This window comes from Cibotium barometz, chromosome 20, assembly GCF_041138505.1.
Source record: "Cibotium barometz isolate CiBa-2024 chromosome 20, ASM4113850v1, whole genome shotgun sequence".
Lineage (NCBI taxonomy): Eukaryota > Viridiplantae > Streptophyta > Polypodiopsida > Cyatheales > Cibotiaceae > Cibotium > Cibotium barometz.
Genome location: NC_141065.1, coordinates 21,392,862 through 21,537,040, shown reverse-complemented (window position 1 = coordinate 21,537,040; position 144,179 = coordinate 21,392,862). Strand labels below are relative to the sequence as shown.

Genomic DNA, 144,179 nt, shown 5'->3' with positions numbered 1-144,179 from the left:
TTTAAAGCTCTTAAGCATGGCTATGCTCTCTTGGACAGTTTTGGGACAGTTTTGTTACACAATACATCTACATCTATATAGTGGCTTGATGGTCTTCATTGGACATTCTCATGCTAATGAAGTAGAAGAGTGTTTCGAGGACAAAACATATTTGGGTGGGGATGGTTTGTAATGTGGTGGAGGCCATGGGCTCATGGACATATTCATATGTGGGGCTTTGGGGCCTAGGCTTATGGGCATAGACATAATAAGTGACTGTGAAATGGGCCAAAGTATAGAAGATAGTGGCTCATAGTTATTGGGTATCCTTTGACTCTTTAATCATAATACAATTACCTTGATGCCTATGGCTCAAGCTTTCATGGTGAGATTATCCTTCTTTTGAGATTCTAGGATGGTGACCTACACCCTTGTTGTCTACTCCAAGTATTGATTGGACCACTATCTTAGATATGGCCTTCAAATTCAAGGTTAGGGTAGGCCTTCAAATTTCATCTATTCGCAGTATTGTTATTATATTGTTAAAAATAGGAGAGGCTTGCCATTTACATTCTTGTACTGTGTGCATGTACATCTTTGTCATATTTACGTTGATACCTTGCATGAATTTGTATTGATTGAAGAAAATCGATGCTAGTTCACCTAGTATATACATATATTATACAAGTTTGATTACTACGAGCATATCAGATTAAAATTTGGCCTTCAGGTTCTCTGCATTTTTTCAAGCTCTTGATCAAAGCATTGTTTTTTTTTCCTAGACATGATACATGCTACATTATGACTGACATGGTATATGCCAAGTAACCCATCTCTCATCAAGTAATACAGGGACATATGAAGGGAGTCGTGCTGATCTTTGCAACACGATCTTTAACTTTTATTGCTTTAGAGTGGTACATCCTTGTCATTTTTACATGGCACAATTAAATTATATGACATATAACTCTCTCAAGTGTCAAGTTATTTGTTTGGCAAACTTTCTAAATTTTTTACAAGAAGCTTCATTAACAGATAGTGATGTTGTTTTTAAGGCAAACAATGTTAATTTTTACGAGAAGTTTCATTGACAGATAGGTGTGAGATGTACATCTGGAGAATCAATCTAGCTTTTGAGCTCATGTACACCGTTTAGTTTGTTGATGTGGCAAAATGACATTCTGGACTTGTTATCAAACAGCCTAATCATGTTGCAATAGCTAGAGTGCTTCATTAATAGAGTTGTGAGAGTCACGAGCTCAACTTCTTACCATAGTGGTTAGTGTAGCTTCTTCTCTTTTTTTTTTTGAGAAAGTACTTTCTCAAGGCTCCTTTGCATGGCTTGACATGCCCACATAGAAAGGAAGGGTACACCTTTGCAACACATGCACATACTCTCTCTCTCTCTCTCTCTCTCTCTCTCTCTCTCTCTCTCACACACACACACACACACGTGCTGGAGAGTTCTATATATGTTGTCACCCAAAGTAATTGTAAATTTGAACCTTCTCGAGGCATCCTTTAAAAAACCAAATGTTGGGGACCACCAAAAAGTTGGACATAGGTCCCCCTTGTCAACAGTGGAGCTTTTTGTTGCTTGCTTCCCAAGCTTCTTTGGTTGTCCAAGTTTTTCCTTTTTATTCATGACACCAGATATCATCCTCTTTATTTGTAGGCACCCAAGTTTTCAATTAAGTTTTTTGATTGCCTACTCAAATCTGCCAAATTGGGTGTACCCAGCCTGAACCAAAAGGCGATACAGACAAAATTTGTTTTGAATTAGAGTAAGGTTAACGATAATGCATCTTATTTCATCTAGATACAGGTATTATTTTTTAAAAGTTTGGCGACTAATCTACTATTTTTATGACAAATCGGATATGTTAGTTATAAAGGACACCAGCGACGCGAGCGATCATCTGGCAAAGTTACAAGAACGTCTCCACGGTAACCGATGCAATTTTTGAGCTTACAACTTTGGGGAATAACATAATCCCTCTATCCAACTAGGGGGGATAACATAATCCCTCTATCCACCGAACTATTAGTAATATTCTAATTGCTAATAACCAACACTTTGATTTAATTATGGGCAGCAAAAGCAAGGCCCGCCTAGCCCATGGCAGGCAGACTACAGGTAGTGTGTGTACAAATTGTCACAATTCCTGCCCAAATTCTCCTCGCAGTTGAACCCCGTATCAAAGCAGCCATATTCATCACATGCAACAATTATTAAGACATAATTAATTGATAAAAATTGGGAGATACGAGAGAAGGAGATTAAAGCATAAGCTCAAGGAAGCTCAAAGATTAAGCACTTCATGATGGGTAATTAAGCATGATAAATAGGTAATTAACACAAGGTTAAGAGACAGAATGGATACAAGATAATGATAACACACACACTACATCTTCATTGATATGATGCCTCTTAAATAGGCTGAAGGTACAATAATTTATCTCAAGGCTAAACATTATTAGGGATGGGATTAGGCACTAACAAGAGGTGCCCCTATATTCTCTCCCCTTGATTTGTAGATCTAGGTACCCTTTCCATGATTCTCTCCATTAGGCTTGGCTTCATGTGGCCCACTTGCATTTGGTGGAGATTCCCAATAACTTGCCATTCTACCATTCTTGGTTTACATGTCCACATAACCTTAGAAACATATTCCATGCTAATGTGTGAACATGTCATGGAGCATTTCCAACACCCTCCTTGATCCATGGCATGGAGCATATTCCAACACCCTCCTTGATCCATACATGGCACCAACATAAAAATGAAAATGAAAATAGCATAGCTCCTAGATGAGCATGGCTCTACATGAAGCCTACATACTAGAATTTTCTAAGCATATCATTCCCTCCAAAGCCCCATCATAACTCCATGCATGAAACATAGTGCCTCATGTACACGATCATGAGTTGGGCAAGCATGGAGACCCAACACTCCCATCAATCTCTCCCCTTAAGGGCTACATGGCCAAGTGAGAGACAATGTGCGCATAAACATATCACATAACCTACATCATAGGTGGTTAGAGGTGATTTACATAACCTACATCATAGGTGGTTAGAGGTGATTTACATGTGGGCAATGAAGAGCATTACATGGCTTAGAACCAATATGCATGAAAATTGGCCTCCTCATCATAAGAGGCTAAAACATTATCTTCATCATGATTTGAAGTGCTGGCATAAGTAGAAGTGCTTGGCATACATAATATGAGACATGACACATACATAATCATAGCTCTAGATGCCCCATTCATCATCATAACATAAAAGGCATGAGGCATGGCATAAGAATCGTCATAGACATCATCTCTTTCATCTTCATCTTTGTTTCCATCCATTTTTTCATCTGCATCCATTTTTTCATCTCCATCCGCATCTTCATCTTGCATAACATCTTTTTCTTCATTATAATCTTGACATACATGCATTTCTACCATTCTAGCATCATGCCAAAGCATGTGGGCATTCCATTTTAGCATCCTCACAATGACTTTTTGGCACCAACATCAATGTAAAGTTTGCTCACTTCTTGGTTATAGGATTTCTTCCATGAAAATACTCTCAACACAAGAAATTAGTTGGAAAAAATCATTGAGTATTATAACATTATTTATAAAATTATTTTTCGTGGTCATCATTTAGAAACTTTTTGCATAAAAGCTGTAAGTTTTGAGGTTCAATTTGAACACTCTTTTAAGTTTTTTTTTGAAGCACTCTACAAATAGTATTCAAAAATTCTTCAATATGTATTTAAGCCATTGCATAATTCTCCTAAAAAGCAAGGATGCTACATCAATATTATACTAGTATTAGCATTTTTTAAAATTACAAACTCTATATGTACATGTTTTTTATTTTAAAGTTTTACCATGTGTAGATGCATGCTAATGCATCCTCAAGAAGTTTTATGGAATTTTGTTTTTATTTGCCTTTCCATTTCTTCAAGAACTGTAAATCATCTTGAAGCTATTTTTCTAGTTGAAGCCACTTTTATGGTCCAAATACAAGACTACTATTCAAGTATAGTCATTAAAAATTTTATGATATTTGCAAGTAAATTTTATATTTTAAAAATGAAAATTTTGCTTTTAAACCACTTGTGTCAGTTTAAAGAATCAAGTTTAAAATATAGCACTGACGAATGCAAGGTCATCAAGCTTGGGCAAGGCTCCCTTGATCCTAGTGAAGGGCAAGACCATCATTTAGGCATGGAGATACAGGTGTTGTAGTGGCAAGAGATTCATGCACAAATAAAAGCAGGTGCCAAATGAGCTTCTCTCAAGTGATTTACATAGCATATTTGTAATTATGGATTGGCCAATGAGCTTAAATTGCTTGCAGGACACTTGGTTGGTTGATGAGGAGAGATTTCTCAGCAATGTGTTTCACTAATCGATGGTATCTTAACACTTGATTTTTCATGTAAACAAAGGAATGAGGGACAATGCATAGGTCACTACAAAGAATTCAAGACAAAAGCCTATCAAGGTCATAACTCATGCACAATATCCTCATCATTTTTGTCATCAAGCAACAAAGTTCCATTCTAATGGAGCCACTAATTCTAGTAGCAACCCAAACATTTAAGTGATGGAATGGAAGACAAGAATGAGGTGATGTTAATCCGATCAATGCCGCTTTAATCAAGTCAACAAGGGTTACGTGGTGTTAACCACTCCGTAGGTTAACATTGTTTCACCGGCCTACCTCCGTAAGGCACTGTGTCATCTTACCCGCTCGAACGGGCACTTATCTTTTGTAAGACGATGTTGAAACATATAAAGCAATCTTACTTGTTAAATTGGGAAAGCCTACAGACTCTGTTTATATAGTTGCTTAAGACTAGTAATGAAGATTGGACCATAGGAGCACGAAGACGCATGTATGACATGCGTGTCATGGGATGGATATGCCATATAGTCATCATATTAGGTGATGGGCATAATTTCGTCACGTGATATATATGTGTGTGTGTGTGTGTGTGTGTGTGTGTGTGAGAGAGAGAGAGAGAGAGAGAGAGAGAGCTATGCTATTTTCATTTTTATGTTGATGCCATGTATGGATCAAGGAGGGTGTTGGAATATGCTCCATGCCATGGATCAAGGAGGGTGTGGGAAATGCTCCATGACATGTCCACACATTAGCATGGAATATGTTTCTAAGGTTATGTGGACATGTAAACCAAGCATGGTAGAATGGCAAGTTACTGGGAATCTCCACCAAATGCAAGTGGGGCACATGAAGCCAAGCCTAATGGAGAGAATCATGGAAAAGGTACCTAGATCCACAAATCAAGGGGAGAGAATATAGGGGTACCTCTTGTTAGTGCCTAATCCCATCCCTAATAATGTTTAGACTTGAACTAATCCATTGTGCCTTCAACCTATTCAAGAGGCATCATATCAATGAAGATGTAGTGTGTGTGTTATCATTATCTTGTATCCATTCTGTCTTTTAACCTTGTGTTAATTACCTAATTATCATGCTTAATTTACCCATCATGAAGTGCTTAATCTTTGAGCCTCCTTGAGCTTATGCTTTAATCTTCTCTCATCTCTCCCAATTTTCATCAATTGGTATCAGAGCAGCACCTGTGCCCATCATCATCGCTTGGCAAACACAACAAGGCTTCTCTCGGCTTACGCCCTCACTACTTCACGCAGTCATAGCAGTCAAAGCCACGCAATAGTTACACGCATTGCTTTGTGATGAGCAAGGAGCCCTTTGAACAGCAAGGCTGCCCACGACAGTTGCAGTCCCCCTGAGTGCCACACGAGCAACGCACCGCCCTGATCATCGCTGTGCCATCAGCATTCCCAATCTCCATACTAAACCCACGACAGCAGATCATCACCGCGCCAGTCAACTGAGCACCGTCGTCACGATTTATGGGAGTTAAAGTCATGCCAATACATTGCTATTACATGCCAATAATGAGTAAGACCACCCACTCATGGCTTTCAGGTCTAGCTCATGCCTATATTCATGTGATACAATGCTATGGTGATGGACACACTACGAAATGAAATTTTACATCCATGTGTTCCAAGTTTGGTCTCCCTAAGGCTATGATCCAAGTATCATATGAGATTAGGTTGTGGCTCGATCCCGTATCTATCAATGTAACACTTATTGCAATGCCCTTATTTGCTGTGAGTCCCAACTTGAGTCTTGCTGGTTCAATGTTTAGACCCTCTTCGTCCACCAAGGTTATGGACGCCATATTGACATGAATCGGGTCCTTATTTTAGCTTTTGCTTGCCTAGGTTTAGCCTCGTCTTGTGCTTGTTGGATCTTTTCTTTTGCTAATTGCTTCTGTTTTTTTAAGACGTGTTCTTGGAAGAGCATCTCCTCCCGACATTGTGGACATGCTGCTCTCATAAAATGATGAAGATGAAAGTGTACATAAAGACAGGAATTTCTACTTGACCATGACAAATCAATAAGCCTTTGATCTTGCATACATGAGAGGACATCATACTCCAATGGATTTATGAAAAAGTAAGTAAATCACAATGAGAGGGATTTCTAGTTGACCTTGAACAAGTAGTCAGCAAACCTGTTGATCTTGTATATGAGCATTTAAAACACATGTTTGGTTACATTTTACACCTACAATGCCCTCTAAAACTTCAGGCGTCACACATAACTGTTGCCAAAATTAGGCCTCGTAGGAATAGGTCTTTTGAAATTAAGCTTCCTCTTTAAGGCCCATATCTAAAAGAATCCAGTCATGATCAAGCAGCAGTTTGTATTCAGCTTAAAATCACATCAGCTTCCTTCACAAACACAGGTATACAAAGGATGTATGTTCAGGCAATAACAGCACTGAACTCAGAGTATGGTCGGTAAATGATTTCCAGCAGGGAGTCTGCAAGCCACAACCAAACAAGAGTTAACATCAGTATATAAAGTACCTTGTAAAACGTTCTTCCACCATACAATGTGCTTGACCAGTGTTATCCCCCAACAAGAGTCAGGAGTCGAGAGCTGAGTTTTGATATCAAAGTTGTGATCCAAGAGTCAAGAGCTGAGTTTTAATATCAAAGATGTGATCCAGTATCTATAAGATGATGCAAAGGATGTGCATGCTTGCAAGGCAAGAATCTACATATGCTAGTTGCCAAAGACAAGCCAAATAGACAAAATAGGGATAGACAGCAGGAAATCGCAAATGCCAATGCCAAACAGAACTATGCAATGCCTGCGTTAAGTGTGAGAGAATGCATTACTATAAATGGGCATGTTTTCAACTCGGTGCTACAGCCCAAGGGAGCCAAGGTCAGTACAATAGAAGAAAAAACCCAGTTGAGCTAGTTCAGTCTTAGAAAATGGTCATACCCCTCTAAATAAAAAATATGCACGCACAGGCACACACGCAGCAAATACACCCCTTTATCCAAACAAAAAAGCTCAAACTTTGCATGCGCACACATACACACTGCTTCACACAAACAAGCATTCACAATGACTGCACACACATAAGGTAGCCCACACCAATCAGCACCAGAAACAGAATGGCAGGTGGCTTGTAGCATTTCCTACACTACTAATAGTATATGCAAAGATTTTCAAGGGGTAATTTATGTCTGGACAAAAGAAGACCGATGCAACATCAGCAAAATGACACAGACGTGTTGACAAGACTTGCATCATACAAAACCCACAAGTTCCAAAGATGCTAGGAGACAAAACATGATGAGGAATTCCAGCCTCTAGGGCAAGGACAAAAGATTTTTACAAGAAACAAAAACAACAGAAAGAAAAGCAACAGCTAAGAAACTATGAGATAGATAAACCACTTACTTGTGTTCTGCTGGATTAGGGAAAGCCTCATACACAATGTTGGTAACCGCATCTCTTTTTATCTGCAGATGTTACACAAATGGAAGGATTTACAAAGGAAGTCTTACAATAAAATTAACCACACAAACTTTTTAATCAGGACTCCTTGGTGTGAAGAAAGTTACCTGTGTTGCTTCTCCTCTAAGCCCAATAAAGGAAATTCTAGCGGTCTCTCCACCAAAGTTCTCGGGAAAGTGTAAGATGAGGCTTGCCACACTTTGGAACCTAGCATACCTGTAGTTTAAACAGTCAAGCCAGGAGCCTGGACAGTTTAATGCCACAAAAAAATTAGCATGCATTAAGCAGCACTAGATTTCTAATGTCCAAAATCAGTCGAAACCTTGTTTGATACTCAAGCTCTCCTTGGAAATTTTCAGCAAGCTCCCATTCCTAAAAGCCAACACAATCAGACAAGGTTAACATAAATAATCACAAAAAAAATCCAAAAATTATTTCTCTATTAAACTGATAATAATACCTGGACAGGACTCATGGCCCCTACAATTGAGAAATCAATATCTTCTCGGTTAATAAATCTGAAATAACCCCCAAAAAAAAACTTTTCAAGACTTTATGGACATGAAACACTATCACTTGCACACCCAGTAGGTGTACAAGTGACATGGCATTCTTAGCATTCATAAGCATTAAGTAAAGGCATTCAAGCATTAAGCAGGACATTTAAGCATTAATCCATTTATCACAGCATGTACAACAGTGTTTGGAGCCCCTCAAGTCAAAGCATAGGGAACCGGTCAGCAGCCAACTCAGCATTTATAACCAGCCGACAGCAGCTTTGAGCATTTACTGAAGTCATGAAGGTCCAGCCAACTGGCCAACAGCAGTAGGTACAACCGACCAGCAGCAACATAACATATATAAGCAAAGTCGCATCATTTAGTTCATTCATATAATCAGCTTCCTACTTCTCAGCGTTCTCTTCCTAGGCTGCAAGGGGAGTCAGCAGTTCATCACCATCATTCAGCAAATCATCAGTATATTCAGCATACAGTAGAAGACAGCATTCAGATCATCCTCCTGCCTCCTACATAGAGGAAAGCCAGCATCTCAAGGGTGGACCTTGGCATTGGAGAAGGGAACATTCAGTCAGCATCAGCATTCAGCATCTCTCTCTCTTCCCGAGATAGATATTCATCTAGTATAGGTATTAGGCATAGATCTTCCTTGTAACCATTGCATTTAATATAGCTGCATTGCATTGACACCATTGTCTCTCTCTCAAGCATAATTAAGCGAAGTTTAGTTAAGCCTAAGGTTGTTTTACTACAATCATTCCCTCGCATGTCACATTGGTATCAAAGCGTTCCAAGGTAACCAGCCTTAGTTCATGTTCATTCCAAAGGTCATTCAGTAAGTCAGCATGTTAGTCGCTTCCGCTCAGTTAAATCAAGTTCTCAAGATCTTGAACACCATCCATAGGGTTTTCCCCTTATGCATGCGTCAGGAACCCATCCATCTGCATTCTTGCACAGCATATAGGGTTGCACATGGCTTGCATCAACATAGTAGTCATCCTACCAGTCAGTCTAGCATCTCGCATCTGCAAGGCATATAGGTTTTACCCATGAGTTTCTAGGAAAGAATGACATCCATCATCAAAGGAGTAAATGCAGTTTTGGGCTTCAACTGGCAACAGAGCGTTCTCTTCTACATAAGAAGATGGAAGTTTGCTCCAACATTGCCTCGGGAGGTTCAAAGGTTCAAGAACGACAGAGATGGTGTGTGAAAGGATTTCCAAGATAGGTCAGTGGTGACTCAGGTATTTCCAAGCAGATTTAGTAGCATTTGCCATGTAGTTCCCACAGTGGAGAAGTCTTTGACTCAAAGGATTCAACTCCTATAGTCGACCTTAGTCCCGTTAGAAGAAGTCAAAATGGACAGTGGTTTCAATGGAGGACCAGCAGAGGAGTCGAAAGGTTACCAAGTGTACCACTTGACAATAGTTTAGTAGAGGGGAATGTCACGTGCACACCTAGTAGGTGTACAAGTGACATGGCATTCTTAGCACTCATAAGCATTAAGCAAAGCATTAAGTAAAGGCATTCAAGCATTAAGCAAGACATTTAAGCATTAATCCATTTATCACGATTCACGGCATGTACATCAATGTTTGGAGCTTTACAGCACTTACAACAAGTACATATATATATGCCTAGATGAATCCAAGAACATGCCCAAATTCACCTTTTAGGAACGTGCATGTTATATACTCATGGTAGTCAACCCACAAGACTATATAACTATCAACTCCATTATGCATAGTATGGACTAGATACTACGACATCCCCACTAACGTCATCAGTGCCCAATAGTGGGTGTAGATCTCTGTATCAAGATATGCTCACACACGCACTCCACACACACATATACACACACACACACACATAAGAGCATATATTCACACAAAGCCCTTGGTACTGAGTTTCTGTCAAACCTCTGGAGATGCAAGGCGGCAAATAGAAAGAATAGTACAGCAAATAAGTAGTTGATAGGACAAATGCACCGCTAAAGATAGAAAGAATAAGTACGTACATAAGACATTCAAGGCATTTAGAGCATGTAGCCCATCAAGTCAAAGCATAGGGAACCAGCCAACAAGGCCAGGTCAGCAACCGACTCGGCATTTATGACCAGCCGACAAGGCTTTGAGCATTTAATGAAGTCGTGAAGGTCCAGTCAACTGGTCGATAGCAGTAGGTACAACCGACCAGCAGCAACATAACATATATAAGCAAAGTCGCATCATTTAGTTCATTCATATAATCAGCTTCCTACTTCTCAGCGTTCTCTTCCTAGGGTGCAAGGGGAGTCAGCAGTTCATCACCATCATTCAGCAAGTCATCAGTATATTCAGCATACACTAGAAGACAGCATTCAGATCATCCTCCTGCCTCCTACATAGAGAAAGCCAGCATCTCAAGGATGGACCGCGGCATTGGAGAAGGGAACATTCAGTGAGCATCAGCATTCAGCATCTCTCTCTTCCCGAGATAGATATTCATCTAGTACAAGCATAGATCTATTCATAGATCTTTATTGTAACCATTGCATTTGATATAGCTGCATTGCATTGACACCATTGTCTATCTGTTAACTAAACTTAAGAGATTGACACCATTGTCTATCTCTTAAGTTTAGTTAAGCCTAAGGTTGTTTTACTACGATCATTCCCTCGCATGTCACAAACACTTAATCATGAACCTGCCACATTTAACTAAAGGAAAAATCAGCATTAAGACCCACCAGCGTGGTGCTCTTTAACTGAAAATTTTTGAACAAAAAGTAATAAAAGTTATAAAACAGGATCCAACATAGCCTCCCCGCCCAATCCGACGTCAGGTGGATATACCTCTTGCAACGTTTCAAAATGATAATGTCATTTTCTGTTTGAGTTGTATAGATTATCAAACTGCCCAGTAAAATCACTCTCTTACTGAGTCTTTGTGTGTCACATGCAAGCATGACCATACATACACGTGCAAAAAATGAAGTTTCAACTCCTGCCAACAGATGTTAAAGCCAAGCAGTTCAATATAGCCAGAACCTAGTGGATTATGACCACCTGTCAACTTTTCTCACATTCTACATGTCCAAACTCGACTCAGAAAAACAATTGAAGCTTGTAAGCTTGGCATGCCAAGGACTACAGAATAACAAAATAAGCCATTTAGTTGACAAGATATCTTCTTCCTTAAAACCAATTAAAAACAAAAGGAGCCATCTAGTTGACAACATGCCTTTCTTAACATACTCCTTAAGAGTGTAGACATAAACCTAGAAATAAATAAGGACAGTAAATGCAAGTGAAAAGTTCAAGATCATACGCTCGCATTTTAGATGGGCTCCGGCCCTCATCCCCACCGATGATTGAAATGCTTTTGATCTTCACATCAGAAGTAAATCTGCAACAAATGTCCAAGAAAATGCTGAGGAGGGTATAAGCAGACACCTTTACATACAAATTATACAGAAAAGCCTTAACTTACAGTACTGTATATTGCCAACGTAGGCAGTATAAAAATGCCAGAGATAGGAAAGTTATGTACTACAATTGGACTATACAAGCACAAAGTCTGTAAAATTTCGTACGGGATGAATAGTAAAAGTTCAGGATCGCCTTCATTGCTCTCCAGATAAGCCTGTAAAGAACGTTCAACGAGTAATTTGCTTTAAAAATTTTGTGCACGATTCATGAGGCATATTCTCTAAAGTTATCTCTACGACATGGCTTTATTGATCTAACGTGGTTGAAATACATAGACCACGTACCCACCATGGAATTGTTCAAAATGAATTTGAAATGGTACCTTGCACTACTAAATGAGGTCAAGGAACTCACAGGAACTTGAAAGATGCCTTGGCTGCACACAGAACCGTTCCCCGCCAGTGGGACAAGTGCAGAGTTGGACATGCAAGATTGCCCATCCATCTCCCATGAGCCAGGAGTTGGACATACCAGATTGCCCATCTATCTCTGACAGGCCACCACAGTGGGCCCCCCTTTGATGGGTGGGGACGGTTCTGTATCCAGCCTTATTTATAAGTTTAAAAACATGGTTAAAACCAGCTCCCTCAACACTAAGGTGTGTTCATCAATCCCTACATTTGAGTCATCCAACCGAAGCTCCCAGCTTTTGAAAACGTTCTTTGCACTCCCTTGAACAGCTTCATTCAAAGCCCAAACCTGCAGTTTCCAAAGACGTTTTTAATGAAGCGACACAAAGAACACTAAACTTGATAACCTTTAATAGCCCTTCTTACTCAGTCATCTTATGAATCATACATATTCTTACACAAGCAGCTTCTCTGATCCAAGAATAACATTCGGATTGCAACGAATCATGGCTAATAGAAGAAGGATACAGAAATTGTAAGGCTTATCCATCTCAAATGCAAGAATTTAACCAAGCTAAAAGAAAAACACAAGACTTAGACAAGAAACACACGCAAGACAGACAGCTAAACTATGAACTCTATTGTATTGCTGAGCAGAAGCTCTATTTACAAAACCTGCCAAATCGACTCAAGGCTAAAACTGAGAGAAAAACCTAATCTCTACTGAACAATGTCTTCCCACTCAACCCAAGTTGCACCACTGACACCACTGACTGCGGATCAAATGCCGTTTGAGAAGAGAGAGAAACTTGCAGCTGAAATTCGCTATGTTTCAGCACCTGTGGCTGCCCACAATCTGAAGGAGAAGGGAAATTTGGGTGCTGAGGCTCCAATGGCAAGAATGCAGTAGAAGACTGTGGACTGGGGAAGGCTTCTTGCAAGCTGGTGCTTTGATGCTGGTCAAGCTACAAGTCAAACCCTTCACATACCACAACATGCTTTTACTCACAAAATTATTTTCTGCATATAATAGGGTTGCTTGTTCAAGCTTCACCCTCCTTTTTCAAGTACGCTCCCCAACCTGACTTCTCATTGCCCGACCAGTCCACCCTTCAGCTTCTTGCCCATGTGGGATTCTCTATCAACAACCTCCTTGATTATAACATGTGTTTACATGTTAAATATGGATTAGTGTTTCTTGGCTGTCCTTGAGACTTTGGCCTGGTCATGTGTATGGATTTCATGGACGGTGCCTATGAAGAGTGCCAGGACATGGTTTTGTGGGTGGTGCCAATGAGGAAACCAGTCTAATGATCTTGTCATGCTCATTTTTGCTTGTGCAGGATCCATATCTGTACAGCCACCTCTTCTATTGGCATACCCACTGTCTACCAACATTATGCACCTGCTGGTTGCCCTCTTCGTGCATCTAGATCTTTCAGCTATAATGATCTTTGCTTAGAGAAAAAAATTGCTTTGCTTAGAGAAAGAATTTGCTACAGATTATCATGCTTAGCAAAAACACAACTCCCCTTGATAATGATTAAAGAGCTCCTAAATGTTAGAGAGGCCAACATTACTCACCCGCACTTCAAGACGTGATATGAATTACTCCCTCCACACATGGAACAGCTGCATGTGGGTGTGATTAAAGCTACAGCCATATAGCATAGTCACTAGAAACAAGAAATGGGAACGGAAACATTTGAGGAATGGAAACGGGGAAACGAGTTTTTAGGGGTGGAAACAGTCGTTTCCTGTGACAACATCACTTGGGAAATGAGAAACGGCCATAGAAACGGATGGGGTCCTGAAACGGAGAAACAGGTTTCCAGGGGCTGAAACGGCCGTTTCCTGTGACTATGCCATATAGGCTGAAATCAAAAAGACCTAATCTGAGGTCTGTTGAAGGAAGACTGAGGTGGAGGAGGAGGAGACAATATGGAGCAAGATACAACAGCAGCAGTTTTACAAGTGAAAAGTGAATGCTAGAAAAGTGCCCACTGCCTTCACATAAGTAAAAGGTTAGAAAGAGAGATGGTTTTTTCATAAATCGTTGCCAACAAGATATGACAGAAAGATCAGAAGACGACAAAGTAAAAGGCAATGTCAAAATGCATCCCTCTCACCACACAAGTAACAGAAGCACATGCACATAACTGTGAACTAGGACTAGATACTAAGATCAAAAGGCCATTATGTCAATCTCATCAAAAGCGGAAAGAAGGCCACACAATGAGAAGTGCCCCCCCCCCCCCCCCCTTTTTCTTTCAACAGGAGAGTGTTGCTGCAAAGCTGACCTCGGCCACAGTAAGGCGGCTGCAGATCTGCCCTGCCATCCCTTGCTATGCTGCAAAGGATGCTTGTGCATATACCCTTGCTACCTTGCTGTGATGATGAGTTGGCAGTAGGCTAGCAACAGATCTAACCAGACAAGTGTTGCTTCCCTGACTAGCTGCTAAGATGTCGCCCTGGAGTTGATGGAGTTAGTGACAACAACCCACTCTGTTTCCCTTCTCACATTACCCGTTTCCGAGCTGACGGTTGTGCCAGAGATGGGACAATAAAACTGGGCATGAGGGAGACTTCATATAAGTGAAAATCAGTGTCATCCCATACTTCTGATACCCATTCTTAAGACAGGACACCTTCTGATACCCATACTTAAGATACGACACCTAAAGATTAGGTACAGGATTTGGAAAAAATAGTTAAGTATTCCATGTACAGACAGATGTACACACATGAATATGGATCTACTTCCATTGTCCACATACATGAGTTTCCACCTATTGAAAGACTTCAAAAATCAGATTCTAAGATTTTGTCAAGCATGGGCTGTAGGATGCACTCACAAATCAAGTATGAGCTGGTTAGAAGACGGGCCACATCAGAGGCATGCTGCAGCTGGGGTTGGTATCACACATGTAGAGGTGATGTCAGGCTGATTTTGCTGAAAATAATGGGCATTGAAACCAGAAAAATCAAGGTAATATTGATAATCAAATGTCAAAAAGGTAGTTTTTTTTGTAGAACAAGTATGATACCAAAAAAACACGATAGGTGTACTACTAGCCCCACACTCACGATAATGGGGAATAAGACCTAGTCCAAGAAGGACCTATCAAATGATTCTAATTTATAAAATGGGGATATCTCCCCCCAATTAAAACAATTCATGCTAAGAAGACAATTCGAGGCTGCCACTAGAAGTCATAGTAGCTGACAACCTTGGAAAGCATCACACCTTAACTCCAGCCTTCAACAAGATGCAGCCAGTAGATGTGCTCCCATTTCCAAATCTAGTTGAATATGAAAGAAATACACCTAAAGAATACAGCAAATCCAGGGCGCCCGAGAAAGATGTGCTGTGTACAGTTCTCAAGGCTGCTCTCATCTGTTCAATATAATATATGCTAGAGAAATGCATCAGAGGCTCAGCTAGATAACACCTAAGCTCACATTTCTGCAACCCAGCCATTTTGTAACATAAACTTTATGAAATTTAATCAAAATGTCAAATACTAAATGCTAAAGATGATGACTTTGCTCATTGAAGTCCACACCATCATAACAGCTAAATAGGGTGCACATTGCAGATTTTATCAAGACCGAAGTAAAGGTATGAAGGCATGTCCGGCTTGTATCTCGAATTCCAAACATTGATTGCTACCCTAAGATTCTAATAACATTCATACTGACCTCATCAATGCCTAGACTGTGGTGCAGTATTTATAGACAAAGACATGCATGCCTGGCTTAGTATTCATCAGTGATAACCTTGCTATAATTTTGTAACTCTTGGCATAATTACATGTTATGGCATCACTCCTTACCTTACAGCCACACTCTTAGCAATTCTAGAAACCACCTAAGCTCTGGAGTGCACGGGTGTGGAACACAGCCATCATTATATCTTTGCTTAGTGCAATATACTCTACTTCTCTCTAGCATTGTCTTCCATTGTGCTTAATCTGTGTTTTTGAAAAAGATCCTTCATTTTGCGAGTGTTTTAAGTTTACACCAGCGTTGTAAGTTAGCTTACATAGTATCAGAGCACTAGGTTCTGTATACAACTTCTATGCAAGTTAGTTGACATTAGATTGTGAGAAATAGCTGCCGACAAAAACGCCACCCACAACCAATGGCTGAGAATGCAAAGCTAGATGACACCAACTACAACCTTTAGAAGCTGAAGATTGGGTCCCCTCTTGATTCTTATGACCTGATGGAGATGGCTTTGAGTACCGACCTAAGGCCTACTACAATAATGAGCCCAGAAGGTGTTGCAGTAGCAGCTGACCCTGTTCTTCTGGAGGCTTGGAGACGTAGGCATGTGGATGCATTTGATGATGCCTCCACACGTGATTATATCTATATTCAAATGGTTGCCGCCATTGGTCTTGATGCATGAATGCATATGCCGCTTTTAACAGTAAAGAGGTGAATGTAACACTTGTGATAGACAAGCTCCACATACACATTCATGGATATTTGGATCATGAAAACTTTTTGATAACTCCTTTGACAACGTATGGTGCATTACTAGAAATGCCATGGCACACTCGTATGGAGCCTAAGAACGATTCCAAGAATAAGAAAATTACTTTTATGCATAGAAAGATGTGGAGGGCCACATGCGGGATGGTACTCAAACGTTTTCTACTACCTTGGTATGCATCATTTGGACAGATATTATACATACTCTTATGACCACATGGGCGTGCATCCAAGAACCTCCCAAATCAGCAAAGGAAACGTGCATTGCTTTCATTGGGGAAAGGAATCATAGGATTTTTTTCCCTCTCTTGCACTCTCTGAAGAGAACTCTTAAGAGCCATGAAAGCCCACATGACATTACGCCTTCTGGGATGATGCTCCGGCCTTTTCTTGTATAGTTTTGTTCATACTTAATAGAAGTCTCATGCCCCCCCCCCCCCCCCGGGGAAAAAAAACAAAAAAAAACAAATAATAAAGCCATCACTGAACACAAAATGCCATCACGCACTCAAGCAAAATGGGCATTGTCAGTGTGTCCAACTAGACAGACAAGTGCGTTCAATAATCTTCAAAATCAGGTTGAAAGCGAGAGAGACAGAGACAGAGACAGAGAAAGAGAGAACGCACACACAAAGGTGGACAGTCCCTTACCCGTGGCAGGTCGATGTGTTTGTAAAGCGACCAGGCAGCAGCACACTCGTTCTCCGAACAGTCGTGATTATGCGTGCACGCCATGCTTGCAAAAACCTAGTTTCAACAACAACAGGTAAAAACACTCCTGCAAGACTGCAAATGTCAGAAATTTCAAATCCCTCTTGATCTCAGCTTTAAATAGGAGACCACATACCCCATCCCACGTGTCATATTTTATTTTTATTTTTTTGGCGTGGCAAACACACTACTCACACACACTAGATGCCATAGCTATCGCTCGCTTCCGCCACCACGGGACATTTGAACCCATCACCTAGGGACTCTCAAACTCCATTGCACCATGGATTGATCATTGCCTTGCCACTTTGCACACCACATATAATAGCGCCCCAAGTGGGGGGGGCAGCTTGTCCACAATCCATTTCACAAACAATGGGCGGACACCGTCTTCGCCCTTGACAGCACCTTCAAGTGGGCCAAGTCGCTAGCGTTGCACTTTTTGTGGAAAACGAGTTCAAGAATACATGTCTCTGGGTTTTCTATTGGTCACGTCTTTTGCTGGTTGGGTCCGTGTGACTGGACTGCTTTGTTGCACTTGTCTACGGCCATTTGTGAAGCCATATTTTCTCGGTTGCTACAAAAGGGATGTGCTAATTGGATCCATAGCTTGTCCGTGAAGGTTCGTGAAGCCTCCCTTAGACTCTAGAGTTAGATTGACTATATGGCGTGTTGACATGACCTCATCACCTTTTCTTGTTTTATACATAATACCATTATTATTGTTTACAGTTTCAAAAGGTAAAATAGAGAGAAAGTTAAGACTAAGTATGCTTTTTTGGTCCTACCTTGTGTAGGATATAGTGAAGAGTGGTTGGTTTTTGGCCCTGCCCATAATGGGACATAGTGAGGAGTGGGTTCTTGGTTTAATCAAAGCACCTTCTGGTCAATCACAATCAAGGGATCTAACGAAGTAAGGATTCCTATGTTTTTCATTTCAGAATATTTGTTTTCATGTGCAATTTAATATGTCAACTCTCTTACTTCGTGACTTTAATAAATGATATTAACCTTGCTCCTAAGTGGATTGGTTGCTATCTATTTATAAATCATACTTGTGCCTTACAACTAATTGAACATGTTAAGTGATGGGTTTACCCAAGGTGCTTACAATTGGGGCTATTGGTTGCCTTGGACACTACAGCTAGCCTTGCCTCAAATCATGCATATTCTATTATGCACCCCTCTTCCCTCTCATATCCCAACAAATAGGAGTGTATGAACTCTTTTAAAATTGCAATGCACTCTTTTAAAACTACAAAAAGCCATCATTTTAGAGGTACATAATCAATCTTATGATATACTATTGTGAAGTTATTTGTTTTGACATTTGGAAAATGTCATTTTTTAGATGCATATGATATTTTATCATGATTGTTTGAAGTAATTGAATAATTAAAATGCTTTGAAATCACCATGCTTTGTAATATTTTTCTTTGAGGATTAATTAGATTTTGCTTTGTTTTTCAAAAATTAGATTTTGCTTTGTTTACATTTCAAAAATTAACTAACATAATAAATCTTGGTAGTTAATGAACGGTTTCCATGCTCATCAAGAAATCTTTAGAGCAGCATTATCATAGCCTCTCAAATGACTTAAAGATACTCCTTACAATAAATAATTGGGCGCCATCAAGATTTTTTTTGGGTAATTTGTTATGCATTATGTGGGCTAAGACATTTTTAAGGAAATGAATGATTATTTTGTTCTCTTAAGAATTTTATTAATTTTTTATAGGTTTTGATCAATTATATTATATGGACTAATTTGGCGTTTGTAGGGAGGCTAATTGGTTGATGAATGGTTATTTTATTCTCTCAAAATTTTCCATGCTTGGCATACGAAATTGGGACAAGCTCTTTAGTAAATTTTTGTGTTACAGTAATAATATTACATTTTGATTTATCAAATAATTCTGATAAGTACTACTTAATTGTGTTTAGGGCTTTACAATTCATTTATATACCTCATCCCCTTTTCACACTCACTTATTATTGTCCATGCCTACACTTAGGCCTGGCCCATGTCCATAAGCCCTTGGTCCCCATGGCCCATTATTTACACATGTCCATGGCCCCTACATTACAAACCATCCCCACTGAAATGGTTTCGTCCTCAAAACCTCATAATACAAGTAATACAACCCATGTGGCCAAGTGAACAAAACATCAAGGACTATGGCCTCCTAGACCAAATGAAAAGCCTAGGGAGTAATGATCTAATCTCATCAACCATAAATGGCCGCCTAGATCAAAAGGATAGCCACAATGACCTGTACCCCTTGTAATATGGCTGTGACATATACCAGGGTTGAAGGGAAAGCATATTAGCCCATCCTTCCAACCAATATATAAATTTAGCACCGCATGTGAGAGAAAATGTACATCATCCAAGGTCGAAATGCCAAAGGCTCCTATAATATAGGAAACTTGGATGACACCCATACCACACTATGGTGCAAATTTATTACCATGACACACTATATAGACATGTACCAAGCATCTCAAGTGACACATCACACATCTGAAAGTGAATGCCCCAGCGCCATAGACCATAGAATTATGTCAGCATCCACAAAATCCAAAGACACGTGCCTTATAGCTAACATCCATATGGGCATAAGTGTCATCCTCAAAATCCACATGCTCACTGCTAATGTAATTCTCAACCTCATCACATAAGTATCATGTGTAACGTATACATGTGAATCTCCACCACAAAGCATAGAGCATGCATCCTCATTGTAAATATCATCATCATCAAAGCTACCATCATCTGCATCATCATAGACATTCTCATCCTCTCGTGAGTATAATGATCATCAAATATACTCTCTTGGGATGTCTCTAACTCACCATCACCCTGTATGGTATGAACATAGAAGCTGTCAACATCCCAAGTGCTTGAAGAATCACCATACATGTCACTAATGCATAGAACATCTCTAATGGGTGTGTATAAGGAATCATCAAGAACATGAGAGTTGTCCATACCAACATCATCATGGCTAGGGACTATATCCTTATGATCGTCATAGATATCCCCTATGTCCATGATCCCCAAAGCTATCCACATGGTGCTCATCACCCGATACATCATCCTCAAGGTGATCTGCATCATGTAGGTAGCTACCATGATGAACAATAGTGTCATGTATCACATCCCATTAGATTGCTCACAATCATCAACATCATGCACAAGCATATCTATCGTGTAAGTCATTAATATGTCATATGAAATGGTCTCAAACACATATACCACATCTTGTTTCTTGTTTTTCCTTAATATATCTAGTATAAAGGAGCCACTATCTTCAAGCTTTTGAATCCCCAGTTGATCAAACAAATATACAGCATCTTTTCGATACAGCCCACCTTGTAGCTCTTTATGATGATCCCAAACAAGATGATCTACATGGTTTTTCTCTTTTTTGAAAGTAGACTTGTCATCACTTGAATCATTATCCATGCCCTCACTCCTAACAAGAGATGCCTCCATTTGCTCCTCTTTGACCCAACTGATTTCATGTAAGTAGCAAAGGAGAGGAGATTGTGACTCGCACCCGTGTCAAGCATAGTATTATAGAACACTTTATCATAGGGGCTAGGCAATTCAATGGGTGTTCTAAGAGGTGGAATGTGATCATCCATGTTGTCAATTACCTCTCCAACATACAAAGGGATGAAGAATGTATGCAGAATAGTCCACACAATGCCAAAATCTCATCAAGAGCAATGTCATCATCCTTCTCCATAATGCAATTTCTTGAAACATTTGTCTAGTTTTCATACAAAACCCTCAATGCTTTCCTTCTCTTTGATGTACCAATACTCCTTTGCATAGTTAGAGAGGGAATCATCATGTAGAAGTGGCATACATCTCTCTCTAAATCTCCCTTGCTCTCGAGTAGCCACAAATTTTTACACAACTTCATAAGCTAACTTTGTCCAACACCACTCAAACTCATGCATCACTTGCAACCACCAAATCTTAGCTTTTCCATAGTAGTGAGAAGTGACCATCCCAACTTGTTCTTGCCCAACACATGGAAGGAGATGAAAGTATGCTTCCCAATTCTGCATCCAATCCATAAGACTCATGCAAGTGACTTCTTCTCCATTAAATGCAAACTTATCTTACTCAAAGGACACCCTACCATCAAACCATAGGTTTCCCAATTGAGTAATGACCATATATGCAATGAAGTCTTCAATGTTCATAGGTCTTGGCACGCTAGGATGCACAACTTCATACATCAAAGCCATTCTTGCTTCCTTGCGCTTGTTTGAATCCTCAATTATTTAACTTTACATATTATTGTCATGTTGTCCCACACCCTTGGTGCTTTCAAAAGCATGCACATGCTTTACCACTTAATACATAGCCAAGATGAGGAATATCAGCTGGCTAAAAATCAAATTTTATTGGTTGACCAAGGTAGCCTCCTTGAAATTTGGTCTACTTTAGCTCGTTGGAGAGGTATTGATAGTACTTTACACTTATATGGTCAATTCAAGTTTAGTCAACCCCCATGTACCTCTCTATTTTGACTTTTTTTTGAAAGCTAACTATGTAGAGTTGACCACCCAAATGATCTCTGTATATCGAGTCTGACTTGTAACAAATATATAATTTAATAATATATCCATATTTCTTGAATAAACATGCTGGTGGGATCATGTGACTTTTATTGGCTTGATAGAAACCTTAGAGGAAGTACATTAAGCTATGCTATCACCCACAAAGCAAGATGTTTTTAACGGAACCACCATTCCTTCTGCGGTGAACTTTTACATTTTAAGGGGGTAATTGGTACCCAAATCGAGCGTGATAGCTTGAGATGTAGATCTTAGATAGCTCAGTCAAGCTATGCAAACACCTTTAAAACAACACTTAGGGTTTCTGATTGAATTAGAGATTTGTACCCTGGCTACAACTAGCCAAAATTATCAAGATTGCTCAATCTATGGAACCAAAGCATTCATCACTCCATGAAATGTATGCATTTTCTCCATTTGACCAAATATGCATCCTCTTCCTTTGCCTCTCTTTGAATTGCCAAGGGTACCCTTACACCATTCTAGATTCTATAATAATGAGAAATAGAAAATGATGTAAGGGAGATGGGGTGAAGATCACTTACAAAGGTAGTATGTATTCGTGCTTCATGAATATCATTTTCATTTATAACTCTCCATTGCATCGTGTCCATCCATCATCACAACACAGGACAACAAAAATCATGTCTTCTCACATAAGCATGTGACATGCATGGTTATTCAACACCTCCATGTACATGTGTATTTAATGGCAATGACTAAACACCAAGGCCTTGACGATTGTTACTTCATTGAACATGCCTTACCAAATGCTTCACTATTGATTGCAAAATGAAGCAAACCAACACATAAGGCATGTCATGCATGAACCCATGCTCATACTTTCATCCCAGGCATAGATTCATCAAACTAATAGAGAGGATACCAAGAAGGAAGTCTACAAGATCTTTAAAAACTTGCAAGTAGATGATAGGAACTCTGATTCAAATCTCTTTGAAAACCCACAACTTCCCAAGTAGCAGTTCAAAAATCATATAGTGGCACATGTTGTAGAAGAATTCAGGATTTGGTCAACACGCTGTTCCATAATAGAAGTGATGATGGCTTGAAACAGGTCAACATCGAAGCTATTAGGTTGTCCTCAGTGACACCCATTCAAACCTCAACAACGAACCATTCCATCAATGATGTTTAAAAAAAAGCATCAAACAAAGCCAAGGAATATACGCTTGGCTCCATGGTTCACAACTACTCGTACAAAGGCCCAGGTTAGATGAGGAGTTCACCATGACACAAAAAATGCTTGAAAGGCGCTGCAATACCTGATTTCTTCTACAGATTCCATGGGGGCAATCTTGAAACATTGTGGCCCTACTCAAATCTGAACAAGAGATAGAAAGCCAATGTACTACATTAGTAGAATTGCTAAAAAGCTCGTTGATGGACCATTGAATATGAGTCTCTACCTAGATTAGAATCTAAGATCGTCTCTAGATGAGCAACAACATCGATTACATAAACACAAAAAGCAACAGAACTAGAATAACGATGATGGGCCACGTCTTCAACTTTACAACTCTACCTGCTTCTGATGATGGCCACATCTGCAACTTTGCTATGGGGCCTGCACAGATCTCTACAACTAGAAGGGGTGTGACACGAGCATAATCGAGATGAGCAGAGTTTCTCTCAGTTATCCAAAATGCAGAGTCTGTTCTCAGATCTCTATTGCTTTGAGCTTTCCTACCTACTTTGTTTTTTTTTCCTTGCATCTTTGGATATGGCAACAAAAGCACCATCTTTGGATATGGTGGTAAGCACCATCACTATTTTTTCTGCTATGCGACCTTTGTGCACTTGGCCACTTTACACCATAGCTTGGCCATCCCTCCAAAGTCTAATGTACCCTTAGGCATCACTGACATCAAACCTTATGAATAAGGCCATTTTCCATAGCATTAATCACGACCCAAATCAACAATATTTCGCTGAAATACCTAGAATATGAGTCTCTACCTAGATCAGAATTTGAGATCATCCCAATGAGCAACAACATTGGTTACATAAACACAAAAAGCTGCAGAACCAGAAGGATGATGATGGGCCACGTCTTCAACTTTATTGTAGGCCCTACAACTCTACCTGCTTCTGATGGTGGCTACATCTGCAACTTTGCTATGGGGTCTGCACAGATCTCTACAACTAGAAGGGTTGCAACATGAGCATAATCAAGATGAGTAGAGTTTCTCTCAGTTATCCAGAACGAAGAGTCTGCTCTCAGATCTCTATTTTGACTTTTCCTACCTTCTTTGTTTTTTTTTTCATTGCATCTTTGGATATGGCACAAGAACCATCTCTAGATATGATGGCAAGCACCATCACTACCGCAGAGTCTCCTCTCAGATCTCTGTTACTTTGATCTTTCCTACCTTCTTTGTTTTTCTTTTCTTGTATCTTTGGATATGGCAACAGGCACCATCTCTGGATATGGTGGCAAGCACCATCACTACTTTTTCTACTACGTGACCTCTGTGCACCTGGACACTTCACTGTTGGAGAATGCACAGGCAGAAGCAGAAAATGAACAAGAGAGAGAGTAGAGAGAGCTTGTGGACAAGATCACCTTTTATAATAGCTTGAAGCTTTACAATGGCAATAGCCAGTAAGAGAATTTTGAGCTTGTGCAAGGAAATGGATAAGAAAATGAGAAATGGGAGGCCTCCTTATATAGTGCATGAGTGAACTAGCCGAGTGCCTCTAGGGACAGGCCGACTGCCCATGACTTCATAAATCAAGGAGAAAATACATAAAATCCCATAAAATGGGTACTGTCCAAATACACTGAGATGCATTAATTCTTCTAACACCCCCTTTGCAGCTCATAATGTGCAAGAGTCTGAAAAAGATAAGCTGATGAAGATGCAACCATAGACCCTCCAACACCGTGAATACTTCAATCACCTCGGAGAGAGCACCCGCCAACCTGTTTCCTGAAAACAAAATGCCACCATGAATAGCAAGGAACTTTGCTTGGCTATGAATTCCCACACAAGTGTGCAGTGAACTCCAAGAATAGATGATGAGCTACTGGACACACTGCGCCCATAATCCCCAACAGTGGACGAAAAACATATCACGTCCCAAAAGCCTTGAACAATGAACTCGAAATAGATCCAGTTCATAATCTCTGCTATACCAAAGATAACCATGTCCTGCCAGATGTCTAATGCTTGGAACTCCGAATCATGGTTCCCATGCACTAGTAATTGGAGCTGGAATCAACCCCCTCTCCTGCCCACAAGCCTCCTCTTGCTAGCACATGGGGGGGAACTGCATGTATACTAGAGAAGTACACCATCTGGGTCCTCTTGAGCTAAAAGCACCCTCCTGGGAGCCCTAGAAGTGGTACTAGAAAAATTTGTATCACTGTTGTGCGTCGAGTCTTTTCCCTTTCTCTAAGATGAAGCCTTACCCTTGGTCTTGTCCTTCTTCTTGGACAAACAATCCTTGGACAAATGTCCTCTTTTCCCACAAGAGAAGTAGTGTCTTTGATCTTTCTTCTGAATTGAGGAATCAAAATTGTTAAGAGACACCTTCAACTTACCTTGTGAAATGAGGACGGACTCTTCCTCCAAAAGTAGAGAGCCAAGATCATCAAAATCCAACTAAGTGGATGTGAGCTAGCATCGCAAAGATCAAGAAATCATGTCAGTCTGGGAGAAGCTTGGCGAGGATAAGTGCAGCCAGCTGAGTAGAGGACAAAGCAGTACCCATAGCCAATAACTGGTCATGGATAACCTTGGCCTTCATGAGAGGAATGACTACATGGAACTGCCTTCAGGGAATAATAAACTGTAGAGCTTCCCTTGGCAAGATAACTGCCCTCGTCGATGAATCTCGAGCAAAGAGATCCTCCAATTTAGACCATACCTAATGAGCACTGGTGAGAGTTCTCACGGCCGGTGTGAGACCTCCTCTGTGATGGTCCGCACAAGCACTGAATGTGCCTTTGAATCTCAATTCTCCCAGTCTTGTAATTCCGCAACGAATTCATCCTCTTGATCCTAAGTCCACCTCCTAGAGTTCAGAGGATGCTCGGGCTTCCTCTCAGTGCCCTGAACAATATCCCACAAACCCTTGTGGATAAATTAGATCTGCATTTGAAGCTTCCAATGGGCACAGTTGGGTCCTTTCAACTTATCATCCTTGTTTGTACAGGGGGGAGCCATATCCATACCAACAAAGAACAGAAATCTCAGCTCTCCAAGACTCCTCTCAAGTGCTTTCCAATGAAGTAAGGCTCTAGAACCAATCATCCCCCTCTTAAACCTGAGAGAGACAGAGGCTGGATAGTAGCAAAACAATCCAAGAAACCATTGGGAACCTCCTACCGGAAGGGCAGGGACTTGTGGAGGAAGAAGGAGATATAGTGCCACTTGTCTGACAACACCACATGTAAAAGAACTCACCAACAACTGATGTTGAAGTAGAAAACACAGCTAAAACTCCAATGCTTTCCTTTGTAGAATAAAATGCAGCCAAGAAACTTCACAACTTGCATCTGTAGAAGAAAATGCAACCTTGAAGACTAGCCGACATCAAGAAGAGGGCTAGTTGGACCAGAAAATGCAGCAGAATAGTGAAATGCGGCCATTGTTTAGGATTGATCTGCAACCAGAAGGAGCTATGGAAGAAAACATAAGGCACAAATGAAGAAAATGACAAGCTGAATGCAAAGATGGAGCAGCCTGAACCTAAGCAAATGATACCGTGTTGGAGAATGCATAGCGGAAGCAGAAAGTGAACAAGAGAGAGGGCAGAGAGAGCTTGTGGACAAGATCACCTTTTCTAATAGCTTGAAGCTTTACGATGGCAATAGCCAACAAGAGAATGTTAAACTTGTGCAAGGGAATGGATAAGAAAGTGAGGAATGGGAGGCCTCCTTATATAGTGCATGAGTGAACTGGTCGACTGCCTCTAGGGATAGGCCGACTGCCCATGACTTCATAAATCAAGGAGGAAATACATAAAATCCCATAAAATGGGTACTACCCAAATACACTGAGATGCACTAATTCTAGCATTCACACCATAGCTTGGCCACCCCTCCAAAGTCTAATGTACCTCAAACGCAAGGCTTTCTTCACACACCCTTCGGCATCACTGACATCAAACCTTACGAATAAGGCCATCTTCCATAGCATTAATCACAACCAAAATTAACAAAATTTCACTGAAATCTCTAATCAATGCAAGTGATTGGAAGGTTGCCATTACTAGGGTCTACAAAAATTTAGGAGAAAAAAACCAAGAAAATCAAGAAAATGATAAACTCAAAAGATTGGGAAAGATTAGAAGAAGAAGAAAAAATTATGGTTATGGTGGTGACCAAGAACTCGGAGCTCTGATACCAACGTAAGAGAGGATAAAGGAGAGAGAAGGATTACACTCAAGTGGAGTATTACACACACTCATAATGAAGTGATCACATGCATTCAAGGGAGTACCACCATAGCCAAGAGCTTGGAGCTCCAAGAAATTGTAATTCTTGATTAGTATGAGTTAATTATGTTTAGGGCTTTATAATTCACTTATATACCTCATCCCCTTTTCACACTCCCTTATTAGTGCCCTTGCTCACACTTAAGCCTAGGCCCATGTCCACAAGCCCATGGCCCATTATTTGCATACGTCTAGGCCCCTACATTATATTAATCTCATTTTTTATTCTACAATTTTGCATAGCTAATGTTATTAAACTCTTACTCTCATCATCCATGCTGAAAAGTTACATAGAGCTGAAAAGGGTAGTAGCATGATAAGCTGGCTATTTCACAGCAGTTTGGCAAGAAGTGGGACATTTTTGAGCTTCCCAAATTCGTCTCCGGGGTTTCTCGAGTGAGTTAAAAAATGACCAATCACACATTGCCAAGCTGCAGTCACAAATCTCGGTCGAGATATGTGTCGGCCATGTAGATTTATGACGATTAGCCACGTAATATCTTGGGGCAAGATACATGGCATCATGATCGGGCAATCTAGTCAGCATCTCACGTATCTTAGGTGAGATAGGTGGAGTTGCTGACTAGATTGCCCGGTCATGGTGCCATGCCAACTCAATGTGTATATTTATATTCAGGCGAGATATGAAAATTGATAAAATGTTTCTCAGGTGAGATACAGAAATTTATTTAACATATCTCGAGCGAGATATCGAAAATGAAATTGAATTAATAATATATGTGTTAAATTGAATTCCATATCTCGGGTGAGATATCAAAAATGAAATTGAAAGCATATCTCGATCAAGATACAAAAAATGAAATTGGATTAATATATGTGTTACATTGAATTACCATATCTCGGGCGAGATAAGAAAATTGAGAAAACATATATCGAGGGGGAACATTCTACATAAAATCCAAGGTTATCTTGCAATGGCAAAAATTAAACTTTAAGGAGGATCTTTCCATTAACTAACTTCAAGGAAATCTAATAAATTCTGAAATTAAAAAAACAAAAAGTAGAAGCTCACAAATGGGACTATTGTGAAAGAAGAAACATAGAATATTGTGTGTGTGTGTGTGGGACATGAAGGTAGAGGGTAGAATAAAATCATATTTACATGTTTGTCATGCTTTAGGGTGCTTCATAATGGGAAGACGGTATGGAGGGAAAACAAGGAATATCATTATGTGTGTGTGTAGTTTGAAATGTTGTGGTGTGGTTCCAGAGATAATGTACAATGAGGCATAGTCTTGACCTTCAACTCACCTCTACATATTATAGCGAGCACCTCATGCAATCATGCACCATCCGCTGTCCACCCTCTTCATAGGGTTTCAGATGGGGGCATGCTATTACCTGTGGGCTGTCCGAGGCTGAGCTAGCTCAACTTGGGAGTGACTCCCCTCAACAAGCTAAGGTAAACACGAGACTCAACAAGAGGAACATTGAACCACCACGATGTGGGAAGTTGAGGTGGAAAGGTGGAGCAAAATTAAGCTAGCACTTGGTCGTAGACACAATTGGGATGGGTGACCTCTCGGGATTATTTTTTGGCATTTTGTTTGCCTTTTTGGAGGACCTGCATGATTGCATAGTTGCATAACCCTCTTTTGCAAGGCAATGTTGTACTTAGTGTATCCAATAGTTGTTACACTTAGGCAGGCTTTTGGTGAGGCATAGTTGCCCATAGGGAGAGCTGAGAATTAGAATTTTACACCATTAGGAATCTAAACATTGATTCATCTTCTCCACCAAGGGGCAAATTTTATATAGCATTTTGGAGCATATTTGTTTGCAGGGTGACAAAGGCATACCATAAGGTTGTGTTTTGGAGACTTGACCAAGGCAACAAAATCAAGCAAGAAGCTTGTATTTTGACCACTATAGAGTGGGCAAAGCAAGGCTACTAAAGGGTGACAAAGCAACAACTTAGTAAGGGGTTGCTAGGCTGACCAAGAGAAGCCATAACAGCAAGCTATCATGTCTATATTTTTAGGCAACAATAAGGGGCCATTTTTATTATTGTTTTCAAAAGTTGCTTCAGCATTTTAGGAGCCTTGATCAAGGGGATACAAGGGGCGAGCTAACATTTGCAAGTGCAATAATAAAGAAAACGGAAAAGGGGGGACTTGAGAGGGTTGGTTGGGACCTTATCGGTGTCTACTTATCTTCCCTGCTCTCTTTACTTTCAAGTTTAAGTCTCTATAATCTTCCAAGGATTTTGTTACATGTTAAACCATGAAGGAAGCAACCCCCATGTGTGGCAACTTGGAGTAGACAACCCTCCCATGTTTGGGGGGTGACTAATGTTGGTAAAGCAGTTGTCCCTCTTAAGTTGGGGGCTAACCTGCTAATGGTAAGTAGCCCACATGGGTGCAGCAATCCCACGTCCCCCATCGATAAGGCAAGGGCAATACAAGCTCAATTGAAGCCTCCAAATTTTAGCCCTGATCATCAATTTTTAAATTAATCCCTATTAGAAGTAGTTCCTCAATCGAAAGGTAGCAAATAACTGTAGCCTGCAATCCGGAAAGTGGTTGATGGAAAATTGACTGTACCACCGATCGACACTTTCTTCCAGTGTTGTCAGGAACAAGACCAAGCATGCATCATCTCGGTTGAGACCTCTTAAGTCACACATAGTGAGGAACCGCCCCACATGGTCTTCTACATCTTCAGTGATGGTACCTTTGAAGGTTGGTAGCTTAACTTGGACATGGTTAAGGGGACAGTAGCTAATGGCTTTGGCCCTGGAGCTGCCATAGGGTTAGAAGAGGAAGATGCTGAGGGAGGAGTAAGGGAAAGAGGAAGAACCCTACAAGACGACTAGTTTGAAGAGGAGAATGAGGAAGAACCCTACGAGACGACTAGTTTGAAGAGGAGAATGAGGAAGAACCCTACGAGACGACTAGTTTGAAGAGGAGAATGAAGGGGGTGAATCACCTCCATAAGCTCTAGTCTTCGGGGGCATGCAGAACACTCCTCTCACCAAAAAATCACCAAAAAGGAAAAAGAATTTTTTTTGAGACTATCCTTGACCTCTAGGATCGCCAAATTTTGTCTAAGCTGTGGATGACTCCATCGATCCTTGCTAGGGAACTCGAGGACTACCGACACAAACACTAGGGTTGGGGAAAAGGGAGCATGGATCTTCTCAGGGAAGTATACCCGCCAAGAATTAGTCCACCTCACTGGCTAGACATGTAAGACCTATGCTCTACACTGTCTACCGTGCTCTCTGACCACCACCTAGCACCGTAGTATCCTGTAAGCCTCTCACTCACACCACACACCCCACTGACCCACTCACTCACCTCGCTCACACAGAGAGATAGACCAAAAACCACATGAGCGTAACATTGTATACCAACTATAGACCAGAATGATACAAGGGAGACTCTGCTCCAACAGGGAATGTCCTACAAGAGAATGTCTATGCGAGTGTGTTCGAGACTGTGTTCCCTACTGCTGCTATCGAGAGAGTGCTCCCCTTATCTCCTCCTTTGGTGTCCTCCTCCTCGGGTGGTGCTCAAGAGGATCTCTCCCTACCTTGGAAAGGGAGAGGGGTGTTGCCTCCATGAGTGCCATCGGAGTTGGTCATGCACGTTGGAGATGTCAGAGGGGATCGGCGATCGGAGATTTCAAAGGGCACCGGCGGTCGGAGATGTCAAAGGGCACCGGTGGGTCGGAGGGCATCGACGGTGATGGTGGTCAGAGCAGTTGGAGGGCGCTAGTGGTCGGAGCATTTGAAGGGCACCAGTGGTCGGAGCATGTGGTTGGATCCAGTGGTTGGATCCATCGAAGGGCACCGGCGATCGGAGCACACCGGCGGAGGTGACAATGGTTAGAGTTGTCAGAGGGCATTGGTGGTCAAAGCGATCGGGGCATTGGCGGTTGGAGTGGTCGAAGGGCATCAGTGGTGACGACGGTCAGAGCCATCAGAGGGCACTGACGATCGGAGCAGTCGGAGTACATTGACGCTGACGATGGTCACAGCCATCCGAGTGCACCGATGGTCGGAGCGGTCGGTGGAGTGTGGAAGACCTGGCTTCCTGTCCACATAAGCAAGATGGAATTATCCCATAAAGTGAGCCCAAGGCAACCCATGTATCACCTCATATAAAAAGGGATCATTTTCAAGCAATGAAACATGAAGCAAGTTCTCAAGTCTCTTTATGATGAGTACAAGTATCAATCTTGTAACCTAATTGTGCTTGAGTTTAAGGTTAATTAGTTGTGTCATTTCGTCATCATGAGTAAACTTAGGTTACACCAACCTTAGATTAGTTCACTTAACCACTTGTGTAGGATTAGCTAGCTCCCTAGCCATGCATGCTTGAGGTACTCATGTTTCTCAACATCTTGTAGGCTCTTTGCTTGATGTTATTCTTTGGGGTGGTTCATGATAATAAGAGTTTAAATCATGATAGTTTTGTGTGTGTATGTATGTGTGTGTGTGTCTCAAGGGGGCAGGGGGGAGGGACAATGTCCATGTTTACCTATGTGGTTGGGATTACTTCATGTCCACATAGGTAAACATGGACAATGTCCATGTTTACCTATGTGGTCGGGATTACTTCATGTCTACCTTAAATGTAGGTGTGGTTTACTTGATGTTTGCCATGATTAGGGCTAGTCCATGATGGTAAGAGAGTAAATGATGAAATGAATAGCGCGTGCATGTGTGTGTGTGTGCGTGTGTGTGTGGACAATGTCCATGCGTATCTATCTGACCAATTTTACTTTCAATCTACCCTACATGTAGGTGATTTTACTTTCAATCTACCCTACATGTAGGTGATTTACTTGATGTTTGCCATTCTATGGGCTAGCTCATGATAGTAAAAGATTAAATGATAAAAAGGATTGCATATTTATGTCTATTTCTGTGTATGTGTGTGTGTGTGTGGACAATGTCCATGTTTACCTATCTAGCTGGGTTTACTTTATGTCTATTTCTGTGTATGTGTGTGTGTGTGTGGACAATGTCCATGTTTACCTATCTAGCTGGGTTTACTTTATGTCTACCTTACAGGTAGGTGGTTTACTTGATGTTTGCTATGTTATGGGCTAGTTCATGATAGTAAGAGAGTAAATGATGAAAAGGATATCATATTTATGTGTGTATGTGTGTGTGTGTGTGTGTGTGGACAATGTTTGTTCATGTTTACTTGGTCGGGTTTACTTTATGTCTACCTTACATGTAGGTGGTTTACTTGATGTTTGTTCATGTTTACTTGGTCGGGTTTACTTTATGTCTACCTTACATGTAGGTGGTTTACTTCATGTTTGTTCATGTTTACTTGGTCGGGTTTACTTTATGTCTACCTTACATGTAGGTGGTTTACTTGATGTTTGTCATGCTTACATGTATGACTAGGTTTAACTTATATGTAGGTGGTTTACTTAATGTTTGCCATGATTAGGGCTAGTCAATGATAGTAAGAGAGAAAATGACAAAAATAATAGCATATTTGTGTGTGTGTGTGTGTGTGGACAATGTCCATGTTTCCTATCTAACCAGGGTTACACTAGGTTTACATGACATTTAGGTGGTTTACTTTTAATGTTTGCCATGCTTATGACTAGTTCATGAAAATAAGAGAGAAAATGATGAAAATAATAGCATATTTATGTGTGTGTGTGTGTGTGGACAATGTCCATGTTTACCTATCTGGCCGGGTTTACTATAAGTCTACCTTACATTTACTTGATGTTTTCCATGCTTAGGGTTAGTTAATGATAGTAAGAGAGTAAATGATGAAAAGAATAGCATATGTGTGCATGTGTCTATGGGGACAATATCCATGTTTACCTATCTGATCGGGTATACTTTATGTCTACCTTTCAAGTAGGTGTGTTCACTTGTTATTTGCCATAATTAGGGTTAGTTCATGATAGTAAGAGAGTAAATGATGAAAATAATAGCATATTTGTGTGTGTATGTGTGTGTGTGGGGGGGGGGGACAATGTCCATGTTTACCTATATGATCGTGTTTACTTTCTGTCTACCTTTCAAGTAGGTGGTTCAAGCCATGCTTTGGGCTAGTTCATGACATTAAGAGAATAAAAGCATATTTGTGGGTGGTCTACTTCATTGTGCTAAGAGGTACTTTAACTTTTATAAGATGTTATGAATGATACAACATCTCAAGAAAGAGCATGATGTTAATGTGGTCATTCTAGTTCAACAAGGTGGTCATCCCACAAATAATGAGAGGGTGGGTAGAAGGGACAATGAGGATGATCCATACCTTAAGGAATGAAAAAGACGCTTCTATAATGTCAACCACAAGCTAAGAAATGTAGCTAAGAAGTATGAAAATGGGGTGGATCAAGAAAGCTCATTATATATGGGATCATTACCTACTAGAACCACTGTTAAAACCCTAAGATCTCTCTAGATAATTGTTATGCATAAAACATGCATAAATCAGGCATAAACTCAACCACCCAACCACCCCCGAGCCCAAGGGATACACACATGAATCATGAATGAAATACATCATACCTCTACCTTGATGTCCCATACCATCAAGAGGTATAACACAATCCAATAGCATATAGCTATAGTGTGAAATGGTAGGTGAGTAGATATGAACCTCTACACCAGAGACCATAGCATAAGCCTCCAAGCCTCTAAGCTCCAAGCTCCCTTGAGTGTGCCCCATGCCCCTATTATATAGGAGGGCCCTCAAGTGACTCTTGACTTTCCATTCCTCATGTGTGACCCTTGGATGCCTGACCCTAACCTTAAACCTTAAGGTTAGTCCTAACCCATGCCCCACTAGAGCTTGTTCCCATGCTCCCATGCTCACAAGTCTAATGTGGGTTAGCCTCCTAGTATATGCACACATAATGTGTATATAACATAGCACACATAATGTACATATAACATACTTCCCCTCTCTCAAAACATTGCACTCTTGCAATGAAAAGAAGGAGAACTGCGCTGAACAATCTCAACCGACTCCCAAGTCGAATTCTTAATTTCCCTATCTTTCCACCTTATTTTAACCTCAAGGATCAGTCAACTACAAAGTTTCCTTTCCCTGAATTCAAGTACCTTATCAGATTCATGTGGAACATAGGATAATTCATCGACTTCAACGAGTTCTTGAGGAGTGACTGTGTCATCCTCACCTCCCAGTTTCCCTTTCAATCTATCGATATGAAAGACTGGATGGACCCTAACAATTGGAGATAGTTTTAGTTCATACGCAACCGTGCCAATCCGATATATAACTCGAAATGGACCACAATATCTAGGAGATAAATTCGAGCATTTTCCCATTGACAAAGTCTGAAAATCTTTAGGAACATTAAAATAAACCAACGCTCCTGGTTCAAAAGACCGAGATGAGCGTTCTCTATCAGCATAAAACCGTGCCCTATCATGAGCACTCCTGATAGAATCCCGAGCTTCGGTCAGAATTTCCTGCATATCTTGCAAGAAATCCCTCGATGCATCAAGCTCGATGTCCTTAAGATTGACATCAATAGGTGCCCTGAGTTGATACCCATACATAAGTATGCACGGACTAAAATAATAGCCGTAAATTTAGAACTGTTATAGGCAAATTCCATCATTGGAAGATATTTCCCAATATGATGATTTTCTAGAGACATATGCACAAAGCATATACACTATAATCTGATTCATACACTCTGTTTGCCCATCAGACTATTGCGGATGATCAGAACAATTCACATTCAAAGTAACTTTTTCGTTGTAAATCTTTCGGAATAAAGTAGGAAAGCATGGCATTATAACAGCAGAAACCAGGGATTCATCGGCGCCCCGACATACCCACATCTGCATATGGAATAATCGACGTCTCGAGTTACCCATATCAACATAGAGTCATCAACGTCTCGATGAGTCACATATGTCCATCCGTAAACCTATCAGGTTGATTGTGTAAATCACCTAAAGTACGGAACTAGAGAAAAAATGCCAACAAAGGAAGAATCCAAATTTTCTTATCCGAATACAACAAGATAAACTTGTTTGAACTCTAAAGAAAGAGATTTCAACAAGTGAAAATGCCGACGAGATTACCCTCATCAAAACATGTAGGCTATAGATAAAAGAAGTTTATCTATAGAATGCCCACACTATAACTTCTAGTGAATTTAGAAAATAAGATTGTCTTTAAATGTTGAGGTCAACATGCTAAGTGATGTAAGCAAAGCAACAATCTTGAGCCCTAATTATCCCATAAGATAATATATGTGAGGGATCACTAGCGTCCCATACCACCATGATACCACCCATACATACCTTAACAATTTGAAACTCCCTAGTATGCCGTCTAGGAAAATATGAATAAAATCCTGTATAAAAGGAATAAGATGGCCTTATCCAGACTTTCACATACTAAACCTGTCTCTATATACCTGAGACTACATCAAGGAATAAATCCTTCAGAGTACATCAAGGAATAAATCCTTCTGAGTACATTATTAGAAAAGAAATTGAATTATTGGCGCCTTTCTAATGATAACTACCCAAAACACAATAAAGTTAGGGTAGAAAAATAACTCACCTAGATATGTAAGTAACTAGGTATCTGAGTTGGAATATGCACAAGAGTACAAGAAATATACTCCAAAAATATGTGCAAAAAACGAAGGCAAATGCTACCTTCAAAGCACATGTAATTATTCAAAAGATCAAAAGATCCTTATAAAACCATGGATAAAAGCATAGAAGCTCCTTCAATCCATAAATAACATAGTTGATCATAAAAAACAATGCATACCATCTAATGGACATAAATCATGCCAAAAGAAGCATTAAAATTGGTGGGCCAACTCATCATCAATCCGGAGTATATGAACGTTATGTTGTTCAAATAAAACTCCAAAGTAAGAAAGTGAAACACATGTGTGTAGCACTTAATAAAAAAAAAACCCTAGACACAAGTGATCTAGGCAGAACCTGATGAGTCCATATAAAACTTGAAAAATATCCAATAAAAATCCACCAAAACAGACCGATCAACTAACCCATGATAGAGGCTTAAGAAATTAAGCACAAGCCACACTTAAATAAGTGCAAAATAAATTATCATGGAAAAGTGTCAAAGGTGAAACACACTTTGAACGTAAATTATAGCCATCAAAAGAAATCAAGGAACATGTCCAAAAAGAATGGCTAAATCATGGTAAAAAATCATGAATACATCGTTTAGAATTAATCCAAACATAAATATCCATTAATACGAGGTATAATCGTATTAATAATATGCGAATACACCGCATCTATCTAATGTCAGCACGAGAAAACGTACTTCAACATTAAATAACCCTCGAAAATATTAAATTCTTGAGAAAAAGAATTATCATGATTTTTTTCTAGTTTTTCCAAATTTATAGGGTCTCAAAATATAATAATTTTGAATCCCACCAAACCTATCTCATGGCATTCCAAACCTATATTTTTCCAGAAAATTTTTAGCAATTAAATTTGCCAAAATACCATTGATATTTAAAAATATCAATTTTTAGGATTTCCAAATATAATATCTAGAATATTCCTAATTTTCCCTGAGAATCCCATCGTTCACGAAATTTTCGATTCCGCCCCACAATTCTCAAATCCAATGAAAATTTTTAATTTTAATGGATTTTTCTAATTTTCTGGTTCAAAAAATATATTTTTAAAGGAATTTGAATGGTCACGGGCGCCCGAATGGACACACCACATGCCAAACACCAACCCCACATTTTTCCGAAATTTAAAATAACCTTTGTCTAATTTTCCACTATTTTTCGGGAATTTTTTGAAATTTTTAATCAACCCCGAACGCATTTAGAATACGAACGGTCAAAAAATTTCGGAATTCCAACGGTTTTCCCGGAATACGGAAAGCCAAAAGTTTTGGGAAAATGAAAAGACAAAAAAAAATCGGAATGTGAAAGGTCAAAGGTTTCCGGAATACAGAAGGTCAAAAGTTTTTCCGGAATTCGGAAAGCCAAAAGGTTTTGGGAAAACGGAAAGCCAAAGGTTTTCCGGAAGATGAAAAGCCAAAATTTTTCAATAAAAAATTTCCAGGAATTTTCATGGATTTTTTTCCTCAAATCCCAAATTTTTCTGTAATTTTCAGGCTTTTTCCAAGCTTTTTTCTGAAATATATTCAAAAGCTTTTTTTTAAATAAAAAACTCATTTTTTTAAAAAATGAAAAAAATATATATAAAATAAGCATTAAGGCTTTATGCCTTTTGATTTTTTTTTAGGGGGGGGGCGATTTTTCGCCGGCGGCTGCTGCGCAGCCCCCCCCCCTCCCGTCGCCTGCGCATGGACCAGAGAGAGAGAGATAAGATTCTCTCTTCTCCCTTCTCTCCTCCCTTTCCTCTCAACTTTCATTTTCATTCTCTTTCTCCAATCTCCTCTCTCTGCTAAACAGAGATTAATTTAATCCATTGATTAATTTTTTAATTAATCATATCTTAATCATAATTATCATTAATTATGATTAATGTTTAAAAAAAATCATTTTAAAGAGATTTTCTCACGGAAAAAATGAGAAAAAATCAGATTTGAGAAACGGAGAGGACCCCACGCACACGGGAGAGCATCTCATGCATCAACACGCTGTCCCCTACTGAATTTCAGTAGAAATTGACAGAATTTGATCGCATTCCCGCGGAAAAAACCCGCAAAAAATGTATAAAAATACATTTTTAATCAAAAAAATGCTCAAAAAATTCTTAAAAAATTAGGAAAAAATTTCTAAAAATTCTAAAAATTCAGGGAATCCATCCTCTCAAAAATATCCACCATAAACTTTATGGTATTTTTGAAAAAAAATCCATTAATGCTCGATTTTAACCATAAAAAATAGGGAAAAATAGCATTAACTCACGGTATTCCCCCGCAACGTCGATTCGTCCATTGAATTGAAGTACCACACGTTCCAATCACCATAACGATGATCCATGTGCATTTCATCAACACAAATCAACAAAAGATAACATTTTATTAGTAAATATTAAAATTTACTAAAAAAAATCAACAATTAAATAGAGATTGCTCTGATACCACTGTTAAAACCCTAAGATCTCTCTAGATAATTGTTATGCATAAAACATGCATAAATCAGGCATAAACTCAACCACCCAACCACCCCCGAGCCCAAGGGATACACACATGAATCATGAATGAAATACATCATACCTCTACCTTGATGTCCCATACCATCAAGAGGTATAACACAATCCAATAGCATATAGCTATAGTGTGAAATGGTAGGTGAGTAGATATGAACCTCTACACCAGAGACCATAGCATAAGCCTCCAAGCCTCTAAGCTCCAAGCTCCCTTGAGTGTGCCCCATGCCCCTATTATATAGGAGGGCCCTCAAGTGACTCTTGACTTTCCATTCCTCATGTGTGACCCTTGGATGCCTGACCCTAACCTTAAACCTTAAGGTTAGTCCTAACCCATGCCCCACTAGAGCTTGTTCCCATGCTCCCATGCTCACAAGTCTAATGTGGGTTAGCCTCCTAGTATATGCACACATAATGTGTATATAACATAGCACACATAATGTACATATAACAACCACATGAAAAGGTAGGGACAAAAGAGGATTACATAAATGAGTTTGTGGCTAAGGCTATGGAAAAGTACAAGTCTGAGGAGCCACTCCACTTGAAGCATTGCTAAGAAAAGATTGCTAAGGGATATGAAAAAAATGTAAGTGCTGATTTTTAGTTGTTTATTACTCTGTTTGGCTGATTTCTACTTGTTTATTAATGTGTTGTTTACATCTCTAAGTTGGTTGTTTATTGGCTTTATGCTAGAGAAGGAGGCCACCATTGGCAAAAGAATTGGAAGACAATCAAGACAAGAAGTTGGATGAGGATGAAGCAAAGGAGACGAACCCTACCATGTAGGAGAAGGAGAAGATAAAGAGGAGCAAGAGCTAGAAGCCAATAGTAATGCTCTCCTCTTCATGTTAACAAAGCACAAGATGGGGTTAAGCACATTAGCTTTTAAAGCACAAGCTTTTCAAGATTGAACCACTAAAAAAGAATTCATGACTTCCCTTTTCCAATCACATAAAGGGTTGAGTTTCGTTTTCCCTTTTTGTGCTTTTCTTCTAGGAGTCTTGGCATGTTGAAAAGCTTGTTGTATTTGCCAATTACAAAAGGCTACACCTTAGGTTAGGAAACGGTGAAAAGAGTGTGATGTCATCAAAAGACACTCTAGCATTTATGCATGTGTTGTGGGTGTTGTGGATAGAGAAAATACCTTTTTCGAGGTTGTTGAGGAGGGTAGAGGAGTGAAGACACATCAGGCTACTAGGAGAAGGTATTTTTCTTCCGTACATAAATGCAAGTTTACATGCACAAATGCTCGCTTGTGTGTGCATGTTCTCTTCACTCGTTTTGACACCGATGTGTCTACATTAGGGATTGTGCAACTATGCAATGAAAGAAAGTGTAATTCCAGCCAACGTTCATTTTTATGCATGATTCAATGTGTGTAGCGTATTTGTCTTCACCATATGCAGTACCTATGGTCTATGCACTCTGAAATGTGCAGCTAGGCAATGAAATTTGTGACTAATTTTATACTACAAATTTTAGCCCAGCATGCATAAAAGCCAACATTTATTTTCATGTGCATATGGTCTCATCTCATTATGTGCATATGGCAACATTATTATTATGGTCTTGTCTCATTATATGCTATTTAATCACTTTGTTTGCATGCATGAGCTCAAATTGTAGTCCTCTACACATAAGGAGTTTAGGTCTCAATGTTCTAAACTAGAGGCTCGTGTGAACAATGAGCCAATTGACAATATCACAAGTGTGATGGTGGGAAGGCTTATACCAATATAATGAATGTTTTTAGCATGTGAATGTTTGTGTTCGCATGGTATGGGCACGTAAGTTTTTGGTATTGTTTGTTTCTCCAATTTTTACTTATTGTTGATATTATGTTGGTTTAGGTGGATGGAGAACCACACTCCTGCAAATGTTGTTGAGATGATGTACTTTGTGGATTCTTTATGGTACACCTTTGTCAATGGTAAGGTTTCAGATAGGGCAATGGAGAATCTCTCAGGCAATTTGGATCCTTCCAAAGCACTTGTTTGTGTTCTTTCCATTAGTATTAAGGCAAGGATAAGCATGACATGTGCGCCTACATGCTATCAAGCTAACAAATGGGTATTTTTAGTTTCTTTTGTAGGGGACATTGGAATTTATTTGTTTTGTTCAATCCCTAGATCAAGAAACTCCCTAGTCTCCTTGTAGAAAAAATCACCCTTTTGTACTTTGATCCCTTAGGGAGAATACGATAGATCCATTTGAATGCATGCCATCGATGTATAGGTAAGCTAGGTGTATAAAACATTTGTTTTTAATGTTTTCAAAGTCTAACATAAGTAATGAAGCAGGATTGCCGTGATGTAAAGTTGAAGTCTGCATTGGCAAATTTACGTTTGCATTGGCAATGGGCAACATAGACTTATAATGTTTCAAGGTAAAGCATCATAGGGAAGATTTGTGTCGGGTACAACAATAGGAAAGATGCATGCGACCTCAACAGCCCAATAGGTATGATTGTAGATACTATGTCATGGCATATCATATGTTTTTCATTCAGGGTGGTCTACTTGATATTTTTAGGATAAAGACATGGATGAGTGTATTATTTTCAATGAATAGTGCATGTTTTTTCAAGCGCAAGCGGCTTTTTCCAACTCTTATTAACATTCTTTTTGATATGGCAGCTCACAGAGGATTAGTTTACCCATGAGGACGTTGGCATTCTACGTGTCTCCTTGCATGCATGAGTGGTTTGCATGCTATAGTAGTAACACAATGGTCGTGTCTTATGGTGTTTATGAGGCATGGTGATTGTGTCCAGTTTTGTCCATCTTACCACACCCTGATGCTTTGGGACATATATAAGCATGGATCGTCTTTCCTTGTACTACACTTTTGGATACGTGTAAGCATGGATTATCCTTCCTAGTGCACCATTTCATGGCAACATTCCAAGGCTCGGAACCCATCAAATACAATGCCATCCATACAGGATCATATAAAATGAAAACATAAAACCATGTTGCCCACACTCCAAGAGCATGGGGAGTGGACCATGCATAGAACATTTAGATACCATCATAAAGATATCTGCATTGTAAGTATGTCAATGTAGCCTCCGAAAATTTGCATCATAGGCCAAGAATAGACTATCATCAAGAAAGTATGTCGATGAAGAATCACCCACCAGCATCTACAACATGCTAACCTTATGCATCACTGCATAAGGTCCTACCAGCACCATGATAGGAAATAGAACCTGTGTGACCAAGGCAAACGATAGAAAACTCTCTACCCCTCATAACTAAGACACTCTATGGGAACGGCTATGCTGCCTGATCTTGATTAGGAAAAAAGCGTTGAATTGCTCAGATGATCAAATTATGGTTTCTAATGTTGGCTTAAGAGAGGTTGGGCCCCGAGGGATAGGTGGAGGTAGTCCCTCAAGTATTGATTGAGCTTCCCTAATGAGTTGCTAATGTACAGCTAGATTGATCTTCTCCTCACGAGGCTTTGGGTATTCTTGAAGCTTCTTGGGTAGCTCAGATAAAGCTGCAATGCGACTTCTATGAGCATCAATGATGGCATCTAGAGTCTCATTCACCTTATCTACAAAAAAAAGAACCCCCAGAACTATCCTCGGTCGTACTAGCCTCATCTTGTTTAGCACTAGGCCCATGTTGAGGTTGATGCTCCTCATGCACTTCTTAGGATGTAAAAGCTTGATCCCTCATGTTTTGTTTATAGACTTCTTGAGAACTAGTGGATGCACTTTTAGTTCGCTTGTTGCGGTTCTTTTTCCTCCTAGTGGTCCTTTTTCTATTGGAATGTAGGGTCTTGTCCACTAGATTTGCCTTTGCATCCCTAGTTCGAGGTGTCTCATCAGTTTGCATTTCGGCATTTCATGTCTGTGATCTAGTCATGACACTAAGTGGCACGACATCCTCATTCTCTAATGAAGGTGGCGATGGAACTGCCCCTACAAAGTTGAGTGAGACCTTTGGTTGAGAGGTGCCTTTCTCATGTGGTTTCAGCAAACAATCCTTTGGGAAGTGTTCTACACAACACCCTAGACAATATCTTTCAATTGGTGGAAACTGTGGTACTGTTGTATTGGATCGAGCTGCTTGCCTTGAGCGATGTGGACAATCACGAGCCCAATGGGGTTCTCCGCACTCATAACAGGGGCCCATTAGTTTGGCTTCTACTTTCCTTTGCTGCCATTGACCTGAGGGGCCTAGAGTCCTAGGTTGGTAGCCGCCTAGTAATATCAAAGAATTTTGTTCCACTCGTTGAGCCTCCAGTGCTTGGCTTGGATATGCAGGACTTTCAAAGAGATTTTCCTTGGATGAATATGATGCATATTCCTCCTCCACATAGCCTGGGTTTACCAAGTCTCTACACATATTTGAATTGTCGTAGTCAATAACCCTCACAGGAGCAGTCCCAGGAGCAGGAGGTTGAGCTCCAAGAACAGGTCGTGCTTGCTCTTGTGCCATCGGTGGCTTACGTTCAAAATTAGTATACTGTTGATGCATTTGTGGAGTCACTCCACCCCTTTGCTGCTCACGCTCCTATCTCATTCTTGCAATGCGAGTACATTCCTGTGTGGTGTGGGTAAAGTTCCAAGCACAGGCCTGGCACCACTTCTTTGTGGGTTGGTTTGTGACTAGAGGAGAAAAGGTATTACATTCTTCGGTTTTATGGTTACCGCCACATGCTCCACAAAGATGAGGACCGGTAGGTAGTACACTCCTCATTCGCTGCTCTGCTGTTGTTGTGGCTGCATGGGTGGGCGATAGGTTTGTCCCAATCTCCTTAGTACTAGGTTAGCTATCTGGTCTGGATTTACTAGCACACTAGACCCTGAAATTTGGTCATCACCCCACTCTCTAGGTTTCACCTCAGGGCCAGTACCATCTTGGAATTTGAAGTTATCGGTGAAATCCATAGCATCATGGCAATACTCATTGAAATTTGTATGCTTCTTTGCATAGAGATGTATATGCAGTGTTGAATTTTTTAGTCCTTCTAAGAAGAGAGAAATTAATTAACTCTGGGTGGGCTTCTCATCTTCTGGGCAACGATTAATGTACTGCTTCATCCTATTTACACAATCTCTAACACTCTCAGTCTCGCCTTGCTTGAAAGAGTAGATGTTTGCTATCGTGTCATGTTGAATCCCCATCAAGGAAAAAGCAGCAATGAATCTCTCTTCCAGAACTCGTAAAGAAGATTTGTCTGAAGCCTCTAGTGCCTGAAACCAAGCAAGGGCCTTTCCCTCAAGAGTGAGCCAAAATCCTTCAATTTGTGTATGCTTGTCAGTCACTTGCTCAGCTCGAACTACTTGCCTAAATGCTGCTACATGGTCATATGGATCTCCCGACCCTTCGTACTTCTTTACCAGTTTCTGAAGAGTTGATGGCCTTACTTGTCTTGAATACTCATCATAGGACCTACGGCCTCTCACTCTCAGTGGGAATTGTTCCTCTCTTTGGTAAGATGGTCCACATGCATCCCAAATTGGTGTGGGTCCCCTATTACCTGCCTCACCAACCCCCTCCAAAGATCTTGTTACCCACATTTCAGGAGGTGCATTTATGGGAGGCCGAGTTGGCTCCCCTACCCTCCGATTGTCATAGTGAGAGAAACGTTGTTGTGATGTGATCTGTGGTCGCACTTTTGGTGTAGGATAATATCTTGGTGCTAGAGTTGGGCTACTTGCAGTGGTCCACTTTGATGTTGAGGGTCCCTCTCTAATGAACTCTCGTAGGGGAGGAGCAGCAGTTTCTCCAAGAAAGGCTGTCTCTCCTGGTTTACCTGTATTTGTTGAGAACACTTCCATGAATAATGGTTGTCCTTTCCACGTGAGCTCCCGAATCTCCTTCCAATCTAAGGTTCGGTATTCATTGGCCCATTTATCAACGATTCGGTTCTTGTATTCTGCAAGCTTCTCAACTACCACCACAAGTGTTAGAGGAAGATCTAGCTCTGGCAATCTAGTTGTGGCATAATATCCTTCCAAAGAGTCCTTATAGACCTCTTGAAGTGGGTCATCCTGTAAGACCTTTGTCACTGGAATTTGTCGTACAAACTCCCATTGGTTCTTAGTCCCCTGATCCATTTTGCTCTTGCCTTTCCTATCCCTTTCCAAATTTAGATCTACAAGAAGTAAATCATCTATGGATGGCTTTGAGGACTGGGCATTGGATGGTCCAAGCATGTCCGGCTCAATGAGCCAATCATCTCTAGACTCCCTTGCTCTGGAAAGCTTTGATAAGTCTAAGAACTCGTTTTTAGAGAGCTCCCCTAATTTGTATACATTCTCTGGATGATAGGTGACTTCGTAGCGAACACCATCTCCACCCATGTACATGTTACCCTGGTCATTGACTAGAGGTGCTCTATCAAGCTTTGAGAAAAAGTCTGCGATCTTAACAAGATACCGTTGTTGTGGATCCCTAAAGATCTCAGCTCCTTGAGCATTCGTGTAGACATATTGAAGTCTCACATTGAGTGGTAACCCCATGGTGTTGGCTTCAAATGGATTAAAAGATCTTGTGGGTGTCCTATTTGGGGCTAAGGGATGACTATTTAACGGCCCTAGATTGTCCATGGACAATGAGCTAGTTGTTCTGGAAAGGGTATCAGATTGGGATTCGAAAAAGGTTTCAGCAATATCTGCCAAATTTCCTACCGATTGGGTCCCACTTTCCTGCGTAGGTACTCTAGAAGGTGCCCTAGGCCCTATGGCAACTTCTATATGACGTCCCGACCGCAAGTGCATAAGGTCAAATTTTAAGGTTTTTTTTAATATGCATATATTTATGTATATATATATATATATATATATATATATATATATATATATATATATATATATATATATATATATATATATATATATATAAATCCTACCTAACCACTAAATGCAACTAACATGAATATGTGTGTAAATATATTTTTTATTTTTTTATTTTTTTATTTTTTACTAATTACACAAAAATACTAATTATGCATAAAATTATAAAAATTTAAAAAATGCAAGTTACACTAATTATGCAAAAAAAATTTACAGAAATTTTAAAAAATAAAAAATTACAGAATATACAAAAATGTGGATTCCTAAAAAAAACACATAATATACAGAATTTTTCTTTTTTCTTTTTTTTTCTTTTCTTTTCTTTTCTTTTTAAAAAATTTATTTTTAATTATTTTTATTATTTTATTGTTTTTTTCTTTTATTTTTATTAGTTTTTTAAAAAATGCAAAAAATATGAAAATTAACAAAATAAAATTAAAAAAAAATACTAACCTTATCTTCCTTATCGCCTCCGGATCGTGCGCCGGTCGCTTCTCTTTTTTTCTTCCAAAGCTGGCAGTCACCTTCGCTTCTCCTCTCTGGTGCGTTCCACGTGGCCAGGCGACTCTTCACTCACACACAGGCCTCTGCTTTCTGCTTCGTTCAACTCCGGCCACCCCTCACCACCACCTTCGCTTCAGCCGCGCCGCTTCACCTTCGCCGGCCACTCCTCAGCTGCAACAGTCGCCACCTTCGGCCACTTCGTGGCCCCCTTCTCCTTCACCTCCCCGCTCTCTCTTCAGCTTTCTTCACCGCCAGCCACCTTCCACACCGGGCATCTGCAGCCCTCTCTTCCTCTGCTGCAGTCACCTTCGAACCGGGCTCTTGCCGCCTTCGCAACCGCCGCCCGTCAGCGCTACCACTTCACCTTCACGTCTCCTTCATCGCCTTCAACGGCTTTATTTTTGCCTCGCCTCCTTCTGGCCCCGCCGCCCGTCGACCTTCGCCTCACGGCTTCTCTGGCCTTCGCCCGTGCCCAGCTCTCCGTCGCCTTCACTCTGCTGCTGCAGTCACCTTAGCACCGGCTCTCGTCGCCTTCGCAACCACCGCCCGTCAGCGCTACCGGCCACTTCCTTCTTGCGGCCGCCTTACCACCACAGGCAAGGTGCCGGTCACCTGACTTTTCTTCACCAGCCAGCAGCTGTCACACTCACTGTAGCCGCCTCTGCTTCACTGGCGCAGCCTCCGTGCTTCTCCTTCGCACCTGCCTCTCGCTCTTTCTTCTGCAGCCAGCCGCCACACCATTCACATTCTTCGGACGTTGCGCCACCTCCTCAGCTGCAGCCAGCCTTTGCTTTCTTGCGGCCCTTCAGCGGCCACCACACCTACACAGCCCACTCGCTTCTCTTTCGGCCCTTCACACCTGCAGCCGCCGCACCTTAGCTTCCCTAAGCGGCCTTCACACTTGAGAGCCTATGGAGGTTGCATAAGCTATGGAAGAGCTTAGCAACGCACCCAATAGCATTCCGCAATGCTCCATGAGAGCTACAACCCGTCACAATGCATGGTTTCTTTGTGTGTTTTAAAAAAAATATAACAAAAATAAAAAATAAAATTTGCAACCTTATCCGGCCCCTCCTTTGTCTTTGTTATCTACCTTTTTTCTCTTCTAATCACTAGCCCCGAGATTCCACACTCGTGCTAACCCTAAACCTAAAAACAAAAAGAAATAGTGGTAGTAATGCAAGCTTCTCAACCGGTTTTGAGTCTTCTCCCCGGCAGCGGCGCCAATGGAGAGACGGAAGACTCTCTCACTTGTAGCATGAGTAGTATGATCCGTGTGTAGCTCAATCCAATGGGATTTGCATCCCTTTCGGAGCTAGGGATTCAACCCGTACCGGTGCACAAAGGCTTATCCACAAATGGAGAGAATGTTATGACTACCATCACATGACACTAGACTAAGCACACACACAAGCTCAACTTGCCCTCATTCCTACACACCCATTCATTCACAAATACACGCAAGAGGAACACAATCACTATGCACACAAGCAAAGAGAAAGACCTCACTCCACTCCTATCTTCCTACAAGCATGCACACACTCAAGCATCAAGCTTCCATGAAAGCTTCAAATCAGCCCACATACACAAAAACGAAATACTAAAAGCATGCATAAGAGTAAAATGATTAGAGAAGAGGATGAGAAAGACTCATGACATTGCTATTGATTCAATGAAGAGATTTATCTCATACAAAGATGTAGATGGGGTGAGAGAAGAGTCTTCACCTCTATGGAGAAGAGGGAGAGTAGCTCTCTCAAAGGAGCTCTTGTATGAACTTAGCCCAAAGTGTGCCTAAGCTCTCAAATGAGCCACTTTTTATACTAAAACTCCTAAAACTCCCAAAACTTCCCATGTGGGATTATTCTTAAGCCCACTCCCACACTCATCTACAACTTGGAACTCTTTTACAAGAGCCCTAAATAAGAATGTCACTTGTTTTCCTGCTTGCATCTTTGTGTTGCATCCTTGCATTGATCACCACTCGTCACGCAACATCCTCAAAATTGAAGAGTGGTCATGCAAAAAACAAATACAAAGGCTATATACAATGAACCAAATACATGACCAAATGTTAACATCGCAGAGCAACAATACTAATATGAACCCTGGGGTCAAATTGAAAAGATAAAGGACTCCTATCGATGATGAGGCTAGTTGGGTATCCTCCATGGTCAAATGGAAAAGATATGAATATCGCCCCGAAGATGAAGTAATCCATACAACCGCATCTGCCTAAATAAAAGAGAAACCAAAGCCATGTAGACTCCAAATCAATGGCCCTTAAACCACCTGGATCGAATGGAAAATGTGAAGAGCCAATGTCGATGACATGGCTGGTCAACCCTCTTGAGTCAAACGAATAGATATGGTGCACATCATGGACCTCCAATGTTGATGTAGTAGCTCTTGGGTCATAAAAAGGAAAACTCGTAAGTCTATCCTAATGACCATAATGTAAATCAGACATCCGTGGAGTTCATCGAATGTATGTAACCATCACACATGGTCAGAATGAAAATTGGTCCTGGCACAAAAGAATCATCGTGTAGGCCAAGACAAAGGTGTGTCGAAGGCATTTGAGTGTCGTGCCACATAATCATCCACCATAGAATGCACCCAAAGATGAATATACCAGCTCCAAAGATCATAGGGTCATGTAGACACCCATGGGGGCCAAATGAACTCATCTCGAGGTTAGCCTCATGTAAAATCAAATGGAAACCCATGCCATCGTCCCATGTAGCACCACTCAAAAAGTCGAAGGCATGATCCAATCGTATCAATGTATGTATGAGTATGATCTAACCCATGCACAATATCTCCTTGTGCAAGACCCTCTATATGTGTATAATCATCCTAGATATCAACATCATCATCAACATCATCATAGTCATCACTAAAAAATGAAGAGGTATCCTCACATGAAAGATAAATGGTATCATCTCCAACTTCATCATCTATGACATCTCCAAGGCCTCCAATGTCATCCTCGTAAACATGGTCTATCTCCATCAATGATGCCCCTATGTGACCTAAATCCCATGATAAATCTATCTCCAATAGTATAGGATCTAAGGAGATTTCTAAATCAAATGCAAATCTCTCAAGATCTATACCATATGATCTACTATGGATATGATCATCAACCATCAAATCACTCACCATGTCATCCTCATAATCTCTAAAATCATCATCATGATCATGGTCTACATCCATCAATGGAATCCATGTATAACCTATATCCAAAGATAGGTCAATCTCTCTAATCACTAGATCCATGAAGATAGGTCAATCTCTCTAATCACTATAACCTATATCCAAAGATAGGTATATCTCTCTAATCACTAGATCCATGAAGATAGGTCAATCTCTCTAATCACTATAACCTATATCCAAAGATAGTCTAATCACTAGATCCATGAAAATACCCAAATCAAATACAAAGCTCTCTAGATCCATATGCACAATCCTACCTCTCCTACGAGGTCTAATTTGAGAAAAATCATCACTACTCTCATGAACGTCCTATCAGCGACATCTCCACAAATAGAAATCCTAAAAGAATAGCCTGATGCATCTAACACTAGTAACTCAGGCCTATGTTCATAGGTGTCTCTGTGACTCATATGCGGAGTATCACTATCCTCAAGTGTGCTAATGGAGACAGTCATCCCAAATGCGCTAATGGATGCGTCACTAATCAAATGCACAAGATCCTCTAAAATGTCACATGATCAACTAGAATATCCTCATGATTCGTAAGAAAGATGATAGGCATAGAAGTGTCAATGCTCGGTATACTCGTTTTGCCATCTCTGCCCTCGAGATCATGCCCACATGATCTAACTCACACACATCACTCTTGCTATCACTATCACATACATCATCATGTGCATATGTGTCAGTGGCATCATGTGCACGTGTATCACTATTATCATGTGTGTGTATATGATACATCAATATCATCATGTGTGTGTATACAATACACACACATCATAATGAAATGAATGAGTTGCTCTAAGTAAATGAGAATTAACGAGATGACGGCTAGTCGATGTCATGGGTGAGTTGTAGAAGCTATCAAGGCCCATGCAAACACCACTGTGATAAAGATGAAAGTGGAAGCATGCTCAATACACTTCCTCCAAGGATCCAATCCTGTCATGCCATAACTCACAAAATGTATCCCATGAATGATCACTATGATCATCATCACCCATGTAATCATCTATAGTCATAGCATGAACATCATCATCATCCTCGATAGAATGATATGGATCAAAACCATACTTGCACACACATACCACTCTTCCCATAAGTGCTAGTATGTGAAAAGGGTCCCAAATCGATCAATGAAATCCAAGTAGGCCACATAGCTCCTCATCTGATCCCATACAAAGTGATGGAAAGATGCACACATGTACATAGCCATGTGCTCATCGGAATAACATGATAATGATGCCTGCTCATCCGAGCTAAACATATAATAATCATGATATGTATATAGCTCGCATGCATGGCATACATACATAATGCTATATCTCAGTGCGTACCTTGGTGCCATAAAAATATCCAAAATACCCAAAATATGAGGCGTGTGTGAATAAACTCACCAAAACCCCAAACGTATGAACAATTTACCAAGGTCTCACACAATACACATGAATAATCCCCAATGTCCCACACTTAGCGTGTGAACACACTCTATAAGAAAACTCACAAAAAATCTCCCAAATGTGTAAGAAAAGCCCACAATGTGCTAAGCATGTGAATGAGGCCCACAATACACCAATGCATGTGAACAAGCACTAATAAAAGCACAAAATTGTGTGACACCTCCCTAATAAACCAAGTGCGTGAAGTAGTCCAAAAACCTCAAGAGAATGTGAAAGGGTAAAGAGGTTGGACAAAATAATAGGAGGAAGTGTGGATAATTGGAGTATGGGCCAAAGGAATGGGTTGGAAAAAGTGAGAATGGTGTGAAAGATGGAAAGTGTGAAAAGGGTTTCAAACCCTAAGTTGGAATCTAAAACGAAAAGGAAAAAAAAAACATGACCCTCCCTTCTCTCTAACAGCCTTTTTTTTTGTTTTTTGGTTTTTTACTCTCTCCTTCTCCTTCTCCTTCTCCTTCTCCTTCTCCATCCTTCAAATGCAATGAAGCTCCTTTCTCTGTGTTGAAATGGAGAAGTTGCATGGTGCCAGCACCAAGAGAAGACTCCGTTGAGCCCGTGGTTGGGTGATCCATGGCTTCAATGTGTGTGTTTGTGGTAGTAGGGTGTGAATGGCTTAGGCAAAAAGAGACATGGGTGCTTTGCACTTCTCACTGCGGATCAACAAGATTGTCGATTTATACTCCTAACTTCCATTTTGGCATGCCTTGCAGGCTCTGGGAAAAGATGGGACAGTTTACAGAAGTCCACAAAATTCCCACAACTTGTGTGATGGTATAATTCGATATCAAATGAGTATAGAGTAATCTTTGATGTGTTTTCCAAACATGTCCCAAAGAGAAAGGCTCTAGTAGAGTTGATGGAAGTACAAACAAGGACCTCGAAAAAGCTCCAGTCAAGGGTGAGAAGGAGAAACTGGAAGGATCTTTTGAAATTGACCTGCCACATGCTGAAATGGAAAAAATATGTTGAGCCTTTGAACCAATATCAAGTCAGTCAAGCTATTCCAAAACTGCACTACGAAACCATGTTTGCACATCAATGGTGCTCTGTATACCCATTGTGTGAGAGCTGCAAAAGCTTAATGTGAAGAGACTATGTGTGAACTTGTTTTGCTATTGTCAAGAGTTGCTTAGCTATTTGTGATGATGTTAGGCTTTGCCTACTGTTTTCATGACTCTTTGATGCTTCCTGCCAGCTAGGTTAGAAGACCCCTATGCTACCCAGCTTGCTATAAATCCTTGAAGGAAACTAGAAACTCAAGGCTTTATGATGCCCAAATCCAAGCTGCAAACTGTTTGCTTTCTCAACCAAACTCTGCACTATTGCTTGGAGATATTCATACTCAAGAAACCTTGTATGAAAATTAGGAGAACCTTGTGGTGTATGGGGCACATTGCTCACACCAGTGGGTTCAATTCCCAGTAAGGCCATACTTACAAAGTGTATAACCAACAACTTTTTTGAATTTTTGTACTTGAAATTTTAAAGCTTGTACACTTTTGTATCAAAACTAGTATAGCTTGATCAATCTTAGTTGTAGAAGTGGTTTAGCATTAATCTTTGAAAGATGAATACTAATCTATGATAAGATCTTGCTTTTGCACATTTCTGAAAAGATTTATCGATTTTTGCACACTTTCTTGCTCAAGAACTGCATCATTTCATCGTTCTCTGTAATTCATTATTCTTGAAGCCTTCACAATTTCTTTGCAATTGTTATGCGCAATCTTTGTCAAAAGTTATCAAGATACACTTAATCTTTCACCAAGCATCACTGTCTTTCAATTTGTTGCTTGTTGAGCAAGCCTTAGTTGCACAATTTTCAAGAAACATGAAATGAAGTTAAAGTTTGTGCAGTTCAAGATTAATGCAGTTCAAGTTTGTTATGCGCAATCTTTGTCAAAAGTTATCAAGATACACTTAATCTTTCACCAAGCATCACTGTCTTTCAATTTGTTACTTGTTGAGCAAGCCTTAGTTGCACAATTTTCAAGAAACATGAAATGAAGTTAAAGTTTGTGCAGTTCAAGTTTTCAACAAATCTTGGGATAAGTGCACAAACTTTAACTTCATTTCATGTTTCTTGAACTGCACTTTCATAGATTCTAATTCTAATTCTTACTTGATGATATCCAGACCTTAAATCTATCTTACTAAAATATTAAGCACCTTTGAGTTGATAAAAAATCCTCATCTATCCTAGGAATATGAGATTTATTTTTATTGTGATTGCATTCAATCCACAATAATCTATGCACAAGCGCATAGATCTATCTTTTTTCTTCACCAATAATATTGGTGAAACCCAAGGAGACTTACTTGGCCTAATAAAGCCTTGTTCTAAATATTTAGCCAATTTTTTTCAACTTCTTGTCTTTCAGTCAAACTTACTCTATAAGGTGGCTTACTAATTGGCTTTGAATCCTTTAAAACTTCTATGGGATGATTTATCCCTCTATCTAGAGGTAAACCTTTTGGCAATGTTTCTGAAAAGACATCTTTAAATTCTTCTAATAAATTGTTCAAAGAAGAATTAACTACTTCACAAATAATTGAATCAAACTTATCACAATGGTTTTTAAATTAACGCATTGCATAACACAAAAACATTTGTTCTATTTCATTATCTTGATGAAGCTTTTGGAGCTCAATATTATATATCAAAGGAGAAGACAGTACATTGTGCTCTCCCTACAATGTAATAAATTTTCCTTTATGCTCAAATGTTAGTGTATTATGCAAATAGCTTATTGAAAGTGTTTCCCCTAGTGAAAATAACCATTCTCTCCCAATAATGACATCTGCACGGTTGATAGACGTATCACTTGAAAATCCAAAAGTGCTTCATACTGTTGAATCTTTATCCCAACTTGGTTTACCATAGTATCCCGCTTATCTTTATCATAGCCATTGGCTAATGATACTATATACTTATGAGAACTTGGGACTTGAGGCAACTTAAGTTTCTTAACCAAGTTGTAATTTAGAAAGTTGCGTATGGCCCTATCATCTACGAGGATTCTAACTTTTTTTATCTTTAATATTTCCATGCACTCGAACCAAAGCATGTGGTCCAAATGATGGTTCCCACATAGATTTTTTCACCATACAACAATGCTTTCATCAAAATGACAAACCCCGATCGATTTATATTTAGGAGAATCCTCAAGTGTAAACACTTGAATAGTGTGCACTAATTTTCCTTTAGGTTTATCATTACCATTCCCAGTAAGTTCTTGTCCTTGGGACTTAGGACAATGCTTTTTATCATATCCCGGCTCAAGACAAGAGCAAAAAGTTTTTCTTTAACCATTCTCTCAAAATCTTGCTTTTTAGAAACTTACTAGGATTGGATTTTTGCTTTTTTGAAGGTTCTTCCTTAAAAAAAAAAACCCTTTCTTTTTTGAGAGCCAAAATTTTCTCCATGATGTTTATATGAAATTTTTAAATCTCTTTCTTTACGATTACCATTACCCATGGTATCGTAATTTCTTTTTGCAAATCTTATAGTCCCATCTAAGTTTTTTGGCTCTTTGAAGCGAACTTCCTTCTTGTACTCCCTTTTCAGGCCTTTAATGAAACCTCTTACTTTTTGAAAGTTATATATTCCCTTAAGCTTTAAGATAATTTCTCTATAGTAAGCTATATATTGAATGAGATTTAAATTCTTTTGTTCCATAGAAATCTTGCTTTTTAGAAACTTACTAGGATTGGATTTTTGCTTTTTTGAAGGTTCTTCCTTAAAAAAAAAACCCTTTCTTTTTTGAGAGCCAAAATTTTCTCCATGAGGTTTATATGAAATTTTTAAATCTCTTTCTTTACGATTACCATTACCCATGGTATCGTAATTTCTTTTTGCAAATCTTATAGTCCCATCTAAGTTTTTTGGCTCTTTGAAGCGAACTTCCTTCTTGTACTCCCTTTTCAGGCCTTTACTGAAACCTCTTACTTTTTGAAAGTTATATATTCCCTTAAGCTTTAAGATAATTTCTCTATAGCAAGCTATATATTGAGTGAGATTTAAATTCTTTTGTTCCATAGAACAATTAACTTACTAGGATTGGATTTTTGCTTTTTTGAAGGTTCTTCCTTAAAAAAAAACCCTTTCTTTTTTGAGAGCCAAAATTTTCTCCATGAGGTTTATATGAAATTTTTAAATCTCTTTCTTTACGATTACCATTACCCATGGTATCGTAATTTCTTTTTGCAAATCTTATAGTCCCATCTAAGTTTTTTGGCTCTTTGAAGCGAACTTCCTTCTTGTACTCCCTTTTCAGGCCTTTAATGAAACCTCTTACTTTTTGAAAGTTATATTTTCCCTTAAGCTTTAAGATAATTTCTCTATAGCAAGCTATATATTGAGTGAGATTTAAATTCTTTTGTTCCATAGAACAATTATCCCACTCCTCCCAATTTTGGTCTTCTTTATTTTCATGAAGATATTCCTTTAAGAATAATTCCTTGAATGAATCCCAAGAATTGGGTACTTGCCTAGCTTCTATTAAACTCATCCATCACTTATAAGCCTTGATACGCTAGCTTCAAAGGGGTGGTTATGATCAGGCACATTTCTTAGAAGATGCAAATCTTGCCATTTTTACAGAAAAATATGGACTGCATCTTTATTTCTCTCCTTCTCTTCTTCACTAAGAGTGGGTGCCTTTAAATCTTTAAATACCATACCCTGATCTTTATTTTTGGGACCCTCTTCAATTATGGTTTCATTTAATCCTTTTTCTATAGTTTTTTCCCTTCCCTCACCAATGTTACTTTTAGATATTTCTTTTACACCCAATCCTTCCTCTCCCATCAAGGAGCTAAGAAGACCCATCATTTTCTCAAGTTTGTTTTCTATACTAGAGAATTTTTCTTTCATCTCCTTCATTTCCATATCCTCATAATCATTACAGTCTAAATCTTGCATATCTATTTCATTTGGTTTCATAATATCCTCTTCCATATGGAAAGAAGACATTAGGTTTTCCCCCTTCTCACCATTTTCATCCTTCCCACCTTGAGAAGCCATTTACTCTAATACTAAGCAAAATTGAATATTTCTTACAAAGCAAAAAAATACAACACAATAACCTTACTTGGTTGGGTAATTATGAATTGTTCTTAGTAATGTGAAGAACAATTCCGTTGAGTAGATTCGAGGGAGGTATTCCACGAGATGCACGTATATGTAGAGTATAAACCATTGGTGAGGTAGAGGACAAGGAGCACTATTTGTTTGGATGTCCACCCTAATATAATATTTGAGGGAGATTTCATTGTGTCTTTTAGGATGGATTTGGCCCACTCTCATGGGTCATCCAGTATGCGGATCATAGATGTTTAGGTGTGTATTTACCGGAGCTTCATCATCACAGGGAGCTTATGCTTCGCGGTAGCACTCTGAGAGGTAGTGTCAGTGAGGTGCCTCCCAAGCCTTATAATACTATACATGAAATAAATGAAGTCAAGCGTTATAAAACTATACATTTTTATTGTAACCCCATAAAAAAATTTAAGCGAGGTGTCATCCAGTATGCGGATCATAGATGTTTAGGTGTGTATTTACCGGAGCTTCATCATCACAGGGAGCTTATGCTTCGGTAGCACTCTGAGAGGTAGTGTCAGGCGAGGTGCCTCCCAAGCCTTATAATACTATACATGAAATAAATGAAGTCAAGCCTTATAAAACTATACATTTTTATTGTAACCCCATAAAAAAATTTAAGGTAATCTTATTAAGAATCCTTTTATTGTGGTACACATAACAATTGTATTTACTACCATGAAGGCCAAATCAAATTGAAGTCAAGCCCTATAAAACTATATGTTTTTATTGTAACCCCATAAAATCTTTTAAAGGCAATCTTATTAAGAATCCTTTTATTGGTACACATAACAATTGTATTTACTACCATGAAGGCCAAATCAAATTGGAACGAAGAGGTTGGGAAGAGCATTGGTGGGAAGATGTAGTCTCTTGCCAATGGAGAAGGGCTCTTGGTGGGCCCTTTACACACTAACTTGTGAAATCTGGAGGGGTGGGCTGCTATGAATGGGCTTGACTGTCCATCCATGCTAGTCACTTGTACTGGCAAGCTATATGTTTAAAGGGGCCTTAGTCAAGTAATGTCACAAAGAGAACACTCAGGGGACATTTACACGTGATTTAGCAGAAACATTTTGGGTGGTGGAAACTTTTGTGATGGACTTGAGATACTGCCCGTCCATGAGGAATGGTCGATGAATTTTTCTGGTTGCCACAATCAATGAATTTTTTTGGCTGAGAATACATGTTTCCACAAGATAATGTCTTGAGGCCTTTACACATTTGCGTGATGTGGAGAATTTAGGGTGGGCGTCCACTTGCCAATTTGAAGGGTTGGTTTTTGCACTTCCACACCCCTCCTTATGACACTAATTAAGCGGTGAGTAAGAGAATAAGGCTTGTGCGTGATACATTTTGACGGTAGCAAGCCGATGGGTCCTCAGCAATGCAAAGTCTGCGAGGATGCTCACTCGAAATACAAGTGCCCAGCCTGCTTTCTTCCATAGTAAAAATATTCACCTCACTCAGTTCTTCTTATTTCCGCGTGCGTGCGTGCGTGTGAGAGAGAGAGAGAGAGAGAGAGAGAGAGAGATGATTCCAGACATACATCAAACATTTGCACAGGTTATGGTTTCAGTGCCTTTAAAAAGACACAAGATTAACCTAGACATGGTTTATACACAGGTTAAATTGTGAATGTAGACATATCTTATATAGAGGCCAAATCTTTGTGAGTGTATAGGTCAGAAATTTGTTTCTAGACATGTGCAATCCAATGTTTTTCTTAATTTGAAGGAAATGGCCTTTTGATATTTCTACACGACCCACCACTTTTTATTGCATGTTTTTCATTGCTTCCCATTCTGTCAGAGTCACCCACACATGGTGTGACCGGGGCTAGCCATACCCATGGGTGAGATTATTAGTCTTTCTCACTAGACAATGTCCTTTTTGCTGGTGATGGGATTTGAATTCATGCCCTTGGGCTACTTTACTTTTGGTGGGTGGCGAAGGGTTTGGTGTATGTATGCATGCATACGACTAAATGTAAGGCCAAGTGGAATGACTTGGAAACCACTGTAGGAAAAGCTTATTTCAAGCTCTTTGATGATGGCCCCAACAGGTACTCTATGTGGTTTTTCCACATACGAGCCAATGTGTGGTTCAGCTTAATTCTATCTGGGTGAGAGAAACTGTTGTAACTAGTAGCGTACATAGGAGGTATTTTGAGGTTGTTATGTAACATGCTTGCATACCGGAACGGCACAGGTGGGAGCCCTTCTTTCCCTTTTGCAATAAAGGTTTATGGTCTAGCTCCCTGCATTCCTCTCCATCTTAGGCTAGGGCTGGCGGGCCACGGTAAAACTGATAGTAGGAACCTTATTTAGCTCTTTGATGTGACAATGGGTAACTCTGTGTAATTTTTCCACCTCAGAGCCAACATGTGGTTCAACTATCTTGTATTTGGGTGTTGTGACTTCTTTTCAACAATGTTAGTGTACATAGGTGGTATTTTTATGTTGTTATGTGACATGTTTGCATACCCTCACAAGTGGGAGCCCTTCTTTCCCCTTTGCAAGAATGGTTTATGGTCTAGCTACCTCTGGTCCACTGAATCCTTCCCCATATAAGAAAGAAAGAAAGTAATATCGACGTTTACCAAAGACCCCAAGGGTCTATGAGCCCAAAAGTGATACGATGGTACCTTGAATATACTGAGCCATGGAAAACTAAAAGAGAAAACATCTAACATAAGTGCATGTACATGTAAAATAGCAGATGATCCAATGTGGAGTAAGATATGCTGTGGTCAGCTAATGACGATACCTGCCTCGGCTAGAACTGATTTGATGGTGGAGGAAATGTTAGGCCTCTGTGATGAGAGCACGCCATAGTCATATTGGCAAATAATCTCTTGGATTTGCCTTTGTGGATGGAGGGTGGTGGTGCTCTAGATTGAGGGTGTCTGGCTTGATGATAGATTAGGCTTGCTTGCTAAGAACTCCTTTGGGGCGCAAAGCCAAAGCGTAGGTGTGGGTGGTAGGCTCAGACAACGGAACTCCTCTAGGGCACTGTAGCTCTTTGCTAGAAGTCTTTGGCTGCGGCTTGGGTGAGAGTGAGGTCTTTGGTAGCCCTCTGTGTTGCCTCTTGTGCTGCTTGGAGCTGGTGCTAGAGTTCTGAAATGGTGGAGAGGGCGTTGATCAAGTGTTGCTCCTTCTCATCGATGACCTTCTGGAGATGGATGTTGTTCAGGGTGGAGGTGTATAGATCCTCGGCATTTTGCTGCTCCTGAGTCTTGGCAAGCAACATTTGTTGTTGCGCCAATGAAGTAATCTCCTGCTGGCGGTAAATGCAATCTGTCATCTGTGATATAAGCTTGCGGGCCATGTGTGAGAAGCCCTGGGCGAAGTTGGAGCCAAAGCACAGGTATGGGTGGTGGGCTCAGATGACGGAGTAGAGAAAGAAAGATCTATTAACATCTACAAAAGACCCGAAGGGTCTCAGACCATGAATAGTATATTGATACCATGGGTATACAGTGCCATGGAAAAACTAAAAAAAGGACGTGAAAATTAAAAACTGAAACATGACTCTATAAGCCTCTTGATGGCAGATGTGTGGCTATGGTGAGGACATGTCATGCCGTCGGAGAATTTCATGGATTTGTTTGTGTGGCGGAGAGAGAGAGAGAGAGAGAGAGAGAGAGAGAGAGGGAGAGAGAGGTTATTAATGTCTACGAAAGACTTGAAGGGTGTATGAGACCGCAGAGATGTTACGTGTGATCCATGAGTAAAGTGGATGTTAAGACAACATGAAAAAAGAAAAACTAGTTGCCAAAAGAAAATATAGGGCCAATGTACTACGAAGGCTCTGCAGTACAATATAGTGCGGCAAGAAAAGAGCCTCGTGTCTGAACTCATAATGTGTCATCCTACCCAGCAACATGCAATGCTCGTAGCAAAGGAGAGTATGTAGTAGCAGATCTCGGTGCCCTCTTCACAAGCACTACTATGAACTAGCAATAGCGGCACTCGACATTGAGCAACAACGGCTCCTCCTTGTAGGAGATGACGACAAAACACTGGCTAGTGGTAGCGGTGTCATAGAAAATCATCTCCGTCTTTGCAGCAGTACAATCACCGTGCCGATTACTTCAGCAATGAGCACAACTGTCTTTCGTTGGCTGCCCTGCACATCCTAGCCAACCGAGCCACTTCCTCCTGGCCGACGTCTCCACCGCTCAACTGCATCACCTACTCACCTTTGTGGGGTTGTACTATGCACCTACCAAGGTATTGTCCATCATTAGTAAACAAGCTTGTCATTATCATCATCAACAGCCTGTCATCAGTAATTTCCAATCGTTAGGTGCGCTAAAAGTTGACCAGTTTCTAAAAAAAGTTTTTGATTAAAAAAAGATCATTCTTTAAATGTCATTGTGAGCTTGTTAAGAATCTACGTGAAGTTATGGATATTTCCTTGGATTCTGAGGGTTTTGTCAATAAACCAAGTCTAGTAAAGCCTCCACCTCGCCACCAAGCTCTTTCTCGAAGATCTAAGCTCAAACCCCGCAAACGGGTTGTCCCACAAGAACGCTGCTTGTGGATAAGGAAGGCCTCAACATCCAAATCCAAATCTGATAAACCTCAACCTCAACCTCAACCTGAGGTCCACACAAATCTTGATAATACGTCTATGCAGAATACACAAAATTGGGCAACTTTCTTGCTGCTAATATGGATTTATATGGCACGGGTGTTTTTGGTTTTGAAGGAGATTATTAATTAAAGTTTTCAATATGTTTGTGTCTCCTTTTTCTATCCCTATCTTCCTTGTAAAACGAGCATTAGACACTACCCTAAAGAGTCTTTAGTGGTAAGACCTTGGTCATTTTCATCATGGCATCTAAGGGCACTTTTATTTTTGAGAGAATTTCCACACGTGGCAAGTAAAGATCAAATTTTCTTTAATGAAGAAGGGTTTATGGAATATACCAAATGGAAATGAGAACAAGCCTAGCACGAGAGGGGGAAGCTATTTGGGTTTCTAAAGATGAAGGAGCACTATTTATTATTGCTTTACAGTCAAGTAATGATTACAGCCATCACTTAGAAGGCCAAAAAGCTTCACTAGAAGCTTGGGACACATTAGATACTCTATTTGGAGTACACTTAGGCCAGGTTTAGGGGTGGAGGAAGTATCCCAACACTAGACCAGACCTTCACTCTCAGGGCCATTATTGAGGAGGCAACGGCACGCGTGACGCAGATAGCGGGTCTATTGCTGCTTGGTGGACTTCACGAAGGCCTTGATCTCACCTGGGTTGGAGGTTTAGGGAAAGCTCATTTGGAGTTATTCATTTTGGTTTGTATGAAGCCGAGTCAAATCCAGGTGGATGATGCCGTTGATCTCTTGCCGTGAGAGATCAAGGAAGGGGGAGTTCAGGTTGTAGTCACAGAGAAAGAAAGAAAGTTATATTAACGTCTACGGAAGACCCCAACGGTCTATGAGACCATAAGTTATACAATGGTACCATGGATATATTGAGCCATGAAGGAACTGGAAAGGAAATAAAAACACAAATGTGTGTATACGTCCAGATAGCAGATGATGATTCTTCGTCAGCCAGTACCAATCTCAGGGTAGAAAGAGGGTCAGGCCTTTGTGATGTGAGAGAGAGAGAGAGAGAGAGAGAGAGGTAGCAAGTTGTTGATTGTTTAAACCATTTGGTGCAGTTGCTCTCTGCCTTGCTATAAACGGCACAAAGGTTGGTTTCTTTGAAAGCTTTCTCTTACCACTTATTTGCTGTTGGCTTAGCTCTAATGATGGTTTATTTTAGCGCTGTCCACTCTGATAAAAATTGTAGATAGAGATTAAATGAGCATGAAGCTGCAAAAATTTCTGCCAATGATGGGCAAAGATTTGCTCTTATTCAATTTGTTGGCACCGCAGAAACACCATGCATGAGATCAGAGCCTCTTGCAGAAGCTAATGGTAACTGCTCTTTTCTTGACAAAGTTTTTCTTCAACCCTTTTTCTTGTTTTGCATCTTGATGCTTGTTTAAAATTTAAGTAAACATTTTGAGGGAATTTAGGTTTGTTGCAAAATGATTATGGTTCTGGTTCAAGGTATCGCGGTTGTTACATTGAACTTTGGGTCAAGTTACCCTTATTGTTCCTCTTGGACCCATAGTTCATTCTAAGTCCTTTGAGAACATGGGATATCTTAGGTAGCTCTGTATATGGATGTTGATAAGTCATTGGTGGCTTTTCATTATAATTACCATACCAGGGTGATGTTTGCGTTCCTCCAGTTTGTAATTACTGCTTGGCAGGTGTCTCTCACAAAGGAAGGCTTTTCATTAGTGATATGTTTTGTTATTTATGTTCTCTGGGCGATTTTTAATGTCTAGTCCATATATGTGATATCAAAATGCTAGCCACTACCAGCCACTTCCATGCTTCACCTAATGAAACTTGTACAATGTCCACATAGGTTTGAGTTCTATGAACGAAAGAGTCGCGTCACTAAGGGCACTAGTGTTACAACGAACGTGCAGCCAGCAACTCTAGTAGTGGGCTCTTACGGCCTGCTCCTAGTACTGTCATGCACAGTCAAACTGGGCTGCATAATCTTTTAGGAAGTTTTGTTGTAAGGTAATCTTAGCAGAAGCGATTTAGCCTGTGAATATGATTTGTTATCTGAATGTTTAGACAGCAATCATGCACTTAAGAGATTAATCCACATACCCCACAAAAATTAGGTCTCAATGACCAAGGACCGACCTGATTCCACCCCACCCTGTCCCTCTTCCCGACTTCTAGCAGTATGATAGAAAGAAAACAAGAGCCATGGCTCAAGGAATAAAAACACCATGCATAGCATGAATATACCACAGAAGTGACTGAAAACACGAAAATAAGCTAGAGGAAGTCTGAGAAAAGAATGGACAGTCTTTTTATTCACCGAGGAAACTCTTCCTATTGGCAATCACAGATTTGGAGGAGCCCTGTATCCTCGACGGAATGGCAATAAGTGTATGCACAATATCAGTCCAGATGCAAGAAAGGGTCTGAGAAGGTATGATCTAAGTTCTGTCCATTCCGTCTGTGCATCTGGCTCTCCAGATGTGCCAGCTGTGATGCTGGCCACTGTTCCCACCGAGTGTCAGGAAGAGCATGACTTGGCCTTTCCCAATTTGCTTTAACTTACATGAGAACAAAGGTTGTCTGAATCTGGAAACAGACACCTGTTTCCGTAAAATCAGCCCAAAGATTCCTACCTACTTGTTTTTGCATGTACAAAATTTCAAATATATATTGTATAAAATATGTAAAAATAACACTGAATGCATAGAATACATGGAAACATCAATTTGAAGCCTACATGTAAGTTGTGACAATTTACAAAGAGAGAAACGTCTTTATCAAAATAGTCGCAATTTTCAGACGTTGGATTTGGGGCAAAAATACAAGTCAAAAACAAACTGCATGAAAGAAACGCGTTTCCTACAAGGAAACGTTTTAGAAACATTTCCAAGTTTCCTACCCTGAAGGAAACGCGTTTCCTAACAACTATGCTCCCCATGTATTAACTGGTAAGGAACGAAGCAGCAAAGTACATTCGCTGAAATGAATGCCTTGAAGGTCTTCTCCTTGGTTGCAACAGGTTTCTATGGTTTCACAGGTTGGTTAGGGGTTCACACATGACTATTAATGCGATTAAACACTTAAAATAAAAGAACACATTTCATCCACTTGAAACCACAGGCACACTTAAATATTAGACACCACACTAGGGGCCAGAAAGATGGGCGAACCCCCCTTAAGGATTTTATTCGAAAGGGAGTCTATTCCAAATACAAGAGCAAGCCTCCTTGATTCACAATCACGTAGCTTGTCAATTTCCTGATGCACAAGGGGCCGGAAAATGGGCCAACCCCCCCTTAAGGATTTTATTCGAAAAGGAGTCTACTACAATTACAAGATCAAGCCTCCTTGATTCACAATCACGTAGCTTGTCAATTTTCTGATGCACAAGAACCTCCTTGGAATTCACCCTCCCTGATTGAGAATTCCCAAGGCCAGGTTCCTAGACTCTTCTGCCCTATGGAAACAATCCTCCTCGTGGAAGTGGAGTCTTCAAGATGTCTGCACAATAAACTCTTCACACACACAAGTGTACAACAACTTGGAAAAGCCCCTTTCACATGATCAAAAGTCTGGAAACTTGTTTAGGGTTTCACCGGCAACCAAATTTGCAAACCCCTCACATATAACAAGAACCTGTTCCAAGCTAGGGCTTCTGCTGAAGTTAGGGTTTTTGGCAGCAAGCCCATACTGTCTGTACTGATGACATGCAGGAGTCTGTATGGACAACACGTGGCAGTCTGTACAGCAGCTGGTCATACAGCTCCAAGCAATGGGGTGTGAGAGAGAGTAGTTACCTCCTGATATGCGTGCATTTGAACCACCAACCATGTGTATTTGTATGTTGCCAAACCTGCTTTTTTTTCCCCTCAAAAGCCCTTATGAGCTTTTAACGTTTGTGTTTTTTCACTTAGGTGTGCATCAAGGCTTCAATAAATAAGTTTCCCTCATTTATACATGGGCTGTCCATCACTTCTCAGTCCCACACTTTTAAAAAGTCCATAAATAGCAAAGGCTTCCGCGCGCATGCAACACATGAGGCCTTTCCGCTTTTAACGTTTGTGTTTTTTCACTTAGGTGTGCATCAAGGCTTCAATAAATAAAGTTTCCCTCATTTATACATGGACTGGCCATCACTTCTCAGTCCCACACTTTTAAAAAGTCTATAAATAGCAAAGGCTTCCGCGCGCATGCAACACAGGAGTCCGTATGGACAACACGTGGCGGTCTGTACAGCAGCTGGTCGTACAGCTCCAAGCAATGGGGTGTGAGAGAGTAGGCACCTCCTGATATGCGTGCATTTGAACCACCAACCATGTGTATTTGTATGTTGCCAAACCTGCTTTTTTTTCCTCAAAAGCCCTTATGAGCTTTTAACGTTTGTGTTTTTCACTTAGGTGTGCATCAAGGCTTCAATAAATAGAGTTTCCCTCATTTATACATGGGCTGGCTGTCACCAATTGGCTGACCATTTGGTCATCTCCAGATTTGGTCCATCTCCAGATTTTGCGTCTCGTTCACTTGAGGCCAGGCCGGTGTCTCATGTGAAGAGGCCAGTATTTTTTGCTGACATGGACGGGAGCCAGACTGGTGCCACCCGTGTGTTAGCAGGATGGTGTCGTATGGACGGGAGCCAGACTGGTGCCACCCGTGTATGACCTGGACTGTGCTCGACCCATGGGATTGTCACGCCATGGAAGAGCCAGTATTTGTGCCGTGTTTTGCCTATGGGACTGTCACACCATAGGGAGACTCGTGCGTGGAACTGTCTTACCTATGGGACTGTCACTCCATAGGAAGACCAGGTTTTTATGTTTTTATGTCGTGCCAGTTTTGTGCCGACAGATATTTTGTACTTGTTCCATGAACGGGAGATATGTCCATGTTACTATTTGCACATGCACACATGATTTGCATGTTTGAAACTGTTTTCGCATGACATGTATTTTTGTGTTTGCCTGCTTGACGTGTTACTTACTGAGCGGGGACGCCTGCTAGTGAGTCGTGAAGTCTGTTCTGTATTCTGACGAGTTTGAGCGCATGTGAACAGGTGGTAAGTATATGGCACATGTTATTTTAAATGTTTCATATTTCTAACCCTTTTGATTTATAAGGTCTTTTGTTCACACACTTAAATGTGGGCACCACTTTGGGCACCCACTTAGGGGCCCAGGTGGGGAGCCCCACTTAAGTGTGTGTGGGCACCACTTTGGGCACCCACTTAGGGGCCCAGGTGGGGTGGGTGCATGGGCACCTACCCAACCCACCTTAGAACTGGCCACCCACATGCAAATCGTGGGGAGCCAACCAGCAGTAAGGTTGAACTCCACTTTAATTTTATTAAAAGAAAGGCCTTCACCTCCAGCGACGGGCGTGCTCTCCCACCATCTTTCGTAAAGGGAAAAACAGCCGGCGACTCTCTTTGGTGCATGTCCTCAGGCAATGCCATCTCCATCACCCTTAGAATTGCCGCGTTTCATTGCTGCTGATGGCTGCACATGCTTCTGGTGGTTGCGCTAATCCTCCTAAGGCGGCTGCCATCTCCTACAGAATTGCAGCGCAGGGGGTCGGCCCATTCCGGCCCCAGTGCTGGTGTCCATCTTTCCATTTCATTTCATTTCAATTTCAAGTTGTATTAAGTTGTCCATTTCAAATTTGTGGTTTTAAAGTTGTGCTATTAAGCGTGTGGGTGTCTAACGGAGTCTTCCCACTTGACGGGATCGGTTTCATTGGTATCAAAGCATGGTTGTTTCCCTCTTTCTAGTGGGGAAACGAACCTGTGTACTGGACATCCCGCTTTTAGCACACTTTAAACACAATGGACAGCCAAGGCACCCTTTGGAAGTGCCTAATTCGAGGGGTCCATCTAGTGCCTCTCGTGGGTCTGATGTCCTGCGAGGAAGACACAAGCCCCTTGAAAGGGTTAATGATAGTGAATCAAAGGGTCAACTGTCTCCAGGAAAGACAGTTATGCTTGAACAAGAGCCTGATGCTATGAGGGCTGAAATGGAACATATGAGAAAACTTTTGCAGGCTCAAGAGCAAGAGTTAAAGTTTTTGCATGAAGATCCCCATCTGCAAAGTGCTATTGAAGCCAGGAAGGCTGATGCAATGGTAGATGTAACTTTTGAATCAATGGCTCGGGAAGTGGGCAAGAAACCAAGGGAGTTGGCACTTGCCTACCTCCTCCGCAAAGGTGATATCAAAGAGGGGGATGACGGAGAGCTGAAATTCAGAAATCCACCTCGTTTGAAGCATGGAGATCCCGCATCTCAAAGGCTGAAATCTTTTATGCAAAAGGAAGAGGTGACAGTTACCTCTCGACATGCATCTTCTCCACAAGGCACAAAGCCTGACAGATATATGTATGCCAGTGCTCATGGAGGGCATGAAAGTCACATGCATGGAAGACATGTATCTCATGGTGACAGGTCTGCCTCTAGAAAAATTTTGCCTTCTGAGTTGTCTCATGGAGAGACATTGCCATATGCAGGTAAGTCACATGCATCTGAGTTTCAAGTTCGTGGAGCACATGCCACCGTGCCTCATAAAACTTCTATGACGGCCCATGAAGCCCATGCAGATAGGGCTGCCCCGTTGGATAAGGGGAAAAGAAAAAGAGAAGACCATGAGCCTCATGCCAGGAAGCTCAAGGAATTCAAAGCAGGTGACAAATCTGTTAAATTTGATGTTTTTCATGGTGAACATGATGCTTCTAAGGTGTTAGCATTTGTGGCACAGTTCGACATTGCTTTTAGCGATGAGGACTTTATTGAAAAGTCAAAGGTACGCCATGCTAGCATGTTTTTGAAAGGGACTGCTACTCATTGGTGGATCACTGAAAAGATCACCAAGGGTCCCATTTCCACTTGGAAGGAATTTAAAGACAGATTCTATGCTCAGTTTTTGCCACCAAATGCGGAGCAAACTCTCGCTCAAAAGTGGGACAAGCTGGAACAAAGAGACAATGAAAGCGTGCAACAATATGTTAACAAGTTCTGGAAAGTGTTGTTGGAAGTGACTCCCTTTATGCAAATCACTGAGGATGAAAGAAAGAGGAAGTTTCGTTCTGGACTGCAACCAGCATACCGATCGGGCATTGAACTGCACCCGAAACATACTTTGCAACAACTCACAGCTTTTGCCCTTGCTACGGAGCAATTGGTGCTCAAGATTAAGCAGGATCAAGGAGGTTCCAAGGGGAAGGACAAGGCTGTCCCAAATCAGCAAAAGGGTGGACAGCCACCTAAAAAGAACTTCCGGGACACCTACAAGGGTGGTAAAGCTGAAAATAACACATCTAAAGATCAAGGCCCAAGAAAGAACAAATTTGGCTTAACTCCAGTGTAAAGAGAGCAATATGCCAAGGATGGAAAATGCTTTTCTTGTGGTAGCAAAGACCACATGTTTCGACAATGCCCAGATCGCAAACCAAAGTATGAGGACAAGCAGACCAAGGCTAATGTACATGCAGTTCCTGATGTGCAAGGAAATACAGGTCATGATGCAAAAGAGCGAATGGTTTGCAAGGCTTGGGGGCAAATCAAGGATCAGCCCGCATTGTTCATGTTTGATGACTGTGCAACTGATAATTTCATCTCTGTGTAAATGGCAGCTGCATTGGGTATTGAGGTCGAGCATATGGGACCTTAGATTGAAGCCGAAGCTGCATTTATTGGTAAAGAGGTGCAGGTTACCCCATTGATAGTAGGGAAGTTGCGCATCCATATCCAGGGCTACCTTGATAATGAACATTTCCTAGTTGCTCCACTAAATGGATGTGATGTATTGTTGGGCAAGCCGTGGCACCATAGGCTTGAGCCCCGCAAAGACTACAAGTCTAATATGATTTCTTTTATACATAAAGGCCGCATGCATTTTATTGATGCTGGCAAAGAAGGGGATTCCATCCCACTTGTATCACACATTCAAATTAATAAAGCAATGAAAAAGAGTCTTTTAGCGTACTTGGTTTTTGTACGTGATAGCCTTGTGCCAAATCATCAAAATGTGGATGCTATGTCTAATCATAGGCTGAATTTTCTTAATGCATTCAACGACTGTTTTGCTAACTCGTTGCCAGGTGAATTACCTCCCCAAAGGCCCGAAGATCATCGTATAGATCTTGTGCCAGGTAGTTCTCCTCCTAACAAACCCGCATACCGAGTGAGTGCTGCACAACAAGAAGAAATCATGAAGCAGGTAAATGAGCTTTTAGAGAAAGGTTTGGTTCAGCCCAGTTCCTCATCTTACTGCTCTCCTGTGCTTCTTGTTCAAAAGAAGGACGGATCATTCCGCATGTGTGTGGACTATAGAGCTTTAAACAAGCTTACCATCAAGAACAGATTCCCAATTCCGCGTATTGATGATATTTTGGATAAGCTTGATGGTTAGGATATTCCGACCCCATCGCAAATTTACAGGAGTCTTCTTTGATGATATCTTGGTTTTCTCCAAGAATGAGCAGGAACACAGAACTCATTTGGTCACAGTGTTCGAAGAGTTGCGGAAGCATAAACTTTTCATAAATGCCAAGAAAAGAGAGTTTTTCCTTTCAGAGATTCATTATCTGGCTCATATTGTATCCAAAGATGGAGTTACAATGGATCCTGCAAAGATAGAGACCATTCGCAATTGGCCCGAATTGCAAAACGTACATCAAGTACGTAGTTTTCTGGGATTATGTTCGTATTACAGGCCTTTCATAAGGCATTTTGCCATGATTGCCACTCCTCTACATGATCTCACGAAGAAGAAAACTGCTTTCAAATGGACTTCAAAGGAACAGGATGCTTTCTTGCAGCTCAAGCATGCTATTATATGTGGTCCAGTATTGATTGTTCCTGACTTGCACAAGTCATTCGTGGTTGAATGTGATGCTTGTGGTGATTGCATAGGAGCTGTCCTAAATCAAGAAGGGCATGCAGTTGCATACGAGAGCCGTCGTTTGCATGATGCCGAGCTTCTTATGGATATCTATGAGAAAGAGCTCTTGGCTGTAATTCACGCCTTAAAGATATGGAAACATTATCTTCTTGGGGCTGAATTTGTCGTCAAGACAGATCATCAAAGCTTGAGATACTTTCTATCTCAAACAAAGCTTTCTGAGAAGCAGATGAGAATGGCAAACTTTCTTTCCATGTTTCATTTTCAGATTGTGCATACTCCAGGAAAGAAAAATGTGGTGGCCGATGCACTATCCAGGAGGCCTTATCTTGCTGCAGTCTCAGTGGCAGTCTCAGTGGCCTCTCATGGAGACCTATCTGCTATGCGAGATTTGTATCATTTGGATGCTGATTTTTGCCATATATGGACTGATTTGATGGCTGGTCATTCACATGCCTCTTATGTTATCAACGAGGGTTATCTTATGAAGGATAATTGCCTATGTGTGGTGAAGGATTTGCGTCCAAAGGTTATGGACGAATGTCACGCTCCACCTTATGCTGGTCATAGAGGTATTATGCCTACTACACGCATGATTCAGAGGTATTTCTTTTGGCCGAGCATGCGTAAAGACATTGAGGCTTATGTACGTGCATGTATTACTTGCCAAAAGGTGAAATTTGATAGGCAAAAACCTCCAGGTTTGCTTCAGCCATTGCCTATTCCCTCGCAACCTTGGGAAAGCATTACTATGGATTTTATTATGGTCTTGCCTAGATCCCAGCATGGGAATGATGCTATTTGGACCATTGTGGACAGGTTTAGCAAGCAAGCTCATTTCTTGCCCGTCAAGAAAACCATTAAAGTTGATCATATGGTAAAGCTTTTTCTTGCTAATATTTTCAAGCATCATGGTATGCCTAAATCCATTGTTGGGGATAGAGATCCCAGGACTACAAGCCTCTTTTGGAGGGCTTTATTTGATAATATGGGTACTAAACTTGAGTTTTCATTAGCTTATTATCCCCAAACGGATGGCCAAAGTGAAGCTGCAAATTCAGCCATATTGGATTTATTGAAGTGTTATGTGGTAGATCAAAAGAGTGCATGGGAGAAGTATCTTCCACTTGTTGAGTTTGCCTACAGCAATACAATCCATGCTTCCACGGGAAAGGCTCCGTTTGAGATTATCTATGGCAGAGTGGTATTGCCACCCATCCTTCGTACCAAGGATGAGATATTTGCAGCTGATGAATATGTTCGTGACTTGGATGTTGCCTTTGGTCAGGTGCGGACAGCCATTGCAAGATCTCAGGATAAGCATAAAATGGTTGCTCACAAGCATAGAAGGGACATGGAAGTCAAAGAAGCTGATTGGGTATTACTGAAATTTGAGAAGGCTAGGCTTCGGAAGAGGCTAGGACGAGAAGGATCATATCCTAAGCTTTCTCCTCGCTATTATGGACCCTTCAAGGTGATTCACAAGATCAATGAAGTGTCATACAGGCTTGCTTTACCTAGTCATTGGAAGATTCACAATGCTTTTCATGTGAGTCTATTTCGGAAATATATGGGGCTAGATCCTGATGAGCCTGTCACAGAAGATCCTCCAAAGATTGAAGAGCTTGAGGAGATCCTCCAGCCAGAACAGATTGTTTTTCACAAGAAAGCTTTCCAGGAGATACCTTGTGAAGTTTAAGAATTATTTGCATATTGATGCCAAGTGGGTAAATGAGGACTATTTTGTTGATTATCCACAATTGTTGCAGGCATATCTTGAGGCTTTTCAGTTGAGGTCAACTCTTTAGAAGCCCGGGGGGATGTCACCAATTGGCCGACCATTTGGTCCATCTCCAGATTTTGCGTCTCGTTCACTTGAGGCCAGGCCGGTGTCTCATGTGATGAGGCCAGTATTTTTTGCTGACATGGACGGGAGCCAGACTGGTGCCACCCGTGTGTTAGCAGGATGGTGTCGTATGGACGGGAGCCAAACTGGTGCTACGCGTGTATGACTTGGACTGTGCTCGACCCATGGGATTGTCACGCCATGGAAGAGCCAGTATTCGTGCCGTGTTTTGCCTATGGGACTGTCACACCATAGGGAGACTCGTGCCTAGAACTGTGTCTTACCTATGGGACTGTCACTCCATAGGAAGACCAGGTTTTTATGTTTTTATGTCGTGCCAGTTTTGTGCCGACAGATATTTTGTACTCGTTCCATGAACGGGAGATATGTCCATGTTACTATTTGCACATGCACACATGATTTGCATGTTTGAAACTGTTTTCGCATGACATGTATTTTTGTGTTTGCCTGCTTGACGTGTTACTTACTGAGCGGGGACGGCTGCCAGTGAGTCGTGAAGTCTGCTCTGTATTCTGACGAGTTTGAGCGCATGTGAACAGGTGGTAAGTATATGGCACATGTTATTTTAAATGTTTCATATTTCTAACCCTTTTGATTTATAAGGTCTTTTGTTCACACACTTAAATGTGGGCACCACTTTGGGCACCCACTTAGGGGCCCAGGTGGGGAGCCCCACTTAAGTGTGTGTGGGCACCACTTTGGGCACCCACTTAGGGGCCCAGGTGGGGAGCCCCACTTAAGTGTGTGTGGGGGTGGGTGCATGGGCACCTACCCAACCCACCTTAGAACTGGCCACCCACATGCAAATCGTGGGGAGCCAGCCAACACTAAGGTTGAACTCCACTTTAATTTTATTAAAAGAAAGGCCTTCACCTCCAGCGACGGGCGTGCTTTCCCACCATGTTTTGTAAAGGGAAAAACAGCCGGCGACTCTCTTTGGTGCATGTCCTCAGGCAACGCCATCTCCATCACCCTTAGAATTGCCGCGTTCCATTGCTGCTGACGGCTGCACATGCTTCTGGTGGTTGCGCTAATCCTCCTAAGGCGGCTGCCATCTCCTACAGAATTGCAGCGCATGCTCCCCAGGTGGCCATGAAGCTGCTGCGCATGTTTTTCACAGGCGGCTACTGACAGGCTGCCCTATCCTCTACACTACAGGCTGCAGCCAAGCCCCTCTACATGCTCCTACAGGCGGCAGCATATTGGCAGTAGGCGCTGCCTGGCCAAGTAGCTGTGCACAGCAGCCTGGTGCCTCCTCTATACTCGGCGCTTTCTTTTCTCTCAGGCGGCTGTGCTTACAGCAGGAGGCTATCTTCAGTTGGCAACTACACAAGCCTCTCCTTCCGTCTGTGTTCTTCACCAGACAGCTGCATCACTAGGCGGCTGTAGCAAGACAAGCTCCTCCACAAGAAGGCAGGTTGTGTCCTGCACAACAGGTGGTTACACTTCCTTTCCGTCTTCCGTCTTCAAGTGGCTACAACTGGTGTTTTTCTCTCATGTAACTGTACACATGGGTATTGGACTTCCTCAGCCACCCACAAGTAAGTGAATTTCAGATTTAAGTAAAGTATTTTTGTGTTAAATCTGATAAGGGGTTCCCAACTCCCTATACGGCCAACACCCGTTTGTTGCCGGGTAGTCCAAGCTTTATTGGAGAACCTCGGTCCAAAGGTGCTGAGATCGGGAGAGCCAGGCGTTGGTACGAGAGCGTCTGTTTGTGTGTGGTCTCGGAACACCAGTAGGCGCTCTCCGCGGAATCCAGTGAAAGCACAGGACCGTAGAGACTGGACCACGCTAGTGGTCGTTCTGCTTCGAGTGTCTACTCCGAACGTCGACTTCGAGCATATTTGTTTGGTACTGTTTTCATATGTACATGGACATCATCTGGTTCTTGGAACCCATGGAGCATTGTATTTATTAAATACTCCCAATAAATATATCATATATTGAGGGGGGGGGTCGGCCCGTTCCGGCCCCAGTGCTGGTGTTCATCTTTCCATTTCATTTCATTTCAATTTCAAGTTGTATTAAGTTTTCCATTTCAAATTTGTGGTTTTAAAGTTGTGCTATTAAGCGTGTGGGTGTCCAACGGAGTCTTCCCACTTGACGGGATCGGTTTCACTGGCCATCACTTCTAAGTCCCACACTTTTAAAAAGTCCATAAATAGCAAAGGCTTCTGCACGCATGCAACACATGAAGCCTTTCCAATCATTCATCACGCGATCTTTGTCTAAGGTCCCTGAAGCTAACAAGGTGGCTGAGTCTTATGGAGAGGTTTTGGAGTCTCTGAAGCAGCACTAGCCAAGGCGCAAGGGGCGTATACATTGTAGGCAAACAAACACAGGAAAGACGTGTCATTCAAGGAAGAGTTCGCATTATGAAGCAAAGGCTCACGCAAGTGGGCAAGCGCTGCCCAAAAGTTGCCTTTTTTGGAGTCCTTTCCCTATCATTAAGAAAGTGAATGAGGTTTCTATGCAGCTTTGGTTACCGCCTAGTTGGACTATGCATAATGTTTTCCATGTAAGCTGATTGAAGAAGTTTCTTCAGGGATTGATTCCCTAGGAGGAAATTGATGAAAAATAACCATCTATTATCGACAAAGCAGAAGTTCTAGAGCCAGAGCAGATTGTCCTGCATCGTTTCAAGTACAATACTTGTCACAAGAAGTGCTAGTTCCTGACCAAGTTCAAAGACCGTGGTACCCATGAAGCAGCGTGGTTGGATGAGGAGTTTTTGAAGCAGTACCCAGCATTGTTGGCAGACTATTTAGGCACTCCAATGTGATATTGAACATGAAACACAACAAACCCTTATGGGCTAGATTATGCTCTTATGTATGGATTGGCTTGTGGCAGTTCTCCCACTGAGCTGACTGAGCATTTCCAAGATACTCGTCTACTTGGTAGAGGCTTCTTCCAAGTAGACTTTGACTAATGTGCAACCCTTTCCCCCTTGGTCAAAAGAAATTATTTCTCTTCAAATACCGTACATATTCTGATCATGTGCAAGAGGACCAACGACTCACCTCTATTTCACTTGGGTTTCCAGGCCGCGGTAGGCCTATTGCAAGTTGCTGCTCTCGGTCAAGTTCTGGAGGTCTGTGCCCTCCCAGGACTACCCTCATGTGCCTCAGCAAGGATCATTGCCAACTTTGATAGGGTGCCGAGAGTTATTGTCCTTGTCTCTGATCTATCCATTTCAGATGACCACATCATGTTGCAGAGACCAGATGGTTCTCATTTCAGACAAAGGATAGAGATTGCTGAGAAACCGGATGGTCATTGCTGATTTTGTTGACATCAAGGCCACATTGCTTGGGACTGCCCTAGAACCAAGAGCATAGTAGCAAGGAAACACGTTTCCCACCTTTTGTAGGAAACAAAACATTTCCAATGTTGGAGTGTTTTTTTAAATCAACGTTTTTTTTAACATCGAATTTCGGACAAGAATGGGCCAATAGCTATGCCCACAGGACTGTTTATGGGCTGTTTTGGTTGGCTGCAAATTCAGCTATGTGCTTGGGTTTTCGGCTGCAAGTACAGGTCAATTGAAAGTGTTTCTTGGCATGGGAGTGATGCAAGCTCGCATGGCTGCATGCTCATGGAGCAGATTGTTTTCTTCCTGCTAGAAAGGAACAGAGGGGGGCATCTCTATGTTTCCAGATGTTTCATGAGGGAACAGGTAACTAGATGTATGCCGTTGTTGGCACTATTGTTGAATGGTGCTGTGAATGGTCCTGTATGAAAACAGGACAAAAGTTTCAAAGGGAAACAAGCCTAAGGGTATCATGTGGAAACAGGTCGTAGGTTTCTCAAGAAAACATGTTTATGGTTCTCCAAGAGATAGGTCACATGCAGGCAGCGGTCATAGAAGTGGACACATGTTTGGTATAGCCTTGCTACTGATTGGACAGGGGACAGGGGATCCATGTCAGAGATGGATAGTATCCTTGGAAGGTAGAGAGGGAGTGTACAGGTGTGTCTACTGCATGGTATGCTGTGCTGTGATGCGAGTTCTCTCATGTGAAACCGGCCTTAAGAAATTTGACGGGCGGTGGAACAAACACTCGCACACAAAACACTTCATCACCTATGAGAACCTGGAAAAGGAAAACAAACAGGGGAGCTAGAATGCTCATGCAAATAGTACAAGGACATCGATTGGCCTTAAAATGAAGTGGCGTCCCTTGCGGTATTTCTTTACTTGATCAAAATTTGAGTACAAAGTACAACTTGTCGAATCCTCTACCAATAGGATCCCTTATAGCTTTTCACCCAGGACTTTCCAAATAAGAACTCTCGTTATCACAGCAAAGCATTCCATAGAGAAGGCACACCTATACGACACTTCCCTGCTTGAAAAGGTCTTCTCCATCTCAACCATGGATCCTACGAATCCTTTTCCAAATAGCAGTAGGGCTGTACCAAACCATATGTCTTTCCTACAGTCACAACTTGCGTGTAACCTCGAGAAAACTAGAACCTGTTCACATGAATCCAGAGACATGCTTTCCACATGAAACCAAAAGACTTGTATCTGATAAACCAAAGACCTGTATCCATAAACCATAGTCCTGTATCCTTGATACCAAGGTCTTGTTTCTTCACGAAAGACCAATGTCCTGTTTCCATGACAGATAAACCCACATATGCACCATCCAATCACGGTGCCAAAAACCTAGAGAGAGAAAGATAGAGGATGTGTCAAGCCGTCCTTGAATACACATAAGTCCAAGACGAAGAGCAACACACATCTCTTCGAAGAATATCATCCTGTTCTTCTTAACTTGATCCTATGTATCCAGGTCTGGAGCATTGCCTGATGCTCAAGAGGGGGGTAGCACCTCCGCTCCCTTGTTATAGACAGGCTCAGTTGTTATCTAGGAGTCGCTTGGTGACATCTTTGTATTCACCCGAAGGTACTGGAGGCTGACAGTACATCTGCTTATGGGACTCCTATGATATTGTGTACTAGTCACATGAGATGGTACAGTTGGGTATGGTTCACAGTCGGCCGCACCTTGAACTATAATTGCAACTATGGATAACTCTGTCTACACTTATGGTTAACTGAGATGGTTTTTGCCTTTGGAACTAAGGTATGACTAAAGAAGATTGGGACATTGATCTTTGCTCATATGGTTCTGGCTGTTCTTGACCACAAGATAGGTCAATTGAATATTGAGATGATGCTATTTATGGAGTTGGTCTCCTTTGGAATGGCATGGTTTGGTTGAGCTCAAAGTCTGCGGCAACCTGAGCTAACACTTCGAGAGTCTATGGAGGACATAAGTCTTGCGAGCAGTCCTAGAGTTGGTTTGGTTCATGGCTACATGGATTGAACTCTATTTGTGCATGTATGCATACACTTTTTGAGGTGTTTTTGTATTCTGGTGCCATTGGATCCTAGTACCATTGAGAATACATTGGGTAATACTCTGGATTGTGTCGTGTGATGCATGTATATTGGTATGATACATCAAGTTCTTTATTATGTTCATGGATGCACCACTGGGTGTGACTCCTGCGGGATGGCCATGAGACATGTGGGAAGTACTAAGTGGATGTATTGTTTGGATGCATTGAGTGCTTTCATATGCTCATGTTGTACCATCAGTCGTGGGTCCTGCGGGATGCCCATGGGTGTAAGGCTTGCGAGCAGTCCTGAGAGTGTTACTTTAGAGTAGGTAGAGCATTATGAGGAGCATATTGTTTGCGAATGCATATATGTGTCATGCATATGTGTGTCATGTAGAATGATGCATGGTTTTGTTTTTGGCTAACACAGTTAACGTGTTGCCACTTGGTTTTAGACTTTTGCTGCTTGTTCTGACGTGACGGTGTGACCTTATTGTGCAGGATGATTTTTTTTCATCACCCAGATGCACTTGAGGGCCATTGCTTTTCTCATATGGGGAGTCTTTGCTCATAAGATGCCTTACTGTGCCATTGAGTGCAATCGAGGACGCTTGCTATTTTTCAAGAGGGGGGTATGTCACGACCCTGTGTTTTTCTCTAGACAGTATGCAGGTGGGCACGGGGACATGGTGGACAGTGTGAATGGCATCAGTTTGGAGTTGAAAAGGAAACCCATGTGTGGACAACCCCAAGTGTGAAGGGGACAAAGAGATTTTAATTAAAAAGGTTTTATAACCTTTGGTGGCCCAACAAGGCTATTTTGGGCAGCGCTACTCTTGCTTTTGAAAGGAGTTACTGGCGGGCTGAAGCGAGACAGCTCTCTCTCTCTCTCTCCCTTTTGAGCTTGGCACACGGAGAGTTGGACTGCTCATACACGGCAGTTTCCTCCTTTGCATAGAGGCGGCTGCCGGACAGAGGAGCACATGTGGGATGGTTCTCCTTTGCAAGGACAGCAGGCTCTACAGGCTTTTGACGGGTTGCAGAAGGGAAGGTGTTAGGTGGCTGCAGGCGGACTGAACAGCCGCTGCAGGTACAGGTGTCAGCACGCCATACTCTCTCTCTCTCTCTCTCTCTCTCGCGGCAAACGAGCGGCTGCAGGCAGCGCTGGACAGAGCAGTGCATGCTTTTCTCCACGCACAAGGGGAACTGTAGGCGGCTGCTGGACAGAGCAGTGCATGCTTTTCTCCACGCTCAAGGGGAACTTCCCGGGCAATTTTTTAATATATTTTTAATAAAATTTTTATAATTTTTTTTTTGAGGTGACGTGGCGACTCGCCCTGGCCATCTTAGCAATCGTCTCTTCAGTTGCACATGCAAATTCGTTTTAGAACTTGAGTTATAAGCATCTCTTTCAATTTTCCAAAGAGGCCATTGCACAGACGGGTGAGTTTCTCCAACACTTGTGTGTGTGGGGTAGGCCACCACATACAAACTAGGAGATTCCAAAGGCTTTGTTTTCTATCTTGTTTGATGGCGGTACCATGCTGATTCAAATCAGCCCATACACTTGTAAAATTCTGGAGGAATAATTCATATTCCTGTGAAGGGGCCCGGCCGTTCCGGGTCTATGCTATGTCGCCTCTCTCTCTCTCTCTCTCTCTCTCTCTCTCATTTATTCTTCCATCTATTTGGCTCAAGTATTGTTGGTTGAAAGTTCACAAGTTTTACTTCAATTTTCAACCATGGTTAAAAGTGGATTAATGTGATTTAGCAATGATAAGCTTGTTACGCAACCTCAGCGAGTTTTAGAAGATGTCCATGGTGGTGAATGGACAACGGAAAGAGAAAGTGAGGGTGATCTGACTAAGCTCAAATGAGAGAGCAAGAGAATGCAGGACTCAATGATATTCTATTGATTGATGATTATAAAGCTTACACCAAGTACATGCTTCTATAAGCTGAAAAGCCTTGTCTTTGACACATCACATTTACTGGGGCAATGTAGGCCTATGACATCATTGCTTATCACATTCACACATAAAACAGCTATGAGAGGTTGTTCACACTCACTTACGCGCTTACTCACATAAGTGAACGATCACACACATACAAGGGCTGTTCACACACAAACACAAGTGGGTACACAAACAGGGGTATGTACACGATGGGTACAGATACAGAGACTCCGAAATACCCAACATGAATGACCAGTAAAGTAAGTGGGACTACTTTTTGCCTTTGGTTAAGCTGTGCTTAATGATTTGTTTTCGTCATCCATTGGTAGGACATCTTATGAGGCTGCTATCGGGAGGCCTCTCCAATCATTCATTGTGCGATCTTTGTCTAAGGTACTCGAAGCTAACAAGGTGACTGAGTCTTCTGGAGAGGTTTTGGAGTCTGTGAAGCAGCACTAGCCAAGGCACAAGAGGCGTATACATGGTAGGCAAACAAGCACATGAAAGATGTGTCATTCAAGGAAGGGTTTGCATCATGAAGGAAAAGCTCACACAAGTGGGCAAGCGCTGCCCAAAAGTTGCCTTTTTTTGGAGTTTTTGGTCCTTTCCCTATGATTAAGAAAGTGAATGAGGTCTCTATGCAGCTGTGGCTACCGCCTAGTTGGACTATGCATAATATTTTCCATGTTAGCTGATTGAAGTTGTTTTTTCAGGGACCGATTCCCTAGGAGGAACCTGATGAAGATTAACTAGGTATTGTTGACAAAGCGAAAGTTCTAGAGCCGGAGCAGATTCTCCTGCATCGTTTCAAGCACAATAATTGTCACAAGAAGTGCTAATTCCTGACCAAGCTCAAAGACAGTGGTACCCATGAAGCAGTGTGGTGGGATGAGGAGTTTTTCGAGCAGTACCCAGCATTGTTGGGAGACTATTTAGGCATTCTTGTCCATAAGCATCTACGTAAGAAATTTATAATACAAAAGATCTATAAGACCAAAAATGTTACAAAACATCCATGAAGTGATTGTATCATGTAAAAATGTAAAACAATATAGCTAAAGAAAGACAATGTCACAAAGTAGACCTGTAATGGCTGAAACAGAGGGTAGGAAAAAAGCTGCCGCTTTAGAGGCGGAGGACGCAGCATCTCAAGTACAATCCCTCTGTTTGGCAAAAGAGGTGATCAATGTGTATCCCATGTATTTGTGACCTCATACATGCTCTCCACATCTACTGCCTGTGGTGGAGCACTCATTTGTCTCTTGAGGATTTCTCAGATCTGGAGCTGCTGTGGAGGATTGCCTTGGCCCACAGAGAGAGAGAGAGAGAGAGAGAGAGAGAGAGAGAGAGAGAGAGAGAGAGCTCATTGTGTAATTATGTATAGGATCTGCACTTCTTCATGAGCAGCCATCTAGAGCTTTTGAAGTTGAGGACGAGCAAGGATGGAGGCTACAGCGAAGTCAATTTGAATCTATAGGTGTTTTTACACTCTCTGTTTGTGCTTTTTTGTGTGGATCATTTTGTTATTTTGAGGGAAACTTTATGGGCTGAAGCAGTTGTTAGTTTGTGATTGTTATGGGCATGATATTAGGTTGTGTGGGCTTCAGAGATGACCTTTTGGCTGTCACCCACAAAATCAACCCCAAGTGTTAATTACTGAGAAATAGCTGTGCGCCCCTTTGCCCATGTGGCTTAATGTGGGCTTGATTCCGCCTACCAAGCTTCACAGTATTTGCATTCTGCATTACCATGTTGTTGGCTAGCAGGTCCTTTCTTTTTTCTGAGAAAAGATCCTTCATTAGTCATAAATTCAAAAAACATCTGCAAAAAGTAAAAACTATAAAGCAGCTCTCAACTGGAGCAACATTCAGTTTTCACATCCCTCGAGCTAGGTATAAATAGAAAGGTAAGAGGTGGGGCTCCCTTTCGGCTGGCTGCTCTTGAAGGGAGTCTACATTGGGGGAGGGGGAGGGAAAAGCCACAATGGGGGCCTGTAGTGCCACGTCGGGTGGTACGAGCTCATAGTGAGAATGGGCCTCGGCTCGACATGTGGAGAAATACTGCACACTGCTGTTGCATCCTCTTGGAGTCGCCAATGAGGCGCTCCCATATCCCTGGAAGGGAGTGTATGATGTCCATCCATATATACAGGACAATCTTTTGCCACTAGAACTGTTGATAGCCTCATGGCATCTGTGTAAGGGACTCCTCCGAAGGATCACCTAATACATAGGCATAAACAAGATTAGAGAAACGAAATAAAAAGGGGATGCAAGCAAGCTAACCACCCAACTGTAGGTTTGTGTCTGCAAACCTCCCCCTGAACTAGGGGTTAAGGTTCCACTCCCACGAGTCCATGCTAGTAAGCCTTGGCATCCCATACCACCAGTGCTTGTCCACACAGGCCCTCGGCAAGACTACCCGTGATCCGCGATATCCATGGCACGAGTAAGCCTCTTGGTCTAGGTCTAGGCCACAATGAATTAATAATAACCCAAAGCTCACTTATATAGTGCTTATTGTTGCCATATCTACATCACATGGTTTGGGAAAGGGAAAAGATGCACATGAGTGAGGCAGTTGTGGTGGCAGATCTGAGGGTAATGCACGTATGACACTTGCTTCTCATGGGGATGATGAACAACATGCTAGCCGTAGGACATTGCCTCTGGAACGAGCAAGGGAAGAGCCTTGCCATGGTCTTGAAATGGAGCATAATGGTGGGACAGTGTCATGTGCACCAAGTGTATCTACCGTGTGTAGCACGCACACAAGACTAGCTTCGAGGTTTAGGGTAGCTTGGAGCTAGGCAGGCTGATTGGCGACTTGGGCTAGGGATGGACTGACGGGCAGGCGTCCAAGTGGGGATGCCCTGATGGGTGGGCACCCCAAGTGTGGATGCTTGGTGACCGGCCAAGAGCCTATAAAAGAGTGGCCAAGGGCAGTCAGTTTGTCATAGAGTCTCGCAAGTCTTTGCGAGAGCTCTACGGTCAGGAGCCTGGATCTAGTGTAGACGTGCACCTACATCATGCAGCCAAGGTTGACAGCAGTCTTGAGGCCCGTGAGGGTAGCTCCGTGGTGTTATGGGAAGTCATGGGGTAGAGATTGGCTGGTGCGTCTTGCTAGTTAGCTCAGCTCGTGGCTTGGTGGGGACAGCCAGGACTTGTGGGGTTTGCCCACGGCTGTCATGGTTGGGTGGTGAGTCAGGCTTGCACCCCCTTCACGTTGTTTGGCTTTGTTTTGCAGGTTTTGAGTCGTGTTTCAGGAGCGCTCTACGAGAAAATCCATGGGGATTTGATAGAAAGCCAAGGATACACATGTATCCAAGAACGTCCGTGAAACCATTTCCTCACTAAGGAGAGGGAAACAACCGTGCTTTGATACCGAGGTGTGAACCAATTTGTACTGTACGATATCGTACAATACAATATCCCCCTACCCCCTTCTTCTTCTTTGAGAAATAAAATGCTCAACAAAAATAGAAATCTTGCTCAACAATTTAAGACGGAAGATCCCAAACGCCCACAATACTTCGCAACTTTTGTGTCCACTCAGCATTCCATATGGGGTTGCTGAGAGAACCAAAAAATCTGGCAAGGTAGAATGCTGGTGTACACCTGATTGGTAGGATGAGGAGAGAATCTTACTACATCACTTGGAGATCCTTGTGGTATAGGTAGGCTAGGTAGTCAGATCCTCAAGTTATGTACGAGGGAGAAGATTTGGACAGGGCCATTTTGATCTGCAAGAGTCCCTAAACCTATCACCCTAGATGCATTGCTCGTATCTTTGCAAGGACGGTCCCTTAGTCATAAACACTACACTGGGAGACCTTTGGCATCGCATTACCCATACAGGCTCTTTTTTGGAGACAATTGGGAGATCCAATATGGAGAGACACATCTCCATGTTTTGGTTCCTCAAGCAGTGTGGACTCCTCCCCCCCTATGTTGAGAAGGACGTGAAGGTCACTTCTTTCATTGGAAAGCTACGAATTCACATCCAGGGTTACCTCGTGAAACCGGCCTTTGGTAGAAACCAAAGTGCGGTAGACTAGCAGTCACCCTTCCACTTGTAGTCCAAATAAACAACAAAATTAACTGGAGCTAGAATGCCCCAAAACTGAAATGAAGTCGACACCTGTTGGCCCCAAAACTTGGCGCCCCTTTCGGTATTTCTTTATTCAAATTCAATGAGATGTAAAACTGAGTACAACAAAGCCAGCCAAGAGAATAAACCTGTATGTCCAATCTGGCAGCCCTCAAGACCTCTTAGCATAGAGGATTCACACACAGATCTGTGTCCCACAAAAGCAACACTCTGTGCTTCCCTCTGATCAACCAAGACAATTCAGCAGGGCAGCCTTGAGCACACATCTGGCATATTCCATGAACATGGTTTCACAACTCAGTACAAACATACATCCACTGTCCAGTCTCTGTTTCCACCCTTTCAATCTGCCATACCCCTCCTCTCACAAGGGGCCAGATTACACAACTCTGCAGCAGACATAAGCCAGTGGAAAGAAAGAAAGATGGACAAGTTCAGAGCTTACCAAATCAATGCGTGGTTCTGCACCTGTGGGACTGATCGTACCAGTCCTGTACTTGACAAAGACTGTCCGTACTTTCCTCCCTGCAACCACCTGACTGATATACCAACTATGCTCTAATAAAGCACCGCCTGCAGCTGGAGATGCACCGCCTGCAATCTGTTCAGGACTGAACAGTACGGAAGCCAGCTGTACCTATCCGTACAGGTCAGTAAAACCCTACTGTACCTGTCCGTACAGTCTCTGCGCTAGCAGTTGCTGCCCGTGTGAAGCACCTCCGCTTGTACTAGCTGTACGGGTCTGCACTGTACCCAACTGTACCAGCTGGACAGAGTTCTTCCTTGCCGCCTGTACCTGTCCGTACAGGTCTGCAGCCGCCTGTACCGTACAGGTCAGTACCTGCATAGCAGCCGCCTGCTATCTGTTTCTGCCAACGCCGCCTGAACGAGCGCCGCCTGAACTTGTACCTACAGTCGTACAGCAGCCATGTGGACTGTACCTGCAACTGTCGACTGCACTTGCCTGCAATAGAACTGCAGCCGCCTGTACTCTGGTCGCCAGCACCGCCTGCAACCACAGCCGTCACCTGTTCTGTACGGCCTGCAGTCTTTAGGTCTGTACGGCCAGTACTGTACGGCCTGTCTGTATGGGCAGTTCTGTACGCAGCCAAACACCAGCAGCCAGACGACTCACGCTTCCCTTCTCCTCCACGCCTGAAGCTTGCACGCTTCCTCAAAAGCAAGAGAGAGAGAGAGAGAGAGAGAGAGAGAGAGAGAGAGAGAGAGAGAGAGAGAGAGAGACGTGTTAACTCCAAAAGTGGAGTTTCCTCTCTCCAAAAATATCCTAAGGCCCTTACTTTAATATTTGGGCCACTTAGGCCTAGTGGCCACCCATGGTTAGAACATTAAAAATATTAATGTTCTTGGTCCCCCTTCACACCTGAAGATGTCCACACATCATTCCCTTTGTCTGGGCACCCCAAATATGAATCATTTAATATTTATTCTGCTCAGCAACCACCAGGCCCACACTTGTGCTGTTCCATTTTCACAGGGTCATGACATACCCCCCTCTTGAAAAATGGCAAGCGTCCTCGATTGCATTCTGGTGATACAGCAAAATAGAAAATGTACAATATGGCAAGATCAGCATTCCAATCTCTCTAAGCCATGCACATGTAACAACATTCACTGCAAACCAATGGCGTAGTAGTAGTCCAAGTTGTATACCAATGTGAACCATACACAACCACAATATCCAATGTGACTAGTACACATATATCATAGAAGTTCCATAAATAGATGTACTGTCAGCCATCAGTACCTTCGGGTGAGACAAAAATTGCACCAAGCGACCTCTAGATGTCATCTGAGCCTGTCTGTATCAAGGGAGTGGAGGTGCTACCCCCCTCTTGAGCATCAGGTAATGCTTCAGACCCGTGCTCTGCTGAACCTGAATGAGCCATAACAAGAGTTGGCTCTAACTCAAAGGCATCGAGATAAAGCTGCAAAACCTGAGGTGAATCTGTTAAGTCACCTTCCTCCATCCACTTCGCATCCATCGGTGAATAGTTCTTGAACTTCACAAGATAGCGATGGGAAACTTTACCTCGTACCTTTCTTTCCTTATGTGCCAGTATCTGCTCTGGAATAAGAATCTCATCAAGTTCCTCAACTTCCGGCTGAGCCTCATCGGATACATCCTCAGGCACATCCCCATGGAAAGGTCTAAGGAGACTCACGTGAAATGCATTGTGAATCCTCCAGTGATCTAGTAGCTTCAAGCGATTGGCCACCTCACCAATCTTTTCCAAAACCTGAAAAGGCCCATAATAGTGCATGCTCAACTTAGGGAATAAGCGCTCTTTACCCTTCATCTTCTTGAGCCTAGCCTTTTCAAAGCGCAAAAGAACCCAATCACCCAATGCAAACTCTAAAGCACGTCTGTGACGGTCTGCTGCTTTCTTTTGCTTTTGCTGAGTTTTCTGGAGTGCCAACTTAACTCTCCGATAAGCTTCATCCATACTCTCCACATACTGATCAGCCTCAAAGATCTCATCCTTTGTATGCAAAATAGGTGGTACCTTCTTCCCTCCTTCCACAATCTCAAAAGGCGCCTTGCCCGTCAAGGTATGGACAGTGTTGTTATATGCAAACTCCACCAAAGGAAGATACTTTTTCCATTGTTGCATCGACAAAAACCCATCTCTGAGAGTATAATGATCATGCCGCTGCCCTCAGACATTTGATCATACAACCTGCCAAAATCCTCATCATGGGCATATTGCTCTTTCATTTCATCAAGCTCATGATGATAAGCAAGTGAAACTGCTGAGACCTGTGGCTTGCGTGACAAAGCATCTGCCACAACATTCTTTTTACCTTCCACATGCACAATCTGGAAGTGGAACATAGACAAAAAGTTGGCCCATCGCAAATGCTTCTCTGAAAGCTTAGTTTGCGTGAGGAAATAACGCAAAGTCTGATGATGTGTCTGCACAGTGAAATCAATCCCAAGCAAATAGTGTTTCCATGTAGAAAGAGCATGAATTACAGCCAACATCTCTTTCTCATAAACTTGTAAATGCTTCTCGGCATTTTGTAATATTTGACTCTCATAGGCTATCACATGTCCTTCCTGCATGAGAATTGCCCCAATGCTGTTTCCACATGCATCACATTGGACAACAAAAGCTTTTCGGAGGTTCAGTAATACCAATACTGGATCCGAAGTAAGCTTTTCTTTAAGCTTTTTAAAGTCTGTAATTTTCTGATCAGCCCATCTAAACGGAGTTGCCTTCTTTGTTAAGGCATGAAGGGGCGAAGCAATTTCAGCAAAATACCGTATGTACCGCCTGTAATAGGAACACAATCCCAAAAAGCTGCGTACATCATGCACGGTCCTAAAATGTGGCCAATTAAGAATTGCTTCCACCTTCGATGGATCCATACGGACTCCATGCTTAGACACAATAGGTCCCAAGAAATGTATCTCTTGCAAGAAAAACTCACTCTTCTTGCCATTAATAACCAGCCTATGGTTCCGGAGTTTTGCAAACACAATGGCCAAATGCCTTCTATGCTCCTCCTCAGTTTGTGAATGCACAATCATATCATCAAAGAATGTGTCCACAAACGCTCTATGAGGCCAGAAAATCCTGTCCATCATTCTGTTAAATGTGGCAGGTGCATTTGTCAAACCAAAGGACATAACCAAGAACTCATACAACCCTAACGTGGTTCGAAATGCTGTCTTATGCACATCCTTGGGTCTAATACGTATCCGATGATACCCGCTTTTCAAGTCAATCCGACTAAAGACTGTGGAGCCCTGTAAGCGGTCTAAAATGTCATCGATCCTCGGAACGGGGAATCGATTCTTGATGGTATTCTTGTTCAGTGCCCTGTAATCAATACACATGCGCCAAGAACCATCTTTCTTTTGCACTAAGAGTACAGGTGAGCAAAAGGATGATGAGCTAGGCTGGATCAACCCTTTATTCAACAGCTCCTGTACCTGACTCATAATTTCTTCTTGTTGGGCTGCACTAACACGGTACGGCGGTCTATTTGGTGGAGTACTACCCGGAATTAGATCAATGGCATGATCTTCTGGCCTTTCCCGAGGAAGTTCTCCTGGCAATGACTCGGAAAAACAATCTTGAACCCACATAAGAAATCAGTCCTGTCCTTATCTAACGTAGACAAATTAGACTTAGACTCATCATCTTTTGCATACTTAGTACGCGGAAAGATGCTTTTTCATATTACTGATGAAATTGCCGATGCTGATACAATAGGAACAGATTTCCCTTTTAGCTTTACATCGAAAACATGTTCTTTCCCTCTATGAGTCAAAGTGATCTTCCTATTGTATGTATCCACCACCGCATGTACTCTGTGGCACCATGGCATTCCCAACAAAACATCACATCCATCAAGTGGCATGATGAAAAACTCTTCATTGTCCACATAACCTTGCAAATGAAGCCTGAGCTTCCCAATAATAGGAGTGACAGGTTCTGCATACCCAAGACAAGCCATGTTAGCCTCGTATAAAGGCCCCATCTCCTTTGCACGAATCCCCAATCGGCCAGCCAAATCCGGTGAAATAAAGTTGGCTCTAGCACCTGTGTCAAAGAATATCAAGGCATTTTGATCTCTCACTTTGTCCCATGCCCTGCACAACTCAGTCTCTTCACCACCTGGCTGTTCCCCAACAAGATCAGGAACTAACCCTGTAGAAGGTTTTGGTTTCTTTGACTTGGGCTCTCCTTTGGTGTTAGAGTCTTTTTGGGACTTTCGCTTGGGACAATTAAAAGACATATGTCCCTCCTCTGTACAGTAAAAACATTTCCGAGCATCCATCAAAGCCTGTCTCTCCTCAAGAGTTCTCTTGGGCATTGGCAGCTTCTTATACCGCTTCTGTGTAGAGCCTTTTGCATCACGCGAAGCATGCCCTGACTTTTCAGATTTCTTGCTTGAGTTTTTACTGCCTTTAAATCCAGATGAGACTCCAGTGAGTAACGCATTGGCTGTCATAGCATCCTCTATCATCTGTGACATATTTGTTACTCGAGTCTTTATGCAATAGTCACGCACTTCCTTGGACAGCCCACAACAATACTTCTCCACCTGCTCAGACAAAGGCACTGCACGATAAGAAGTAACTGGGAGCAAAGCTTCCCAAAACTTCTTATTATAATCTTCAAGATTTTCACACTTTGATGCATCCAACTTGTGCCATGTTGTCATTACATCCACCTCAAAAGTAGATGTGAGCCATATGGAAGAGAATACCTGTTTAAACTGTACCCAAGTAGATGGTGCTATGCCCTGTAGAAGAAGAGTAGACCACCACTGCAATGCATTGCCTTTGAGAAAAGTCGCAGCTTTTCTCACCTTAGAGGACTCCGTGTAATTACCACCAGAAAAAGCAGCATCAAACTGCTGTAAGAAGGTAAGTGCCTTTAGTTTATCTTTGGCTCCACTGAATGTATCAAATTTCACAGCAGCTCCCCCTTCCTTATAATCCTTCGCCTTACCCATAGGCGTTAGATTATCGTAAGGAAGTGGCTTCACAAGATTGCTACCCCCAGCATTCATGCCCATCATAGGGTCAACATTACCAATTCCCACACTTGGCATGCCATACATTCCAGCCATGTTTCCAAACATACCATTATGCATACCGGGCTGCATGCCCCCATACATATTTCCTTGCATTCCAGGTTGCATGTCCCCAAACATATTTCCTTGCATTCCGGACTGCATACCACCATACATATTCCCTTGCATACTAGGCTGAAAATTTGCTCCAAAAGTCCCTGGCATACCCATGCCTCCCTGAGGATAACCCCCAGTCATGGATTGGAACACAGAGCCACCACCAAAATAACCTGGATGCATAGACTGCTGAGGAATAGATGGCTGTCCGAAAAAGGAACTCTGTGAGTTAGCACCAAAAGCATGTTGCATGTTCGGAAACTGTCCAAAAGATGGATCCTGTGGGAAGGCACCACTATGACCCTGAGGTGGGTTCTTAGAACGCACTTTCTTCTTCTTTTCAGGCTCAGAATGGGATCTCATAAATTCAGCAAACTTCTCACTTTGTGTGAGCTGCATAAACACATCCATTACACCGGCCAAACGATTTTTAAACTGAGCATCGTCTTCCTCTTTACTAGGCATATCTTCTGGCTGTGTTACATCCTTATATGTATAGGTCAGTACCTGCACAACAGCCGCCTGCTGTCTGTTTTTGCCAACGCCGCCTGAACTAGCGCCGCCTGAACTTGTACCTGCAGTCGTACAGCAGCCACATGGACTGTACCTGCAACTGTCGACTGCACCTGCCTGCAATAGAACTGCAGCCGCCTGTACTCTGGTCACTAGCGCCGCTTGCAACCACAGCCGTCACCTGTTCTGTACGGCCTGCAGTCTTTAGGTCTGTATGGGCAGTTCTGTACGTAGCCAAACACCAGCAGCCAGATGACTCACGCTTCCCTTCTCCTCCATGCCTGAAGCTTGCACGCTTCCTTAAAAGCAAGAGAGAGAGAGAGAGAGAGAGAGAGAGAGAGAGAGAGAGAGAGAGAGAGAGAGAGAGAGAGAGAGAGAGACGTGTAACTCCATGGTTAGAACATTAAAAATATTAATGTTCTTGGTCCCCCTTCACACCTGAAGATGTCCACACATCATTCCCTTTGTCCGGGCACCCCAAATATGAATCATTTAATATTTATTTTGCTTAGCAACCACCATGCCCACGCTTGTGCTGTTCCATTTTCACAGGGTCATGACACCTCGACCATGAGAACTTCCTTATTGCATCTCTCAATGGATGTGATGTATTGGTTGACAAACCATGGATGATGGCATGCTTGCCTTGAACTTTGCAAGAATTACAAGACAAATAAACTCTCTTTTATGTACAAAGGTCAAGAGTATCTTACAGATGCAAGCGAATTGGGTGATACTATCCTTGTTGTATCGCATGTGCAAATCAATAAAGCAAAGAAAAAGAGTGTTTCTTGGTACTTGGTTTTTGTACGTGATGATGTGGAGTCAAGCTTGAAGCTCCATAGTTTGTAAGTGTAAAAAAAAACCGTATTTGATCATACTGTATCACAAAATTTCATATCGTACCAAAAATTCTTGTATGGTATTGTGTTACCATGACAACTATGCTCTGATACCACTAAAATACACCCAGCTAGGTGTGAACGTTCTTGGATACTGTCTCTGAAATAGATAGCACGTCAACATTGTGTCACGAGATCGGCGGAAACGGTCCCGCGACGCCTTTGCCGCACGCGGTCTTCCACGATCCATGCTTCATGAAACGGCTCCATCTGCCCGTCGAGCGCGTCTCGCACGTTTTCCTTGTGGGTCTCACTGATCACTTGCGTTCGTGCTCGGCTTGGCTCGGCTCCCTCGGCCTCATCTCGGGTCTTGCCTTCCATCCATGATCCGCCGGCCCGGCCGCGTCTCGGCCCGCCGTCGGCACGGCACGGCTCGCCGATCCGCTGGTCGACCGTTTTCCACCGTTTTCGGTCCCGACTCCACGTTCGGCCCGATCACCGTCAAGGCAGGGAGGGGAACCGCCGGGGCACTCGGCACCCGCGGAACCTCCCCCGCACTCGGGAAGGCCTAACGTGCCTACCTGGTGCGTGAGTGTGTTCCTAAGGTGCCTACCATGGGTCCGTGCTTTGCCTCTCCTTGCATCTCCTCCCCATGACACCATGATGACCTTCACATTAGCTTTGTTTCCTGACTCTGCACCATCACCTTGAACCTTTGCGTTCTGATTGTGTCTTGCCATACTGCGAAGAACCAGTCTTCTTAGACGTCATCCCAACAAGCTCTGCTTGGACGGCTAGGTCCCAAGTTTTACTTGCTTGAACTTTGTCTCAGGCCGTACCTTTTGTTTTGCACCCACTTTGCCCTTTGGCTAGATTTGAGTGCTTTCCACATCCAAGTCGCCTTTGAACTTCAGTGAGCCAGCTGCCACTCTGGGCCACCCAATTGCATGCACACTGCCACTTGCACATCCAACTGTTTCCATTTTCTGGTAACTTGGGGAGCCAAACTACTCGAGTCCACTCGCCCAATTCCAGTTGTACAAGTTCACGCCCTCAGTGCTATGTGCCCGGCACTACGGTTCCATGTCCTGTGCTTGAGCGTGTTGGGGTAAAGGCGTTATGCCCACCCTTATAGTGTGTACAAGCCCATAAGTTATAGTACATAGTACACTTAGTACTTTTAATGTACTAAGTGCACTATGTGTACTAGTGCAATATACATGTGTGATAGGGGAGTCACACACTCACACTTGGTGAGTTGACTTATCCCCACAACTCTCTCTCTCTCTTGCTTCTCTGTGTATGTCTCCCACATGACCTAACCCTAATTCTCCCATCAACTGGTATCAGAGCTTTGGTCACCAGGTTCTCCTCCCTCTTCTGCTCTGCTGGCCGCCCCCCCCTTTTGATTCCTGGTCGCCCTGCTGATTCCTGGTCGCCCTGCTCCTTGCAGCACAAAAGGGGCTGGCCAACCAGCTGCCCACGCAGCCAGCCCACGTGGCTGCCCAGGCTGCTACTCGGTGAAGAGGCCAAAGGAGAAGCTAGGCGAGCGAAGAGGCGAACTCAGGCGATAAGCTTGTTGCGCTTTGTGGCCACCAGCGGGTGCTGCTGTAGGCGGGTGGCGCTCATAGCGAATACGTCAACACACGCTAATCGTGTAGCGTGGCTGAGGCAGCGAGGAGGCTAGCGCTGGGCGTTCATATGCTAGGCGAAGGCACACGAGCGAAGAATCGTTGGGCGGAGCCCGTCTTGTAGCTTGGCACTAGGCGAGCGAAGCGCACAGCAGCAATACGAAGCACAAGGCTTGAGCGAAGGCGAATACAAGGCGATTCTTGGCCAGTAGCGAAGGGAGCCCGTCGACGTGATTGGCGTCTCTAGTCCACCGACGAAGGGGTCTCCATTCAGAGGCTCGATCACTTGGTACTTCTCCTGAGCGCGGATAGCAACTGGCCTGGCAGCGATCTTCTTGGGCAGAGCCGCTCCAAACCCGAGACCTATGCCAAAGAAAGCGTTGTTGAGGGGACGGCTAGCTACCCTGGAGGAGGAGGTGGTCTCACGGCACTGTCTCGAGCTGTGGAAGCCATGGCCGGACCCTTTGAGCGGCTGATTGGGCAGCTTATGGAGGATGATCCCCCCGTAGCAAATCACAAGAGCACTCTTTCTGCACCAACAATCTGCAGCAGCAAGAATTGCCCCCATCTCCTGCAACAGCTTGCAAATTGAAGAAAAATCAGAAATTACAAGGTATTTTCCTCAATTTTTTTTTGGGATTTGCAATTGAGCAAGTACAATCAACAATTGAGCAGATACAGGTGTCAAATTGCTCAATTTTGAGCAAAATTGGCAAAATTGGGTGACATTGGTCACAATCAGGATCAATTTGCAGGACATTGGTCACAATCAGGATCAATTTGCAGGAAATTGGATGTCGAAATTTGGGGCTTTTGATGTAATTGTGCAATTAAGCACTCATACATGCTGTATGATGTGAAAAATTGCACATTTGGGCAAAATTGCAGCAAATTGCAGTGCAAATCAAGGGGCTTTTGTGCCGATTTGGTTGATTTGCATGCAGGCAATCGCATTTGATGCTGTGGATAATGTGCTGATGCCTTACAAGCACTCAATGTGCCTGTAAATCAAGGGGCTTTCATGTATTTGATGTATATGTGGCCAGGGGGAAGCATCGTGAACACTCTGGATGCCTTCATGTGCGTCAATGTACCATGTATGATCAGCAATTGATCTTAAATCAAGGGGCTTTTCAAGTTTGTATGCTTGTTGAGCTTGGCAAAGCAGCAGGCAAGACATTTATGCCTTGAATCCTCAAAAATCAGCTTGCAGTCAAGGGGCTTTTGCCCAATTTCTGTTCGGGACTGTTGTATGCAGTGTACAGGACTGTAAAAGTCTGATTTTCACTCATTTGGACAGCCAGGAGAGCATTTATTGCTATTGTACCTGCTGGTACAGATTTGGCACAGCTTTGTGCAAGTTTTGGCATGGCTGTACACTGTTTTGAGTGACCAAAAGGTTCAATTTCAGCTGCTGAACTTGCCGGTACAGGTTTGGTACATCATTGGTGAGCACTTAGTGCTGCTGTACAGTACTTTGGAAGGGCAACAGAGCACATTTAAGGTGCTGTCCAAAATCTGCAGCAACCAGATTTTGGTGTTTTCATCACATAAAGTGGGAGAAAAGTTGCATTCTTGCTTCCGCAGTGGGAGATAAAGCTTGGGAGAAAAAAAATTGTGAGCACTTTGTGTGCTTTTGGTGCAGTGTTTGCACATTTTGCAGGGAGTCAGGCATTGACAGGTTGCATTTTGCTATGGCAACCACAGGTGAGAGCTCTTCATTGCTTCACATCAAGAAGCTTGAAGGCTCGCATAATTATGATATTTGGCAAACCCAGTGCTACAATGTGTTGCTCCAGAAAAAGCAGCACAAGCCTATCAAAGAAAGGGGTGTGATGCCCGCTTCTCTTACTGCTGAAGAGTGGGAAGATATGGATGAGCTGGCAAGATCTACTATCATGTTGTCTGTGTCAGACTCATTACTTTTCAGCATTCGTGAAGAGAAGACAGCTTGGGGAATGTGGCAGAGATTGCAGGACTTGTATGCCCAACAAAGTGCCTCAAGCAAAGTGTATTGGTTGAAGAAACTCATAGGCCTTCAGATGAAGGAAGGGGCGTCTATGACAGCCCATCTAAATGAGTTTAATGGTATTGTCAGCCAGGTCATTAATCAAAAGTTGGCAATGGACGATGAGTTCAAAGCCACTTTTTTGTTATGCACTTTGCCAGAGAGTTGGGACACATTCAGGACAGCCACTAGCAATTCGAATGCTATGCTGTCATATGCAGATGTTGAGGGTGCTCTTCTTCAAGAAGAGATGAACAGGAAAAACAACTCTGTTGGAAAGTCCAATGCAATGAATGCACGTGGGAGATCCCAGCAAAGGGGGAAAAGCCAAGAAAGGGGAAGGAGCAAGTCTCGCTCCAAAAAGGATTTGGAATGCCATTATTGTGGCAAGAAGGGACACATTAAAAAGCAATGCTACAAATGGAAAAATGATCAAAAAGAAAAGGGAAAAGGCAAAGACAGAGAAAGATGAAGCCAAAGATGTAAAGCCAAAGGGCAAAAGTGGAGTCAAGATTGAAGAAATCAATGTGTCACATGCAGGTGGCAGTGAGGATGAGGTCCTATTTACTTCTTCACTTGATGCCCATTCACTTCTTACAGGTGGTCATGGTATGCACTCATGGATCATTGATTCAGGTGCCTCCTTTCATGTCACAGGTTGCAGAGACTTGTTTGTCAGGTACACTGCTGGCAATGAAGGAGTGGTTTATTTGGGTGATAACCATGCATGCAAGATTCTTGGCAGAGGTGATGTGAGGCTTGTATTTTCAGATGGCTCACAGCTTATGCTCCATGATGTCAGGCATGTGCCTGAGATCAAGAAGAATCTGCTTTCTACTGGACAGCTTGATGATGCTGATTATGTTACCACATTTGGTAGTGGAAAGTGGAAAATTAGTAAGGGCTCACTGGTTGTTGCCAGAGGCTCTAAGGTGGACACTCTTTACTTTATGCATGCAGGTGTTTGTCACCATGCTAATGTAAATGCAACCGAGCTGCCGGAAATCTCTATGTGGCATAGCCGGTTGGGACACATGAGTGTCAAGGGAATGGAGCAATTGTCTCGTTTGGGTTACTTGCCTTCTCTAAAGTTTTCAAGTTTTCAGTTTTGTGAGCATTGTATATATGGTAGGCAACTACAGTGCCCCCACAAGAAAGCTCTTGGACAGAAAGATGCTCAGTTAGAGCTTGTGCATACAGATGTATGTGAGATGCCTCAGCTTTCTTTGGGAGGGGCAAAATACTTTGTGTCTTTTATTGATGATGCCACACGCAAGGTGTGGGTTTATCCTCTTCGTTTGAAGAGTGATACATTCTCAGTGTTTCAGAAGTTTGTTGCTCATGTTGAGAATCAAACTGGCAAAACACTGAAGGCTTTGCGTTCCGACAATGGGGGAGAGTATATGTCCAAACAGTTTCAGGACTTTTGTGATGCTAAAGGCATCAAGAGGGAGCTCTCTACTCCTTATGATCCTCCACAAAACGGGACAGCAGAGAGGATGAACAGGACCATTCAGGAGAAGGTCCGTTCTATGTTGTCACATGCTGCATTACCTCATGGTTTTTGGGCTGAAGCTGTTATGACAGCCGTTCACCTTATAAATAGGTCACCTAACACGAGGCTTGGTGGGAAAGTGCCAGAAGAAGTATGGACAGGGAAGCCTCCGTCATACAAGCACTTGAGAGTGTTTGGTTGCGTTGCGTACGTGCACATACGCAGGGAAATGCGCACCAAACTTGATCCCAAGTCTCACAAATGCATATTCCTAGGATATGGTGACAAAGGTGAAATGGGGTATAGACTTTGGGATCCCATGAATAGAAAGATCATACGCAGCAATGATGTCATTTTTGATGAAACATGCATGTATAAGGAGCCTGCAAGGCAACAGGAGCCTAGCAGAGTCATCTTTGATGATGATGGACATCATGGACAACAACAAAGGGCTGTAAATCAGCCATTACAGCAGGAAAACCAGCCCTTAAATGGTGCTGAAAATGGTCCAAATGGACAGCCAGAGATGGCAGAAGATATCCCTATGGATATACCACAGTTAGAGGAGATACCGGGCATGATTTTTCAGCCTTATGGCATGGAACAGGAGCCACCAATGGGTGATATGCAGGCTGGACAGCAACCTGCAAATGATGGTCATTGGGTACGGAGGTCCACTAGACCCTCCAGAGCCCCTGACAGGTTTGTTCCTGGGGTTGACTACTTGATGCTCACTGACTGTGGGGAGCCCTCATGTTATAAGGAGGCTTTACAGAGGGCAGACAAGGCTCTATGGGAGCGTGCCATGAAGTCAGAGATGGATTCTCTGCATAAAAATGGAACTTGGAAGTTGGTGCATTTGCCTGCAGGCAAGAAGGTTTTGCCATGCAAGTGGGTATACAGGCTCAAAGTTGCACCAGATGCAAAGCCAAGATACAAAGCCAGGTTAGTGGCTAAGGGCTTCAAGCAGGAATATGGTGTGGACTTTGATGAGATCTTCTCTCCAGTGGTCAAAATGACCACACTTAGAGCTGTGTTGGCTTTGGTTGCGCATGATGATCTGTACTTGATTCAGATGGATGTGAAGACTGCTTTTCTTCACGGTGATCTCCATGAGGAGATATATATGTAGCAGCCAGAGGGTTATGCAGTAAGTGGAAAGGAGAAGCTTGTATGCAAGCTGAAAAAGAGTCTTTATGGGCTCAAACAGGCACCAAGGGAATGGTATCATAAATTTGATACATTCATGAAATCCCAGAAATTCAGGAGAAGTGACATAGATCACTGCCTGTACACCAAGAAAGCTTTGGATGGCAGTCTATTGATTCTCATTTTGTATGTTGATGATATGTTGATTGCCGGGAAATCTCGTAAAGAGATGGATGCCTTGAAGAAGAGGCTGCATGAAACCTTTGATATGAAGGATTTGGGTGATGCAAATCACATCTTGGGTATGCGGATACTTCGGGACAGAAATCAGCATGTGTTGTATTTGTCTCAGAAGGAATACATTGGCAAAGTCTTGCAGAGGTTCAATATGGACGGGGGGAAGAAGACTAGTACTCCTTTGCCTCCATATGTGAAACTCAGTGCTATGGACAGCCCACAGTCGGATAGAGAGAGGGCTGATATGGCCAAGATTCCGTATGCTTCAGCTTGTGGCAGTCTCATGTATGCCATGGTTGCTACTAGGCCGGACATTGCATTTGCAGTGGGAGTGGTTTCTAGATACATGGCCAACCCTGGCAAGAAGCATTGGGAAGCAGTGAAAGGTGTCATGAGATACCTGAAGGGCACACAGGATTTGTGCATTTGCTTTGGCAAACAGGATGCATTAGTGCATGGTTACACGGATTCGGATTATGCCGGTCATCCAGATAACCGGAAGTCTACTACCGGTTATGTGTTTACATTCACAGGAGGTGCTGTGTCATGGATATCCAGGATGCAGAAGTGCACAGCCTTATCTACTACAGAGGCCGAGTATATTGCAGCCACAGAGGCATGCAAGGAGGCATTATGGCTATCTCGGTTAGTGGTTGATTTGGGCTATACAGGGGATATTCCATTGTTGCATTGTGACAGTCAGAGTGCCATTCAGTTGGCAAAGAACCCTATCTTTCATGCAAAGACGAAGCATGTAGATGTGAAGTATCACTTCATCAGAGAGGTGATAGAGAACAAGCAAATTCAGCTTGTTAAGATTCATACGGATGACAACCCGGCTGATCTGTTGACGAAGAGTTTACCTCCGGAGCGGTTTGCTCATTGCAGACACTTGATGGGCATTGGATGAGGCCAGTTTCAGCCTTGATATGGCCTTGTATATTATCATGTACATGCTGATTTTTTCTTGTCCTTCATTTAAGGGCACTTTGCCTTTAAGTGGGAGGTTGTTGGGGTAAAGGCGTTATGCCCACCCTTATAGTGTGTACAAGCCCATAAGTTATAGTACATAGTACACTTAGTACTTTTAATGTACTAAGTGCACTATGTGTACTAGTGCAATATACATGTGTGATAGGGGAGTCACACACTCACACTTGGTGAGTTGACTTATCCCCACAACTCTCTCTCTCTCTTGCTTCTCTGTGTATGTCTCCCACATGACCTAACCCTAATTCTCCCATCAGAGCGCTTGCAAGTAGTCACCTTCATCAAACTTGCTTTCCAAAGCCATTCAACTCATGAGCCGTACAACTAAAGTCCACCTGCTCGAGTCCAGTTATACCCGTTTGCTCCTTCATACAGAGTGCTATATGCCCGGCACCACGGTCCTTAGGCTGCAGGCGAGAGCTCCCAAGTAGTCCCCTTCTTCAAACCTGTTTTTCCAAGTCACACAACTCTGTTCCTCTGCAACCCTTGTTGACTTGATTTGGCACGTTCCCGCTCAAAGAAACTTTGCCCTCCCCGGATTGCTCTAGTTTGGGTCGTCATGGGCCCCAAAGCGCTTGTGGCACCTTAGAACCCATGGGAGAAGTCGGTGGCGCCGCTTGACGGCCCGCACGGTGACCTTGTGCTCCGCTTGACGGCCCGCACGGTGACCTTGTGCTCCGCTTGACGGCCAGCATGGCCACTTCCTTGGACCTTGCAAGGTCCGCTTCTCTTTATTGGGCAGCGCGTGCACTACTTCGGGCTACACCGCCACATGGGGACCCTTCTTGGTCCGGAGTTGCTTCGGTTGCCCAGGGCTCTGGGTGCCGTCGCTCGGCCTTACCCTCATCCAGGCGAGTCTTCAGTGTTACGGTGACGCGTGCACCTCGGCGGGCTACACGGCCACAAGGGGGACCACTCTCGGTCCGTGCTTCAGTTTTCCGAGGGGATCGCAACCCGCGCGGTCCGTTCGAAGAAATTCCAAAGTTCAAGCAGGTAAAACTTGGGACCTAGCCGTCCAAGCAGAGCTTGTTGGGATGACATCTAAGAAGACTGGTTCTTCGCAGTATGGCAAGAGACACGTAGAACGCAAAGGTTCAAGGTGATGGTGCAGAGTCAGGAAACAAAGCTAATGTGAAGGTCATCATGGTGTCATGGGGACCTAAGCAGGACTAAGTGGAGGGACTTTGCGCCTTGGTGAACAGGAACAGGCAGATTCTGGCGTAAAGGTCAAGACTGCCTGAACAGGTTTCAAAACACTTTGGTTGGAGCATGGCAAAGCAAGTCTTGGTGTCAAGGCAAGCTAGAGCACTCAAGTCAGTTGAACAAAAGCCGAAGAAGTGCAAATGTTCGGATCATAGTTGTTTCTCGTACGCGTACGAACCTATTCGTACGTACGAGTCGTACGGTACGATACCGTACGAATTCGTACGATATCGTACGGTACGAGTTAGGTTTTTTTTTTTTCCCCCCCCCCCCCTCCCCCCCCCCCCCCCAAAAAAAAATTTTCCCTTAAAAAAAATTTCCAAATGCTTAAAAAAAATAGAAACCCTGCTTTACGAAGATCCCAAATGCTCGCAATACTTTGCAACTTTCGTGTCCACTCAGTATTCCATATGGGGTTGTGGAGAGACCTAAAAAATCTGGCGAGGTAGACTGGTAGTGTACACTTGATTGGTAGGATGAGAGAATCTTGCTACATCACTTGGGGATCCCTGGTATAGGTAGGCTAGACAATTAGATTCTCAAGTTATGCACAAGGGAGAACATTTGGACATGGCCATTTTGATCTAGAGAGGAGTCCCTAAACTTATCACCCTAGATGCACTCCTCGTATTTGTGCAAGGACGGTCCCTTAGTCATAAACGCTACACTGGGAGACCTTTGGTATTGCATTACCCATCCAGGTTCTTTTTTGGAGACAATCGGGAGATCCAACCGGGAGAGACACATATTCATGTACTGGTTTCTCAAGCACTGTAGACTCCTCCCCTCCCAACCTTCCCTCACATTCAAGCTTGAAGCTCCATAGCTTGTAAGTGTAAAAAATAAAAACCGTATTTTATCGTACCGTATCCCAAAATTTCATATCGTACCGAATATTCCCGTACGGTATCGTACCGTACCGTATCGTATTTTCGTACCGTGACAACTATGGTTCGGATGCCAAAGGTTCGCGGTGGTTTCATTTGGTGTCAGGTGGGGCTAAAGGCACTTTGTCACAGAGAACCAATGCACTTATGTACCGAACAGGTTGAAGCAGGGCATCAAGGTCCATGGCAACCAAGTGCAGCGTTGGAAGTGGCACAAGATGTGGCGAACCAAGTTAGAGTCAGTGAGGTGGGCAACTCTTGTCCATAAAGATTTTGCACAAAGAGCTCAAGGGGCATCGACGAGCGACAAGGCTCAAGACAACGCTCCAACGCAGAGGAATGTGAAGTCAGATTTGAAGATAAGATGTTGCAACCAAGTTGGTGTCAACTCGGCGGACAAGTCTCGACTTCCTTGAAGGCTTATGCATTCCGGGCAACACTGCATTGCCTCAGGTAATCACTCTTACTCAGCTTAGACAGGAGCCACGGCGAGACCACGTAGTCACCTCGCCAGTTTTGTGGGGATTGGGGGACTCTCAAGCAGGGGCTTGAAGTCCGGGCCATTTAGATGAAAAGAAAACACAAAAATATGCACCGTCTTTTATTTGTAACGGGTTAGACACTGACGTTGCTGATGGCTATAAAGCAGGGTAAAGACCTCCCGCGAGTATTTACTATCTATCACTATGCACATAGAGCATTTTATGAGGTGCATACACTCAACCTTTGGTTTCAAAAGTAATTGACGAGGGCGTCAATTCTATAAAGGGGGGTGTATGTGACATGGGATAACTATCCAAGGGGACTTGGTGCCTTGAGGGTATGCTAGCCCGCCCCGCATATAATGCATCTATATGGGGAGGAGGTGCAAGGAGAGGCAAAGCACGGACCCATGGTAGGCACCTTAGGAATGCACTCACGCACCGTGTAGGCACGTTAGGCCTTCCCGGGTGCGGGGGAGGTTCTGCGGGTGCCGAGTGCCTCGGGGGTTGCCCTCCCCGCCTTGATGGTGATTGGGCCGAACGTGGAGCTGGGACCGAAAACGGTGGAAAATGGCCGACCGGTGGACTGCCTGGCGAGCCGTGCCGTGCTGTGCGGTGCCGACGGGCCGAGACGCGGTCGGGACGGCAGATCATGGATGGAAGGCAAGACCCGAGACGAGGTCGAGAGCCGAGCCGGGCACGAACGCAAGTGATCGGTGAGACCCGCAAGGAAAACGCGTTGCTCGTCGATGCCCCTTGAGCTCTTTGTGCGAAATCTTTATGGACAAGAGTTGCCCACCTCACTGACTCCAGCTTGGTTCGCCACATCTTGTGCCACTTCCAACTTTGCACCTGGTTGCCATGGACCTTGATGCCCTGCTTCAACCTGTAGTGCATTGATTCTCTGTGACGAAGTGCCTTTGGCCCCACCTGACACCAAGTGAAACCACCGTGAACCTTTGGCATTCGAACCTTTGCACCTCTTCGGCCTTGGTTCAACTGACTTGAGTGCTCTAGCTTGCCTTGACACCAAGACTAGCTTTGCCATGCTCCAGCCAAACTGTTCCGAAACCTGTTCAGGCGGTCTTGACCTTTATGCCAGAATCTGCCTGTTCCTGTTCACCAAGGCGCAAAGTCCCTCCACTTAGTCCTGCTTAGGCCCCCATGACACCATGATAACCTTCACATTAGCTTGGTTTCCTGACTCTGCACCATCACCTTGAACCTTTGCGTTCTGAGTGTGTCTTGCCGTACTGCGAAGAACTAGTCTTCTTAGACGTCATCCCAACAAGCTCTGCTTGGACGGCTAGGTCCCAAGTTTTACCTGCTTGAACTTCGTCTTAGGCCGTACCTTTTGTTTTGCACCCACTTTGCCCTTTGGCTAGATTTGAGTGCTTTCCACATCCAAGTCGCCTTCGAACTTCAGTGAGCCAGCTGCCACTCTGCCAACCCCCCCATACTGCATGCACACTGCCACTTGCACATCTAGCTGTTTCCATTTTCTGGTAACCTGGGGAGCCAAATGACTCGGGTCCACTTGCCCAATTCCAGTTGTACAAGTTCACGCCCTCACCCAGAGTGAAACGGTCCAGCGACGCGTTTGCCGCACGCGGCCTTCCACGATCCATGCTTCATGAAACGGCTCCATCGGCCCGTCGAGCGCGCCTCGCGCGTTTTCCTTGCGGGTCTCACCGATCACTTGCGTTCGTGCTCGGCTTGGCTCCCTCGGCCTCGTCTCGGATCTTGCCTTCCATCCATGATCCGCTGGCCCGGCCGCGTCTCGGCCCGTCGGCACGGCACGGCTCGCCGGTCCGCCGGTCGGCCGTTTTCCACCATTTTCGGTCCCGACTCCACGTTCGGCCTTCAATACTGAGTATATTATTGGAGTAGGCGGCCTTCAATACTGAGTATATTATTGGAGTATTTTAATTTGTACAAAGTTCCAAGGGCCTTAAGCTAGATAATCTATGCAAGTGCATTATGAAAGCATATTGCCCAAACAAAGTATTTGTCGGAGTAGTAGTCGATGCCAGCCTCGTCGAAAGAGTCAAAATAACTTGGCCACCAGTCTCATACACCTAGAGGGATGTGAACGCGAAACTGTCGTTCCGAGACCACGCACAAATAGGTGCTCTCGTACTAGAGCCTGGCTCAAGCCTCCCAGATACGAGTACACGTACGTGTCAATAGCAAGTACTCAAACAGGTACACTTGGTGCCGGTTCACAGCACGTACATGTGGTACTGTAGATGTAGGATGATATTTAGCAGGTACAGTAGGGTTTCCAGCATGTACTTGTAGGTATAGTTAGGGTTTGAGTTTGTACTTGCAAGTACAATTAGGGTTTTAGCTTGTACTTGCAGGTACAGTTAGGGTTTCAGTCTGTATTTGCAGGTACAGTTAGGGTTTCACCTTGTACTTTCAGGTACAGTTAGGGTTTCAGCAGGTGTAGTCAGGTACAGTAGGCGGCTACAGCAGGTACAGCAGGCACACAGTCGGGTGCAACTGGTACAGTAGACAGCTACAGTAGGTACAGGAGGTACAGTAGGCTTTCCAACCAGTACTGCAGGTAGAGTGGTACAGCAGGTACAAGGTCAGGTATTGCTGGTACAGCAGGTACAATTGGGTATTGCAAGTACAGCAGGTAGAGTAGGCAGCTACAGCAGGTACAATGTAACGTAGCAGAGAGCACACTGAAGCTAGTCGATTTGCAGACAGAGAGCAAGGGAGAGATGCGCCAGCTGCTAATTGTGAGATAGCATGAGAGAGAGAAATTGTGAGGGAAAGTTGGTGGAGAGGAGGTGGAGGGGGTCCAATCCCCTCCAGTGCCCTTAAGTATATGGTGGGCACTGCACAAGCCATTAAATGGCGTCATGTGGGTGAGAAAGGGAGTGAGGGTGCCCACCAGGCTAGCTTGACAAGAGTTAAGGAAATGGGCCTTGGGCACTGGCCACCAGGTGGCCTGATATTTAAAGTGAGTTTGAACTTCTACGGTTATAAAACCTTTGCAAATAAAAATAATGTTAGAAATGATACTCACCACTTGTTCGCATGCCACAAACTCAGTCAGAAGACATGGCATTCGCATGGTTCACGGGTGGGCGTCCCCTGTCCGTGAACTGGACATGTCATAGCAGGCAGTCACACGAAAACAAGTCACGCGAAATCAGTTTCAAGCAAGCAGAGATGCGTGCACATGCATTATGCAATGGATATATCTCCCGTTCCTGGAACCTGAAATAGCATGTCTCCCCTTCCCAAGTACAAAACTGGCTCAGTGGGAAGCCTAAACTGGGATCCGTGACAGTGGGTTCCACGTCCTAGCGACACTACGGGTGACACGAGGCCTGGCCTCGATACAGGTGACACGAAGCTGCTTGGTCTCCCGTACCTTGGCACAAAATAGGAGGAGAACACTTGGGCGGACAAATGGTGACAGGGGAAGATAAAACGGGTGCAAGAGAGGGGGGGATCAGGGCGGGAGAGTGAAGGATGGGTGGGGGGCAGCAGGAGAGCAAGGGCAGAACTGGGGGGTGGGGGGTGGGGGGGCGCGCTATGCGCACAGGCCGAGCTGCTTGTGTGCTTTAGTGTTTTGTTTTGGTTTGCACAAGGTTCTCACGTCCTGGGCCTTGTCTTTTGGTGGCTTAGGGCCACATTCATCCCTGCCACTTGCTCACTTCCCCTCTGTGCTTTGCACCCAATTGCCATTGTTTGGCTCTCAACACCTGTTTGTTTTATTTAACCGGTTTTCGCGAGGCTGAATCTTTGTCACCTTCACTGATCCCTGTTTGCTTTGGTTAGCAGGAGGTTATAGTTTCCCTGCTTGTACTCTTCAACAAGGCCACAGGTGACCTTCTGGACTTTCTTCTCTTTGGCCAATCTCCTTTCCAAATCCAACATGTTTCCATTGCACACCATTTTCAATCCACAAAGAGGGCACTCATATGTGTTTACCCCCACATAGCACACTTATTGACCACCTTAATCAGGAGAAGGTTTTAGTTGTCCTGCTTTGACTCTTCAACCGCCGTAGTGGACCTGCTGGATCCTTGATCCTTTAGCTTAACCTTTTCAATCAATTCAGATACCGCACCTACTGATTTCACCTTCCATTCTGTTTATCTCTTACAATTCTTTTTATTCAGCCAGACGTCCATTAGATTGTCTTTCTTGCATTGCCAATCCTATCAAACTTTGCATTCCTTCCTTTCTGCATCTGTCTTTCCCACTACTTCTCTTGTTTTGAACAAAAGGTTGACAAGCAGGGAGCAAGTATGCATCACCAATTCAACATAGCCTCCCGGCCTTTTGCCGTAAGGTGCCCAACTGGTGCCAACCTCCTCATTTCTCCCTATTCTCCACTAACTGTTGCATTTTTGTAACATAGAGTATTTCTATGGATACCAAATCCATGTGATTATACTTTTTCTACAAAAAATATTAGTCACATTATCATGGCCCAACAAAATGACTCTAATTCACTTAAAGGGTTTCATAACAGCTGCTTCAGAGGAGTTACGAGGTATGCTGAAAGATCCGGAGCTTCAACTGCTCATCAGGAAGATCGATAGCTCATCTGATGTACAGAAGGTCTGTTGAACTCTAAAAATTACTGAGAAAAAAAGAGTTGGGAAAATCTTTACATATTTTGGTTACTCTTTCTCCTGCTTTTCCAGCATTAGATTTTATATAAAACAATGTGTGCTGCAGGATCTAAATATAGCCATGGAAGGGAAATTGTTCAGAGAATTTAGAGACAAGGTGAGTAATTTTGATTGCTTTCTGCCTCTTCATTTCATATTTCGTGATGAATGTCTTAGGAAGCATGTGATTACGGTGCTTATATATTAACTCATGCTGGTCCTATGGTTCGTCTGCACAGATACTTGCAATCTTAAATCCAGAGCAGGAGTAGCTGAGCATTTACATACATGTCTTCGGACTTTTTCTTTTCATCTTAAATCTAGAGCAGGAGTAGCTGAGCAATTACATACATGTATTGGGCCTTGCCCTTGTCATCTATCTGTCTGAAGCCTTGACACTTACTGGGAAAAAATACAAGGATGCTATTCAAGGAAAATATGGGCATTTGGACCCTTCAATATGCGAAGGGAGGTTTTTGCATAGCCATTCAGGCACATAACTATGGATTTTGGTGAAGGACCTAGATGAGTAAAGATTGCTAGGATAGATTCAAGATGAACCGTATTACCTTTTCATCATCTGCAATATTTGATGAGCTGCAATGCTCATCAGCTAAATGCGTTTTAAAGGTCAGTAAATTCTTGATTTTTTTTTGAAAACCCGAATTTCTTAATGGAAGTGCATTCAAGGAACTTCCTCAAGCATAGATAAAGTTCTTGATATGTCGCTTAAGAGGAGGAAAACCCATCAAGCAATCCACTGTGCTAGAGCCACCCCGTGGAGGAAGCAGGTTAGGACATCCAGTTGTAGATCAGCAACTCATGCATGGCCCCCATGTCCAAGAATCTCCTGATATATGTAGTCATGTGAGCAGTTTCAGATTAGCCATCAAAGCTTCCTTGCACAAGAGTGCATGAGTGGGGCTTTGCCATCTATTGTATCACATCAATAATATAGTTTTATTCTCTGCCTTTGTTACTATGCAAATTGAATTTGAAGTTTTGCGTTATGAAAGATCCTACTTTTTGTGAGTGATGTGCAACCATGTGCATGCATGCATCACATATTGTATTCTTTTACACGGTATCAAAGCGTCGGCTTGGTACCAAACTTCCTTACTAGTTAGTGTGTAATTGTACTTTAAAAAAATGACATCTTTTGCAAAACCCCACCACCACGAGCATTTGGTGCCAATAATAAGTGTGGTGTGTGTCATTGTCACTAATATTGAAGATAGCGTGCAAGCTAAGGTTCAAAATGTCTCCATAGATGGGCTATTGTATAGAGCCAGCATGAGACCTCAAATCTCTTAGGGATCTAGAATCTAAAAAATGAGCTTTCAAAAGAAAAGCTAAATGAAGGTAAAGTGATGGGAGGTATCCCTCCCCTAAACTGAAGACCTTCAAGACTAGATAGTTGCAATTGGCATGATTGTTTTGTCCACAAATCTTGCTTGTCGCTATCTCAAGTTATTGCTCTCTAAAGTTGATAGTTTTGTCACCTCTTTGAGTGTTGGTGTTAAGACAACTCCTCTCACCTTTAAGGAGTTTGGTTCATTACTTTGAGATTAGGAGATGGGGATATAGAGTTGCAGTGGTGGTGACCATGCTTTCTTTGTAAGCAAGGGTAAAGAATCTAGCTATTTTGATAAGAAGAAAAAGGTGAAATGCTTTTACTGTAACAAGAAAGAGCAAAGAAGGATGTAGCAAAAAAAAATAGGCAGATGCCAAGAATGACCCTCTTAAGACCAAGGAAGAATCTATTATGCTAAAAAATAGAGCCTCTTAAAACCAAGGAAGAATCTATTATGCTAAAAAAAAAGCTCTTTGTTGCCAACGTTAAGCATGTTTCAATGGGTAATGATATAGAGTACTTGATTAAAGGTACAAGTGCTATCTTACTCAAGCTTCAAGAAGGTTATGTAAAAAGTCTTTTATATGGTTCCTTATTAGATTTTTTTTTCATTGATAATCATATCACAATAGAAAGATAAGGTTGTATTTTCTTAAGAAAAAGTCTCAAGCTTTTGGAATATTTAAGTACGGGCAGCAATGGTTGAAACCAAGACATGAACCATGATGCAACATTTCAAGACCAACCATCGAGAATGAAAATTAAAGTTGATAAGTTGTTCGTTTTCTATAAGGAAAAATGCATTAACAATCAACTCACTACCACTTAAACTCCACAACAAAATGCTATTGTGTAGAGTGTAAGAATCTGTGCTATTGTTGGAATGGGTTGAAATGGCAAGGAGTATGGTAAAAATCTTTCTGCCAAGAATGGCTCTTAAAACCAAGGAAGAATCTATTATGTTGTAAAAATAGAGCTGTTTGTTACCATTGAAGAAGTATGTAGTGAAACAACTAATATAGCAGTACATGATGATTCTTGGATCCATAATAGGGTTGCTTCTAAGCATATGACTAATTGTAATTATTAGGATTCCTTCCTTAAGCTTGTGGTAGTGGGTAATAATATAAAGTACTCGATTAAAGGTAGAAGTACTATCTCACTTATGCTTGAAGAAGGTTCTTGCAAGAAAGGGATCTATTGAGAGAATAGAACTCATTGGCTAGAGTTCTCATAGCTTGCACCTCAATGCCTAGAGTTGCCATAGGATCATGGAGAAAGCCATGAAAGCTTGTATGAGAAGCTATTAGCTCCAAAAGGTAAATGTGTATATTTTGTCAAAAGATACAAAAGCTGTCCAATAAGTGACTTATATAGTCACTTACTCTAAAGATATGTCCACACTAGCCCATTCCCAAGATTTATGTGTCTAAACCCCCATGTGTACATGTGCTAGTGGAAAATAGCTTTGTTACAAACAATTCCTTACTATAATGATTTTGTCCTCAAAATCGAAGGGTGCTCGTGCATAAACAAACATACACATGAGGCTATATACAAAAGCCAAAACTTGACCTAGAAGACCAATGTGCCAAAACATGAATTGAGCCAGTTGCGTGATGTAAAGATGAGGCTAACCATGCAACCACCTAGATCAAAGGGAAATCCAAGACATGCAAACTTCAAGATAATGGATTGATGATGACCTGGATCAAATGGAAAATGTAGAGAACGCTGATAATGAGGTCAGCTATATGTTCTCTTGGGTCAAATGGATAGCCATGGTATATATCATGGAATCTTAAAATCAATGTATTAAGAGCTCTCGGGTCGAAGGGAAAGCTCACAAACGTAGCCTCATGACCATAGTGTGAATCTGGAATCCAATATATCCCATAACTCATGGCAAGAATGTTGAGTGGTCTTCTCACAAAAGAATCACCATGTAGGTCAAAACCAAGATGTGCATCCAAAAGATATGCCACATAATCAAGTACCATACATCCCAAGTGGCATATAATACATCCAAAGACAAATATCTCGGCTCCAAAGAACATAGGATCATGTTCATATCCATGGAAGTCAAATGAACATGACTCATAGTCGATATCATAGAAGAACAAACGTGAATCAATGCCGCATCTCATGTAGCATCACTCGAACCATCCAAGACATGGTCTACTACATCATCATATGTGTGAGCATGATCCATACCATATAAAATATTCTCATGTGCAAGACCATCTACATGTGTACAATCACCCAAAGTAAAAACATGATCAACAGGGTCATCATAAGCATAATCATCAATGAATAATGACGATGTATTTACACATGAGAAATAAATGATATCATCCACCAAGTCACTGACCATGTCACCTTCACAGTCTTTGAAGTCATCATCATAGGCATGATTTGTCTTCGTCAATGGTGCCTATATATGACATATCCTCTATAATAGGCCAATCTCCATAATCATTGGATCTAAGAAAATACCTAAATCAAATACCTCCTTATGGTCTCTTTTGAAGGCTCCTATACTCCTTGGTCTTGCACCAATTTTTGCTGCTGTCGAGGACGCTCTTTAGTTGTAGAAGTAGTTTTTTGTTTTTTCTTTGGTTGCTTTTGTAGTTGCTCTTGTGGGGGATTTGGCTCTATCACTTGTTCTGTCTCTTTGACTTGCCTTGGGGTGGGGACCAGAGAATCCTCCTCTTGCTATGGCTCTTCTTCTTTATTTTAGGAGATTTAGGTTTGTAGGAATGGATTGTTAAAAGAGAAGGAAAAGGGTAATGCCATCTTTTGTTGTGATCAACATACTTTTTTTCCATTAGCTTTCTTGGCAGAGCAGACTCTAAGTTTTTTATATCCTCCGGTAGCTTGCAACTCTTGAATGAGCTCATTGATGTGTCTGTGGTGATTTAGTGGAAGGTCTTCATTCTCTCCTTCTCTCCTTCTTGAGGAGGTGTTTCTTGAGGAGGTGGTAGATTGAGTGGGCTTCTCTTCTTGTTCTTACTTAAGCTCCATTAGAAACTGCTTTCTCACGTAATGACTTCTTTTTCTTCTTCTTCGCTAGTTCTACAATCTTCCCTCTTTGTTGTAGAGCCTCTACTTGTGCAGTAGCCATACCTCCAGGCTCAACTTTCCTTTTTGTCCTTAGTTCTAGCCATACAAATCTTATAAAATGAGGAGGACAAGCCTTTTTATAACAATAAAATTTATCATTTAAAGGCATTGCATAAAATAGTAAGATAAATACTAAAAAGAAAAAGTATATTTAAAATTTAAAATTTGATATTTTAATACAAAACCATATATTTTCACCACCAAAATAGTACCTTTTAACTACAATTAGCAGCTCTTAATCCTTTAGCCTACACGCCTATAGAACCAATTAAATAGTTTACGGTAATGTAAAACCACACATTTTCTCCACCAAACAATGCTTTTCAACTACAAATCAGCAGCTTGTGCCTTAATCCTTTGGCCTACACACCTATAGAACCAATTAAATAGTTCACGTACACTGAGTTAGTTCTTGTTTTTCCACCACCATGTCATGTAATCTAGAAGTATATAGTCCGTGCTTGATAATGCGACTTCTCCATGCCTTGGGTATTCCAAATAGCTAGGGGTCCCATTTCCTTCTCAAAATATGGTCCATGAACAAATAGAATGTACTTCACAAACATATAGAATTCACATAACACATCTGAGATTTCTACCAAATTTGATATTTTATCATAGAAACTTACAAAGTAATATGTTATGTCCTTTGCTCCCCCAAGCTTTCACAATTGTTGTGATGAGGCTGTTGATGGCCTTTTTGTAACCTTTCACATTGTCACCTTCATCTCTAGGCAGTCTTAGGAGTTTAATGGATTTCTCTAACTTCAACTAGAGTTTTAATCTTAGATTGGCCATTGTTGGATTGCTTTCTTGATTGGTTGTGTGCTTACATATAGCTTTCCAACATTCCCACATAGCTATCACTTATTTATTATCATGGCTAGACAGAATTCGTCTAGGTTTTGCTCCTCCCATAGATATTCCTGATGACACATCACCTATGTCACTCAAATTTTTAGCATCCCTCTTAATCTCAACATGTCCTCCATGGAAAACCATGTTGGAAAGCAAAATTTCACATTGTTCAATGCCTACATGCGTCTAAAAGCTATGGTGGTATAATAGAGTAAGCATAATCAAGATGAAGTCATAGAGTAGTTTATCAAGTATCCTTATCTACATGTAATGTGCATATATGCACCCTCTCCAAATTTATAGGTAATATTGGACCCCAAGTAGGATCCTCGGGTACAAGTTATGGTTGTGCATGATGAACAATGAGATAACAGATCCTCTTGATTTGGCACATTTAATACTTTTTTTAACCTGAGACAAATGCTTTTTCTTCTTCTTAGATAGACCTGCTTCTTGAACATCAGGTTGCACCACCTTCATCTTATCTCTAGTTGGAGGATTTTCTAGAGCCACTATACAACTTGACTAGTTGATCATTTGTGTTAAATTTGAACCTTCAAATATGTTAAAAATATCTCAAAGAATTAATAAAATCTAATTAACTTAATCAAATCCCATTTATATATAAAATACTTAACCGTAGAGACTTTATCACCTGGTTCTTGAAGGTTAAACCCTGTAATATTTTGAACATATCTCGAAGCTATCCGCATTCTTTATTTCTTAGTGCCTCCTCTTTCAGCTAAGTTGCCAACATGCTTCATTTGTTTATACCTCACCTTAAGGCACATGGTTTGCTTTTAAGCTTGGCATGTTGTTTAACCATTTTTTTGAGCATGTCATGTAGCTTCTTCGAAGTTGAAACCAAAGTCTCCTTCTTCTTTCCCTCACTACTTTTTGAGAAGATTCAAGGATTGAGTACAATTCATTTACCCTTAAAGCATGACTCCTCAAATCTTGTTGAAGTGTATCCAAGGATTGAGTACAATTCATTTACTCTTAAAGCATGACTCCTCAAATCTTGTTGAAGTGTATCCAAGGTATTTTCTAACCCTTGCATAAATGCCTACCATTATCTCAGATTGGATCCGATGTCTATGATCATTCTAAGCTTGGTGGCTAAGTCTTGAGCAATAACCCAATAAACCATTCTGACCTGCACACTAATGAAATGAAATGAACAATTTCACGCAATGATACAAAAGGAGGTTTACATGTGCATGGATCTAGTGGATATAAGCTTCCTTGCACCTAAAGATCTATGTGCTTCTTTCCTTCTTCCCTTCTCTATGCTTTAGTCTCATGTCACATTACTGAGAGCTCTTCTATGGAATGATAGTATTTATCCAACACCAAGTTGATATGATATCTTTTCTTTTCATTGGTGCTATTCTCTTGAGGTGTCATGGATTGGTGGAGTAAACAAAGAAATAGATGAAGATAGAGAGAAACACAAAGAGATAATTGGTGCTGTTCTCTGGAGGTGTCATGGAATGGTGGAGTAAACAATGAAATAGTAGAAGATAGAGAGAAACACAAAGAGATAATTATGTAAAGAAAAACAAATGATCAAGAAATATTGAGAGAGAGAGAGAGAGAGAGAGAGAGAGAGAGAGAGAGAGAGAGAGAGAGAGAGAGAGAGAGAGAGAGAGGAAGGTGTGAGATCCCACTGACCCCTTTGCGCATTGGATTCTCGGATGGTAGCAGCGGAAGTAGCTTCCTCTTGTGCGGGGGGAGGCAGGGTTTCTCACTCGAGGCCTCGCCCTCGAATGTCCGGGCATGAGACTAAGCTGGTGGTCATTTCAAAAATCGAAACCGAGAAAATTTTCCTTGCTCGAAAAACGGGGACGATTCTACCATTTTTTTATTTTCTTAACAAATTTCTCTAACGCGGTCAAGATACTGAACTAACCTTCATCTGATTAAATTAAATAGAAGGGAAACTATTACAGACTTAACTTGAAGGAATCAACACTTTTTTCCTAATTGAATCAGGCACGGCCGTTGATCTATTCATCAGAGAAGTCTTCAGGCTTTTAATTAACTACTCGAGTTCTAAGCGTATTCCTATTGATCAATTTTATTATTAAAACTCTACTGATTCCAGCCTAACCCCATCCGGCCCATGGGTTAGCCACCACCCAACCACTTGAATTGGTAGAACCAGACAAGTACTCACCTACCCATAATTGAATGCCTTTCTTAACTTTTGCTTTAGAATACAGATACGCACACACTCCTCTTTAAACTTTAACTTTTAAAACAATCCATTGACAAACAATTTTTGGTTACAGATGTCATAACTCAAAATTTCCATTCAATCCTTGTTTCTCACAAAACAGTATCACTCTGGACTCTCCGTTGAGACTAGCAGGTCAACCAACGAGATCCAGTAATAGATTATAATAATTTTCTCGTCATCATCATACATATATATATCTTCCACGACATACGCATGGGTGTCCTAAGCACCACGAGCCTGTGCATCGCGTGGTCAGAACCCTCCAGGATCCTCCTTAGGTGTCCTGGCACTTCACTCAGGGGCCGCTTCGTCGGCCCTCGGCCATCATACCGGAAGCACACCATTTTTCACCATACCCAGGTTGGTCAAGACCTGGGCGGTAGAGGTTTTTGCCACGTGAGCCGTCCTTTGAACACTCCCCGCTAGCTGTTGCAACCGAACTTCCCTTAGAAAAACACATATACCAAATGCTCTCTCCAGCATTTTGGCATAAGACAGTCCTTAAAGAAAACAGGGTTTCTATGCAAGTTTTCAGTTTTGATTTTCTTTTGAATACAATGAGTATATCTTAATTCCGTATCCCAAGACTTCTAGATCACAGGTCTGGATTCCCAAGCAGAATTCCTCGAATTTTGTAATCTTGATCCTCAAATCAAAATCAAAGGTCTCAATTTAATTTCACATTCGGTGGGTGATTTGATTGAATTTTCCTGAACTGGTCACATCATCTTTTCTTAAAAATGACGAAGGAGATTAAGTCGTCGTCATAGTCTGATTCAGGGTTCGAGTCTGGAAAGGTTCTCCCTGAACTATCTTTCTCGAAGGAGGGTAATATTTCAATTACTACTTTACTGAATTTCATTCATTGAGTATTTTGCGTATTCCTATGAGGAATAAATTAATCATTTATCTAAAATTCCGACTTCGATAGATCTTCTGAATTTTCTCATTACCATCCTAGAGAATATGAAACAGTAGAATTTTCCTTCATAGAGTATTTACTTATTCATTTACCAATATTCATGGGATTTAAACAATGATTAAAGAGAACTCTCATTTTGATATAAAAAAAAGTTATGTATGCATCTATTTATGCATAAAATCCAACTTCTATGGAAATAACACTTTTATATAAAAGAAAATCCTTTTATGCATCTATTTAAGCATAAAAATCAATTTTGATGAAAGTGAGAGTTTTATAATAAAAAAATTCTTTTATGCATAAAAATCAATATTGGAGAAAGTAACACTTTTATAATAAAAAATATCAAATTTGCATCTTTCTATGCATAGAATTTAAATCTAATGAAAATCACTCTTTTATAATAAAAAAATAACCAATATGCATCTTTCTATGCATAGAATTTAAATCTAATGAAAATTACTCTTTTATAATAAAAAAATAACCAATATGCATCTTTCTATGCATAGAATTTAAATCTAATGACAATTACTCTTTTATAAAAATAATCAATATGCATCTTTCTATGCATAGAATTTAATTTTAATGGAAATAACACTTTTATAATAAAAATATTTCTACTATGCATTTTTCTATGCCTAGAATGAAAATAACACTTTTAGAATACACAAACGATGGGGATTACTCTTTTTGAATAAAAAAAGATAAAACATATTTCACAAAATTTAAGAAAATTTTACCATAACCTCATTTGTATGGCTGACCATTTTTCAAATTTTTCTATCCTTAAGTCACTTAAAAATTATCCCCAAATGGTTTAAAGCATTCTAAACTAATCAAATTCCACTTTTAAAAGAGAAATAATATGAAAAGTTTAATTCCAACAATTAGATTACTTATCTAGGATAAAGAAAGGCTGAATTTAAGAATGAGAGAGGGGGAAAGCCTTTCCAACAAGGCATAGCATCATTTTACATTTCAAAGAAAACAAAAAATAGAAAACCATTAAAAAAGAATAAAGAAAAAGTAGGATTTCTAGCTTACATGAATTTCTCTGAGCTTTCCTTTGGCTTGATGGTTTGAGGGTGTTTGCAACAAGAGTGGCCACCAATTCTTTAGAAGAGGGAATGGTAAAAAACTAATGAATTATTAAGAAATTCAGAGTTTTTGGCTCAGGGGGGGAGGAGTAGAGTAATAGTGCATAAAACACTATTAAGTTTCTACAAAGGGGGAGGCTTCTATTTATAGGAAAAAGTGAGCTTCTAACCAAGCAAACTGATTCTAGAATTTTCCAGATCAGTTTGGTCAATTTTTGACCATTTTTGGGTCAGTTTCGCTTACTTTTTGGAACTAGACTTGAATTAAGAGAGAGGAGAGATGAAATATCTCAATATTTGAGAATTTAAAACTCCACCACACATGTGAAATAGGTGCCTCCTTCATGAGGGGGAATCCCCACTCTAAGGTGTCAAAAATTTATTTTTTTAGTATTTCCTTTGGTCCTTAGTCCGCCGGTCCTTAGTCCCCACTCTTCATCTTATGTGAGTATTTATTCATTTTTGGGGGGGATTTTCTTTATTTCTTCTATTTATCTCCTCCCTACATTTGGATGAATCTGATTGGTCCCTCAGAATCTTAATTTAATTTTTCAAAAATCTGGACCCCTAGGATAAGGCCTTTTAAACAGATTATAATTGATTTTTAATGCACCTTCTGAAAATCTTTTTGAACTTTTGTTTCAGGGGAATTTATTTTAATAAGAAGAGATATTTTTTCCATCCAAAAATATCTAAAATCTGAATAATCTCTCTCTAAAATATTTTCTCTCTCTAGGCAAAAATAGGTAGAAACAAGATCTTTTATATTTCTGAAGAGGGATTCGATTACAGGGGAAGATACTGGACATCTTGAGGGGCTGGGGAGGAATCTTACAGAAGGGTGGAGCTACTGGTATACATGGATGGTGGAGTAAACAAAGATATAGATAAAGATAGAGAAAAACACAAGGAGATAGATAATGTAAAGAAAAACAAATGATCAAGAAATATTGAGAGAGAGAGAGAGAGAGAGAGAGAGAGAGAGAGAGAGAGAGAGAGAGAGAGAGAGAGAGGGGGGGGGGAGGAAAGAGTGGAGCTACTGGTATACAAGAATGGGAAAAATAACTTTTGAATGCCATGAAATGTTGATTTGAACAAGTTTCTAGGGAGAGGTAGTTATGGAGAAAAGAATAAGGAGACAAAATGGTGGTAAGTGTGTGTGTGAGAGAGAGGGGATAGTGTGGAGGAGTGAGGGATAGATATGGAGGAACGAAGAGGGAGAAGAAATGGTGAGAAGTGTGTGTGTGAGAGAGAGGGGGTAGTGTGGGGGGGGAGGGATGGAGAAAAGAGATGATAGCTATGGAGGAAAGAAGAGGGAGAAGAAGTTAGAGAGAGAGAGAGAATAAAAAGTGTGAAGTGCGTGTGAGAGAGAGGGGGTAGAGTGTGGGAGGGAGGGATAAGAGAGATGATACCTATGGAGAAAAGAAGAGGGAGAATAAATAGTGGAAAGTGTGTGTGAGAGAGAGAGGGGGGGTAGTGTGTGGCAGGGAGGGAGAAGAGAAATGATACCTTTGCCCTCCAAGATTCAAGAATTTGGAAAAGGGATGTTTTCATAATCCACATTGTCCTTACATTAGTATTGCAAGGGTCGCATGTTTTCAAAATGGATATCTATGTCATATTGTTCTTAAAAACTTAATCTTTTATTCAAGTCGAATTTGAATAGTTTTTGAATTTCCATTATCTTTCCTAAAATCTTAAATTTCAATTTGTTTTGTTTTGTTTATTGTATGTTTATCTTATATGCTTGTTTCCATAATGCAATGTGTAATTTATGTTGTTCATTTTTATTTTTTTTGAAATGGAACAAAGAGTAATATATTTTCTCTATAAAACATTCTGTTGTATTTATGTGTGTTATAATGCACGCAACGTATGATAGTCATTGTTTTCTTTATTTATATCTATTGTGTATAATATGATGGATATTCTACAAGACATTTGTTATGCATGCCATATTTATATATTTTATTTATTGATTTACATTGAATTGTGATATGATTTCTCCAAGGAGGAGTGTTTTTTCTAATTTGTCTAAGGAGTGTTTTCATTTTAATAAAAAAAGATCTTGTTTTGATAGGAGACGTTTTGATAAACTTAAATTCATGAGTAGATCTATGAAGAGATACAGTAAAAAGCTAGTTGAGCACTCATTTCTTATGCATTGAGAAATGTATGACTTACCTACCTTAGGTAAACTATCATATGTGCCTATTTTTCATCTATATATTTTTGCATTGTTTTTTATAAGAGTTTTGTTATTATTAACAAAACTCTTATTATCATAAGAGTTTTGTTATTATTAACAAAACTCTGATTATCATACGAGTTTTTTTATAAGAGTTTTGTTATTATTAACATATCATTTTTTGTTATATATATAAGACATGCAGCAATAGTAGGGTGTTCCATAAGGATTCATGATATATCATATATTGATATTTTCTTGCCACAAAAAAGATAATTTAGGATCGAAGTTGTTAGTATTAATATCATTAACACTGCATATTAAAAATATTGATGGTTTCTCTATTGAACTACATCTTTTTTTTTTGGTTAGAAGTAAATAATTTAGTAATTCATTTAATGTTGTAATGTTTAAATTTTTTATGTCTTGTCTTTTATTTTTTGGGTACTTTTCTCTAAGTTATTTTTCCTAGAGATTCTAAAGGTTCAAGTAAATAGGTTTCTTCTAATGGTACACAATTGGAAACCCAAAGCAATATTGTTTTCTTTAGAACATGTATGTGTATGTTTATGAGTTTGTATATTTTTTATATCATAACTTAGCAATGATATAAAATATGTAATTGTTTCTACATTATCTTCTTATATTTTGCTACATTTTCACTCAAAAGAAACCTATAATCATGTTGACTACCCTCTGCAATTTTGTAACAAAAAAATAGTCCTCTATTACCACTTTAATTTTATCCTTTTTAAGAGCATTTAGAATTGAATGTAGCTTATGGTTATAATATAGTGCACATGTTGATGGATATTTTGATATGAAAAAAATATTTAAATTGTCATAAGCATGACTAAATAATGTAGAATTGATTATATCTTAATTTAGTTTTGTCAAATAATTTATAGTGGTGTTTTCCAATTTTTACATGCAAGAGATAATCTAAAAAAAAGTATAGGATTGCCAAGTTCTCTCATCATAGCTAATATGTTTTTCTTTAAATTTTGTTTATAGCCTGAGATGTCTATAAATTTTGAAAAACTGTGTAACCTACATTAGACTTAAGTATGCTTTTTCTATATTTATGTAGGTTATGTGTTATACTGATTTTTTCTTAATCCCTCTAACTCTTCTCTAATTAGTGCTTGTCTAGAGTATCCCACCTTCTTCAGCTTTGCATAATCTCTTCATTAATCACTAAAATCAGCAGGCTACTAATGCTGTAGTTACGTTAACCCTGGTTTTCTAATCCAGCCCATATTGCCAAGGGCCATGATCTTCAAGTTGCTTTTGTGTGAGCCTGCATTCTGGGCTAGTATTGCGAGTGTTGATATTTATTTGGATTAGCAGAATAGATAGGCTCATGTACTCAGATGCAAGGATGCATGGGGATGAGTGTTGACTTCTTTTAAGTTGCATTTAACCAAAGCATAATCCACATTATGGTAGGGTTAAAGTTGCAATGCCATGGTTTGAGTCATAGAGCAATGTGCGAGTGGTTGGCCGTGTGTTAGGGGCGAGGACTTGTTTCTAGGATGCCAGTTCCTATAAAAGGAATCAGGTAACCATTAGACAAATTTAAACTTCAAAAAGGGCCCTCCAAGAAGAGCAATGCCATCACTTTTTTTAGAAAAAAGGGGGCATAGTATCTTACATCATCACAACCCCCACATGTGACATACATTTGAAAAGTCATTGAAAAGTAGATTCTAAATCTACTTCCCCTAACAAATTTGGAGTTGATATGCTCAAGTTATGTCTTCCCCACTAAAAGGTAGATTCCAACGATTGTGACATCCATGCATTGGAATATACCTCTTAGTATGGAAGGCATAACTTGAGTATCTGAACTCCAAATTTATCTGGGATAATAGATATAGAATCTAGTTTATGTCACACATGGGGATTTTGACATAAGATACAGAAGGTTAACCACGGTTCCATTTTTTCTAGAAAAGTGATGACATGTCTCTTCTTAGAGGACTCTTTTTGAGTCTAAATTTTTCCTAATGAAGATTTTAGTGATTATGGGATTACTAGAAATGGGTGTTGCTAGCTATCCTTGGAGCTAAGAGTTGTTACTAGTAATGGGTGTTACTAGCTATCCTTGGAGCTAAGCAAAATGAGAGTGCTTGAATCATGTAAGCTTGATTTCAAAGGTCTTTAGAAAAACATGAAATAAGATCTATACCTCTTATTTCTCCAAGCTAATTTTTGCCCTCTTTTAGGTGTTGCTTTAAAAAAAAAACCAAGAATGTAGGTTACATAGATTTGCATAATTCTCTTACTAGAAATCATGCAGGTCTTAATCGTATATCTCTGCTGAAAAGTAGAATTGTAGATCGAGTGAGATTCAGGGCCAAATAGTCATATCACCTAAGTTTTTGGTTCAATTTTTTGGGTTTTCAATAGGGAGCTCCTCGATTTTTAATCCTGCTTGATTTTGACTACTTGGTTTATTGATTCTCTCTTCAAGTCTTTATGTGCACACATGCTTAAATTCTATTAGCTTTAAAGGCAAGATAAGATTTTAGAAAGATAAAATTATTGTGGCCCTATTGGGGGGACGTTGTACGCCATGGAAAGGGAACTTTGAAGGTTCCATATGTACCAATGGTGTAAAATATGCCCTGCAACATGGTTACATGTACCAATGGTGTAAAAGATGCCCTGTAACATGGTTACATGTCTTATATAAAATTATAAGGCCAAAGGCCATGGTCGACTATAAAAGGTCACTAATAAGTGTAGTGTGAAAAGGGACCCAAGTATATAATCCCATGGACATATTTCTACTAACTTTTTAAATATATAATATTCTCTTGAAGCTTATTGCTCAAGGATCCATGGTGGTTTGTGTCTGAGCTTGTGTGCATTCCATGTGATGAGTGCTAGGATGTGTGTACTTCATCCCAGTTGAGTGTAACCCTCTCGCATTGGTATCAGAGCTTAGTCTTTGATCCTCTTTTAGCCTATGATTTTTTTTTTCCTTTTCTTTTCTTTGCTTGATTTGTTTTTCCAAGAAGATGGATTTTTGCACCTTGTCTCACTACATGCACAACAACTTGCAACTTTACAATGTTGCCATGTTGTATTTCCGTAGAAGGTGGTGTTCAGGGTAGTAGGGCATTCCAAATGAACTAATGAATTATCATTAAATTCACTGTTTTTGGCTCTAGGGTGGAGCAGAGTAATAGTGCATAAAACATTATTAAGCTTCTACAAGGGGGAGGCTTCTATTTATAGGAAAAAGTGAGCTTCTAACCAAGCAAACTGATTCTAGAAATTTCCAGATTAGTTTGGTCAATTTTTGACCATTTTTGGACAGTTTAGCTTACTTTTTGGAACTAGACTTGAATTAGGAGAGAGGAGAGATGAAATATCTCACTATTTGAGAATTTAAAACTCCACCACACATGTGAAATAGGGGCATCCTTCATGAGGGGGAATCCCCACTCCGAAGTGTCAAAAATTTATTTTTTTAGTATTTCCTTTGGTCCTTAGTCCACTCTTTATCTTATGTGAGTATTTACTCATTTTTGGGGGGATTTTCTTTATTTCTTCAATTTATCTCCTCCCTACATTTGGATTAATCTGATTGGCCCCTTAGAACCTTAATTTAAAAATTTCAAAAAATCTGGACTCTTAGGATAAGGCCTTTTGAATAGGTTATAATTTATTTCTAATACACCTTCTGAAAATCTTTTTGAACTTCTGATTCGGGGGAATTTATTTTAATAAGAAGAGATATTTTTTTATTCAAAAATATTTAAAATTTGAATAACCTCTCTCTAGAATATTTTCTCTGTCTAAGCTAAAATAGGTAGAAACAAGATCTTTTATTATTCTGAAGAGGGGATTGATTTTACAGGGGGAAGATACTGGACATCTTGAGGGGATGGGGAGGAATTTTACACTTTTGGGAAAAATTTTGGGGCTTTGTGAGACCCCCGATCCCCTCCGCGCGGTGTCCCCTCCGAGGGCACTGGCAGCAGAAGCAGCGTCAGCCTCTCGCGTGGGGCAGGGATCCACACTCGGGGCCTCGCCTGCGGATGTCCAGACAAGAGACTAGTCCGACGGCTCCTCCGAAACCGAGCCCAAAAAAACTTCCCTCGCCTAGAAGGCACGAGCGATTCCCCCAGGGAAAATCTTTGAACGGGACAATTAATCTAACGGGTTAAAGTCTTAACTATTCAAACTGATCTGATCGAACCTGAAGTCACATGGTTAGATCAAAGAAGAGACTTGCACTTGGTCCATAGAATCATCGGTTTTTTTATCCTTTAACTTGGTGGCGTCTTCTAGAGGGAAGAACTTCCACTTTACTGAAAAATCTATGAGGACTCTGCTCCTGAGAATCTTCTCCCGAACGTTAAGGATTTCCTTAGGTTGGAGTACCATATGGCCTTGAGTCGGAGAGATCAATTATTCATCACATCAAGCACATGACTCGGGCTGGGTACATATTTCTTAAGTAAACTGACATGGAATACTTATGTACCTTGAGATGGGAAGGCAAAAGAAGTTTATAGACTAGATTGCCCACTTTCTTTATAACAGCATATGGTCCGCAGTATCTGGGAGAGAGCTTCTTGTACTTTCCTAAGGATAAGGAACTTCTTTTTGGTCGTACTCAAAGACCATATTTGATTTTTCAAACTCTCTCTTAGATCTCTTTTTATATACATATTTTATATACATACTGCTTTTGCCTATCTTGGGCTACCTTTATATCTTTATGGATTGATTGCATTTGTTGGTCCATGTCATCAAGCATTTGTCTGGACATCTAGACTCTGATCAATGGGTCGGGACCAAGTCAACGGTGTAAGGCAATCTTGTCCATACGAAGCTTTGAAAGGACTCATCCCAATGCTTCAATGGTAAGAAGCATTGTAAGCAAATTCAATGAGATGCAAATGGCTTTCTTGGGTTCCCTGCCCCGCAGCATGACCAAAGGATATCTTCTATTACCTACTTCACTCTTTCAGTCTGGCCATCTGTTTCGGGTGATAGGCTGTGCTGAGATCTAAGAAAGTTCCTACTACTTCGAAGAATGCAGTCCAGAATTTCGATGTGAATTTGGGATCTATGTCACTTACTATCCTCTTGGATAAGCCATGCAATCTGAAGATCTCTTTAAGGAAAATCCTGGCAACATCCACTGCAGTGTATGTTTCTTTCACTGGAATTTAAATGGGAAACTTTGGTTAGCCTGTCAACTGCCACAAAAATGGAGTTGTAACCTGATTGCACTGAAGGTAATCTAGTGACAAAGTCCATACTGATACATTCCCACTTCATATGAGGAATGTCTAGTGGCTGCACTTTCCCTGGCATCTTGACTCTCTCTGCCTTGACTCTCTGACACATTAAGATTTTTTGCACATGATCAAGTACATCCTTTTTGAGTCCTGGCTAGAAGAAGCTTTTCTTCATAGACATGTAGGTTTTTATAAACCCTGGATGTCAAACTATCAGGCTATCATAGGCTTCTCTCAAAATTCTTCCCTTTATTCCCTCATCATTGGGAATACATAGTCGATTATTATAATATATGCATCCTTCATCCAATTTTACCCAAGAACTCGATTGATATCCTGAGGAGTCTTGCTTTTGCGCATCAGAAGGGTACCAATAGGGGCAAAGAATTTTTCTTGTATGATTTTCTCCTTTGCTTCACTGATCAATGGATTTGACACCAGTGTAATTGCAAGCAAGGAGGTTTTTTTGCTGAGCGCATCTGCAACCACATTTTCTCTCCCCGGTGGATACTTAATTTCAAAATCGAATTCCTGCAAGGTCTGCATTCATCTCCTTTGACGCATGTTGAAATCCCTTTGGGTGAAGATCCACTTCAAACTTTGATGATTTGTCATCAAGGTGTGTTGAGATTCAAGCTCGATGTCAGTGTGAGCCAGCTATGCTCAGCTATGCTATGTGCTGGTAGATTAGGTAGGAACATGTGTGAGACATAAATGACCGCGTGTCCAGCTGGTCATAGTGTGTGGACATTAGCTAGGGTTAGTAGAGTGTGGACACAACTCTGTGTGTGTTGTGTGGATTATGGATTAGTGCATTATGCTTTGTGTGAGAGTGGAGATGGCTTCCCTCTATGGTTAGGGTTTGCAATATACATTAGGGTTTGCTCCTGTGTGTGTGTCTCCTACCCCTCTACCGTTCTGTCAACATGGTATCAGAGCCTTGTGCTGTTTATTAGGGTTTATGAGTGAGTGAGTGAAGAGGGAGAAGAAGCTGTGAAGCTTACCATTGGAGCTGTGAAGCTTGGAGCACACCAAATACTATCAGATCTGAGAGCTTGGCCTACCGGGTAAGGTCTTCTAAACATCCTTGAGCGGATTGCAGGTGATACAGGCAAAAACAAAGCAAATCAAAGCAAAGAAAAATTCTGGTTTTTGAAGCTTTCCATTAAAGCTTGGGAACATTGATGTATGGTGGAAATGTAAAACTGGCAAAAGACATATGTATTTGACAAAGAGGGATGTATTGGAAACCCATGTGCAAGCCTTGAACAAATTTTGGAGCAATTTGAATGCATTTCAAAGTGTGAAAAACTCTGGTTTTTGAGCTCTCACAAAACAGAGAGAAGGAAGCCCAAAATTGATGCATTTGGAGTGTGATTTTGGTAAAAATTCAACCATTGGTGGATTGCACACATACCCAAGTGTGTTGGGGACTTGTTTAGCTCATCAATTAGCAATCTAATCACTCCCAAAGGCCTCATTTGCAGGCGGCGCAGCCAGAACAGAGGAAACAGAGCAGTTTTTTGATTTTTTGCCTACGAGGAGATCAAATTCTCATTGGTTGCTTGGTCCCTTCCACAATTGCTTTAGCAATTGGATGCTATACACTTTGGAGAAGAGGGATATGTGATTTGTTTGGTCAATTATGCCTAATTGAGCTGGGAATGAGCTGATTAAAACAGGTTGTCCACTGGTTGCAGAGAAACAGGGTCATTTTAATTGAGCAATTAATCCTTGGTCTTATACAATTGGACAAATTCCTCTTACATGGAGTTGATGGACACTATTGCTAAGCTAATGAATTCCTGGTTGCTCAATTTGGACAAATATTGAAGGAATTAGAGCAAATTTTCTACTGGTTTTTTTGGTTTTTTTGGTTTTTCTAAAAACAGAAAAAGGGGTTTTCAAAAATTGATATGTACACATGTCAGATGGTGTTGATACTCAACATTGAGGTTGATTAGGTGTCAATGCAAGTTGCCCATACTTGATTGCACCATTACATTGTGATTTGGAGCCTTGGAAGGCGTGTCAAAGCAGGGTATCCCGAACTGCGTGAGACAGTTCATCTTGGATGATTACAGGTTGATTTTCTATATCAAATTTGGAGTTTGTTGGCTACCTTGGAGTATCTGGAACATTCATTGGAGTGTGGTTGAGCTGAGGAAGGCTCATTTACAGCTTTGAAGTGTGCGGAAGGTGTATGCATTAAGCAAACATGTTGGATAATCCAGTTCAGATTGTTGGTGAAAAGCTGGATAGGAAGAACTTCCAGGCATGGAAGTACAGGATAAAGAGTTTCTTGAAAGGAAAAGGATTTTGGAATCTCATTACAGGTGCTGAGCCAGAGCCAGAGCTACCTCGACAACCTACACAGCAGCAGCTTATTGCTCATAAGCAATGGTCAGAGAGAGCATTCAAAGTGCTGCATTATTTGTCTATATGTATTTCTGATGCTATGCTCATACACATACAGGATGCTAAGAATCCCAAAGATGCATGGGATACTTTGGTCAAAATGTTTGATATAGATACGAGTGCTCACAAGTCTCAGTTGCGACAGCAGATACATAATGTGAAAAGGAATAAAAGAAGCATACATGATTATGTGCAAGAAATCAAGAAGTTTGCAGATGCATTGGCCACAATAAATGCCCCCATGCCTGATGATGATTTGGTGGATATTACCTTGCGTGGTCTTGGCAAGGAATACAAATCTTTTGATACATCTATCTCAGTGAGGAGTACAGGTCTACCCGACTTTGATGAGTTGGTTTCACTCTTGTTGGTTGAGGAAATCAAGCTCAGTGATTCATTTCTGGATGCATCTACTAGCCATGATGATGGCAGAAATCAGGCTTTCTACTCGCAGAGAGGCTTTAGAGGCAGGGGGAGATTCGCATCACGTGGACGTGGACGTGGTGGTAATGGTCGTGGATGGCAGGACAGGCCTCCACAACAGAATTTTCAGCCTTCATATGGTGCTCGAGGTGGTCGTGGATATGCACCTCAGAGAGGCAGAGGTAACCCCCGTGGAAGAGGACGTTGGCAAGGCCAACAAAATTCTATGCAAGATGTTGAATGCCATTATTGTGGCAAATATGGTCATATGGCGAGAGATTGTTTCCGCAAACAGAATGATTTGAGAGGGGGTAGAGCACAGCGTGGTGGTCACTATGGTGGAAATTATGCACAACATGGTGGAAACTATGCATCAAGCAGCAATGATGGCACAACAAATCATTTGTTTGCCATGAAGCATGTTGTGGGTTCTATGACGACAAATGTTGAGAATGATGACACATGGTATATGGACTCAGGAGCATCAAACCATATGACATGTCATGGTGAATGGTTTGAGCATATGAAGCCTATGGATGTGAAAGGCTATGTGGAAACAGGTGATGATACCCAGCATGTCATTACACATGTTGGAAGTGTACCATTGGTCATGCATAATGGTCAAACAAAGTCCATGTCTGATGTGTTATACGTGCCTTCTATCAGAAAGAGCTTGGTCAAATGGTGGAACAGGGATTACAGGTTCGTTTCAACGAGCATGGATGCTTCGTTGAAGATTTCAAACATGGATGTAGAGTGATTGCTAAAGGCAAGAAAGAAGGCAGATTGTTTAAGCTGGATGCTGGAATTCCTGAGCTAAAATCAGCCATGTTCTCAAAGAGCAGGAATGTGGTACAGGACATTGATATGTGGCATAAGAGGATTGGACATGTCAATATACAGAGATTAAAGAACATGCAAACAAGAGGCATTGTCAATGGTTTGCCTAGGTTCAAATATGATGGACATATGCATGTTTGTGAAGCCTGTCAGTTTGGAAAGCAGGCAAGGTTGAGGTTTCCTAGAGAAGGAAATATGAGTAACAGGCCACTTGAGATCGTACATAGTGATGTATGGGGTCCTGCACAAAACCCATCTATCAAAGGCAGTTTATACTATGTTACATTCATAGATGATTTCAGCAGGATGACATGGATATACTTTCTGAGAGAGAAGAGTGAAGTATTGGAAAAGTTCATGGATTTAAAAGCTTTTGCAGAAAAGCAATATGGCTGTTGGATTAAATGTTTGAGAACAGATGGAGGTGGTGAATACACCTCAAAAGCCTTTGAGCATTTCTTGAGGAAGCATGGAATAAGAAGACTGTTGACTTGCAGGTATACACCTCAGCAGAATGGTGTGGCTGAGAGAAAGAATAGAGTCATATGTGAAGTGGCAAGGGCAATGCTTAATGAAAAGAGCATGCCAGATTACTATTGGGCAGAAGCATGTGCTAATGCAGTGTATATATTGAACAAAACACCTTCAGCAGCCATTCATGGAAGCACGCCAGAGATGCGGCTCATAGGTTACAGGCCAGACATTGGACATCTTAAAGTTTTTGGATGCATAGCTTATGTACATGTGCCTGATGAAAGAAGAAGGAAGTTGGATCCTAAAGCAGAGAAATGTGTATTTGTTGGACATGCACAGGATCGAAAGGCATACAAATGTTATAATCCACAAACTAGACAAGTGGTCATCTCACGTGATGTGGTGTTTGATGAGCTTGCTAGTTGGTACAAAGCAAAAGATGAGGGAGTCATTGAGTCATTTGAGGCTGATGTGCCTGTGAACTTGCCACAAGCAAGTTCTAGTTCTACTACTATGTCTGGGCCAGCAGTAGAAGCTGAGAGTAGCAGTGTACGTCCATGGTCAGGACGTTTGAGGCATGAGAGTATGAGCACTGGGAGTAGTGCTATGGATAAAGGCAAGAAGAAAGTCGAAGGAATTGGAATCACAGGTTATGAGTCATCTAGTTCTGAGAGTTTGGATGAGGAGCTTGGCATACCTGTTTTACGCACACCTGGTGCTAGGTAGGACAGATATGTGCCACCACATGCTAGAGTTACAGGTGTACAGAGTGACCCGCATGCATTGCGGAGATCCCAGAGGGTCAGATATCCCGTTGATGACAGGTTGACATATAGAGATTTTGCTATGCACTATGCATATATGACATCTATGGTGAAGCATGTGGAACCTACTGAGGCTATTGGAGAGCATGTATGGGAGAAAGCAATGGATGTTGAGATGGACGCATTGGTTCATAATGATACATGGGACTTGGTTGCATTACCAAAAGACAAGAATGTTATTGGATGTAAATGGGTTTACAAAGTAAAGTGCAAATTTGATGGTTCTATTGAAAGACATAAAGCAAGATTGGTAGCAAAGGGTTATGCACAGACCCAAGGATTGGACTATGATGAGACGTTTAGTCTAGTGGCTAAGATGGGCACAGTGAGAGCGGTCATTGCTATGGCTGCAGCTAATGGCTGGGAAATGCATCAGATGGATGTCAAAAATGCATTTCTAAATGGAGACTTACAAGAGGAAGTGTACATGGCACAGCCAGAAGGGTATGTACACCCTAGATATCCCACTCACGTATGCAGATTGAAAAAGGCATTGTATGGTCTAAAGCAAGCACCTCGTGCTTGGAGTGATAAGATGAGCAGATATCTTATCTCACTTGGTTTTCAGATTTCTACAGCAGATTCTTCACTCTATGTGAAGAAGACAGAGCATGGGATTGTTTTACTAGTCATCTATGTGGATGACTTGATTATCACAGGTGATCATGGTGCAGATGTGATGCATGTCAAGAAAGCTTTGAGTGGGCAATTTGACATGAAAGGTCTTGGTGAGTTGAGATACTTCCTTGGAATTGAAGTGGTGAAAGATCATGCAGGTACATGGTTAGTACAGCGCCAATATGCATTGGATATGTTGGCAAAGTATGGCATGACAGGGTGTAAGCCTATGAGTACACCATTGGAGCAAAATGTGAAGTTGCAGGCTGATTATGGCGAGGAATTGGATGATCCTTCTATGTACAGGAAGATGGTTGGTAGTCTCATATATATGACTATCACACGCCCGGATTTGAGTTATGCTGTGGGGCTAGTCAGCCAGTTTATGCAGAGCCCCAGGAAACCACATTTGGATGCAGTGAGACGCATCATGAGATATGTGAAGACCACAGCACATTATGGTTTATTTTATGAGAGTGGTAAAAGCTTAGACATACATGGCTACATAGATGCTGATTGGGCAGGTAGTGCATATGACAGGAGGTCTACTAGTGGATATGCTTTTACACTTGGAAGTGCTGTGGTAAGTTGGAGTAGCAAAAAGCAACCTACAGTTGCTTTATCCAGTACTACAGAGGCTGAGTACAGAGGTGCAGCTATTGCTACTTGTGAGGCTATATGGTTAAAGAGTCTCTTGACAGATTTATGTGAGTCTATTGATGGCAAAGTTGTCATTCATTGTGACAACATGAGCAGTATACAGTTGGCAAAGAATCCAGTGTTTCATGCGAGGACCAAACACATAGAGGTCCATTATCACTTTGTCAGAGAAAAGGTGCTGGATGGTACAGTTGATCTTCAGTATGTGAAGACTGATGAGCAGGTGGCAGACATCTTTACGAAGCCACTTAGCAGGGAGAAGTTTGAGTACTTCTGGACTATGTTGGGAGTACAGGGGATGAGCTTGAGGGGGAGTGTTGAGAGCCTTGATATCCCAAGCTCATCTACATCTTCATCGGCAGTACATCATGAGCTTGAGAGGGGCTGTTGAGATTCAAGCTCGATGTCAGTGTGAGCCAGCTATGCTCAGCTATGCTATGTGCTGGCAGATTAGGTAGGAACATGTGTGAGACATAAATGACCGCGTGTCCAGCTGGTCATAGTGTGTGGACGTTAGCTAGGGTTAGTAGAGTGTGGACACAACTCTGTGTGTGTTGTGTGGATTATGGATTAGTGCATTATGCTTTGTGTGACAGTGGAGATGGCTTCCCTCTATGGTTAGGGTTTGCAATATACATTAGGGTTTGCTCCTGTGTGTGTGTCTCCTCCCCCTCTACCGTTCTTTCAACAAGGTGAACCTTTGTCCCAAAAGATAATGTCTCCACAACTTCAGAGCATACACTATTGAGAATAACTCCAAGTCATGGATGGCATAATTTCTCTCATGTGTTCTGAGTTTTTTGGATTCATAGGCCACTACATGACCTTCTTGCATAAGAGCACCGCCTAAGGCAAACCCAATGGCATCAGAGGGTTTAGTAAAATCTAGCAATTTGAGGATAGGGTTGGTTACTAAGGCTGTCTTCAGTTTATCAAAGGCACTCTGACACATTGCAGTCCACTGAAAAAGTGTACTCTTCTTGAGAAGGTTAGTTAAAGGGGATGCTATCTGAGCATATCTAGGTATAAATATCCTATACCATCCGGTTAATCCTAGGAATCCTCTGACTTCCTTTACTGTCTTGGGTTTTGGCCACTCTACGATTGCTTGGATCTTTGCGGGGTCAGGAGAAATCCCATCCTTTGACACTGAATCCCAAGTAGTCCACCTGGTCAACAAAGAAAGAACACTTGCTCTTTTTTGCAAGAGTTGGTGTTTCCTTAGGATTTTTAGGACCTTGTGCACATGATCTTCATGATCCGCAGCATTCTTTGAGTATACCAAGATATCATCAAAGAAGACAAGAACAAAATCATCCAAGTATTCTCTGAGAATATCCTGCAGAAGATGATTAAACGTTGCTGGGGCATTAGTTAATCCAAACGACATGACTGTGAATTCATAATTCCCATAACGAGTATTGAATGCAGTCTTTGGGATGTATTGCTCCTTGATTTTGATCTGGTAGTACCTGGATTTGAGATCTATCATTGTGAACATTTGGGTCCCACTTAACCAATCAAGAAGTTCATCAATCCTAGGAATAGGATACTTATTCTTAATTGTTAATTGATTCAATCCTTTGTAGTCAATACAGAGTCCTAAAGTTCCATCTTTCTTCTTTTGAAAGAGAACGGGCGTACCCCAAGGTGAGACACTAGGTCTGATGAATCCCTGCTCTAACAGTTGTCTAATGTTTTTCGGGCAAGGGAAATTTTCCCGGTTTCGGTTTCGGGAATGACCACCAGATTAGTCTCATGTCCGGACATTCGAGGGCGAGGCCCCGAGTGGGAAACCCTACCCCGCGCAAGAGGAAGCTACTTCCGCTTGCTAGCAACCAGGAATCTGGTGCACGGAGGGGGGCAGAGGGGTCTCACACTCCACAACTTCGGAGCATACACTACTGAGAGTAACTCCAAGTCATGGACGACATAATTTCTCTCATGTGTTTTGAGTTTTTTGGATTCATAGGCCACTGCATGACCTTCCTGCATAAGAGCATAGCCTAAGCCCACTGGCATCAATAACTACCTCAAAGGGTTTGGTAAAATTTGGCAATTTGAGGACAAGGTTGGTTACAAAGGCTGTCTTCAGTTTATCAAAGGCACTCTCACACATTGCAGTCCACTGAAAAAGTGTACTCTTCTTGAGAAGGTTAGTTAAAGGGGATGCTATCTGAGCATACCTAGGTATAAATATCATATACCATCCGGTTAATCTTAGGAATCCTCTGACTTCCTTTACTGTCTTGGGTTTTGGCCATTCTACAACTCCTTGGATCTTTGTGGGGTTAGGAGAAATCCCATCCTTTGACACTATGAATCCCAAGTATTCCACCTGGTCAATAGAGAAAGAACACTTGCTCTTTTTTGCAAAGAGTTGGTGTTTCCTTAGGATTTCCAAGATCTTGTGCACACGATCTTCATGATCTGCAGCATTCTTTGAGTATACCAAGATATCATCAAAGAAGACAAGAACCAGTTTTCTTTGAAAATATCCTGCATAAGACAATTAAATGTCACCGGGGCATTAGTCAATCCAAACGGCATGAATGTGAACTTATATTACCCATAACGAGTATTGAATGCTGTCTTTGGAATGTCTTGCTCCTTGATTCTGATTTGGTAATACCCGAGGGTCCCACTTAACCGATCCAGAAGTTCATCAATCCTAGGAATAGGATACTTATTCTTAATTGTTAATTGATTCAATCTGTTGTAGTCAATACAGAGTCTTAACATTCCATCTTTCTTCTTTTGAAAGAGAGCGGGCGCACCCCAAGGTGAGACATTGGGTCTGATGAATCCCTGCTCTAACAGTTGTCTTAATTGCTCCTTAAGTTCTATGGCTTCAGGGACTGGCATTTTGTATGCACGCTGGCCACTGTGGGCTGAGCTCTGGGGGTTAACTCGATCTCATGATCTACTTCGCGAGATGGCGGCATCTCAGTCAGCTCTTCAGGGAACACATCTGCATACTCACTTAACCACTCTAGTTCTTTAGCCTTGCATTTTATGTCTACCAGATTCATCTTAACGACATAAACAGCTTGCCTCTTTTTGAGCCCTTTTAATAATTTAGAAGCCTTGACTAATTGCAGCACTGGGGATCCGGAAATTCTAGTTCCTTGAACTTTATTCCCGATTCATCTTAACGACATAAACAGCTTGCCTCTTTTTGAGCCCTTTTAATAATTTATGTCTACCAGATTCATCTTAACGACATAAACAGCTTGCCTCTTTTTGAGCCCTTTTAATAATTTAGAAGCCTTGACTAATTGCAGCACTGGGGATCCGAAAATTCTAGTTCCTTGAACTTTATTCCCGTGAAGGTCAAGGAAAGAGATGGTTCCTTTGTGATAATGAATATTAGCTTGATTCTTATCGAGCCAATCCATTCCAAGGATTCCATCATAGACTCTCAAGGGCAGGACTCTGAACTGGCAGTCTGTTATGTTCCCATCTAGACTAAACTGCATAAGGTCTGTCTCAAGGTGTGTGAACATGATCTTTCCACTGGCCAATTCCACTTGCATAGGTTTCCCTAATTTTTGATTTAGGACTAATTTACGCGAAGACATCATGGGGGAAATAAAAGAATGAGTACTGCTTGAATCAATCAAAAGCTTGAATTGCTTACCCTGGTACTTTGCTAGAGTCTTGAGGACTAAAAATTGACGATTATTCCCCTAATGCTCTATTGCTGCATAGATTTGTCCTTTTTCTTCCTCCACTTCATTAGCTATAGTGACAGCTCTGGCTGCTGCAGTTTGAGGTGGAACTCTCTCTATTTGGTTACTCCAATTTTGGGAGGGAGTTCGGAGACTGCTTTTCATGGAGGCTACAGGTTGAGCTGGCACTCTTCTCGGAGACTGCTTTTCATGGAGGCTACAGGTTGAGCTAGCACTCTTCTCGGGTTGCTTTGATTTTGGCCCGGGGGACCCTGATTGTGGACTGATACGAAGGAGTCAGTCTCTAAATTCTGGGACCTCGGCTTCCTTGGCCCACAGAAGGAGATGGGCAATCCTTGAGCTGGTGCCCAAACCCCTGACATCCGAAGCACGTGTTCTCACTTCGAAGCTCTTCCCTTTGCATTCTTGAGAGAGCCGGAGTTTTGAGAAAGTACTTTGAGGGAAAGGTCTTCCTTCATTCCTGAAGCTTCCCATCTCCAGATTCTGGTTGGGACCTTGGTGTCTCTTTGGAGGCGGAAGGTTGGAAGAACTTCCCAGTGTCTGGAATCTTTTGAAAAATGAGGGAGCTGGCTTTGGCGGGAAATTTACGATGAAAGCTTTGGCAAAGTCATTCACCATTCTGACAGCTTCTACCATGGACACTGGCTTGGGCATTCTTGACTAGTGTGTCTAAGGGTTTGTTCATTCCCCAAATTAACCCGGCCATAAGTTGCTCTTCATCTAGAGGTGGTGAATACTTGAGTAGAAGAGCAAATTCCTGGTGATATTCTTTGATGGTTTTGCTCCCCCAGTTTAGCTCTAAAAATTCATTCATTTTGGTTTCTAAGAACCCTGGGGGACAAAATCTCTTCCTTAAATAAGCTTTAAGATCATTCTAGGATTGGGTATTTCTATCTAGATGGTTGGTGTCACAATGGTTTCTCCATGCCACCCTGGCTGTTTCCACAATTTTCAGCTAGGCAAGAGCCATTTTGCTCCTCTCATTGTAACCAGTGACATCAAATTACTCCTCCATTGCTTCCATCCATTTCTCTATAGCTTCACCCAAGTTCTCCCCTTCACCTTTGAAGGGTCCTAGCTGAGTTCTGTGAAGAGCCTTGTGAACGTTAGGGTCAAGCTCTTCTTCATCTCAGTGAGAGGGTTTGGCTGACGGGCCACGGTTCCCTCGCCTCATGATTCTGCCAAAAATGGTATATTATTAAATTTTTATTTTGATATCATCCACGAGATCCTAAGACTTAAGAGATTCAGAAAATAATTTCTTAAACAAGATAAATGATCTTATATTGGAGATCTATGACATATGTCCGGTAACAGATTTTGCTTTATCAATTCGTCACACAATAAACAATCACTTATACAAGGAATTTTTTCACAAAACATTTCTTTATTAAAAGTTGCAATATGTACATAGAGCAGCTCGGCTTGAGACGTCAAAATCTCCTCGGGAGATGCATAAGACGACGGTACTGGGCTATAGATATGCCCTGATACAAATGTTCCCTTACTACCAAGGGAGCTACTATCTTCTCCTTATTATTTAGGAACAAAGCAACTAAGGAGTCTGTAGATTTGGCAGGAAAGTCTGAAATTTTGAGGCGTTGAGTGATATAAAATAACACCATGTATCACTTTCAGCTTCATCAGAATCATGGTCAATGAGAGATTCTGTCTCACAATCGCACGTTGGTCGCAACAAGAGGCGTGGACATACTTTCCTCCTGCAAACCACTTGTGCTATCGTCTCTCTGTTGGGTCAGGAAAATATAGATTCGTGAAATGGCCTACGAGTCCGGCTCAGCTCATTCGAGTTGTAGCGGAAGAGATGAGATGCTTAAAGGCGAACGCAGTCATGTCTTATGACTGGGTGAGGTCAGGAACACCAGATAAGTGTGGAACTTCCATCTATAAAATCAAATTCTTTGATTAAAATCTTCATTAATGAGGCTTATGGAATGAAAATACAATATGTAAATGCTCTTTCTGAGTTTTTATTACAAATTTCTAATAAGAATTCATTTGTCCTTATTAGCTTTCAACAAAGCTCTGATACCAGCTGTGAGACCCCCAACCCCCTCTGCGGTGCCCCCTCTAGAATTAATCTAACGGGTCAAAGTCTTAACTATTCAAACTGATCCGACCAAACTTGAAGTCACATGGTTAGATCAAAAAAGAGACTTGCACTTGGTCCATAGAATCACTGCTTTTTTCCTCCTTTAACGAGGCACAGTCGCGCTGATTCCCTCCCACAGAACAAGGGTCTTCTTAGGAGTTAATCTAACTAATGCAACTAATCCTATCTTAATGGTATCGTAAGAATCCTCCGATCCAGCCTAACCCCAATCGGGGCCCATGGGTTACCACTGTATTGGTGAGATTCCTTTATAAAGATTTGGTTATGTTTTGCCCGAGTATCGAGGAAAAGAGTTCCCATGGGCCCCCTTGCCGGCAGTAAAATTTAAAGTAGGCATACCACGTACACACCCGATATGAAATTGCCATTTATAACAGATTCGACAATCTTTAAAACAATCCTTCAATGAAAATCATAATATTACTGATCGTCATTCTCCAAAATTCTGAGTCCATTGTATTACAAAATGTGTCCTTTGGACTCTCCGTTGAAGATAGCTGGCCAACCAACGAGATCCAATATCAAAATTTGATTCACAAAAGTCATTCTTTTTAGTCCATTCGAATCTTCCTCGACACATGCATGGGTGTCCTAGCAACCGCCGCGAGCTCGTGCATCATCTGGTCAGAACCCTCTAGGATCCTACTTAGGTGTCCTAGCACTTCACTCAGGGACTGCTTCGTCGGTCCTCGCCCATTGTACCTAAAGCGCACCATTTTAACCGTACCGAGGCTGGTTAAGACCTCGGCAGGCTTTGCCGCGCAAGGAGCAACGTCCCTCGACGACTCCCCGCCAGCTGTTGCCAATGAACGTCCTCTTAGTAAAACACATGCTAAATGCTTCCTCCAGTATTCTGGCGTAAAATAGTCCTTCAAATTAAAAACAGAGGTTCTATGCAAGTAAAATTCCCAGTTTGAGATTGGTTCTACAAAACCCCTTTTTCCTTAACTCCCAATTTCATAAATGAGAATCCTTGATCTCTCATCAGGGTAATCTACCCATCATTTGACTGATTGTCCAACTAGATTCTTGGTGATTTCGGTCAAAGGACAACTAGTTTAATTCAACGGTAGTCTATTCTTTGTATTTAGGAATTGGAATTGGTCATGAAGTTTTTGCTTGATTCAGATGGAGAGATGGACAAGTAGGTTTACTATCCGTCTCTCTTATAGTCTAACTAAAATCATTGGGTTTAATTCTAACAAGGATTTTCTTAGATAAACAACTACTTTTGGGTAAATACCAATTTAATGATTTAACCACATAAAATATCTAAAGATATTCTTTCTACCATTTAATTTCTCAACCTTAATTCCCTAGGTGGAATTATGGTGAAAATTCCTCTTTTGTTATTAAAAATTAATTCAAATCTTTCTCTACTTAAATATCATAAAAAACCTTCTTTTAATTAAATACAATTATCCATTTTTTAAATAAGCCTAAAATTCCTCTTTTTCTCATTTAATGATTAGATTCCAATTGTCATGGGAATTCCTCTTTTATCATAAAATGAAATTATCTAAAATTTCTCTCAAATTAAATAAAAATATGCATTATTCCAAATATACCAAGAATTCCTCTTTCACCATTTAAATAATTGAATTCCAAATATGATGGGAATTCCTCTTTCATCATTGAAATTTATTCATGTATAAAATAATTTTAACTAAAATTTCTCTTAAAAATTAAATAAAAATATCCATTAATTTAAATATGACAAGAATTCCACTTTTACCATTTAAATGATTGAATTCCAAATATTGTGGAAATTTCTTTTTTATTATTTAAATTTATTCATGCATAAAATAATTTATCAAAAATTTCTCTTTAATTTCAAATAAAATATCCATTAATTTAATATTCCAAATTTTCTCTTTCTCCATTGAAATACATGGATCTCCATTATCATGGAAATTTCTCTTTTATCATCATAAAAATGAAATTACTAAAAATTTCTCTTTTTTCTCTAATTAGCTATTTATGCATAAACATTAAAAATTAATTTTTCATGGATGTGATGAGAATTATTCTTTTAGCATAGGATGAATAATCCTAGAATATGGTAAGAAGTCCTCTTTTCACATTATTCATAAAAATGATTTAAGTATTAATTTTTAAAAATTTTACCATAGCTTCACTGCTATTACTGATAATTTTTAATAAATTTTGAAAGAATAAAACTTAGTAATACAATTATGATAGATTAACTATCAATAGATCTAAATCCAATTTAATTTATGTAACATAAAAGCATTAAAAAGCCATTTCTTTAGCCTCTAGCTTAACTAGCATAGAGTTTGATTTTAGAATTGAGAATTGCTCTATGAGAAGCATCATTTGAATAGAGAATTGGTCATAGGAATGACCATTCTTTGGGGGAGAGAGATATATACTTAAAAAACATGCTAATTAAGCATAAATGTAAACTTTTTGTGATTAATCATTAGAATTCTTTGGAAATATTAATTTGCATTAAAAAACCATTCATTTAAAACTTCTCAAGCTTGAGAGGGGTTGAGAAGTGAAAACATTTAGAATATTAAAGAAAAAACCATAAAGTTACATCTTACCTCTTGTTTTGCTTGCTTCTCTATTCTTAGAAGAAGCCCCTAACCAATCAATTGGTTAGTATGTTGAGAGGAAAGCTCCAAGGAAGGTTGAAGAGAGAGAGAGAAGCTCCAATCTCTCCAAATTGTAGAGGATTTTTAGGGGATAATAGAAAATAGACTTATTTTTATGTAATACTGGCATGTTCTAGTTCACAGATGAGAATACAAAAGAATGAGGGTCTATTTATAGGTGAGGGAGATCGGTAACTGAGTCCAACTAAGTTCTAGAATTTTCCAGCTTCAGTTTGGCTGAATTTGGACAAGATTTGGACCAGTTTGACTCCCTTGTTGATTTGGTTTGATCCAGGAGAGAGGAGAGATAAAAATATCTTAATATTTATGAATTTAAAACTCATTCACATGTGTGAAATAGGTGCCTCCTTGAAGTCTCCCCCCTCCTTACCAAGGTGTCAAAAATGTATCATTATACCAAAATATTTCAATTTTTTAGTAATATCTCATAGTTTTTAACTAATAAACCTTGTAATCAGTCAACTCTTCATCTTATGTGAGCATTTACTCATTTTTGGGTATTTTATTTTATTCATTGGATTTATCTCATCTCAACACTTGGATTAATCTTATTGGGTCCATAGGAACCTTAATTGGACCATAACCCAAAAATTTCAAAAAATCTTGACCCTTAGGCTAAGGTCTTTTAAATCATTTTTAATTGATTCCTAATGCACCTTGGAAAATTTATTTTGATTTTCTGTTTCAAGGAAATATATTTTTGATATTTGTAAAATTTTTATATCAAAAAATATCTCAATATTAAATTACCACTCTCTAGAAACTTTCATCTCACTAGGCAAAACAAGGAAAAATAATATTTTCTTGTATTTAGAAATAGGGAATGATTACAGGGGATTAAAGTAAAGGCTTATTAATTATTCAAGCTAAGGAGGAATCTTACAGGCTTCCAAAAGCCGTTTGGGTAGCCCTTATTGAGAGGCTTGGGCGTGTGGTTGTTTGATTGGTTGCACTTTTTTATGGTTGGGGGTTTGTTGGAATTAACCTCTGTGGTAAAAAGAACAAGTACATAGGTTAGCTTAGTGTGGATTTGTTTCGCCTTGTCATAGATTGTAAGAGGTGTGTTGACCAAGGTGATGCAAGGAGGGAGTTTTCATTAGGCAAGTTTATGGTTTTTCATCCTCAGTGGATTTGCTGATCACCAATCGTAAAAGATACTATCCTTTTATCCTAGTCAATGGTACATTGGTGATGTCCAATCCAATTTCACCCTCAGTAATTCCTTGGATAGTGCTAAAGGATATGTAACAAAGAATTTTCCTTCAGCAATATGTCAACTAAGCGATTTCCCATAGCGTGTACTTGAGCAATTTTGTAGGAGTTAGTTCAGGTATACCCAGAGATGTCCAAGATTCGTAGGACATAAGATTGTGACTTGCACCACAATCTAGAAATCCTAATTTTTTGAGCGATATTTGACCTGTGGTCATGTGTAACCATAGCTGTGTAACCATAGCCTAGAAGGCCTTATGTCCTACTCTTCCTTATCTTCAATTCCTATAACTTGTGCCATTTTTTTTCCTCATGTTCTTTAGCTTCCTTGAATGCTTGTCTTTGTATTTTCTTTTTCAATTTCAATTTGTCATGGGTTGTATGTATGCTTTTTAGTTGTGCCTCCATTAATGGCCCAAAATATTGATCGAGTTCGCTGCCCATTGACGAAGGTCTTCATAGGGACTCCATATAATGTTTCTAAGCGAACTGCACCGCTTTTGGAGAATTCAAGAATTCTATAAGATCCTATGCCTCAGAGCTTTAGTTTCTTCTTTCCTTTCTTGATGTTACACATTAACACCAAGTCACTTATATGGAACTTATGCCTTTTACTATTGGCATCAAACCATCGTTTTTGTCTCAACAACACTTCTCTGTCCACATTTTGATCACCGCATATAGCCGTGCTTCACCCATTTTTTCTAATTCAACCAATCATTTAGAAAGTTCATGTGCCACAAGGTTTGCTTCTTTTTTTTCCCACCCACCCTCGCAAGGTGGGATTAGAAATTCCATTGGAGTGATAGCATCAAGACCATACTAGGTAGAAAGGTGTTGTGCAGAAGTAGCTATTTATGTAAGCCATTTGATAAGCCCAAATACTAGTAGCAGGAAGTTTATGTTCTCCCAGTCTGAACGTGATGCCTCTATAGTCTTGGTTAGGATCGAACAAAGGACCTTGTCCTTAGTCAACTCTTCATCTTATGTGAGCATTTACTCATTTTTGGGGGATTTTCTTTTATTCTTCAATTTATCTCCTCCCTACATTTGGATTAATCTTATTGGTCCATAGAAACCTTAATTCAAAAATTTTAGAAAATTTGGACCCTCAGGCTAAGGTCCTTTTTACCTGATTATGGATAATAAGGTGATGATTTCCTATGGATTACCATGAATTCATTTCAACATGAACGTCACTATCTCATTTAAAAAATGGGTTCCTCTATCACTTATAATTTCTAGGGGGGATAGCCAAATCATGTGATAACATTTTTGTATAAAAACTTGACAGTGTTGGCATCAGCCCCACACTGTTGCTTTAGCTTCTGCCCATTTGGTGCAATAGTAAGTGGCTACAATGATGTAGCAAGCTTGTATATAGCGAGCCACTACTTGACTTATAGGTCCCAAAAAGTCACTGCTCCATTTGGCAAATGGTTGTAAGGACATAATAAAGGTTTGGGACATGTGGTCCTTGCTTTGAGTCACCAAAAATCTTTGACACACGTCACCAAAAATCTTTGACACACGTCACACCTCTTGACAAACCCAGCTGCATCACTAAAATGGGTAGGCCACCATCCAAGCTTGAAAATTTTTATGAGAGTGTGTAATAAATTCCACAAATGCTTGTACGATCTTCTTCCAGAATTTTGATATAATGGTCTTCATGAATACATAGGCTCAAAACGTCATCTTGGCCTCACCAATACAAATTGCCGAACTTACGAGCTCGATTGAGAGTGATGTTCATAATCCATTGACAAACTAGTAGATAAGAAATGAGTTATTTCATGGCTCTAATATGGTATCATGCTTAAGTGGAATAGGCATGCATTAGGAAAGTCATCCTCCACTCATGTGGGAAGTTATCCATTTAGAATTCTAGATAAAAAATCAGCTGAACATTCTGAGAGCCTTTCCTAATGGCCACTGTAAAGTTAAATTCCATTAGAATTAATAACCATTGGAGTGATCCTTCTAGTAGCACAAGGCTTGTTCACCAAATAAAAAAGTGCTTGATTGTCAACAAAATACACAAACTTATTGGCAAGAAGGAAACTTCTTCATTGTATATACTATGGCCAATCCTTCCCTTTCGATGGTTGTGTAGTTTTAGAGGGGTTGATACTACATGTAGTAGTATGAATGGCATATGGTTGAGGCATGATAATCATCCTTGGTGAAGGGACAACCATGCTACTTCTTGGCATAAATGGCTGTATTCCAAGTCTCTTGTGAGTCCAACCTAAGGGTGAGTGCCCAAAAATACTCTCAAAGATTTGGTCCCTCCAAATGGGGTCTTGAAATGATGGAGCCTTTGCTAGGTTTCTTAAGAATTCCAAAGGCTCATTGTTAAGTTGAGATGTATGAGGTAGTCCCAAACTTGATCAAATGTTTGTATATTGTGGGCGGTAATGTGGTGTGAACTATCGGCACTTCCACACAAGAATAATCTTTGACCAAGGATGGGTAGCCCGAGGCAAGAGGATATAGCTTTTCTAATAGAGTTTTCTCAAAAGGGTCTATAATTGGCAACCTACTCGTTGAAATTTAAGGGGAACCTCTTTCTAAGCAAGTGTTTGTGTGCTCAAAAGGGGTTTCTTGTGTTGGAATATTAGGGTAGTAAATGTTCCCATAAGTGCCCATGTACACTCTACACCCTTCTTTATTTGTGAATCTCTAAACCTTGGGGTTCAAAGGTTCAACTACATTTTCTTGGTTTACCCCTTTGGGTGATTTTCATTAATATCCTCAAAAGATTTCACTTCTCAACCCCTCTCAAGCTTGATAAGTTTCAAATTAATTGTTTTCAATGCAAATCAAGCTTTCTATAAGAATTCTAATGATTAATCATAAAAACGTTAATCTTTATGCTTAATTAGGATATTTTTTTTATGTATATATCTCTCTCCCAAAAGAATAGTCATTCCTATGACTAATTCTTTAGCAAATGAATGCTTCTCATTGATAAATTCTTAAATCAAAATCAATCTCTAAGCTTGTTAAGCTAGAGGTTAAGAAAATGGCTTTTTATGCTTTTATAGTAGTAAAATTATGGTAAATTTGTGATTTAATTCCATAAATTGGATTTAAGTTCAAAAATAGTTCTTCTATCATAATTGTATAACAAAGTCTTATTCTTCCTAGAAATATTAAAAATTATCAGTATAATAGCAGCGAAGCTATGGTAAATTTTTAAGAAATTAATACATAGCTCATTTTTATGCATAATGTGAAAAGAGGACTTCCTACTATATTCTAGGATTGGACATCCTATGCTAAAAGAATGATTTTCATCCAATTCATGGGAAACTAATTTTTAGTATTTATGCATAATTAATTAATTAAAGAAAAGAGTATTTTTTTGATAATTTTATTTTTATGCAAAAAGAGAAATTTCCATGACAGTGGAGATCCATGTAATTAAATGGAAAAAGAGAAATTTTGATATATTAGAATAATAAATATTTTTATTTAAAGAGTAATTTTAGATAAATTTATTTTATGTATGAGAAAATTTAAATGATAAAAGAGGAATTCCCATGACATTTGGAATTCAATCATTTAAAAGGGTAAAAGTGGAATTCTTGGCATATTTGAATTAATGGATATTTTTATTTAAAGTTAAAGATGAAATTTAGTTAAATTTATTTTATGCATGAGAAATTTTTAAATGATAAAAGAGGAATTCCCATGACATTTGGAATTCAATCATTTAAATGGTAAAAGTGGAATTCTTGACATATTTGAAATAATGGATATTTTTATTAAAGAAAAGAGAAATTTTAGATAAATTTATTTTATGATAAAAGAGGAATTCCCATGACATTTGAAATTCAATCAAATGCAAAAAGAGTAATTCCCATGATATTTAAGATCCAAGAAATTAAATGGAAAAAGATGAATTTTTTAGCATAATTCAAATTATGAGTATTTATCAAAAGTGGAATTTTGAGCATTAATAATTTTATTGGAAAATATGGGTAGAATTGATTTTTGTAAATCCCATGAATCTTTTACTCAAAATAAGAATATTGAATATATTTCACTTGAGAAATTTGAGAGAAGATGAAAATAACCGTCGAGAAAAAGTACCTTTAACTAGGACAAGCAATTGGCAGAAATTTAGAAAAAGTCCCATCATCGGTATCGAACTAAAAAATGTTACTAAATGTAAATAGATGTGAATACGATGCGAATAAGATGAGAATACGATGTGATAAGAGGTGAATGGATGAGATGTGAGGTGAATGGATGAGATGTGATGTGAATGGATGTGATGTGAATCGAGATAGATGTGAATGAATGAGATGTGATGTGAATCGAGATAGATGTGAATGGATGCGATGTGATGTGAATGGATGTGATGTGATGTGAATAGGGATAGATGTGAATGAATGAGATTGATGTGAATTGAGATAGATGTGAATAGATGAGATGTGATGTGAATGGATGTGATGTGATGTGATGTGCATCGGGATAGATGTGAATGAATGAGATGTGATGTGATGTGAATCGAGATAGATGTAAATGGATGAGACGTGATGTGATGTGAATCGGGATAGATGTGAATGGATGAGATGTAATGTGAATCGAGATAGATGTAAATGGATGAGATGTAATGTGAATGGATGAGATGCAATGTGAATGAATGTGATGTGTTATGATATGGATATGGGTATATGTGAATGGATGAGATGCAATGTGAATGGATGTGATGTGTTGTGATATGGATATGGGTATATGTGAATGGATGAGATGTAATATGATGTGAGTAGATGAGAATGGATGAAGGACGATGGGAATACATATGATTGAATGTGGATTAAGCAATGTGAATTGATGAAGAAGAATGTGGAATAACGAAAATGATGTGGAACAATTTGGAAAGATGAGAGTTCGTTAGAAACTGTATTCATGACCTGTTTTTAAATGACTACTTTATGTCAAAAATGCTGGGGAAGCATTTTGACCATCTTGTGAATGAGATTGTGGAGACCTAAGTGATAAAGTTGCAATAGCTTACGGAGAGTCAACGGAGGACATCTCACGTAGCAAGGTAGTCCAAGGTCTTGACCAACCTCGGTTCGATTTAAATGGTAAGCTTTCGGTACGGTGGATGAGGGACCAAGGAAGGGGCCTATGAGTGAAGCGCTAGGTGACCTGCGAAGGAGCCTAGAGGGTGCTGACCATACAGTGCTCGGGCTTTGGGTCACCGAAGATACCCACGCATGCAGGGAGGAAGAAAAATGGAACAAGGTGCTAGAGTTGTTTTCTGAACTCGGGCATGGATCTGGTTGATTGTCCTTGCTGGTCCTCAATGGATGAGTCGATGGCTCTTTTATATGGATCCGTTGGTTGATCTTGCTGATCTTCAACGGAGAGTCCATTTGGATTTTCTTATGTGATTATATTGCCGAGTATTATGAGCTAGGAACTATTGAAAAGGCCCATGAGTGAACAGGTGGTGAGCGTTCTGGTTACCAATGATGCCATAGGTACACCAATGATGAAGGAATGATTAGAAATTAGAATTCAAGCTAGATATTTTGGAAGATTATGATCAATGATGCTATGGTTTCATTAAAAGATTGTTTTAAAGACAACTGAATCTGTGAAAAAGGCAATTTCATATTGGGTGTGCAAGTGGTGTGACTATCTTGAACTTTGCTTGAAGCGTCCAGCTAGGGGGCCTGGGAACTCTTTTCCTTGGTACTCGGGGCAAAACATAAACAAATTCCTAAATGGATCCTATCACTATACAGCGGTTGGCTAACCCATGGGACTAGATGGGGTTAGGCTGGATTGATGGATCCCTAAAATGAGCCTCAATTCTATTATGGTACGATAGATGAAGTAAATCCTGGATAGTCCTTGTTCTATGGAAAAGAATCAACGGTTGTGCCTCTCGATGAGAAAAAAAGCGTTGGTCTCTATGATCCAAGTGCAAGTCTTTTCTTTGATCTGATCATGTGACTTACGGGTTCGGTCGGAGATCAGTTTGGTTAGTTAAGGCTCTTGACTACGTTAGAATGAAAATATCCTGGAGCAATTGCCCGTGCTTTTTGGGCAAGGGGGGAAGTTTTTTTAGGCTCGGAAGAGCCAAGGGATTAGTCTCTTGTCCGGATATCCGTGGGGAGTGAGGCCTCAAGTGAGAGGCTCTGCCCTACACAAGAAGTGCTACTTTCGCTGCTAGCACACTCAATTTCATTGCACGGAGGGGGCAGGGATCTTTCAGCTCGTATCAGAGCGAATTGGCTAAAGTGGATCGACCAAGAAGCAAGAAATGTCAAAAATTTATGAAGTACGAGTAAAATATTGTAATTGTGTGATGAAATTCATACAAATTGATATTCAGAATAAAGATTCATTAATTGGTAATTGGGTCTTCAGATGGAAGTACCGCAATTGTATGGAATCCTTGACTTGCTTGAGGCCTAGATATGATGGTATTTACCTTATAACTCCAAGGACCGTGATTACCCGTATATACCATGAGTATATCTACAGATCTTTACTGACAATATATACGAGTAAATCTAAGACCTTGAAATTATAAGCAAAAATGCTATCTAGATGATGAATTCGAATGTTGGTTGATATGATTTTAGAATTCTAGTTGAGAATTGATGAGTTGATTTGAATTCTGATTGAAAGATAATGATTCCTGAATTCTAGTTGAAAGGAGATAAGTTGAACAAAGCCACAATGAGGATGAATGGGACAAATCCAAGTGATGATATTGGGGTAACTGGAATGACGATTATGACTTCAGCAAATCACTATGAGATTAGTGGATTGTGGACATATTGCTGCTGTTAACCTTTGACCCAATGGATCTAATTAAGGGATGACAAATTAAGAACCTGCATAACTGAAATTCCCCTGGAGGAATGCTCAGATGGAATTTTCGGTATGATGGACCATTACTATGTTAAGAATATGAATGAATTATTCTTTGATAATGAGTTTTGTATG

At 41.2% G+C, this 144,179-nt stretch overlaps 2 protein-coding genes across 7 annotated transcripts; one reads left to right on the top strand and one right to left on the bottom strand.

The window, feature by feature from the left end:
* Positions 1–6,550: 6,550 nt before the first annotated feature.
* On the bottom strand, positions 6,551–17,510 carry LOC147627661 (PITH domain protein (DUF1000)). Of its 2 annotated transcripts, XM_086814583.1 has the most exons (9): positions 17,353–17,510; positions 12,470–12,550; positions 11,956–12,005; positions 11,691–11,768; positions 8,324–8,381; positions 8,186–8,235; positions 7,971–8,079; positions 7,807–7,868; positions 6,551–6,871 (listed from the first exon to the last, which is right to left on the bottom strand). In XM_086814583.1, exons 1-9 carry the CDS (start codon positions 17,434–17,436, stop codon positions 6,835–6,837), a joined length of 609 nt encoding a protein of 202 aa, XP_086670709.1. In that variant the 5' UTR covers positions 17,437–17,510; the 3' UTR covers positions 6,551–6,834. The 2 variants fall into 2 exon arrangements, with proteins under 2 accessions (XP_086670709.1, XP_086670711.1); XM_086814585.1 differs by lacking the exon at positions 6,551–6,871 and having other exon boundaries at positions 7,803–7,868.
* A 39,407-nt stretch (positions 17,511–56,917) lies between these two features.
* LOC147627660 (HIT-type Zinc finger family protein) lies at positions 56,918–104,841 on the top strand. 5 transcript variants are annotated; one of them, XR_015268286.1, is made up of 8 exons: positions 56,918–57,141; positions 61,373–61,404; positions 61,590–61,631; positions 79,738–79,830; positions 103,372–103,414; positions 104,069–104,157; positions 104,278–104,328; positions 104,450–104,841. XR_015268286.1 is itself a non-coding variant. In XM_086814580.1 (7 exons), the coding sequence occupies exons 1-7, from the start codon at positions 57,068–57,070 to the stop codon at positions 104,480–104,482; spliced, it is 405 nt and encodes a 134-aa protein (XP_086670706.1). In that variant the 5' UTR covers positions 56,984–57,067; the 3' UTR covers positions 104,483–104,841. The 5 variants fall into 5 exon arrangements, 4 of the variants coding, with proteins under 4 accessions (XP_086670707.1, XP_086670708.1, XP_086670706.1 ...); XM_086814580.1 differs by lacking the exon at positions 103,372–103,414 and having other exon boundaries at positions 56,984–57,141; positions 79,747–79,830; XM_086814579.1 differs by lacking the exon at positions 103,372–103,414 and having other exon boundaries at positions 56,984–57,141.
* The last annotated feature ends 39,338 nt before the right edge of the window (positions 104,842–144,179 follow it).

Coding starts and splice junctions, on each gene's coding strand:
- LOC147627661 (XM_086814583.1), bottom strand. CDS start 17,436: ATGGCGTGCACGCATAATCACGACTGTTCGGAGAACGAGTGTGCTGCT. Junction 8,236..8,323: donor GGGCCATGAGTCCTGTCCAG/GTATTATTATCA, acceptor GTTGGCTTTTAG/GAATGGGAGCTTGCTGAAAA. Junction 6,872..7,806: donor CCTAATCCAGCAGAACACAA/GTAAGTGGTTTA, acceptor TGTGGCTTGCAG/ACTCCCTGCTGGAAATCATT.
- LOC147627660 (XM_086814579.1), top strand. CDS start 57,068: ATGGGTCCTCAGCAATGCAAAGTCTGCGAGGATGCTCACTCGAAATAC. Junction 79,831..104,068: donor AAGTCAATTTGAATCTATAG/GTGTTTTTACAC, acceptor GTTTCATAACAG/CTGCTTCAGAGGAGTTACGA. Junction 104,158..104,277: donor GCTCATCTGATGTACAGAAG/GTCTGTTGAACT, acceptor TGTGTGCTGCAG/GATCTAAATATAGCCATGGA.